Genomic DNA, 139,885 nt, shown 5'->3' with positions numbered 1-139,885 from the left:
TTTGGAAGTAGACAAGCTCACAGGCAGAAAAGCATATAAACCAAGAGGTTTTCCTTGGTGATCGATTGGAGGGTTAAACTGAACTGGAAAGCCACTGCCTGTTCTGGCTCAGCGTTTAAAGCAGTTCTGCCACACACCTTTGGACAGGTGCTGGGGGGAACTGGGGTCCTCCATGAAGAGAGTGAGTTTTAGATCCTTCCCAGAGACTGGCTTCTTGTGTTTCTTTTCTCCTTATGGAGAATTACTGGCTCAAAAGTACCAGCTATCTGCAGGTGCTGCCTGTGGCATGGACATCAGAGTATCACCCATTTCCACTTTGGCGAAGGAAACCCAGCATATCTTCAATTATTCAGTGCAACAAAAGCTGGGACGGGATGAGACAGAACATGCTTTCTGATAGTGACTTGGTTTCCCCAGCAAGGGGCACAAAGGCAGATGTTCCTCGTGCACTTGGCCTGTCCACCCATCACAATAACCAAAGGCCATCCCACTGGACGCATGGAGTGACAGGCCTGTTTGTGCTATTCCAAACATGCAAATCAGAGCCCAACATCTCCATAAGGAAGTGTTGCTAGAACTGCTGTATGCTGAATGGTGCAGAACAACAGCCTAAAGTAAAAAAGTGTTTTCCTCCTCCAGTGCTAGAGCCAAGCTGCAGACAACCAGAAGATGCCCAAACTGGGTTTAGTCATTCCCAGCACTTGGCTTAATCCCACTGGAGTTTAAGGCTGTAATAGAGCTAGAGACCTCTCACTTTTTGGTGCTAGAATTAGGTTATGGTTGGACTTGATGATCCTGAGGGTCTCTTCCAGCCAAAATGATTCTGAGAGTCTATGATTCTGTACTTACAAACACTGTTTTTGCTTTTATTTCCATACATAGTAAGCAGCATAAGAATTATAGCCCATGATGTTAACTGTATTCTCTTCTCAAACGGTTAATAAATCAGTCCACTAAGAGTTTTCTATCTACTGAAAATCCTACCCATTCCCCAGGAGCAGCCCCATCCAGGGCAGGAACAACCCCACACCACGGGAGGTAGAGCAGGGTGGTGATGGCAGTGGGTCATATCAACACACCACCTCCAATGTCAACCAAGGAAGAGCAAACACCAGCTCAGGAACAGGTCTTAGACAGGCTGAGCTGCAACTTGGCACAGACAGAACTGGAAGCCCCCAGGGCTGGATGTTAAATGGAGCTTCTGGCAGAGCAGGTGAATGTGAGACCAAGATGAGGCTCGTCAGGGCAATTAAGGCCTATTAGTGGACTCCTGGCCCTGGCAGCCAGTCTTCATTACTGGTGGTACATTCAGAATAGCAAAGGTCATTTAAGTATCAGATGCTAAGCTGAGTTTGCAGGGCTTCCCAATAGAAAATAGTTTGGGGTTTTTTTAATCTAAAAACTAATACAAATTTGCTCTGGAGTTAGTTGAATGAATTCCTTCATCAAAGCTAGGCTGGGCAGGCAGTAAAGCAGAAGGAACAGAATGAACTTATTACAGACAATGATAACTCCAGGTCTGAGTTTTGAAAGGCAGGGACATCAGTGAGGAATACATTACCATATGTTTAAGAAGAGATTTCAATAGCACCAATCAAGGCATTAGCAGCAGCTATAGGGACAAATCCAAGTGCATGAAAGCTCTTAAAACAGCTCCTGTCTACCAGCCCTGGCAGCACATTTAATTGGAGGAGCAAGAGGCATCTGTGAAGCAAAATCCAAAATCGGCTCCCAGGTTCCCAGGCACAGGAGCTACACAGAATTGCTGAGAGCTGCTTTCTATTCATTTAAAGCATGTGAGGAAAAATTGAAATGGGGAATAAAAATTTAATCTCGACTTTGTGCTGTGGTCACAACTTCTCAATGCTCCTTTTGTGCCTTTTTTCCCAAGCTGTCTCACACCTCCCTCTTTACCATACCTGTGGGACCAGCCACGCTCCAGTCCTTTCCTGCACCCTTCTGCTACAGAGGGGCTTGAGCTGAGTGCTCTCAGCATCATCCCTCAGCTTTGCTGTCATCTGCCTCTCCTTTGCCTGCTACATTTTGCTCCTCAGGGCAGATATCTGCCTAATTCATGTACCGCGGGGCTCTTTGATTACTGGTTGGGCTAAAACACCCTGAACCAAAACCATCTGCCTTAAGTGAGACAAAATGCATTGACAGCTGGAAATCAGATGGACAGTTAAAGGTGTAATGCCCTCCAGATGCCTGGAGGAAACAGTTTGTTTTGGCCGCCTGTTTAAGGGAAATAAGGATTCGCAGTGAGGCTGGAAACTGTTAGTCCATAAGTGTTTCTCTTCGCTGATCATCATGGACAGAGAGATCCTTGGGAGAAACTTAGAGAACTGAGGATAAGCAAGGAGGAATATTCCTGTGATGTTGTAAATAAGCTGAAAGTGCAACCAAGAACAAATAAACTCAAAGATTTACTGCCTCTGGAATAGCACGTCTGTGGCCGCTCTAGTGGAAGTGGTTAATTGATTGTTTCCCCAGCAAAGCAGGCTCTGACTGATTGAACCATGGAAAGCTCTGATAGATTTTTCCTTCTGGCTCTTTCTCTTCCCTCTAGTCACATAGCTTATATTTTTGTCTTGAGTCTTAGGTGTCTGGGTCAGGCTAGGAAGTTAGTTTTTATAAACTGGGATGAGAGGTTATGCTGCCCTCTCCCTCCTGTACTCGCTTACGGTTCTGTGTACGCCTGTCCCTGGCTTCTGTATGTTGCTCTCTCTACCCTGTCTTGCTCAAAAAAGAGTCCAGGTGCTGGGAGCTCAGCTGCAATGGACAGACAAACCCTGCTAGTAAGAACACATCTCGTGCATAAATCTACTTAGGGTAAATATTACTCCTTTTTTTTTCCCCAGGTTGAAGATGCTGCTGGAACCGGGCAGTTCATAGTCAGCACTATGTGATGTTCTCCAGCTCCCAAAACCAAATGCAAGCCTGATCATCCCTGCTCTGCAGGGCTCTCATTGATTCCCTGACTTTATTTGTGTTCTCCTTGGCCTTTCTGGGCAGGCTGGAGTGCAGGAGGTGGGAGGTGCTGAGCAGGGATACACACAAGCAGAAAATGAACGGTGCAGAATTGCCTGGCCTTGCCTTCCCCTCCATCTTGTGGCTTTGCATCCGTATGGGATGATGCTGAGAGATACTGACTTGTGTGCCCAACTACACCAAGTACCAGTTTCACTGGGCTAGGTTGTCATATGCTTGTGTGACAATACACATTTTAACTTATTTATTATTTCTTGTTATTTGTGTTGAGGAATACTGATGACCTGAAGATCCAGGCGCAGTATAAACACAGAGTGAAAGCCTCTCTCTTCCCCCAGTGCTCACTGTCTGAGTAGTCAAGACAAAGACCAGAAAGCAGTAAATTGTTCTTGCACAAGCTCAGGGTATGAAGGGAGTTTTACTTGACTTGCCCAAGACCACATCAGGAAAGCCTCTGTTGGATCTGGGAATTGAATGCAGATTTCCTGCCTTAATCTCAAGACTACCTTCTGCTTTTCACTAATACAAGCATTGATATATTCTAACCTTAGCAAAATGACGTTTTAAGCCAGAGAGGCTTTTCCAGCATCCTTGCTGGTTGGGATGCAGGCAAGCCAGGAGCGCTCTGGTTTACTGATAGCCCAACCACATGTCTGCCCTGCTGTGCCTGAGGAGCTGGCCAGAACACTAGGCTGTCTGCACAGTGTAGTCCAGAGTACACTGCACTTATTTAAGCCTGAAACCCCATCTAGAAGCAGATTTGTTTTCAGTCTTGCTCTTCCTCCACCCTTCTCTCCTAATACCCTGTTGTCTTAGAGTCACATCTCTCTCTGCCTCTTTAGCTATCCAAAATAAGACCAAGAAGGTGCTAAACCACTACTGAGACAGAGCCAAGAGGATGAGTAATCAGATGCTGGGCCATCAGCTCTGGGTCCCTTGCTAGCCCTGCTTCTTTCACATGTGTCCAGCCAGCCTTTTCCCTCGGGTTAAGAGAACTCAAGGCTTCACAGCACATGCTGCTCTCTGATTTTACTGTTGGTGTCTACTAAATCTGGACGGGTTCAGCCCATTCGGTGGCTTCCAACCCCTGGGCACAGCAGTGTGGGATTGGGCTGGGCACCATCTTCTGCTTTCCTGTGCCTTCACAAATGTTGGGTTTTGAGGGGTTTGGTTTTATTTTGTTTTGTTTTTTTTGTTGTGGTTGGTTTGGTTTGGTTTGGTTTTTCTTTTGGTTCAGACAGCCAGGATAAGTTAATGGATGTTAAATGAGGCTGGTTCTTTTCCAATGACTAGAAGGTGGACCCAGACTGATGAAATGCAGGGTAGCAGTAACTTGCAGACACGTGTTGTCTGTTGCAATATTCAGCCCCAAGCAAAAGGGAAGAGGAAACACCTGCATAGAAAAAAAATGCCATTAAGAGCAGGTGCTTGCTTGTCCACTTCCCTGATTGATCATTGACACAGCACCTCCCCAGGGGCTGTGCTGCTCCCCACCTCCCCAGTCTGGGAAATGCTGGGCACAGGGAGGGAAGGCTCGAGACACCTGGGAAAAAGAGGGTGGAAGAGCAAAAGTAAGAACACCAAAAATGCTGAACTGGAGGAGACAATAGAGGAGAAGGAAAGGACTGGAGTGTTTAACTAGTAGAAAGGTTTGTAGCCACAGGCAAGTTCAGGAGAGCTGAAGGAATGGACTTGGGACACATTCTGTGGCCAGGAGTAAAAGTGAGACACTAAGTGGGAGCTCATGTACAGGAACAGCCCATCTAGCCCCTCTGAAAAGCTTCGTAAGAGAAAAACCCACCTGAAAACCCAGTCAACAGTCATAAGCGTTTATGTATTAAAGTAGCAGGTTGACCGGCCACAAATGATGGAACAGCTCAGGGGGTGAGTGTCCGTCCTGCATGTGTGTGAAAATGAAGAGGCTGTTCTTGAAAACCTGAGCCACGGTGTCTTCATTCTACAAAGCATCCCGTAGAGCAGACACTTTGTGGAAAATATCCCGAGGGTTTAGGAGAGGGGAGTTAGCAGATTGTGGCAGAATGAAAGCATGGAATCATGCAGACAGACCGCTTCCTTCAGTCCTTTCATTCATACCCGCTCGTGGTGTTGGCATTGTCACAAGCGGAGGCGATGCTGGGAATGACAGGTGGAATTTAGTGCGTTTGAATTTTAAGCAGCAATTATTGTAAAACACAATAAGGCTTGAACTGGTGGGCAATTTAGCTCCAATTCCAAAAATACAGAGCCATCCACTCTAGCTGTAAATTTCCAGCCTCTTTCCTCCAAGCAAACTAGCATATAGAAATGTATGAATGATAACCAAGCAAAGGAATGATGGCTGGAGAATTGAGATGGCTCAGAGCTTTCCAGCCAAATTACATAGCAGTAGTATGGCAGCCATCCCAGGTCATGCTTAGAAAGATTCCAACTTACTTCTCTCACATTAAAAGGACTGAGATTTCGCCTGGTTCCCCTGTGCACAGACGCAAGCTTATGTTTGCATGAGTGAAAGGAGAGTAAATGTTTAACTACTGTTGTAACGTCAATATTCAGTGCCAAGACGGGGAAGTTCTGCTACCTGTGTGACTAGACCATTTCTTGGAAGGAGTACAGAAAATAGACATCTCAGCTTTCCGATATTAGCTTCCCAGTTTGAAAATGTGAGTCTGGCTTTTTGGCTGAGGGTGTTTGTGAGCAAACCCCACGTGCTGGAGCTCCACAGCCCCCGGTGCAGAACACATCCCAGCTGCCCATATGGAGCACCCCATAGCAGGGACTCCCCGTGCCCCAGGCAGCCCCAAGGCACCAAACCACATTTACAGGGTTTGGGGAGCTCAGCCCCTCATCAGGAGGCCAAGAAACCAAACAGATAAAGGTCTGTGAGCTCTGTGCAGCAGCAACTGGGAGCTGATTTTGCCACTCTGTGCTGCAGTCTGTGATATAAACCCTCCCTTAGAGCAAATACCTCTCAGCAGCCCAGCGAATGACAATTTAATTTAGATTTAATGTTGGGATTCAGGTCCTTTAGTTGCCAGAACATATAATCATGTGGACAAAATGTTCCTCGCCGCAGCGTGGCTCATCTCAGCGTTCTGCTCCCTCCGCAGGAGGCACGTTGGGGTCAGCGATGCTGCCGAAGTTGGTGGCTCCAGGACTGCCCTTCGCCTTGCAGCACGTTTGTGAAATATCTTTGTAAAATTGGTCTCCTGCATCTGTAATAAGAAGAGGACAGAAATAATCCCGTGTGTGGCTTCCTACGGATGGGCTTTAGTACTTGTAAAAGTTGTAGAAAATCAATTTGCTCCGGGCTCCAAAAGACATCGGCAGATTGATAGGATGAGAGGGGCTGCGGCGTAGCGGCTATCACAAAACTGCATCTCGGAGGGAGAAATCGCTGCAAACACTTGAGGAGACTTCAAATGTGTTTTCATCTTGTGCCTGCGCTTGTGCTGGGGCTGCTCTCAGCCAGAAAGGGCTCTTGTGTCCTGCAGTGCGGGGTGAGACCCTAAAGGCAACTGGGAAGGGGAAAAATGCTTTTTCTTCACCTCAAATGCCAGCAACAGTTTGGTAAATGCATTTCTATTTTTACTGTACTGCTGGAAAGTCTGCTTTTACCCTTTTTCTCGTTTTGCCTTGGATTTTCCCTCCCTCCTTCCTCCAGGCTGTGATAACCGTGTTCCAAAATGAAAGGAAGATTCTCTTGTCTACAGTTACCAAAGGGGCTAAATTTGTCATACATTATGCACATTTTTTTGCGATGCAGCATTTTTCGCTGAACTTGAGAGGAATAACGTTACATAAGAAGCCCCTAACAGATTGTTTATAGAAGACTGTACAAGACAAATAATTTGAAGCTGTGACTCAAACTGTGTAACTACAAACTGAAGGCAAGACCAGTTATGATCAGCCAAGTGACAACACAGGTTTTATCATAATACCCTAAAACATTGCATCAGCTTGAAAATAAACAGAGATCTCAATAACCTTCACCAGCAAGCTCATGTTTAGCTGCACAACTCGCTTTGTCTTCTGCCATAACCCATCCTAAAACCAAAAATAATGCGCTCTACCTTTCACAATGCCATATCGATATATGCCCTCAACAGACTGCTCCTTCGAGTGCTGCAACTTCTCCCTGAATTCTCAGGTATAGAAAACCATAGGAGGAGATGTAAGGGATTTTGTACTGGGAGGCATGCATATCATCTGCAAGTTTAAAATTAAAGAAGCATTTGATAAAATTAATTACAACTATGTCTTAGAAATATATTTTTACACTGATTGCTTTAGCAGTCACAGAGCTATTATATTTCTTATCATCTGTCTATAAAGATCTACTGGTTCTGGTAGTACCAGTAAAACCCCAGATAATGTTTTCATGGTTTTTGCCAAGACTATATTTCACACCAAGTACTTGAATATATCCCTCCATTTCTTATCTCACCAGGTTTAATTTTATTCCCCTCTTCACATTTAATCTCAAGATTTTTTAACATATGCAAATTCATCAAATCATTCACCTTTGTCAACCTTTTTGAGGACATCGTTGTCAACATCACTAACTCAACTCAGACTGAGTTTCACACTTTTTGCCAAGGAGAATTCTTCGAGTTCATCCAAATTGCTTCCAATCCTCAAAATATTAGGCCCACTCATTCAAATACTCTGTGAAAATACTGTAAAAAACAGTTTACCATACTTTTTTTTTTACTTTTGCTGCCAAAAAGACTCCCTCACTTTCAAATTCAGCTATTAAAGCGCTTATCGTTATTGCCTGAAAAGCTGCCCTTTTTTACTTTAATTCTGCCATTAAAGGCTTGATGATCCCCAAAGGTACTGTGTTTAACTTTCCTGACTCTGGTGGAAAACATCCTCAGTTTGCTTTTGACAAAGTGGAGTTGCGGCAGTGATTCAGGGCTGCCGAAAAACCGCTTTCATAAAATAAGACACTTGTCATACGAAGGAAAATATGGTTTGAATGCATCTTAGAGGTCAATAAATCTGCTGCTGGCTGGCGATAGAGATAACTACCTTGTCTTACAAGGTCCAAGAATTGCTTTTAGTTTATTCCAATAAAATCGTGGGGGATGCTGACACAGGGGTGAGCAGCCTGTGCCGGCGCTACCGGAGCGGCACAGCCCCCTTGGCTGACAACCAGAGCAAAATCTGGAAACCGGATCCGTCTCCAAAAAGGCTTTGATTTTTTAATTTGCTTTCTGCTTGATTTAGCTATTTCCCGAAACAATCTCAGCAGTGAAAAGCCTTTTCAGAATAGAACAGGAAGGTTTTCTTTCTCCGGAAAACGCTGAAACAAGACGTTTTGATGCTGCCAGATCTGTTTGTTTGTTTGTTTCGCTTCAGAACAAAATTCCAGTGAAATGCAGTTGATTTCGTGAAGTACTTTGATTTTGGTGGGTCCATGTATGCTGGCTTGAATATTTTTCCATCTCTCTCCATTTGGGAGAAGCTGGGGGGCAGGCAGACCAGATGTCACCCGGAGCGTTGCAGAACTGGAGATCTGGCACCCGTCTGACAAACAGCGCTGGGAAGGGAGGGGACACAATGTGGGGGCAGCCAGGGGACACACTGAGGAACAGGGGGAGTCGTGGGGTTTCCACCTGGTTTCTGCCTGGTGACAGGTCCAGGGAAACCACTGATGCCCTGGCTCTGGTACCAGCCTCTGCTGCTCACTTTCCACGGTCACCTCGAGCCAATGTCTATGGCCCAGTGACCTGTAACAGAGGGAATAACAGTGACCCCTCAGGCAGCTGTGTCTGCTGAGAATTTAGCCTTCTTCAGGCTGTGACCCCCTTTTGTGCTGTTATTTCGAAGAGCAGCTCGAACAACACGGCCCTCAGCTGGCTTGTGGACTCTTGGCTCTGTGCAAAGCAAGCAACAGCAGTAATTGCCTGGACCTGCGAGTTTTTGTCAAGACAGGCAGTGACAGAAGAATTTAAATGCAGATCCCAGCATCCTGCAGACACGAAAAGAAATCCAGGCTTTGCAAAGTCAAAGAGAAGCGGTTTGGTCCTCCTGGGAGCTACAAAATAGGTTGGGATGCCAAAAATAGCCTGCTACTAGTTATAAATGCTCCAGCTCTTTTACCAAGACATGAAAACTTGAGCTGGGTTTAATACCAGACACTTGTTTAGTGTCACTGTGACCTTCTGCAGATTTCCCACCCCAGCTCTGACTAAATTACAGATGAATCCATCTTGTCACTTCATTTCTTTATTGTGGCTCTTGTGGCTGAGCCGGGCTCATGCTGCAAAGCTTCCTCACTGAGATTCAGCTCGGTTTTTGTAACGGCTCCATTTCCTCTGCAAATTCATTTCCATGAAAACCTGGTTCCCAAGTGGTTGGTTGGTCCATGTTGTCAGGGAACAGAGGGGAACTGAGGCTCCAGTTCTCAGAAACACCCAAAGGAAACAGAAGCTTCTCACAGGGGGTTTTGGGGCTTGGGATCTCCACTCCTTTTGATTTAGGGTAGGGGACCTAGATGGCTTAGGACATTTAATGGTTTCACACGCTGCATGGGCAGAGCAGCAAGCCATGCCAAATTTCCAAGAGAAGATACTTGGCCCTCTTAAGAGAGTTACAGCCCAAGGATTTTCCTGAGGGAAATTATCTAAACTGCAAATCGAGCTGGCAAATTCCTCCTCTAGAGACCATTCTGCTGGAGACAGGGAAATCATCTGAGCAGAGCCACAGCGGTGGCCTCACCCTGGGGACATTTGGGTGCCCGCAGTGCTGGGGCCGGGGGCGCTGAAGCGAAGTGGGGAGCACCCACGCAGGGTCTGGCAGCCGGTTCCAAGCCCAGCTCTACTCGCCCAGCATCCAGCCCCGCCAACAGCAGCCGAGCTGCCAAAAGCCTGGCTTAGTCCCACTGGAGCTTGCCTGAGCCAAACTGGGGTGGAACATCCGTGTGTGTCCGTCCATCCCAGCACATCCCTCTGGCCCTCAGCAGGAGGGAGATGCCTCCACAGCCCCGTCCCCCAGCACGCACAGACCTGGCCGTGCCAGCCTGGTTTGCAGCCCCTGTTTTCTCCTGGACCTGGAAGAGATTAGAGGCGGGAGGTGATGGGAGGCATGTAGGTTGGTCCTTCTCCTCTCCACCTTTCTCATTCCAGCCATGACATGTTTCTCACGCTCCTTTCCAGTTTCAGGAGTGCCAGACCCCACTCTGTGTTTTGGGGAAGCCGTGAGCTGGGTGGCAGGGTTTCAGCTGGGGAGGGGATGGCTTGGAGGAAAGATGAACAGTGGGATATTCAGGGCTGGGAATGATCACATCTCCTGCGGAGGTGAGGGGAGAGGCAGCAAAGGTGGTCACTGGAACAAAGAGAGATAAACAAAGGATAATCTTTCAGGCAACAATTCATCATTTAAAGCCAAAGCAGAGAAACAATTTCCCAGCTAGTGCAGCATTAAATAGGTGGACTAAACCACTTCAGCAGCAAGCAGGTGTCTTGGGGCTCAGAGAACCCTTTGGTCCACAGTCACAGGGCATTTTTCGTAGATGGCTCAGGTGTTTCCAAGCACAGATGGCCAAATCCCTTGCTGCAGCCACTACTTTTATTGATTTATTTGTCTGCAGAAAGGGTCAGCGATGTCTCTGGAGGACGCCTGCAGTGGTACAGACCCTGCCTGAGGAGCAGATGCTCTCCTGGGGAATCATTTCTATTTGCAACATCTCACATCAAGAGAGCAAACACAAGCCGTTTGTGCCGCTTTCTCCCCATCCGCCTCCTCTGTCCTCAGCTCTGCCCTGGCCTTGCCACTGCCAGAGCTATTTTACTATATTGCTCCATAGCCACGTGGTACCCAGTACACATGGCAGCATCTTTCCCTTCCTCCTCCACCCAGGAGCTCCACGTGCAATGGGCAGGTTGGTGCTGGGGCAGCCTGCTCAGTGCTCCGAAACCCTGGTGAGAAGGAGGAGGAAGAGGAGAAGGAGGAGGAGAGCTCAAAGCTACCCAGAGGCGGCTGATGCTGCTGTTGCCATTGGCAAACTGTCACTCCGACACTTCTCTGCGCAGAGCTCTGACGTCAGATGCCTCTGACAAACTTTGCTGTCAGTCAAAAGCCTTTTCACAGAGACAGTGACAGTTTGCAATGCAAACACCGGTCCTGCCTGACTGCTTTCCCTTCTGTCTTTTTTCTTTTTTATTAAGCACACAGATTTAAATTTTAAATTGCTGGCTCACTGATGGCCTCCTGAGGCAGTGAAGCTTCCCATGGTGTCTAGTGTTGCATCCTGGATTCTGCCTGTCCCTGCCCACTGCCACAGCCCTTGGGACCAGCCCTGGCCCCCAGGAGCCTCTGTGCAGCAAGAGCCTCCACCACCACCACCACAAAGCCCTCAGCAACCAGAAGAGTGGGAACTGGTCACCAGAACAAAACCCTCTGGTCATGCTTAGCAGGTGGCAGAGATCCTGCAAATGCACATTTTCCCCTTCCCCTCCCGTTCAACTTTCTTTTCTTTCCTTTTCCCCCTTTCCTCCTTGCTGGAGGAAGCAAGGCTGGACCCTGCTCTGGAGATGCTGGGTCCTCCAGTCTGAGGCTCTGGGGAAGACAGAGATCACCAGGCAGCGGGGCTGGTACCTTTTCTCCTCCATCCTGACCTGTGCTGGATGTCAGGAAGTGTAATATTTGTTCAAACATGTCAGTAAATCCCCCCTGTGCTACAGGAGGTCACCTTCCCTAATCTACGATGTCCAATTGCATAACTGAGATACTGAACAAATAGCTTAAATTTAATCTTTGTTTTCTCCCATCTCAAGCGTGGCAAATCAATTCCTGGGCAAGCACAGCTTCAGCGCAGGGCTGGGAACACACGCTGGTCACGTTAACCTCCAAAAGAGCAGAAATAAATGAGATAAATACACCAAGTGAGGTTTTACTGCCTGTTGCAGCCCCTCTGCCTGCCCAACACCACTTGGGGCTGGGGTGTCGATGCCTTCAGCAGGGGTTTGCAGCAGAGGCCAAGCCTGGCTGCTCATCGTGGGTGCAAAGCTGTGTCAGGCGAGGTCCTGGGGCAAAGGCAGGAGATGTTGCTCTGGATGTCGGCAGGTGGGAGCAGATTTGAGCAGCCCGATGCCAGTGTGGTGAAGCACCAGCTCTCATCTTCCCTGAAGCCCTCCCAGCCCATCCAGCACCAACAGCAGCCCAGCTCCCCCCAGCAGCTCAAAAACAGCAGAGAAAGGCAGGGGACAAGGGACAGCAGGGCTTCAGCAGAGCTTGGAAGGTGTCCTGATGGGCGGTGGAAGGCAGAGAAAGGGTTTCAGTTCTTGTTTCCCTCCCCATTCATTTTTCATTCATTCATTAACGACCTTTCATACAACAGCGAGGATATTAATAGGATGTTTCAATTCCAAATGTCCCCATCTTCCCTCCCTGCTCCCCCCTCTCGCTACTTTCTGGTGCTCTGACGACTTCCTTCGCATTAATTAAAACAAATAAGAAGCTTAAACATCTCATCAGGGTAATTCAAAAACTTAACACACCAGCCATCGTTGCCCCAGTCACATCGGCCAGAGCAAAACCAGCTCTTTTCTTCCTGCCATAGTTTCTCCCTTTCTCTGTTGGAATAAAGATGTGCTTTAAATGCCCATCCACAGCCAAACACCGTGGTGGGGAGGAAATTCCACTCAGAGCACCCTTGGGGATGGGAAATAATTCTGCAAACATATCTCAAGCAGCTGGGGTTTGCATGGGCACATGTGTGGCAGGAAAGTACCTCCAGGCCCCAAACCTGGTGCTGCCAGGAGGCAACAGGAGCAGCCAGCACGGGGTTCTGGAATTGGGGGAGAAGAAGCATATCCTCATTTCTCCATGGCCGTGAACTAAAAACAGATCTCTGCCTCTGGAGGCAGGGAGGGAGCAGGGGGATGGTCCCCACCCCACAGAGCTGCTTCTGCACATGAATTAAAAGCCTTAGCCTCAAATCTCCTAATTTACCCTGAGTTTTTCTCTTTAATAGTATTCATAGTAGGAGCCATCTGGATGGGGTAGTTTATTAGCTTAGAATAATTCAGCTGCTTTGTTAATCTCGTCCCATTTCACGGGGTTCACTCCGGTTTCCTCGTGGTGCAGCCCAGGGCAGGGCAGCGATGCCACCCTTGCTCTCCTGGCCGACGGCCGTCCCATCACCCAGGGACCCACAACGGGACAGCCATCTCCACACAGGTCCCAGCCCTCCAAACACAGGGCCACAGATCTCTTTACTGTCTCTGACTCTCTAAGCCAGAGGGTGCTAAATCCACTGGGGATCCCCTTGGCAAGTGAGGGGACTGCAGTGGGTCCCTGCAGCCCCTCATAAAGCCTCCCCGACCCCTGGCAGGGGCAGAGCTTGGCAGTCCCCAATGTCCTGGCCATCCAGTGCCATGTCCCATGTCAGGGCCCTTCTCCAGCCCCCCAGGAGCCCAGCAACACCGGCTGCTCCTTGGTCACGGCAGCTGCTTGCTGCCCCAAACACTGGCCTTGTTGCAAAGCCATAATTGAGCCCTTATCAGCCTAAATGATTCAATTGCTCTCTATTGAGAGAAATCAATTTGCCAGCAAATTTCCTTCTGCTCTGCCTGTGGCACTAAGTGGTCTGCGGGCCGGGCTCCCCGAGCATGTATGGAGGGTCAGCTCCCATGGACATCATGTTCTGCTCCTTTCCCCACTTCCCTCCACTCTGCTGGAGAAGTAGCAGGGACCACGTGAATGAGATCATCTGCTCCAAAATTACTCACACTGAATTAATCACCCAGAACAGCAGCAACTGCAGTGGGAGCGAGCCAGGGTCACTGGGAAGGAGCTGGTGGCTCTGGGAGGGGGCTCAGCCCCACGGCAGGGACGGTGCTGCCTGGGCAAAGGTGCTGGAGGGAAGGGACATCGCTTCTCCTTGTCTGCTGCTCACAACAGGGATGAAGTTATGGCTGATAGAAGAGTGTGGCCACCAGAAAACATCCAATTACTTCCCTCTGTCACCGTAAATTAGAAGTGCTTGTCCTGCTGACAGTCGAATCAGGCTTCTCTGTAATAAGAAGCCAGCCCTGAACTAGCTGAATATTTCCCTGCCCGTTGCCCTCCTGCTGCCGGGGCAGAGCAGTGGGCAGGGGCAGGGAGGATGGTGCTGGCCCTGGGAGGATGATGCTGGTCCTGGCAGGGCAGTGCTGGCCCTGCAACAATGCTGCAGGATCCATTTTTAGCAGGGCCTGTTATGATACGACAAGGGGTGATGGTTTTAAACTAAAAGAAGGGAGATTCAGGTTAGACATGAGGAAGAAATTTTTTATACTGAGGCTGGTGAAACACTGGCCCAGGTTGCCCAGATGGTGGATGCCCCATCCCTGGAGACATTAAAGGCCAGGAGAGTCCGGCTTGCCCAGGAGTAGCAGCCAGCGTTTGTGAAGCTGTTCGACAGAAAGGGGAATTTGCCTGGATCAGGCTGTAGTGGCAGGAGACCACAGGCAGGGTGACAAACAGGACAAGGAGGGCACTTTCATAGCAATATGGTATCACACTAATCCTCAAATAATATGTCCACAGTGCCCGTGATGTTCTCAGCAGGTGCAGCTCCCTGGTACCCACATCAGGTCAGTGTGTGCTGTGGCTTTCCCTGGGTGTCTCCAGATGGCGAATGCAAAGGGGAAAAGGTCTTTGGGGCCTGACACAAGCTGGAATTGCCCAGACTGACCCAGCTCAGGAAACCACGCAAATCCCAGCAGGAATAACTCAATTGCATTGGAATGGGAAGAACAAAGCTGCAAATGGACCTGGAAAGAGTGACCCGTTAAAGAGCAGTGGGTGAGCCAGCAGGTCTGGCAATAGGTGTGAGTTATTCTCCATAGAGGATCTCAAAGCACTTTGCATTTGTCACCCAACTTACAGAGATGTGGAGACATGAACAGGTTTGTTAAACATCACCCAGCAAGATGAGCACTGGAACCGGGGTGACTGGCACTAAGGACAAGCTGCACGGGGACACAGGGGCCAGCACTGCCCGCATGGAGACAGAGATACTCATTTTTACTTTCTCAAGTATTTTTGCAGGCAATGTTGTTCTACTAACACAACATTACCCATCACACAGCAGGAGAGGGATGCTGCACTGTTGCTGGGGACAACCAGCTCTATTCAGCTCTGAGCTCAGCTCCCGGTCCCAGAGTCAGCTGCCAGCTGCACAAACCACTTTTTAATACATTCAAGACATTAAGGCGGAAAAGCATTTGTCCCAGCTCCTGCTCTCTCTGCTATAGTGGTGATGCCAACTCTAAATCAGATGTTCATCTCGCACAGGTACGTCCATTGCACACCAAGGCATGATGTCGGCGTGTTTGGATTAATTTGTGAGGTGGCAGACAGGTACTTGCAGACTCAGCCACAGACACAAGCCCCCGGCGGCTCCTCACCTCCCCCGGCTGCTGCAAACCCACCGCGTGTGTTCAGCTGGGGCATTAATGCAAAGCGCATTAATGCCCACCCAGCATCCCACAGGAGGAGCTGGGCTTTGGTCCCTTGAGCTGTAAGATAACAAGGAGATTGCTTCCCCAAGTGAGTATTTCTGTGGTGCCTTGACACTGAGATCAGTTCAAAGCAGGGATGCTCCGGGATGCGCTGCCCAGCATAAGTGCAGACAGAAAGGGACGGTTCCCAGCGAGGGGTGTGCATATGTGCTCATGGCTTCTTTTGGTTTTTTGTTTGTTGTTTTCTTTTTCAGAAATACTAGGGAAATGTTAGATTTTTTGTCTCCTTTTGGTGCTTTCTGGAAAATCACAGGCCTTAATGAAATGCTTATGTGTGAGCTTTAAGTAGTCAGCAGCCCAGATAGGGTCCAAATCCATTTTGTACATGTTTGGCCTGTTTCAGTGAATCTGAACTATTTTTCAGGATTTGTGCCCATGATGAAACCAAGCTCCTGTCCCAAAACAACCATAATGAGGAATGGCTGAAAATACAAAGATTTAATAAAAACTTGTGCAGTAATTTGGCTCTTAATCCCAAACACAATCTCTCCCCTCAAATAACTGCAGTCCCTGCAAAATTAAATTCTCCCTACATATTGTTTGTAAGTCTGATACCTTCTATTGAGCTTAGCCTGGTTTTAAGTTCTTAAATCATGGCTCTGTAATTGCACATCTTATTCAGTTTGTGATGCAAAGAGTTCCCAAGGAAGCTTTTGTAAAGATTTCTTCGTATCTGACAGTACTATGTGACACTTGTATGTATTTTGAAAGCTATGCAGTGCTGAGAATGCAAGGCATCGATACTTTCTAGAAGCAAGAAGAGGCTGTGGCTCATGTTCTCATTTTACCACTGAGCTGCAAGTCCCAGAAAAATCAGGACGTCTGCAAACTTTTCTCGAACTGGCTGTTTCATAAACGGTGGAGAATCTGTTCCTCAGGCAGAAGGGGCTTGGGGAAAGGCAGGAATAGTCACCCCCCTCACCCTGGGCTTCATTTTCTTCCAGTAATTAGGAAAATCCCAATTCACAATGGATAACTGAAGAGCTGTTTTAAGTGTGGGCTACGAGGAGAAACAGGCAGTGATGAAAAGAGGCCTGAAACTCAGGAGACCTGGTGCAGCACCAGACTCTCCCAGATGACCTCCAGCAAGTCCTTTGATCCTTATATCCCCCCCGGAAGCGCCGATGAGGAGCCGTCCCTCTCCCCCGCTCTTGTCAGCCTGGACCGCAGCCCCGTGGGGTGACACGTGTGCCCTGGACCGGTGTGATGATGCTCTGCGTCCAGCTGCAGGATGCGGGGGCAGTGGGGTGGGGTGCTGGAAAATGCTCACACGGCATTTTTTATTAATGGGCTTCCTCAGGCCAGGAACACGCGGTGCTCCCTGCCCAGGGCTGCGTTTGCCTGGTGCGGCGAGGGCAGCCACAGCCAGGGCTCTGCCTCCATCATCATTTGATCCCCATCCTCCCTTTCCTGGGGTCTCACACAGGAGCCTTTTCCTTCCTCTGAGGGCTGTTTCAGGATCCAGAAGCACATTACTGGGGCTCCACAGGGATGGGAAATTGCTCTAAGGGAAGCCTTGTGGGTGAAGCTCAGTCCTAATTCTGTGTTTGGAGCGGGTTTTGTCTTCTTCAGTGAGCGGGTGCCTGTAACACAGGCTCTTTTCAAAGCAGCTGCTGGGGAACAGTGAGGAAACAAAGCCTCAGCACGGAGAAAATGTCCCTTGTCTTTACCGCACTTTGCCTGGACAAAAGCAGGATCCTGCAAAGGAACAGTCACTGCGAAGGACCAGCTGCACTGGTTTTGTCCACCCAAAGCTCCAAAACACCTGCTGCCCTGGGGCTCACTGGAGAAACACCCTGAAAACTGTGCCGCTGCAACAAGCAGGTCCTCTCTGCATCTCGCTCACTCAGCAGAATGCCACAGCCAGGTTATATTTAAGTCCTCAGCTTGAATATCATTGTCATAACCTCCCATGCGATCTGCCTGGGCAGTGTTATAATTAATAGTGCCCTTGCTCAGAGTACAAGCGGAACATGTGATGGCTCAGCTAGCTATAAATCACGACAGAGTTTCCATCTGGTCCAGCATCTATTTATACCTCACCAGCCCCAATTAACTTTGAAACTTGGGGCTGGTGGTTAAGGAGAAAAATTGTTCTTGAAAAGTGTGATGGGATATGCAGGGATGTGGATGGGAAGGAGGAGATGGCGGCGGCTGTTTGCTTCTCCATGGAGGGAGCTGCATGGCCTGGTGCTCCAGAAGACACCGAAATGCAGCTCCGAACACCAGGTTGGCCTTTGAATCAGTTCAGTACCAGCTACAAGACCCCAAGGAAGACATGGAAGGTCAGGGCTGAGGGTTGGTGCTGAGGACATGCTGGGGACCACGTCTCTCTCCATCCAAGCTGGAGAAAAGCCCCAGCGACGGGCACAGTGCAGAGATGCTGTGCTACTGTCTTCCTAAAAAAAGAGTCAAATTCTGTCCCTGGTTCTCTGGTACCCACCTCCCCCATCCCTCCCTCTTTTCAGCTCTTTTGCTCTTGCAGCCGTGTAACTCCTGGAGTCCTGGCTGGCTCCCAGCTCAGGTAATTACATGCTGCCTTCTGGTATTTGAACAGGATATTTGTTCTGGTTTTCCTGTCCCACGTGCCTGTGCAGTGCTGCGGGCAGCCTGTCACCCCGAGCGAGCCTATTTCCCTGGCACCGGCAGCCATCCCAGTGTGTCCTGCTTCAGCACTACGTGGGCATTTTGTAGACATGGGATTATGTAGATGCTTTCCTGAAGTGGGCCATAGGACCACTATCCCCGTCCCCAGCCCAGATTATTAGCTGAGAAAGCCCTCAGCCTCCTGGGTCCCTCTTTAAAAGGCTCTCTGTGGCCCACCCCATATCACCTCTTCTTCTTTGCCATAAACTTTCCCTTCTGTTTAGGCTAACTGTTTGCAGAAGCGATCTCCAGCACTTACAGCACATACCTGGTGGGAGAGTAAGTGAAAAATGGAGTTAATGTACCTCACAGAATCATAGAGTCACTTTAGTTGGAGGAGACCCTCAGAATCAGTAAGTCCAACCATAACCTAACTCCAGCACTAAACCATGTCCCTAAGAACCTCATCTACTCATCTTCTAAACCCCTCCAGGGATGCTGACCCCACCGCTGCCCTGGGCAGCCTGTTCCAGTGCTTCACAACCCTTTCTAGGAATAATTTTTTCCTAATACCCAATCTGAACCTCCCCTGGTGCAACTTGAGGACATTTCCTCCTATCTAGTGCCTTGCCTAGCTGGCAACAATTTGCTTTCTTCTTCAGAGTTTCTAGAGCCAGGATGTCTCACTAGCTCAAGGTTTGCAGCACTGTGGGGAGAAAGGAGAAAAAGTGGAGCACAGACCTGTTTCCTGAGGGTGGAGGGGAAAAGCCCGGGATGCTGGAACCCTACCCTGCAAGAACCCCCTTTGCCCATTCTACCTGAGCTCTGCAGAGCCTGTTAAGCTCATTCTGCCCTTGGATAGAAAGGAATCGATTTTGCCAGCCAGGTTGGACTTGACATTCCACCTTCTTGCTAAGTAGAGTCCTGGGGCTCCATGCCTTCTGCTTGGTGGTGTGCACACAAAGCAATGCAATGTGTTATCAGCCTCACGCAGCTGCACTTGAGCCCAGTTTGCAGAGGGTTGGGCAAGAGACAATCCTACAGCTGGCAGCTCCTTCTGTCCATTTTCTGCAGGCTGCAGCATGGCTCCAGGCTTTGCCGAAGTTGTCCTGGTGCTGTCGGGCTGCAGCTGATTGCTGTAGAACACTAAAGAGTAAGAGCTGCATGATAAAGCCACGTTTTCCTTCCCAGGAAGGAACTCACCAGTAAGCATTTCAGAAGATTTGCATTCTTTTTTTGCAAAGTCTCTGCATTTGAGCTGGGTGGCAGACAGGTGCCAAGCGGCCTGGCAATCCGGAAAGATGCCTGGCGCAGGTTTGCTCCATGAGCAGCCGCGATAACCCAGAGCAGCTTCTCTCCCTCCCCGGTCTTGGCTCCCCGAGCGATGGGACTGCTCCAAGAGGATGATGAAGCTGGGTCTGCTATTTTCTCACTCAGTTCCCAAGAGGCTTCCTCATTGTGGTACTTTCAGATTCTGCTGCCTCACGGCCTCCCGGGGCTCAGGGCTGCTTGGAGATATTATTATCCCAAGGGCTGAGCCTCGGGGCAGGCAGAGCAGATGGCTTTCTCTGACAGCAAGAAAATTGGGAGAGGGAAGGGAGAGGGCGGGGGAGAGCAAAATCTGTGACACCCTTAGCGTTCATCAATAACTATTTCCTCTTAAAAAGGAAAATTCCCCTAGCTCCAGAGGGGTTGTACTGGGCAGTAGAGAAGCCAACAGACCACAGGTGGGAGACTTGCCATGTAGAAAATGAACACCAGTTCCAAGTTTTCTTGTGCAACCGTGGAAGCTCCCAGTGTGTACTTCTTGGCGATGCTGTGGATGGAAGGCAAAGGCGGTCCTGCCACATCTTGTGGGGCACCCAAGGCTGTTTGGGCCACAGGAGATGAGCACAGTGGGTAGAGGAGTCAGCAGTTTGATGGACAGGAGGGTCTTGCTGCAAACCCACTCGAGGTGTAAGGGGTCCCACATGCACGTGCTCCATCACAGGATGGAGTTAATCATGCAACTGTGAGCCAGAGCACAGCCCCAGCTGCCTCCTCCCGTTTTTAGTGTTTCTTCAAACCTTTGGCAGTGAGCAAGCCACAGAAGATGAAGCCGTTTCGCCCCATGGAGGAGATGCTCAGGGCCCGGTGCTTGCAGGATGCTGTGCTGATCGCCTGCCACATTTCACAGACCGCACTCGGTACCCCTGTGTGGGGCGGCATTCGTTCCCGGCCTCCTTTTCATTGAGCTAATTTGCAGCCTTGCTTTGCAGAGCAGCTCCACGTTCAGGCTGTGCCTGGGGACGGCTGGTGGCAGATGGTGTGCGTGCGATGGCGAGGCAGCGCCACGTCACAAGCTCTGGGAGACATTTGGCCGGGCTTCCTGACAGCAGCGTCCCACCACCCAGGAGCTCCGCTTCCTGGCAAAGCCAGCTCCCCACTTCTGAGGAGCACTCCTCTCCCTGTCACCGGGCAGAGCCGCCATCAAACGCTTTACCTTTGCCTCCTCGCAGGAGAGAGGCTTGGTGGTCCACAGGGTGCCTTCTGCCCAGGACCGGAGGAACCTGCCACCACGCCAAAAACCGCATAACCAAACTGGGAGTGATGGTCCCTGCCAGTCTGGACCACCCCCATCTGCTGCATCACACCCTAAACTGCACTGAGTGTTCCCTTCAGTGAGGAATATCTTATTCCTGTGTTTTTGGATAAAACCCAGCAGAAGCAAGCCACAGTTGGTGGTAGATATGACAAATAGTTGTGATCATGGGAATGGTGGCATCACAGCTTCTTCGGTGTTTCTTCTGATTTCTTGCATTGTTTAGATGTACGTGCAGAGAACAACACAGAGGTACGGCCAGGTAAAGAAGAGGTGGGCATATAAAGAAGTATCAAAGAAACGCATTACAAAGGAGAGTAACACCAGTCCTCTGAAGAGCATAACAGCCTGGGCAGTCTGAGCTCAACTGCTCAAGAACCCGCGCTGCTTTGTCTTTGCCTTCTGCTCCTAACATCCATGCAGCTGAGGTGAAAACTTGCAGCTGTGGGGCTTTTCAGTGCGGTTTCCAGGACACTGTCCTCATCTATTACAATTATTGCCTGTGTTAATGCCATTAACCGCAGGGCTATGCATGCCCACGGGAGGTTCCTAGGCACTGAGGGGGAGGCTGTCACATCATGCATAGGTGGGGGCTTGGCTGCCTTCCTGCCTCAGTCTTCCCCAAGACCGAGGTGCAAAATCCCAGTTTAGTCAGACGAACGTGTTTTGCTAATGTTACACCAGGCCCTGTGTTGTGGCTCCCGTGGTCACAGGGAAGCTGCAGGAGCACAGGACTCCAGCCTGTCGTGCCCCTCGCCCTGCCTGCTCTCAGATGGGATCACAGCATCCAGCCAAACGCCTGGCAGCGGTGCCGGCCCCTTCGCCAGCACTGCCTGCACCGGGGAAAAGGCTTTATCCCTCCGTCTGGAGCTTTGGCTGCAGAAATGAGCTCTCTGTGCACTTTTGTGGGACTAAAGGAGAGGAACATTTGAGGCCTGGGCCCGTTTGCAGGACAGGCTCAGGACAGTCAGAGATGCCAATGACAGGATTTGACTGCCTCCATTTCCCAGGCAGGACAGGATATAGTCCCCTCCTGGTGGTGCAGATTTGTCTCTGTTCTTACTTAAAGGTCATTAAATTAAGATTTCATGAGCCCCAACACTGTTATAAATGTTGCTGAGCTCATTTCCCTCACTGGGCAGTGATTGATCTCACGGGCTTGGGAAAATGACTAAGCTAAAAAATGTCACTCAGTGCCACTGAGTTGTAAGTAAGGTAGAAGGAACAGGAGGAGGACATGATGGATTTTCCTACCATGGGAAGCATTAATAGATGGTTTCTTCCTGATGTTCTCATTAGTCCTGTCTCATTCATCCTCAGGACCTGCCGAGGACAAATGACACCACTCAATCTGCACCAGAATGGAGAGCAGATGCCCCTGTGCAACCCTCCTGCCTCTGAAACCCCTTCAGACACCCACTGCTATCTCACCCTGCTTAGTAGCTGGTGTATTAAAAAGGAAGGAAGCAGGAGATGAAAGTACTTTGAGAACCTTATACTATCACATCCCGCCTTGTCTCCTGAAATCTTTTTTACCTTCTGCCAGGAGTGGTTTGGAGGGGGCAAGTGGAAGCACAGGGTGCCAAGACACGACCCTTTCTCCCTCCTCATCCAGCAGTGCAGTGGGTGGCTTACAAAAAATGATGTCCTGGATTCATTTGCCTTCCTTTCTGTCTGTGAGTAGGTTGCAGAGTTCTTCGAATCTAATCAAGAATATGTTTTTTTCTTTCTTGAATCCTTATTCCCAGGAATGAATGCCAAAAAATTAGCTTTGTTGCTTAGTTGTGACTGATCATGAATCACATTAAATTGCTTCTGTTCCCTTATTGGACATTTTGGCTCGCTCCCGGTATGTGTTATTGAATTACTGCTCTGACAGAGAAGAAATAGCAACCGTGTGGCAAGAGAGCCCAGAAGATCCAGGAAAGAGGCAGATTTGGGTATGTCACAGGACCACAGCCTTCTTGGTTCCCCTAATAATCAGAAAAATATCAGTGTTCATTTGTAGGAGTGTACCTAGAGAAGGATGCAAAGCAGCAGGGTTTTGAGGCTTTTTTCACAGGGTTTCTGAGCATCCCAAGTTCCCAACCGTGTGCTAGGGGTGCATTCAGAGCAATCTCAAGGTGCTTTGTGCAGCCTCGTCTGGCAGACTCCAAAAAGGACAGACCTGCCGTGCTCCCGCAGCGCTGACGCCCCGTGCGTGTCCAGCAAAGCCGTTTTGTCTGGGTTGTGCAGCAGACAAACCTCAGGCCACCTCAACCATCCACTTGCATCAAGAGGTTGCTATGAAGATTTTTGGTCACAGCATTCTTTGCTTGTACCTGGGATAAAAATATGGCCTGTGCTTGGAAATCATACCCTGCTTTCCAAATGCTTGCCACTAGATAAACCTCAAAGATAAACTGAATCTTGGTTTTGGATTCTCTTTCATGTTTTAGCAGATCAGACTGTCTTCCAGTTCAGCAGGGAGATGACATTTTGTTTTGTAAATACCCACCGACAGAACCTGAGATTTCCCTGAAAGGCTTTGCAGCTTTGTGAAAAAAAGTAGATCAAATCTAGTAACATATTGAAGTCGGTTACTGAAATTTCAGGAAGATCAGTGTGATGAAATGTCCTTAGTTTGCCCTTGGGATAAATGGTACCTTCATTATAAAACAGCTTTTTCATATGGAAATAGCAGGTGGCAGGAGTGAAAACAGACTTTTGTTTTCAGAGAAACAGACGGAACAATTCCAAGAAAAGTGGAATAGCAGAGATAGGTTGGAATTGTTCACACTTTTATTCTGAAAATATATTCTACTTTTGCCCTTACGGAAGTAAGAGAAGGTGTCGATCCATATCCTCTGTGTTTACCAGTGCAGTCGGTATACCTCAAATACAAGAGTCTGCTGAAGGAACCAGAGGTTAAATATAAATTACGAAGAAATCTAGTTTGGTTGGTTTGGGAAAGCTCTAGAAAGCCTATCCCAGAGCTGCACGTGGAACTTCTGTGGAGAAAAACGCAAAAAGAGCACTGAATATACAAAATAATCCTTAGTGCCAGTGTCAGACAAAACTGAACTCACGGCTCTTGGTGCTGTGATTTATTAATCCTTTTATCAGGCCTATGCCATCCTTTGAGTTATTTTCCAGCTCTGGTAAGCATTTCCTTGGAAGCTGTGGACTGCTAAGCTATTAATCATCTAGTGGCAGGTGCTTATTAAGAAAAAGACACCTCGAACCACGAAGCAGAAGAAAGAACAGATATTCCAGTTGGAGATGTGCTACTTCAGAGCTCTCACCCTGACTTCTCTGAGAAAAATGAAGTTTTTGAGAGTCATTTGCACAGGCAGGCTGAAGAAAGGGCAACTCCTCTTCTGCAGCTGATTCACTGCACACCAGAATTTGAGATCTGAGGCAGAAATGGAAGGAAGGAAATTGTTGTCCTATTTAGGAGCAGATAAAACTTCACCCTACGCTGTAAATTCTATTTTGAAAGTCAGGGTTTGCACAGGATGAAGACTATATATTTCATGCAGTTATTCTAATAATAAAGAAACTCTTCACAGCTCTAGGCAGCTTGTGTAGTTCTTCAAGCTTCAGGCTTTTAGGCCTTCATATGGTTCCTATTTAAAAACAGCAAAGCAAACACCAAAACCTCAGTCTGGACTTTGAAGTATGGCCTGAAACAGATACATATTGCCCTGAAAGAAGCTGCCTTTCCCCAGAGACGCTCAGAGAAAACATCACGCCAGGCTCCCCTATGCTTTATACCAAAGAAGGGATTAGGAGAGGTTTCTCCCGTATTTGCCAAAAGGGGCCCAGACTTGTCGAAGTTGATCTCATCAAATCCCAAAGGGATCCATCCTTCTGCCCAACAGAGCTTTCTCCTGTGGCTGCATCTCCCCATGAAGATATCCAGCTGACCTGCACACCCTGGGGAGTGAAACATGATCAACGTTTTAACAGACCTAACGCTGATTACAGCATGAAGGTATATTTCTTCCATAGCTACTTTTCAAGCAGCAATCACACTTCCAAGGCACCTGGAAGAGAGCTGGTTGTGAGGAAGCTGGAGCTCTGCGAGCCCCAGGCAGCCAAGCCTTGGAACCGACTCCGGCTTGGAAGCTCTGCCCAGCAGACTGGTATTAAATACTGAGAGAGAAAAAGAATGAGAAGTCGGGAAATGGAATGGTATTGGTATTTCCTAAAGATCAGAGTTTCCTATAAAATGAACGTTTGCCATGCAATTTCAAAAGATCAAGACATTTGCCTGTCTTTAGGGCTTGTCAGAACAGCTAATAAATAAAGATCGGTGTTTGGGAAGTTCCCTCCTCAAACCTCTCCTAGCGTGCTGCTTTGAATCTGGATTTCCTTCAGGTCATGGAGTTGGCAGCTGTGCAGGGCTTGCTATGTGCTCCTTGGCTTGAATTGTATTTTAGGCACTACCTGGCATCAGATGTCCATGACAGCTCCACAAGTTTCAATGGCTACAAAATTTACAGCACTATATTCTTTTCCATTTGTGCTTGGTTTTTTTGCACTGCCACTATTTATGAGCCAAACATAAATTACCTGAGTTGAATTCATGACCCAGAGTTCAGTGCATTTCCCCAGAAACAGCATTCCCTGTTTGGGACGCTACTGCCAAAATCGCATTCCTGGAGCTGAATTCCTGTCCCATCTAAGATATTTGTTCTACCCATATTTCCCATCATACTAGTTTATACTATTTAGGTCATTTATATTTTCCTGCTCCCACAGTTACTTCTTATGTGTTGCTTTGTTGCTTTGCAATTATGCTCTTAATCATGTTCTCTAAAGCCACCTTCAGACCTCTAAACACCTTCGAATTAAAATAGCCATTTGACTTTGGTCCAAATTGCATCTAATAGAAAAGCTGTACTAAACCACTTGCATTCCTCAGGCAGAAGGAAGAACTGAAAGATGCCCAAACAAAGTATTATTTAGTCTAGCATTCAGCTGGCAGGGACCATGAGGAAAACCTGCTGCTCTTTGCTTTACATGTTGCTTTAATTAAAGCTAACAATGCTAATATTAATTCTGCCCTATGCAAGATGTTTATGCCTGATCCCAGTTTGGTTGTAAATTTAATTCTAACCTATATCTAGTTTCAACTTCATCACAGCTGTCTGTAATGTCGTATGCAGTTTATGTACAGAGAAAATACAGAACAGACATGAAATGTAGAAATGCTTCCCTTGGGGCTTTTTAATGTCCTATTGCAGAAATATTAATTAAAAAAATACTGATTGTTTTCTCTTTTTGTGTTCCATGTTGCTTCCTTACAAGCCTCTTTCTTATCTCCACCATGTGTGGGTCACAGCAGCACCAAAAAATGACAGAATTCTTTATATACCAATTCTTAATATAGGGACCCCCAGCCACCAGTTCCATTGCGCAGCAGTGACAGCTGTCAGGAGCCACCACGCAAATCCCATTTGAGATCCATCACCTCATACTTTATTTAGTGATCTCTGAGACGCAGCTCTAGAACAACTGAACCGTCCAGGTTGTACTCTCTCATACATGGAGGATGGAGAAAATGCGTAACAGAAGTATCAAGAAATAAAATACACTTAGCAGGTAATGATTACATTTTGTGAGTGTTTTTTCTATAGCATGGAAGGGTTAACACCTTCTCTTTTCATTCAGAGAAAGGCTGCTGGGCAGGCAGGGAGACACCAGATGCAGGGACGGTGATCGTGCAGTGCCATCAGCTGTTCACTCCTGGTACCCACATCCCCCGAGTCGTCCTGCTTTCAAGAAAAATGACAGAAAAAAATAACAAAAATTGAGCAATACATCAGGATTTTATTTCTGAGTGAAAGTTTAGCAATCTAAATACAATATTTTGCTACAAATCTCAGGTTCGCTATTTTTTGTGCGAGAAGCCGGACACCTGAGGGCAGGTCCTCGCTGTCGAGAGCAGCGGTGGAAGCGGCTCAAGCACTTGTGCCATCTGCTGGGGACAACTTCAGAGCTGCTGCTGGCACAGGGAGCACACCGGCATCCTCCGGCAATAGACCCGCTTCTTCGAACTATGATTGATGTGAAGTAAACTTAATGTTAGAGAGGCATTTCGAAGACTGAAATCCTCTCTCTGTAGCAAAACAAATTGCAAGTGACAGGAAGAAATTGTCCTTGCACACCTCAGCTGTCTGCAGAGGGGCTTCTTCTTGTGGTGGAGCCTATTATGTAGCCAAGGAAGAGTCTTAACAGCTCTAATGAGCCACATTTCTAACGAGGTGACTCCATCTCAGCCATGGGTTGTCTCCTCTTTTCGGAGCAGAATCCTGTGGTTTCCTTCCTTGCAGCTGTTCGGCCCTGCACAGGGTTAACACTGACCAGCTACTTCTTCACGCTTCTTTACCCAAAATGTGTCTCTTTGGGAAAAGCCAAGAGAACAGCGTGTTTTCTAGTCCTGCCTGGCTGGTGCTGTGCTTGTTTAGTCGTCGATTGAGTCTGTCCCTGGATAAAGGCTGGAAACTTCTACAAACTGAGTATTAATATGGAGATATACATGAAAGGAGCATTGAATACAAGTTAACTCTGCTGGGTATCAGCACTCCCAGGGCCTCTGTAAGAACACTGAGAATGGCCCAGACAGAAACCTCAAAAATAGGGGCTATGGAGAAGATCAGGGGGAAAAACCAAGTTTTGCCTAGAAAAGAAAATTAGATGACAATAACTGATCTAGCTGAGTCAGCGTTTGTAGCTGATGCCAAGTAATTCTCCTCCTGACTTTCCGAAGTAATTAACCTTTGGATTGAGACTAAGCAGGAAACTAATGAAGTCCTTCCATCACTGAAAAGGGATCTGACAGTGACTTTGATGGAACCGGGATTGTATCTGAAAGCATCAGAGAAAATTTGGCTCCAGGATTCAGCAAATGACCAGACTGCCTTTCAGCCCCGATAATAGTGCTGTATTGCTGCTCTAAACTAGAGACTTGGGAGCAGGGGGTTGTGTGTTCAGTCACTGCTTATCCAAAAAGATTACACGTGTTATAAAATTGAACTCTTTTCCTCCAGTTACTTCTTGGAGACCAACCGAGACTTTTCCTCATGCTCCAAAAATGCTCCCTCCATATATCTAGTAAATGTAGTTTATTGCAGTTGCATAAATCTTACCTAGTCAATAATGATCTTTTCAGCGAAAACATGCAATTTAAATTGCAGTGAGGAGCCACTATTAAAACCACGTTTAAAGGATGACTTGCAATTCAAAACATCTGTGAACTTGTATATGATGGTGCACAGAATGGCACCCACTGTGAAGATGTCCCTTATCGTGGGGCTCAGAGAAATGGCAAGAAAACCAGAATCACAGGATGGCTGGGGTTGGGAAGGACGTCTAGAGACCTTCTAGTCCAACCCACCTGCTAGAGCAGGGTCACCAGAGCAGATCACACAGGAAGGTGTCCACATGGGTTTGAATGTCTCCAGAGAAGGACACTCCACAGCCTCTCCGGGCAGCCTGGTCCGGGCTCTGGCACCTCACAGTAAAGAAGTTTCTCCTCATGTTTAGATGGAACCTCCTGTGTGTCAGTCTGTGCCCGTTGCCCCTCATCCTGTCGTCGGGCACCACTGAACAGAGTCTGGCCCATCCTCCGACACCTGCCCTGGAAATATTTATCAGCATAAGATCCCCTGACAGCTTCTCTTCTCCACGCTGAACAGATCCGGCTGTCTCAGCTTTTCCTCGTGAGAGAGATGCTCGATCAATAAGATGCTGTCTTCTTGTTGCTGGAGAACTTGCTGCACCCCCCAGCCAGAGCAGCCCCCCCCTCCTTTACGGCGATTACACACCACGGAGTGCCCTACGTGTGCGAAAGGAGCTCAAACAAGACAAAGAGCCTGAAGGGTGCCAGGGTGTGACAGAGCAGCCAGGCCCTGCGGAGCCCGGGGTGGGTTCACGCAGCGGGCGGGGGCCGCCAGCTCCTCGGCCCCCTCACGTTCGCTCACCCCGCCCGGCCATGGGCGACGGAGCCGGGCCCGCCCCAGGCGGGATGGGTACAGGGGCACAGGCCGGGTCCCCAGCTCCGCCATGGCGGGCGGGCCGGAGCGCGGAAGCGGCTCAGCCCTCCCTGTCGCCATAGAAACCGCGAGCCGGCTGCGCCCGCCGGCCCAATGGGGAGGCGGGAGGGGCGGTGGCGTCCCACCCCCCCCCGGCGCCGGAAGGGGCGTGTCGGCGGCGCCGGAAGCGGGGCCGCAGCGCCGCAGGGTGTGTGTGCGTGCGCCGAGCGGCCGCCGCGCTCCGAGTCGCCTCGCCCGCCGGGATCCAGGCCGCGGTGCCGCCGCCCCGCCAGGTGAGGGTCCCGGGCCGCTCCCCGCCGGCCCCGCCCTGGCTCCCTCCCCTTCCCCCGCCGTTGAGCTTGGACCGCTGCGGCCCCACGGGAGCATGCGGGGGAGGCCTCCCGGGCCTGCCCCCCGCCTCCCCGCCGGCTGGGCCCGCTCTTTCCCTGCGGCCGGGCCGGCGCGGCCCCGCGGCGGGGAGGGGCTGGAAGGCCGCAGCAGGCGGCGGGGTCGGCGAGTCGTGGCTCCCCTCTCGGTGTAACGGGGTTACCTTCCCGCGGCCGCCGCTGCAGAGCCCGGGCGGGCGGTGCCGCCTCCTCCCCCCCGAGCCCGGCCCTGCCCCGCCCCGGTGAGTCACTTGCTGCCGGGAGGGCGAGGCCGCGCACACCTGTACGGAGCGGCCAGCGGCGGCCAGGGGCTCCCCGGCCCGGCGGCCGGGGCTGGAAGGCGGCGATTCCCCCCACACCCCGGGGTCAGTATCGCTCACACCCTCCCGTTCCCCAAGGCTGCTGCGTTCCCCACCCGGGGGGATGGGGTGTCCTCGCTGCTTCTCCAAATCAGGGACCCTGTGCCCGGCCGAGATCCTGGGCCCTGTCAGCGCGAGTGGGGAGGTACCGTTTCTGCGCTGGTTGGTATGAGCCTGCTCATGTAGGACCGAAAGTGATCACGGAAATTTTGTAAACACTTTAGAAAGAAACAATATTATTTTAGTGTTTTCCACTTTTTGTGTCCATTTGGGAATAGAGATGCATTTACAGAGGATTGCAGAGGGAAATAAGGTGGCTTTAAACCAGCCCCAGTCTACAAAAAGGCTGGGCAGTAACCCCACACTAACAGCTATAGGTTTCATTTGAGGTATGTATAATCAGATACTAATTGTTGTGGTCAGATGTTAGTGGCATACAGTCACTGTGCCAGTGTATGGGAGCAAAAATGCATCTAATGTACAGATTGTAATGTAAATTGGTTCAGCTAAATTCCTTATTAATAGTTAAAAGAACTTCTCTAGTGGCAGGAAAGCAAAAAGCACATTGTGTAACACTGTAAAAGCTAAATTCCTACATAAAAATATCAGAGAGTTTGGGAACATTTGTAAGGTTTTGTAACTTCAGTGGCAGGAGGAATATTTGGCTTCAAGCGTTCACTGCTACAGGACACCTCAGTCAGAAATGCTAATACTTCTGTATTAAAAGAAAAGCTTAGTTTTATTTTTGGATAATAATGAGATATAAACGAGACTAGAAAAGAGGACAAGTAAGAACACTAGTGGCTTTTTCACTCTTCATATTAAAGGACTACAAGAAATATACCTTGTATAGTATTTTGTATATTAAATTGGTACTGGTAAAGCGATAGACTCGTTGCACAGATGGGCCTAGTGCAGTTTTCTCAATCTCATTATTCAGTACCGCATGTTCTGATCTCTGCTATTTTGATGTTGAGCCTTTTTTGTTCTAAGCAGGCCTTTGCCAGTATGCCGCTTTTTGTGCTGCATGTGAATAAACTCAGATGAGGAGGAGTTAAGTAAATAATGATTTGACTAATGAGATAAAAAACTAGTACTCGAATCCCTCTGGTATCCTAGTAAGACGAGGCATTATAGTGTTTCTTTTATATGGCTCCACTTTTTGCCCCACCCGGTAATAATAAATCCTCTCAGTTTATTATTAACAAAAGTGATTTACCTGCGATATGAATACATTTGTTTGGCATGAACTTTTTGCCTGGGGGAAGATTTTTTGGGATAGCTCACTATTTCCACCTGGACTCTAGCCAAAACCAATTCTGCTCGCTGGAACAGAAAGGTGTTGCCATGTAAGTATATTGTACATTGGAACCGCACGTTTGTCTCAACCTGCAGCTGGCCGGTGCGAAGTGCTGTAGGAATGTGGCGGTGCTGTCCTTTTCAGCCTGCACTCCCTTGTTTGAATGATGTTAAGAACAAGGCCACTGTTACGAAATTTAAGCTGTCTGTACAATATCAATATCCCTACATGCTGTTGGTACTTGTCATAGAAATTTCCTAATTGTCTATGGAGACTGCAAGCCAGTGAAGGTCATTTTATTCAAGAAATTGTATTCATCAGCTTTAGGAACAACAACAAGTAAGCAGGGCAGGAGGTGGCCAGAGCAGTTCTAGGCATGGCTTTATAAAATGTTAATTTTATCTGGACATTTGCATAAAAATTTGAGCTGAAGGCCAGGGTGTACAGTTAATCAGTAGATGCAGAGGAGGCTGAAGTTATGTGCTGCACAAGGTCAGCAAAAATATCACAACTATGAAGTAATTTTCCTTTTCCCCATCATTATGTTGGCAGTATATTTTACTGAACTTGTTGTTATATCCAGGCTCTTGTCAGTTGTGGAAGATTTAGCTGTTCAGGTTTTACCAGACATGTTCATTTTCTATTCAGTTATTTAGCAATATGTGGTAGCCTTTGAGGGAACCGAAATAGAGAAAGACAACTGATGTAATACTGCAACAAAGCAAGGAATGTTCTCAATTTCAAGAGAGTTGACTCGTTTCCTATAAAGAATATCTGTCCCTAACGCTCCTTGACAGTGAATGCCATCAGCATCGTGTGTGCCTGAACTATGGAGAAGGGTTTTCCATTTTTTTTAGAAATAGCATCTCCAAAGCTGCTACTCTCTGTAGTTACAGAACTGTAATTTGAAATACCACTTACCTCATGTGAATGGTTAATTTCGGAATGAATTGCCCATCCGGAAATCGAATAAGGTATGTTCACATATTGTTGGGAGATTGAGCTACAAATTTTGTACCAGTCTGCTGCTTTTCCTGCTAGAATTTGAATGGACTTACAGATTTGTGACTGAGAAGTATGATTGCATCCCATTTCCCCAAATCTGGTTTTACATTCATTTCTCATGGGGAAATGTGTAGGTCTGTTAACCTACATCTCAACTCTTTAGGGACCAGTGTGTCAAACCAGTAACCACACTGCTTTCTCACCAATTTTGTTACAGAGTGGAAGCATTTGTCTGATAAATTCTAGTGCTTGCTGTAAAGAGAAAAACAGTACACAGAAATCAATGACTTAATTAGCATCAGAAGAACAGATCATTGAGACCAGCGAACTCCAGGCCAACGTAGGCTTATTAGTATTGTCTTGTCAGTTCAATATGTTATATAAGCCTTTTTCAGCGTCAGTGTTTATTTGATTTCTGCAGTCTTCAAACAGAGTTACTTCTGATCTGTTTGGGCTTTGTCCTAAGCAGCTCATCGAGATTGGAAGCAATAAAAGCTATGAGGCAGATGTACTAATTGCTGAGCAGTGAGATGTAATTCTCCTCAAGCTCCTGCAGTTTTCTGAAGAACAGTATCAGTGTGTTTTACTCCTCAGCTGTTACTGAGATACAAACCTCCAGTTCCATGTGTCCATCCATTCCTTTCTTTCTGCATCTTCCACTAAAAACAGCAAGGCAGTTACAAACAAACGTGTTTTACAGGCTCTGACCTTTGATTCTCAACCTTCAGTGCTTTGTAATATGTTTCAGAGTCTTGTCTACACAGGTGTAAAGATTTTTCTGGTGGTGGGAAGTGAACATTTGTAACTTCTAGGACCTGTATACATGCTGTTCTGTGTTTGTAAGAGAGATTGAAAGAGCTTAATCTGTATAGGAGAGAGATAAAATATAATAATAATAAAAACGTATTTGGAATGTGAGATTCAGGATGATTCAAATTTCTGGCAGCTGGTCTAATTGGCTGCAACTGCTGGCTAGTGGTTGGTGTTCCTTATTGTAAAGAGCATCCAGCTACTGATTTTGGAGGGCTACTAAGTTGTGGTTTGACAGATTCTTAAGAAGACAGAGTCTTAAGAATTTGAAATGTATTAACGCATCTGAGAATCTTCTGCATAGAACGGCCAGCTTTCAGGACTCTTCCATGGCTGTGATCCGCATGTCTCCACTCCTTTTTCCACCTTCCTTCTGTCCCCCTTGCCAATGTGGCTGTGCTGTCACTAGTGCTAGAATAGATCGTTCCTGCTGGCCTCCTGCTCACCACCTGTGTGTGTTTTGCTCCTAGCTGCAGGTAACCTTTGTTAGATGGCTTCTGTGTGTGGCTTAGGAGTATTTCTAGCTGTAGGCTTGGCTGGGTTCAGACCATGGCACACTGATCCTTGTCAGAGCGTGGTTTTCGTCTCCCCTATGGGAGGGACCAGTTATAACTGAGAGTTGCTTCTTTGCCTTTTCAAACATCACTCCTTTCCTTGTATCTTTTTTCCTTCTGGCAAACACTTCCCTCTTTTGGAGCTCAAGCCAGCATAGCTCTGCAAAGCTCTCTCCAAGCTTCTAACAAGGTAAGCAATGGAGGATTGAATAAGGATTTTAAATGTTCCTGTGTGCAGCACCCTGTGAATGAAATAATGGCAGGCTAACTGTCGATGGCAGATATTTTTTGATGTGGGCAATGATTTCTTTACTGCATTTAAGTTCTTTTAAATCCATATTATTGAATAATACTTTGTGTTTCATAGGAAACCTAACAACAGTACAGGTGTTAAGATGAATTAGCTAAACAACTCAAGCCCCTGTGTACTGAATTTTTATGTCAAAACTAAGCCAGTGAAATTCTGAGAAACCCCATCTTCAGTAATCCATTTGAACTTAAGATGTGCATATATTAGTTACATTACTGAGGAAGGTTGTTTGATGAGAAACATCTTTCTAATGGTTTGTGCTCATATTTTGCTTGTATAATTGATATGTTAAACTGGTTTTTGGATCTCTTTTAGCCACTAGGTCTTTATGCCCTTGCAGTTCCATCTGTGATTTCCTTCATGTGTCCTTATATGAACCCATTGACTGCCATGAACTGACTTGCATCTAAAGATAAATATGTCAGTGAGCTTCCTAAGACAAACCACACTATTTCTAAACTAAACCCTATACTGTTTATAAACAGAATTCTGCATGGATGATTTGTCTACAAATTAGACCACTATTGGCAAATTGCAGATCAAAGATAAAACTGACCTTTCAATGGCAAAATGTAAACTCTGTTGAAGCTGCTTGCCTCTGGTCTTCAACAAGCGGGCTTTTTCTACATCATAACCACATTCCATAAGAAGAAGAGGAGAAGATAAGACGGTTGCAACAGAAATGCTTCTAGAAGCTGTGCAGACTGTGAGGAAACCAGAACGGCTCTGAAACTGCTTTGCTTGAATGTCCTGTTATTTAAAGTTGAATCTTGTAATGTAAAAAACATTCTTTGGTGTACTTTGCTGATGTTCAGATTTTAGTGAGTGAGCAAAGAAATGCCACTCACAAATTACTTCCTGCGTTAAGTACATAGTCTAAATTTAGTGCTGAGTTAAGGGAATGATTTACGAGATTTGGTAGACTCAACAGTGAAAAGTGAGATGGGTTCTCAGTGCTAAACAGTCTGATTTCCTTGGGCTAGTTATACATTGATACTATGATACACTTCAGAGTAGGGAGAAAAAAGACACATCACAAGCTCCATTTTTCCCTTCCATCCTCAGGAACTATCCTTTTGATAACGCTGCAGAAGTCAGTTATGATATAGCATATCCCCATGGTAAAAGCCTCTTGGGGAAGACTGAGCCAAATTAATCAGACCTAGCAAGAACATGTCCTGCTGCTACCTGCAGTCAGTCTGTCTGATGGAGCGCTGCAATCTGAAGCCTGTGTGTCACCTTTTAATAGGTGCCAGAATCCACCGGTTTAAACGCAGTATTTGAAATGAGACTGAACTGCAGCTCACCTTTACTCACAAGTCTGCAAGAAGTCTCTTTCCAGGAGGCTGGCTTTAGCATTACAGATCCTCAATGGGTGCCTTATGTGGCTGGATGCGTTAGGCTAGATCTACAAGGGATCAAACACAAGCAGGAGTGAGTGTGACTGGCAGATCCATAGCAGGTAGGACATGTGGTTGCTGGGTTTACTTCAAGACCGTTCCTGTGAAATAACAATATTTGATGTGGTATCTCGGGTGTGGGTTTCTTCTTGTTTTTTTGCTAAAGTGGAGTATCTTCAGCTGGAGGGATGGAATATGGTAATCTAATAATTCCGTAGTTAGGATTCTGTCCTTTCAGTAAGAAACTCTGAAAGTGCTCATACACACGTTGGGAATTTGGGTCTGCATCTCGGTATCCTGGTTGAGGGTTCAGTACAAGGGCCTGGTTTCCCCAGGTAATAGTGTGGTGACTGATAGTTGAACTGAAATACAAACTGAGCCGTGTGTGCAAAACATTCTTCATCAGGAGCCTGTCAGGCTGGGGTCTTTAGAAGAGAACCCAGGGAAAAGGCTGCAGCAATTCCTTTCAGCCTATTGGTGCTTTGTAATAGGCCTGTGGATGGTTGTCTAATGAACAGAAGTAAACTTATTGTTCTTATTTGCTTTATATTGTTCTTTTAGAAGGTGTTTTTAGGCTGTGAGGTGTCAGCCTAAAAACTTCTCTTCTGGACAGTGAGAGTCCTGACTGGGATTTATGGAGTAGGAGAGGAACATTATTGCTCAGTGCTGACAAGAAGGCCACTTACTTTGATAAAGGCAAAGAAACTTGTTTAAATTCTCTTGTGAACCTGGCCCTAGGTGGTTGAGTATAAGGTTGGTAGCTCAATGGCCAAGTTACCTGTATGTTAGCATTGTCTTGTACAAGTAAGCAACACTTGAGCTGCCTCACTGGCACATTCCTCACTAACTTCATTTTTCATTGCTTAAGCTCTTCAGGGACCTTGTGGTCATGTGATGTGTTTTTCTTGGCTTCAGTTACTAAACTGTGTTATCAGAAATTATAAACATGCTGTTTCTATGTAGGCAATTAGTTTTGCAGTCGTGACCGTCACGTGGGCCATGTCCCATTTGGTTTTCATGCATATCAATGTTATTAAAAGGTTTTGAAAACTGGAGGCTGCAGCCACACTAGCTGTGTAGAATTGTCTATTATACATATGTTGACGCATGTATAAAAAAACCCAGACAGACCAAAAAAAGCCCACCAGTTTTAAATGTACCTTCCCTAGTTGCCAATAACTGCAGCTTTACTGGGTATGGTTTATTTAAACCCACAAACATCTCCTGTAGTGTGCAGAGTCTTCAGTGTCAGGAGCTGTCCAGTGCTTCAGTGCTCAGTGGTTACTGTTGTATAATAGTGGGGGGAAACAAACACAAACCCCCAAACCAACCAAAACTGGTGGTGTCTGGGTTAGAATGTGCAGTGTCTCCCAGGCTGAGCTGTGGCCAGTATAGGAAAGGGGAGAGATTTACGTAGGGAACATATAGATGTGCTGTGCTTAATGCCAGTGTGAATTTTGCTGCATTTTGAAGAGTAATGCTTACATACCTTCAGGGTTTTGATTAATCATTTGCACATAGAAATTATACATATCTGGCAAAAGGCCATATAAAATTTAAAAAATAAATCCTTCATATTACTTTATTAGAGTTGATAGATTTCCCACTTACTAGTGACTGAGTTCTGCTTCACCCTTCAGCATTAACTTCCACTGTGCAGACAATCAAGAGACGTTTTTTTGTTTTTACTCCCCGCTAATTACAGGAGAGCCATGGACAAAAGCGAGTTGGTACAGAAAGCCAAACTGGCTGAACAGGCCGAGCGTTACGATGACATGGCTGCTGCCATGAAGGCTGTCACTGAGCAGGGACACGAACTGTCCAACGAAGAAAGGAACCTACTCTCCGTTGCCTACAAGAACGTGGTTGGTGCCCGTCGCTCGTCCTGGCGTGTCATTTCCAGCATCGAACAGAAAACAGAGAGGAATGAGAAGAAACAGCAGATGGGAAGAGAATATCGTGAGAAAATTGAGGCTGAATTGCAGGATATCTGCAATGATGTTCTGGTAATAATCCAACAGCAAAAATAACAGTAGTTAGTGCTGCAGTGTTTTTCAGTGAGGCTTAAGGAATCTTACTAGTGCTGTAGACACTGCAGCACCTTCGCGGGGGAATAATTTTGCATGGCCACATACTTGGGTACAATTCTAGCTCCTAAGTCATCTAGTTTTTTCCTTGGGGAATTTGTTATAAAAAGAGCATTATTTTTTTAAATAAGAAAAAAGCAAACAGAGCAGTGTTGAAGACCTGTAGCTGCTGGCCAGGGGTCACCATGAAAACAAGCTTCAATCTGGGGCACTGATGTGAGTCCTGCTAAAAATCCTACCATTTGAATTCTTTCGTTCATGAATACAGATGTCCTGAGGCTTGTTTAGTGGGTATTTTTAGATGAAGAAGGTGTGCACTTCTTCCTCCAAACCAGTTTCGCTATTTTGTTCACTTAGATGAGAGGGATTCTTTTTATTGCTGTTCATTTTGCTAAAGATCTGTCAAGAGCAGTTGCTATCGGTACTCTCAGCCTTTGCGTTGCTCTTTGAATGTACATGTGCTGCAGCTTTTCAGCTGGAGTTGCAGATAGTATCAGTTTGTTGTGGATCATTTCACTGCTCTGTGTGTAATTCAAGTTCATGGCCCCAAAAGTGACCAAACTTGTGCTCATGTCAGGCTGCTGGTTTGCGTTAGCTTGGTTGTGGACATAGGTTTGCATCAGTGTATTGTAAGGAAGATTTTTGCAGGCTTAGGCCCTGACAGCCATTAGGTTCTGTGGATAGCCTCAACGCAGCAAGTTTTCTGCTTTCCAGGGATTAGGATCCAAGTAGTTTCTCTTGTGTTCTGAGTTTAGACAACAGTAGGCAAAGTGATTAACGCATGAGTATCCATCAGTCATTTTTAATGTTTTAACAGTTCGTGTTTGCCATTGTGATGAAGGTTCTGTTTCAGACATTATTTTTATGACTTGGAAAAAAAAAAAAGTGATGTTTCCTTTCTCAGGAACTCCTGGATAAATACCTTATTGTCAATGCCACGCAGCCAGAAAGCAAGGTCTTCTATTTGAAAATGAAAGGCGATTACTACAGATACCTCTCAGAGGTGGCATCTGGGGACAATAAGCAAAGTAAGTAGAGATGAAATCTCTCATTCTGCTGGATTTATTACTCAGAACTACTACTTTTCAGCTGGGATGGAAGTGAGTGTTTAATCACAGTACACTGTGACTTAGAGCTTGTGTGCATTCAGATTGCTTGGAATTTATTTTGAGTGAATTTCATTTTAAGTCTTTTAAACTGTTGAACTTAATTTCTGTATATCAAACCTTTATCTGAACAGATATTTCTACCTTAATACATCAGTCAGTGGTAGGACTTTACATCTAAAAACATTGAAAGAAGCATCTATGCATTTATAATTGTATTGATTTCTAGTGGCACAATAGTCTAGACCAAGAATATGTGTACTTCCCCTGTGAAGTACAGTGACGTCCTGTGCATTAATATGATTGTAATTACTTCTTGCAGCAACAGTAGCGAACTCTCAGCAAGCTTACCAGGAGGCGTTTGAAATTAGCAAGAAAGAGATGCAGCCAACACACCCTATTCGACTTGGTTTGGCTCTAAATTTCTCTGTCTTCTACTATGAGATACTGAATTCTCCTGAAAAAGCCTGTAACCTGGCGAAGACGGTAAGCAGACTCTGGGCATTACCAATTTTTGTGAAGGCTAAGGAGATAGTTACATGGTTGCAGTAGGACTTTGTAGATAATGATGCTTTGTCATATCAAATTCTTAAAAAATGCTCTCATCTTGAAACTATTATCATCTTAGTGTATTTTCAGGTAAATTAGTTAGCTTGGCTTTATGTAAAGTCAATTTGTTAGTGCAGTTGATTGAGTGAAAGGCAAGACAAAGCACCTCTTCTTATGGCCATGTAATTCTCTTAGAATGAGCTTGTGTGAAATTTGAAAACACTTGGATTAATTTAGAACCTCTAAAGTGAAATATATACTTGAATTTGAGCGCTTAGCAAATACATGAAGTGTCATCTTTGCGCATATGTTCGTAGCCCTAAATGCCCTTGTGTACCTGCGTGTGTGTGTGCTTCTCTCTCCAGCCACCAAGAAGAGCTTGTGTGATGGGTTCTGCCAAACAGTCATTTTTGTCTTAACCTCCTCCTTAAAATATGATTAGAGCCTGCTAAATGGAGCTTTTGGCATCTGTGAATGTTGTTTAATAGTAACTTGAATTATATGACATTAGCTGAACCTTTGTGTTCTTAATATGCACTTCAGCAATGCTGTGTAACAAGTAATGTTTTGTTGTGCAAAGCTGCTGTTCCTGCATTTTTAGTTAATACCCTTCCATCTGTTTGAAATCCAGATGAAGAAATAGCACTTGCGGCTCTTGGACTTGCAGCCTGGGCTTTTATGTGTAAGAGAGTGGTAGGAAGAGCGGCTTTATTAATCTCTAGTGGAACATACCTGGTTTCCTGTGCTGTTTTGAAAAGAAATCCAAGACCTTCCACCCCACCATCAAGAAACCCTTGTCTTCTGTTTTCTTTCCTACTTACTCATGTGTAATACATATATCTATTTAATGGTACTTTTGTCTTTTATTGCCAATTTAGACCAGTGAGGCCTTCATTTTTAATGAAAGTGTTACTTACGTTGTTGTTAAGCCTGACTTCAAGCTGTGTGAATCATTCTTCAGCATGACAGTGTGCTTGCCTCTTCAGTGCTTGGTATTGCCACGGTAGGAAAGTTGTTCTGGGCTTTCATCTGGAACCCCCTGAGGACTTCTGTTTCTCACTGGTTGTCTAGTGCTCACTTTACACTTCTTCTCTTGGTGGAAAAGAGAAATACTGGAAGCTGTTGTCACAGCATTTGAGTAGTAACATGGGAAATTTGTAAGCTCTGTGTAAGCAGAAGTGAATTCAGAGAGCAGTGTGACAGTGCTGCCTTGCATATTTTTAGGCATTTGATGAAGCGATAGCAGAGCTGGACACGCTGAATGAAGAGTCGTACAAAGACAGCACCCTCATCATGCAGCTGCTTAGGGACAACCTCACTGTAAGTACCGCGGGCGAGCTGCTGCGCTGTCGCTGCCTCGGCCCCTGGACTCCACTAACACTCCACATCTGAAGACTCGGGTAGTTCTGTGCCATTAAAAGCCTCTTCTGACGCATTAACTGCCTGTCTTAACTGCAGTGCTTTTTGTAACCAGACCTGTTAGACTTGCTTGTTTAAACCAGAATTCACTTGTTACCACTGTAACGAGCTTTTTTGTAACAGAAAGTCCAGTTTGTCAGTTCTCAACAGCCAGCTTGTCCTTGTGTTGAGCTTGCAAACTTTTGCTGGCTTTGTACTAGTAATCCTTTGCCTGTTTTCTAGTTCATTATTCTATAGCTTTACTGTTAAATTCAGCTCTTAGCTGAGAAAAATGCACAGCTACTGCTAACTATGCTGTCTTCCCTTTCCTGGCAATTGTCACTGTGTACTTCAGTATGAACATGTGTTTGTGTTTTCTTACAGCTATGGACGTCGGAAAACCAGGGAGATGAAGGGGACGCTGGGGAGGGAGAGAACTAATGGCTGTCACGCTTCACTATATGTTCAATGTCACCCTGTATCCTACACATATATCCCTTTGTGCGACAAGCAAAAAGAATAGTACATCGACTTTCACAACCTCAACGTAGCAAAAACTGTCTGTGGGGTAAAAACGGTTGGTTGGTGTTTTGTGTACTTACAGCGGAGGTCGGTTATTATAATGGCATTCCGAACTTTCCTATTATGAACATTTACAGTTACGATTACCGTGTTTATATTTTTAACTGAACACTGTGATTATGGGTTTTGTGATTGCAATTGACTTTACAAAACTCCTATTGGTAGAAAAGTAGACATCAATTATGTAACTCTGGCGAGCTTAATTTGGCACCAAAATAGTCGAAGTACAATTCTCTTGTAAAGTTGTACAGAAAGTTATAGAGATTCTATTGTCACACTGGGGCATGGAAGGAAAACAATCTGATGTATGGCATTCCAGTTAGTAACACTGCTATGAATTAGTTTTCCAGGCACACTGTAGACGTTTGTAACCAAGTCTGAGGCACCGCTTTCAGTCAAAAGCTCACTTTGTCAATCCTGTCTTTCTGGGGATGGGGTTTGTTTGGGGGAGGAGGGTAACGACGGAGTTAGCAGCTTGATTTCCAAATTCTTTACGCTGGCAGCTAACTGGGATTTGACTTCTAAAAGTGCTTTCGTGCTCATACACCATGCATGACTTAGGCCCCTTCCCACAGCAATAACGTACCTAATTATACCTTAGATATTCTTCAGTAGTGAGAATTCTTGGTTCACTACCATGGACTTGCAATAGGAGAAGATTCAATTTTTTGAATGGCCTTATTAGTTTGGATGATACCATGAAGTGATCTGCCACTTTTGCATTACTTTCATCTTAGCTGAGTGAAAATCTCTGGTATTACCATTTTGAATTTATCCTGAAAACTTAAGTAAATCCACTGAACCATCTTTAAGTTTGCTTTATAGAAATTTTTATCCCATTGGACTCAATTCACCCTTGACCCTCTCGCCTGTTTGAACTCCATTAAAGCAATTTTGGACTCCCGTGTATGCGGCACCCTTTCCTTGATGATGGGTGATGTCAGGGTGGTGGGCAGACCGGAGTCTGCTCGAGGACAGGTTTCCTTGGATGCTTGAGAGCTGCTGGTACTGTTGCATTCTTCAGCTCTTCTTGGTAGTACCAGGATCTGGCTCAAATATTCAGGATTTCCCCTTTATTGTACTGGAATGCAGACCTACACATTTGTAACGCTCGTAATATTTGAGCTCCAAATGCCCTCACCTAGTTATGTTTCAAACATGTCCCATTAAATAAAACCTTATAAGAGTTGCGTGAATAATGCAGTGGAGAAGATTAGGAATAGTCACCTATCAGTCTCGCGGTATCATCCCCCCGCCTTCACATTCCACTTAGGTATAGGAGCCATCTGTTTGTCTGTCCATCCGTCTGCTGAAGAGAATTTCATGCACTGATTTTAAAACTCCCCTCTACTAGCTGAACAAATTGTGCAGTTAATACTTGGCGCTTGATAAATGCAGTAGTGAATGTGGAACCGAGCCTGTCTGTATATCTGGTAGCTCTTCGCTTTGTTTTTACTGACCAGTATTCTGCCTAAAGTTTGCTTCTGTGACGGTTATATTGCCTAGCACACACGTGGTTGTGAGAATAGTATAGCAAAAAGAAATACCTGGTTATTGATGTACTAGATTTGTGTATGTCTTTTAAACAGTTCTAGTTTCACCTTACACAAGATAATCAGGAAAGTGTAAAAGAATTCAAAAGTGAATAATAAAACAAAATTTTATCAGTTGTTTGTGTCTGTTATCTTTGCTGTACTAGCGACAAAAAACCTGTGGTAGTAAAATCACCACTTTTATTAAATGCACAAATCTTGGATTGTATGAGTTGATTCATTATTTCCAAATGTTACTAATGCTAAATTACTCATTCCTTTGCAGAGATATTTCCCCCCACGCCCTCCCAAATTTGTAGTAGAGAACAGTTTCTCTTCATTTTTGTTGAGGTCACACTTATGTTGCCATTGCAGGACTTGAAAGCGATGCAGCTCTAACTATTTAACTTGCCGTGAGTCATTGCAGATTGTGTGGTTGAACACACTGTACATAGGAAAAGTCTGGTTACATTTAAAGGCTTTTCCTCACACTTGTGGCTGCAGGGTCAGTTCTTCAGCTGCTCCTCTGTCCATCGTGTTTGCACCCCTGGTCACCTGTGTAACCCACATGTACTGCAGGTAGCTGCTCAGCTGCTGGTGTGCACAGGAGCTACTGAGAGTGAGAATGCACGTTTATTTTCTGGAAATGAAGTGCTTGAAGAGATGGGCAGCAATGGCTGGGCTAGCTGATACCAGTCAGCATCAAAGCACTGGGGAGGTTTGTGGGGAGCAAAGCGACTGTTCCTCCTGCTCCCGGAGCCCCTCTATCGCAGTGAGATGATACAGGAGGGCACTCAGTGGGTAATGTCACTCAGCTTTTGATCAACTGCTGCAAAGGCTTTACACCAAAATCTGGCTGCTGGTCAACCCCTGATCCATCCTGTGCTGGAGGTTTAAATAGTGGTCCCTCTGTATGTATCTAATTATTGCCACTCTGCCGTTTTCTCCAGCCTTTCTAGGCGTGCTTGCTCTTTGTACAATAACTCCCAATCTGCCTCACGTTGGTGATGTTATCGGGGTCAAGAAGAAAAAATCTTGGGTCCTGCTAGCTGCTCCTGTTCATAGAGCACATGTCCTGCCTCAGTTCTTTCACATGACATCTGCCATCCTTACCATCTCTTTTGTGGGAAATTATGAGCCTGAGAGACTGGTCTGCAGCAATGATGAGGAAATATCTTAATTTTTCAAGTAATTAAATCATTTTGGGAATGGGCACTCTAGCTTGCCCTGCCACTGTAGGAGTCTGGGTGTACTCTACATGTTTAAACTGACCTAACTGATGCTGCAGCTTCTCGTTCCTTGCACCGATGCTCATCTGAGCCCAGGGTGAGGTGGTTCAGTGTGGGAGAGCACCTGAAGGCTTTTGGGATGGGGAATTTTCTCCTGGTCTGTGCTGCAGCTGAGCCGTCTGAGAGAAGGGGATGGGGTGGAGTTGAGCAACCACGCTTGGATTAGTTCTGTTTTAACGTGCGGGTGCTGTGTGGTGGGTGCTGCCTGGAGCCGACTGGTGTATCTCCTGAGCAGTGTTCAAAGACTTCATGGCAGCAGGAATCACCTTTATTCATGGAATCCAGCAGCCCTGTTCAGTTGAAGTCAACACAAGACACTTGTCCTGATGCTGTAGCTTCCCCACGTTAGAGCACGGCAGTGTGGCTGTGAGGAGCGAGTTTGGCCGGAGCATGGAGGTGCTGGTGATGGACCCAGCGCAGCCCCACGACCCCAGTGGTGCTGGGGGAGCTGCTGGTGGATCTGCCCTTCCCGCTGCCCCGGGCTCCTCTGCTGCTCCATCCCACGTTCCAGCTGCGTGGCAACTCGTTAATGACAAATCATCTCTCATACACGTACCATGATGTCTAAGCTGGGGGGTGATCTTTGGGGGTGAAGGTGACCTTACAACATTCAGGTGTCATTCAGACAAAAGGTGACGGCAGAGACCAGGTTTCCGTATCCTGTGGGTCTCTGTGGGGTGTCAGGGGATCCTGCTGTGGAGTTCGGGAGCGTGTGTCAGAGGACAAGGGCTTGGTACCGAGCTGTGTGCGCCTTACCGGCTTCTGCCTGCATTTCTTACCTTCACGGAGTTATCTACCAGAATTTGCAGGTGATTTCCTAAAAATGTGTGGGTGGAACATGCAGCCTTGCCAAGTGCTATCAGAGTTCAAGGACAACGGCAGCCCCGGTTATTCGGAAAGCCAGGAGAAGGGCGGGCAGCCGCTCCCCACCCCGCCGTTTGCAACAGTCAGGAGATGCAACTACCGGCTTTCTGCCGAAATCCGTAAACTCCGCGGGGCTGGGGGCGGCTGGGGGCTGCTGGGGGCTGCTGGGGGCTGCTGGGGGATACCGGGGAGCTGCCGCTCCGCTGCCCGCGGGCGATGCCGCTCGGGGTGGGGCGGGGCCGGGCCGCAGCTGGCGGGGGCGGAGGGACCGGTCCCGCCCCCGTGCCGCGGCGGGAAGAGGCGGGCGGGGGCGGCAGCCGGTGCTGCGCTGCGAGCCGAGTCCGCCCGAGCGCTCGGTGTGAGTGCGGGGCTGGGATCCGGCTGGGGGTCCTCCCGGGCAGGGCCGGCAGGTCGCTGCTCTGGCGTGTCGGTGGCTTGGCGGGGTCACAGCCCTTTCGCCGGGCGCTGGAGCTCCTGGGATGCTCGGCGGGGACGGGGCTGTGCAGCATCTGTGCTGGCTCCCCGCCTCGCCCCGAGCCGGAGCTCTGCCTACTCCCCTCCGTCTCCTTTCCTCCCTCTCCGCCCCACCAGCCGCAGAGCAATGCCGGGTTTGCTCTCTCTGCTGTCTTTATTTAATGTCAGTATTGCCGTGAGGTCGCTGGGAAGCCCATCTCGGGCGTATGAGGGGTAGGGCTGTTTTGCAGAGCTGGTGCACAGCTCTTCTGTGCTCTGCTCTCCGCGGTGACTTACCTTTGGCTGAGGGATTGCTTGGTGCACCTCTCCTTTATGTGTGTATTTGCTATGGGCATCCTTAGGGTATCTTAACAAATGCCTCTGGTCTTTTGAGCTTTAATGTGAGAGCCCCACAGATGGGCTTTATAAGCTTTCAGGGCAGGAGCTGCATCTCTCTTGTCTCAGTCAGTGCCTTGGAGATCTCAAGCTGATATTTTTGCACACAACTTTATATCCAACTGAAAACAGTGGGAGATTGAGCATTGCTTTTCCTGCTTTGGAGGCTTTGTCAGCAAGCTGAGGCTTGTTTCTCTGGGCAGGGCTGGCTAAAAACCTGTGTTTGCCTTGTTTAGAAATGGAGGCGGTTGCTGGGAGTCCTGGCTGCAAGAAGCAGTTTCCCTGGCAGGGCAGCGCTGTGCATCACAGCAAACCTGGACTCCTTGGGCTTGCTCTGGCTGAACAGGCGGCTGGAGGGAGCTGCTATGGAGGGATTAAAATGGAAGTCTCTGGTGGAGAAGGGCCATTTACCTTCTGGAGGAACGAAACTGCATTTTGTTTCTCTTGGTTCTTGAGTGTTGAAAGGAACAAATCAGTGTGTGCGGTATGTTGTGTCCCTCTGGTCGCTCCCCAGGTTTGTGGGGGCTCTAACATGGGCAGATCAGCCCAGCTCAGCTTTTGTACCAATATTAAAGTGTCCTTGAAAAAAATCTGGGAACTGCAGCATCCTTGGGGCATTTCCAGTCCCAGCACTGCTGGTGGGAGCGGCACAGCTTGCACTTGCGGTGCAGCCAGCCCCAGCGTGGGTCCATGGCTGCTGTGTGATCTGAAACCCTCTCTCTGCAGCCTTGGGTCTGTCTTCCTCTGCAGCTGAGCTTTCTGGTCAACCATGAACGCCAGCGGCCCTGGCTATCCGTTAGCTTCTCTCTACGTGGGGGACCTCCACCCGGACGTGACCGAAGCCATGCTCTACGAGAAGTTCTCACCTGCTGGGCCCATCATGTCCATCCGAGTCTGCCGGGATGTTGCCACACGCCGATCTCTGGGCTACGCCTACATTAACTTCCAGCAGCCTGTGGATGGTAAGGTCCCTGTAATGCAGTCTTGAGGAACTGCATCGCAATGGGGGCTTGGGGTGTGCAGGAGAAGGAAGGGCAGGTGGTGGACCCGGGCAGAGCTGTTGTCTGATGGATGCCTCAGCTGTTGCGACTTGGCCATGTTCTGCTGCGACTTGGCCACATTCTGCTGCTGTTGGGTTTTGGTTGTAACTAATCCCAACCAGATGGTGAACCATCTCTTCTTAGAGACTGGGAGAGGATGCAGCAGCTGGGTTTGGGCTTAGGAAGGTGAATTACAAGATCCATGAGCTGATGGAGAAGGGTACCAAAACCCCTTCTTCCCTTCCCTGGGGCAGCCAGCTGCCCAATGCCTCACAGTGTGAAGCAAGACCCCTCTCCTGGCAGCATTGCCATGATACAGTGTGCATGGTGTGGTACCCAACAGATGTTTCATGCTGGAGTGAGGCAATGGTGATGGGGAGGTGTTGGGTTAGTTGTCCTGGATACCAAAATCCTTACTGAGTAAACAAGTTTGATATCTGCCAAACTGGAGCTCGCAGTGAAATGAATGATCCCGTGGGAGTCAGACATGCTTTGGAGAGGAAAAAAAATTAAGCCAAAAGGAGTGATGTGAATGGAAGGGAGGAGAGCAGCCCCTGCCTGGCCCTGCTGCCCTGGGAGGCAGGGCTCCCAGTCTCAATTAGATTAATGACCCCCTGTCCAATCATACCCCTGATTCCTGTACCCGTCTTAGCTGCCATAGGATGTGAAGGGGCTCTGTGTTACCCTCCTCTCTCCGCCTGTTCTTACTTCTTTGCCAGCTGAGCGAGCCCTGGACACCATGAACTTCGAGGTGATCAAAGGCCGTCCCATCCGCATCATGTGGTCCCAGCGGGACCCTGGCCTCCGGAAGTCCGGGGTGGGAAACGTCTTCATCAAGAACCTGGATGACTCCATTGATAACAAAGCCCTGTACGACACATTCTCTGCCTTCGGAAACATCCTGTCGTGCAAGGTACAAGTGCCCATGGGCCCTGGAGGAAAGGGCTTGCTGCAGAGCTGCCCAGTGTTCTCGGCAGTGTGCTCCAGGCTGCTGAAATTCACTTTCTCATTCTGCTTCCTACAAAGTTTCCCCTGAATCCCCACCTCCTTTGAAGACAAAAGGCCCTGCTGTGTTTCCCATTCCCCCTTTCTTCCCAGTCCCTGCACAGACACGTTGTGTGTTGTTCCGCCTGAGCTCAGGGTATTCGTGGCACTTGGCTCTCAGTAGGCCATGAGCTCTAGGGCATCGCATAAAGCACCAGGTGCTGGAGGTCAACCACCTCAGCCCCAGCAGGACATCTGACCCCGGGCAGCATCCCAGTGCAGCTCAGCTGTCGTGGCAGTGGGATGTCAGGGAGGGTAAATAACCCTGGGAAACAAGGGTGAGTTTTCCTGCAACTTACTTTTGTGCAAGCAGTCTCTCTTTTTCTGCTCCCCCCCATCCTCTTTGCTCTGCGTTTGTAGGTGGTTTGTGACGAGAATGGATCTCGTGGCTACGGCTTTGTCCACTTTGAGACTCACGAGGCAGCGACTCGAGCCATCGAGACCATGAATGGGATGTTGCTCAATGATCGGAAGGTGTAAGTGGAGGAGAGGAGAGGAGGAGAACGTCTCCTCATCTCTGTGCTTGGTCCTCCCTTGCCTTGGTGCGTGCTCCGGAGGAACTGCCTGCCCTGCTCGGGCTCCCACCTCCTGCAGCTCTTCCCTCCCTTCCCGTCCGTCCCCTCTGTGCTCTCCGGGCCAGTGAGTCACTTGTGGTCAGTGCTGGTGGAAGTGTGATAGTGGTTTGGAACTGTTCCTTATGGTGGGGAAGGAGTCCAGCCCTGGGCTGTGTTTTATTGCTGAGGCAGCGTAAAGAGTGCCCACAGAGCAGGGCTGGTCATCAGTCTCTGCTGCCAACATCAGATAATCTGGGCAGGAAGAGGTTTTTGCTGTTCTTCAGCTCCTTGCTCACATTGCATCACCTTGTTCTCCGCATCCGTCTCCACAGAGGAAAGCAGCTGCCCAGGGAGGTTGGGGATGCCTTGAAGGAGGAGAATTGGCACTTGGTGGCATCCTTTGGGGTCTTTTGGGATCTCCTGGGGTGATAACCCCATCGTGAGGCTGTGCCCTGTGTTACCACTGTTCCCATTTCAGTAGTGCCAAGTGGAGTCTGAGCAGGGGAACACCAGGGTGAAGCTGCTTGATATAAAACATTGGGTGGATTCATGGGTGAGCAAAGCACAGCCTAAGATGTTGGGGTCTCTCTTGACCTGTACCAAGACAGATGTGCCCGTGTCCATCTTCCCTCTGTAGAGGATGCAGAGGGTTCCATGTCCCTCTCCTTGCTTCCTGTAGGTTTGTTGGTCACTTCAAATCCCGCAAAGAGCGCGAGGCAGAGTTTGGGGCGAAGGCGATGGAGTTCACCAACGTCTACATCAAAAACTTTGGGGATGACATGGATGACGACAGACTGCGGGAAATCTTCTCCAAGTTTGGTGAGTACAGTTGTTGAAGTAAAGTATCCTCATGTCTGATAAAGTGATGTTGGGGCAACTGCAAAGAAAGCTGGGGAGAGTGCTTGACTGAAATACTGACCCGTTCTCTCAATGGAATCGGACTTGCTTGAGTGCCTTGTCAGCAAATGAGTACAGTGGCTTAAATTGTCAGGACGTTACATATGCTTTCTTGCAGTGATGGAGGATAAGTTTGCCAGGCATTCTCATGGAAAAAAAGATTATTTTTATCACTTTCTTGGGTAACAAAAGTGGGGGTTTTGTTTTGTTAGTTTTTGAAATTGTCTTGAAACCAGCATGTTGTCTGGTTATAGGAGCCCTGGGAATAAGAGATGCCGAGTCTGAATTTAAAGCAAAAAGACCTTTTCAGTTTTAATGGAACATGCCTCTTGTGACAGGGTTTAGTATTGTGCCGACCTATGGGCTGTACTGTCCATGCCTGGCCAGTGTTAGCTCAGGTAATCTGTGAATACACTTCCTATGAACCCAATGCATGTGTTCATATATAAAGCAGATGAGAACTTCTGGCCAAAGAAACTCATTGCACTGGTCGGAGAAACCAAAAAACCAAGAGCAATAAGAGCAGTATCCAGGGTGGTAGGCGTTGTCCTCACCAACGCACGCAGCCTCCAGTTCCTGCCCTGCGGTGGGGATCGCGCTGTCTGTCCCCCCTTGGCTCTCTGGTGCTGCCATTGCCACTCGCTCTCCTCACTGGGCTGTGGGCACCCTTCTTCACGCGTTGTTCCTCTTTCAGGAAAAACACTAAGTGTCAAAGTCATGATGGACAGCACTGGCCGCTCGAAGGGCTTTGGGTTCGTCAACTTTGAGAAGCACGAAGAAGCCCAGAAGGCAAGAGGCTCCTTGCTGCTCTGCTTCTAGCTCAGCCCCAGGCTTGTCCCCTGCTCATGTTCCCACCTCTCCTTGGTGGGGGAACCTCACCAGCTTTGTGCTGGCACTGGTGGGGCTGGTCTGGGGTGGTGGGTGAAGAATGGGGCTGTGGCCATCAGCGTCCTGCTGTGCTCAGCACCCTCCCCTCCGCTGGCAGGCGGTGACCGACATGAACGGGAAGGAGATCAACGGGCGGATGGTGTACGTGGGCCGGGCACAGAAGCGTCTGGAGCGCCAGAGCGAGCTGAAGAGGAAATTTGAGCAGATCAAGCAGGAGCGAGTGAGCAGGTACCAGGTAAGTGGAGAGCAGGATGCTCTGTCCCTGCATCCCTGCAGGTCTGCACTAGGGACACGTCCTGGGCACCCAGGGACATCCTGGGCTTGGGAACAGCACAAGCACAACCGGAGCAGATCAGTGTGCTGGGTCCCTGCTACAGCTAAAAAAGACACACACAGGGGCCCAGTTGCTGCCTGGTAATGTCCTGGAAAACACCATCAGGACACAGAAGGGAGATCTAAGCCCAGGGTGATCTTGGCAGTTGAACAAATGGGTCTGTTCTTTTCCAGAAATTAAAATATTAGTCTGGAAATGAGGCAGCTTCCTGAGATCTTGGAGTGACTTCATAGCAAAGATCTGGGCACCTTCTTTACTCAGGGTGTCTTGCCTATGGGTGGAGCACACACGTGGTCCTGGCTCCTGTCACCGGTCCTGCGGCAGCTCTGTGGAGGACTGTGGGACATCCCACCCTCTGCAGAGCTGCTGGGGGAACACAACTGGCTGAAAAAGCTGCTGTAAAATTCAGGAGCCCAAGCTGCTCTTTTTTTCACGTGTTTGCAGGGGGTCAACCTGTACGTGAAGAACCTGGATGATGGGATAGATGACGATAGGCTGAGGAAGGAGTTCTCTCCCTACGGCACCATCACCAGCGCCAAGGTGAGGGGCTGGGGCTGTCACTGGGACTGCTGGGGTCAGTGAGCTGGTGTGCTCAGCCGTTGGAAACGGACCAGGATTATCATCCTGTGGAGTTATTGTTCCCTGCTGATGGCTTGTGTCTCCAGCCAAGTGTAAGGGACACACCACTTGAACTCCACACTGTCCTGAGGAGCTTATTATTCAGCAAATATTTGGTAGCTTTACCGAGTTACCGCAGCCCCACTGAGATTCAGGGTATGGGACATTAAAGCCTCATAATTCTGAATATTGCACAGCTGCTCTGTGCTTTGGGATCTATGTGACACTGATACAAATGGAAATGACCCAGAAACCGCCTGGCTGACAGGCTGGCGTTTTACCTCTTGGAAAACCATAAAAGTCTCAGTCTTGCCACCAAGACTGGTGTCAGTCTTCTCTTGAGGGCCATGTGTACATGTGCAGAGGGACAGTCTGGCTTTAGGGTCAGATACCTGTAACCTGACAGCTGCCAGGCACAGATGCTGCCTGACCCTTGGACAGGACATGGTGTCCCCCTGGTCCCCAGCTCTTACTGGCTTCTGTGATGTAAAGCACCAGAGTCCTGCTGGTCTGTAGGCCCTGGCTGGGTGGCAGACACAGACCCCTGGGAGATCACGGGCTGCAGATTTTGGGCTTCATTTCCCAAACCTACTGGTTTTGCCCAAGCAAATTCTCCCCTTCCCCAGACAAACCTCACCACGGAGTCCCATGGGTGCAGCCCCATCCATCCCCCCCGGGTGTGAGGGCTGCAATGGGGTGCCCATGGCTGGCAGGTCCTGTGCACCCCCTGCCGCGCGGTGCTTTGAGTGCTGTAAAGATCTGTGGACTTAGTTGTCTTGTTCTAATCCAATTTTAGGTGATGACAGAGGGTGGCCACAGCAAAGGGTTTGGGTTTGTATGTTTTTCCTCCCCAGAAGAGGCTACCAAGGCCGTGACCGAAATGAACGGGCGGATCGTCAGCACCAAGCCTCTCTATGTTGCACTTGCTCAAAGGAAAGAGGAGCGGAAAGCAATCCTCACCAACCAGTACATGCAGAGATTAGCCACCATGAGGGCTCTGCCCGGCCCTCTCCTGGGCTCCTTCCAGCCCCCCCCGGGGTACTTTCTACCCCCCATCCCCCAGGTGAGAACCCATTTCCTAATGGCAGCCTTGCATGGGGACACAAATCTGCCCTGAGCTGGAGGAGGGGGGCGGCAGTCGGGCTGAGGAGCAGAGCTGGGGTTGTGCAGACCTGGCCCAGGCTGATGTGGGATTGGTGGGAGCAGCGCCCGGCTTCTGTGGAAGTGGAAGGGCTGGGGATTTAGTTGGTACCCTGTTTCTCCCAAAATAAGACCTACCCTGAAAATAAGACCTATCATGATTTTTTTTTTTTCTTCCCAGGATTTTTGAGGATGCTTGAAATACAAGTACTACTCCAAAAACAAGCCCTAGTTACAGTTCATTAAAAGAGTCAATTTAAATAGTGTCCATGCAGCTATGCATGTAAAAAAAGCAAGCATCTTTTGGAGCAAAAGTTAATATAAGACACTGTCTTATTTTCAGGGAAGCAGGGTACCTACTGCTCCTCAGAGGAGGGAACCAGGGAGGAGTTTGGTGGGAGGGTGTGAGCATGGAGAATGAGTCTGCTGATGAAATGAGGGGAGGGAGAAGGGTTACAGAGGTGTAAAAGCTCATGGGGAAGAGATAAGTGCAGCTGCTGGAGGATACATGGGCAGCAGGACTGGAGGTCAATTGTTGAAGTGCTCTGGCACACCACAGAGCGTGGTTTTGGCTTGTCTGTCTGCGTGTGGCAGCCACCGAGATGCTCCAGGGTAGATCTGGCTCAGCTCCTGAGTCACCTTGGATAACATGTTCTCCTTTCCCAGCCACAAACCAGAGCTACCTTCTACAGCCCCAGCCCAGTTGTCCCAGTCCGTCCTGCCACTCGCTGGAGTGCGCAGCCCTCCCGGCCCCCCCGTGAGTCAGCCTGTCTCTCCCCGGGGCTCTCGGTGTGAGCTGGGCTCGGTTGGGGACTGTGGGTCTATAAAAGCAGCACAAAGTGTGTAACCACAGGTGGATGTGGTCTGGAGAAGCGTGTGGGAGTTTGGTGCAGGGGTCACGGTGATGGGCACCAGAGGATGAGATGTTGGGGTTGACCCTGAGGTGAGATGCTCCCAAGCTTTCCCCAGTCACAGTCACTTCCCCCATTTCTCCTTCCATGCCTTTGCTACCAAGAAGCTCTATTAATCCTGCTCTGTCTCTACAGCAGCGTATCCTGCAGCTACCCCCATCCTGAGGGCTGCGGTGCCGCCCCGGCGCCTGCTCACCAACATCAGCACCATGAGACAGGCCTCCACGCAAGTGCCCCGTGTGCCCCCCCAGGCCCAGAGAGTGGGTGAGTTGGGGGAGGACCTGCCTTGGACATCCCTGTGCGTGGGTGAGGGTGCTTGCTGTATGCTTGGGTCTGCCTCCGAGGATGGATTGGTTTGTGAGATCGTTCATGGAGGAGTCTGGATGGTGCCCTTGTATGTGATGGGACTGGAACAGTGTCTGTAGCAGATAAGTGTGTAGCTTTTGGGGAAGGTTGTGGTCTTTCAGGTAATGGGACAGGTCTCTGATATGCACGTTGGTCTTGTTGGATGCTGCTTCTCAAATGTGTTCATTAAAGGTGGTGATGATGACGCAGCCATGGCACCCTAGGCTTAGCACTCAGACTGAGGTGGAGGTTGGGACAGGACTTCTTGGGCAGAAGCAGAGGTTCACAGGAGCTCCTACAGCCTCTGGCTGAACTGCTGCCATGGCCAAGCCTCCAGTAAAACACACTCATGTTGGAGTTGTTTGGAGCTGAGGCCCAAGAACCAGACCTTGCTGGCACCCCCAGGGCCTGGCTGTGATGGGGCCGTCCCTGTGTCCCAGGATGGCCCCTCCACTTGCCAGCATGACATGGCTGTGCTCTGCAGGGCTGGTGACCAAGTTGCTGCCCTGTGCACCGTGCCCAGAGCACTCCTCACCCTGAGTGCTTTAACCCTGTCTGTCCCACCACCCCTCTGCCTTCTGTGTGGGTGATGAGGGGTAGGATGCTTTGAGGGGAGGCAGAAGTAACTCAGGGTGGAAGATGGAGCGAGTGAAGGTCTGAGGTCCACTCAAACATGGGACTGTCTGGTGAGGTAGCATTGACCTCCAACCATCATGGCTTCATGCGATTTAGCCCAGGGTGGTCTGTGGTGTTGGGTGTCTTATCACTGAAAAGAGCAGTGGGACCAGGAAGGCTGTCTTTGGGTTTTTCTCCTCTACATGTGCCCTGGTCCTCTTGTTCCTCTGCCGTCACCTTCTTGCAGGAAGAGAGACAGGGTGAGCCAAGGGCTCTTGCAGCCCTCTCCTTGGTGCTGTGCCCATCCTCTGGCTGCTGATGCAGATGGGCATTTCTGGAGGAGAGACAACGAGGTGTAGATGCCTTTGCTGGCCCTCCTGCCCTCTGCAGAAAAATCAGACCACCACAGTCCTGCAGGCAGGGTAGAAGTGCCCTGCCCGTCCTGGAGAAGCTGCCTTTGACTTGAGGGCTGCTTTAAGCCCGTGGGGTGACTTTTTGGGCTCTCTGGCTGAGCAGACTGCCCTTGTGGCTTCAGCGTCCCCTGTGCACACGTGCATTTAACACGCTTCTTCATAGAAATGTTCCCATTCCCATTGCAGCCAACATTGGGACGCAGACGGTCAGCACCCGGGTGCCCTCCTCACCCACCCTGTCGCGGGGCACCCCGCAGTACAAGTACTCCTCGTCCGTCAGGAACGTCCAGCCGATGGGGCACATGCCACCTGTGGTGGCCCCGCAGGTACCTGCTCTGTGACCTCTGGGCTTGGGCACGGCCACTGCAGCGTGCATCAGCCCAGTCCTGCTCTGGGATAAGGTGGCTGCTGAGCCCAGCCAGCCCCATGGCTCTGTTTATAGTATGGGCAACTTTCCCAGGGGCTGCTGGGGTAACTGGGGCTACAATAGCCTGGCTCTGGCTTTCCTGGCAACCAGCATTTGGATACAAGCAGGCAATGCCAGAGTCTGCAGCAGCAGCTGGAAGGGATGAAATGTCCCACTGGGTCTGGGGACCAGCGCAGTTCGGGCAAGCCAGGTAGCTTGCGTATTGCTTCCAGCGCTTCTGATTGCGGCTCTTCTCTGTGTGTTTGTTTGTTTTCTCTCTCCAGGTGGGAGAACCCGCTGTGCATGTGCAGGGGCAGGAGCCGCTGACAGCATCCATGCTTGCAGCAGCCCCTCCTCAGGAGCAGAAGCAAATGATAGGTGGGTGTCACGGTGGCTTTGCTGTAGTAGGTCCAGCTGTGGGGCTGCGCTTGCATGTGAAAGTGGACTTGCATGCACCAGGGAAAACTGAGCTGCTAGGAGAAGCTGTGAGCATTTGAAGGATTGCTCTGATATTATGCTGCTTTAAAAACAAACAAACAAAACAACAAAATGGGCTGTGTTGGAAGGCATCAAAACCCCTCCCTGTCTGATGAGCTGCCTGGCAGACAGTGTCTGGCCAGGCTCTGCAGGCTGGGCACAGCTCCATCACACCTGGGCTGCACCACAACCTCTGAGAATGCCCCGGAGCTCTGAGCTGTCCTGCATCACCAGCCATCAGCGGCTGGGTGGCTGCAGCAGCTGCGGTCAGCCCTGCCCAAGAGAGACTGGAGAAGAGTCATCTGGGGAGGGAACAGGGAGGGATGTGCACAGGGCAGAGGCAGCCTGGCAAAGCTGTGGTGGGGAATCTGGCAGCGAAACAATCTGTGTGCTGGAGGACGGGATGGCAGGAAGAGGGCAATTAGCATTGTCCCTAGCCAAATGTGGCTTTCCTCCTCCACACCTGTTTGCTTGTATAGCTTTCCTTCCTGGTAAAGCGTGCCCCATAGGTAAGGCTAGCTCTCCCCGTTGTGAGGGGTTGCTGCACTGGGACTGGTAACATTTTGCCTGCGAACACTTGCTGTGACACGCTGGACTAAGTTTGCTTGTGAGCAGGTTTTTTTGTGCATCTGGGTGGGTTTGTTTGTTTTTCCCCCACCATCTCCCCTCTTTCTCTCTTCAGTTGAAAGGACAGAGCTGGGAGGGCAGGAGGGTGTGCATTGGGTTTGAAAATGCTGGAGGTCTTGCACAGTGGTGATGTCCCCGGTGTTTGGAGCAGGTGAGCGCCTCTACCCTCTGATCCACGCGATGCATCCCTCGCTGGCTGGCAAGATCACTGGGATGCTGCTGGAGATTGACAACTCGGAGCTGCTGTTGCTCCTGGAGTCCCCTGACTCCCTGCACTCCAAGGTAGGAGGCACTCGGTGTCCAAACACATCATATCCCAAAGGGCTGGCTGCCTGCTGCTGCCAGGAGAGGTGATCATGGCCCAGAGGATGGGTTAAGGATGTTGATAGCCATGGGAAGAACAAGTAACTGCTGCTTTTTCTTTTTAAGTGAAAAATGAGCAGAAAGGGTGTTGGGCTGATGTCGTGGCACCCAGTGCCTGAACACCTGCCCACCTTCAGCAAAAGGAGAAGCTCAGAGCAGCTCCACAAAAGCACCGGCCAAGCTCTGAGGGTGGTTTGGAGGTGGCTGGAAAGTGAGAGGGGAGAAACAGGGTGGGTGTTGCTCCCCAGAAGGACATAGGGAGATGGTTTTTCCTGAGAATAGAAGCCAGTAAATGCTGCCTCTCTGCAGTGATTTCTTCAGTTTCCTCAATCCTGGTGAATATTTAGTTTTGGTTCCCATCAAAACAGTTGCAGTGAATTCACTGCATCTCCTTGTTGGTCCTTGGAGATGGGATTCACTTTCACCATTTCAGTGATGTTTTTGAGGAGCCTGGGCTTTGCTGGGTGGTGTCAAGCAGCTCCACCTCCAGAGGAGTCTGATTCCTCTCTGGCAAATTCTGACTCCTATAGAAAAGGAGAGATGTCCCAGCATTTCCCTAGGGACAAGCCAGGGGAGATCTTTGGGCTGATCTGTCTCTGGCAGAAGCAGCAGACTTGGATTTTATGTTATTATTCAAGTCCTTTAGTTCTTAGAAGTGAGTATGTACAGAAGCCAGAGTGGGACCTGGGATATCGCGTTTCCTATGCAGTGCACTCCTCCGTGGGAGCAGCTCACCTTCTCCCCTCCTTGTGCTCTCTGTTGTAAGATGGAGGAGGCGGTGGCTGTTCTCCAAGCACACCAGGTCACCAAGACGTCGCACAAGAACAGCGCCGTGGCGTTCCTGCAGTGACCCGGGTAGGTGCAAGGAGCTGGTGCAGGCGTTGGTGTGTGTCTGGTGTGCTCAGGGTCTCTGGTTTCTGACTCTCAAACTGGGGATTGGGTTTCGTTGTCCAGACCAAGTATGGCTTGATGAGCAATCAAAGTATCTTTGACTGTAATATTCCACTTCTTATGTCACATCCTCCATTTTCCAGACTCACGTACTGCAGAGACGTGGTTCTGTGTGGTTTTTCTGTGTTCACAAGGGCACTGACTGTGCAAGCAGCAAGGAAGATGGGAAAGCACCTTCTTTTTCTGTAGGTCTAGGGGAGACTGGTACAATCTTTCCTGGGGTTTTTCCAGTGTTTTTTGCAGAACCTTGTCAGTAAATACCCTATAGGGTGTTGGATGTCGTGTGTGGGGTGACCAGGAGAGCTGGCTCTGCTGCTGGGCTGGGACAGACCCATTAACAAGCAATTCAGACTCACGTGTACTCCTCTGAGGATATTTTCTTGGCTTGTGACTGCAGGGAAATGGTGTGTTGGGATGAAACTGTTCCTTTAGCAGTTGAAACTTGCATATGTGGGTTCTTGGTTTTTTTTTTTTTTGTAGACTTCAGGACTGAGTGCGAGTCCCGAGGATGTTGCCTTTGAAGAACAGCAGCAGAAACCTCACCGTGCTTTTGGAACCGTGCCCGTACAGCGACCCTGGCTTGTCTTCAGTGCCCCATCCTGGTTTTTGTGTGTATTGTGAACCTTGCAGAATTGCTTCCTCCTGCACCTGTAAAAAAAAAAATCCCCATGTTAATTCTCTTCTTGCTACTGAAAGCCTCTTGTGAAATGTAGTGTGGAACCCAGCCTGGTTCAGTTGCCCAGGAAATGCCAAGTGCTGATGAATCACCATTTTTACTGAATTTATTGGGTTCTGTAGTTTTATTTTTTTCCTGTAGCTGACACTAATAAAGTACTGAAGCTTCCACCCCCAGAGCATGGGTTAATTCCCATTGTAGAAAGACAGCAAATGTGTTTTCTCTGTTTCAGGCAGGTGGAGGGATGGATTTAGGTCAGGCTGCTGCCATCAGTGTTTGAAGCTTGTGCTGCTGGTGGAGCGGCCATCCTGAGAGTTGATAGTAAGGGACGTATAGGATTAAATGAACAAACTGCCAACCAACAGGCTCTCCTGATCCTTTCTGACTTTCTAGGAGGATGGCTTTAAGCGAATTTCATATCATCTACCTGTATTTTATCCTTTCTAGCTAGATGTTTTGAACTTTCTTTTAAAAAGCATCATCTTCCTGTGATTCTCCTTTTGCAAGAGACCTGGTACACTGAGCGTCTTCTGCTGGTCACCACACTGTGTGTGTGTCTGTGGTGCACAAGACCCGGCTTTTGAGGTACTGTGGACTAGCTGTAAATCAAAAGCTGCTTCTCCAATGTATGTTCCTGACCAGTGATTTCAAGGAGCTGCTGATGGGCCTGAAAACATTCAGAATCACATTGTGAATGGGATAGCTTGGACGCATTATTATTCTGTTCTGCCCTCCGGGCCTCTCCCAGGCCATGTTTTTGTTGTCATCCTAGACTTACCACTCTGTTCTTCCTACTTAGGAATTTCTGTCCCTAGGGGCTTCTTTAGTACTTGACACCTCCACCAGCACCACCCGCCTTCTTTCTGTCCAGCCTGGGTGCTGGTGCTGCTCTCTCCATCTTCCTGCTGTGCTGGGTCATACTCACTGCAGTCATCCCTCCTACTTCTTGTTTTCCTTCCAGCGTTTTAACAGCTCACACGCTTGCTCCTGTGTGGTGTCTGCTCAGCTGAGCTTCTTCCCTGGGGCTTTTCATCATTCCTTTTTCTTGCTTTTTTTTTTTTTTTTTTGACAATTCTTCCTCAAACCTCCTTAAATACTCATTTTCATCACAGTGGATGCCTGAACTGTGCACTACTGAAGTATCTCCTTCTCAGTGAGATGCTTATAAGGGACTTCAGTCTAACTAATATACAGGAGCTTCATTTAAGTTATTTCTCCCAAAGTGTAACTGGCTGGAAGCTTTTATGCTTTGTCTCTAGACGAAAGATGTATATTTGCAGGAGTGGAATGCATACAGGAAGCTGGAATGGAACTGTACAGGTAAAGCTGGCCAACAGCAGAATGAGGTTGTCTGCAACTCTTTTTTCAGGTGTGACAGGCCAGTTCAGATGTGCCTGTGATGCCACCTCTGATGCTGGAGGCCTTGGCTTGAGAGGACAGCTGCAAAGCTGGAGGGAATGCAGGAACACAGGGACACCAAATAGCTTAAAAAAAGGACAGGAACAAGGACCAGAGTCTTTCAAATCTTTATCAGAAAAGGTGAAGTTGTGGCTCGGATCCCCATGTTTACTAGAGGATACTGGAAAGTTTTCAGCTCCCTTGCTTAACCCCTTTGGGGAAGTCTGAGCCTTTAGGGAATGGAAGGAGGAGCAGCAATGCAAATGTGAATCTGGAGTCTCCTGTTTGGAGTAGCTGCTGTGCCTTTTGGAAGGGGTGCTGCTGACAAGCTCTCCAGCAGCACAGTTGCTGGAGCAGAGGAGGAGACAGGAGTGGAAGTGACCCTGGGTTTGAAGCAGTATGTTTTGTTGCTGTGCTTCATCTTTGTCTACCTCGTGGTATTGCTGGGGAAAGTCTCAGAGATAAGGTACAAAAAGGTGTTGCTGTTGCTGAGAGGTGTCATGAATAGTTGAACAGGGCAGGTATCTGCTGCTCCAGATAACAGCAGGGCTATTAAAAGGATAGCTCTTCAGTAAGTGAAATGAGCCTTCCTCCTGTATTTTGTGACCTTCCTCTGCTTATCTGTGTACTGCTGGTCGGCGCTTCCCCACCCTGACATCCATCACCCTTGCCTGCTGGGAGCTCGGGCAAGGATCAGTGGAGATACAGGGAGTTGTAAGTTGGTGCAGGTCTAGTGTTGTCCAGCATCTTGACTCACCAGTTAGAGCACTCTACCCGTGCACAGTGTGAACAGTGGTGAGAAACCCTGATGTGTTGTCACCATCTGACAGAGCAAGGCCTTGGACAGCAGTGGCTGAACTCCTTGGACAAAAAGGGAGGGACAGTATGAAGTGGTTAAAGTGTTCCAGTTCCCCTATACCATCCATCACATAAAAAACACATCTCTGAAGTGAAAATAAACATGGCTTTAATGGTTCATAGAATAAATCCAAATCTCTCTTTATCCACCATTTTAAGTCAGTGCCATCATATCAGGTAAATATAACCATGCATTGAAGTAGTAAGCCAGACCTCAGCTGGGATTTTACTGCATATCCTGCTCCCTGTAACATAGTATAGCAACTGCTCCAAAAGGCACAGAGGAGCTGAAGTGTTTGGTTTTTTCAAACAAAAAAAACAACAGAACCACAAAAAACAATTGTAAAGTTCCCAAGCACCCAGAATCTAAAAGAAGTAGTGCACAGTGTAACAAGGCAGGCTTAAACTGCTCCTGTTTTCCTAAATGTGCAGACTAATTAAAAACACAAAAAAGCTGCTACTGCAATGGTCTGCAGAAACTCAGCTGAGGGCCAACAGGCATCAAGTGGGAGATGAAACAAGCTCAGCTCTGTGCAAGTAACTGTGCCTGTGTTACCACAATGGTATGTGGTGCCAGGAAAACTGCAGCAGTTCCTGCAGCAACCTTATTTCAGAAATAGCAGCACAAATGCAGCAAAACTGTCACCTGATAAGGACAAAAAAAAAAAAAATAATCTGTATGTAGCTCTTCAGAAAGAGAAGAGCCACCCCACATGCATCTTAGACAACATGGAAAGAGTCCCTGAGGCCAATAGTTACAGCCAAGTTGACTTCAGTCAGGGAAGGTAACCGATATGCCTCACAGGGAGAGGCATTAAAACTCTGCATGATCTTAGAGCCAGGTAATAGAGTTTGATACAGATTGTGTGTCTTAACATTCATTGTGCTGGCATAGAACCTGTTACATCTCAGCAGCAGCAGATGATAGATTTCAATACCAATCCTGCATTAAGGTTGGTCCCTGTAACAACATCAGAAGGGAAAACGCTTTCTTCTGCAGTGGAAAACAAAGCTTTCCTTGTTGCTTGGTTACCCTAGGCTCTGTTCAGTTCTTGCAGTAATCTCAGTGCAGCTGTGTTCTTTGGTTCGGTTTTCAACAAGCTCTTGATATCAGCAATACTTGATTTGTAATCCTAGAAAGATAATATTTTTTTAAGTGTTAGTACATTGAAAATTCAGTCTAATGCTCTTGCTGCAGAATTACTACTCATAACACAACTGAGTCTGTGCCTCCCCCTGTATAATTGCTTAAGCACTGGCATTAATATAGCTGTTCTAAAATACACTTAAACTAGGGCTAAGAAGACAATTTCATCACTCAAGAGGGTTCTGAGTCCAGCAGCAATGCAATAAGTCTTCCAGTACTGCCTAGAGAATCTCTCACCAGACACAAAAAGCTCAGTGCAACACGTAGCTGCTTCCAGCATCTCCAAAACCAGGACCTGGTGCTGAGAAACTCACAAGATCCAACCAGCAAATAGTGATATGAAAGAAAATCCCCTCTCAGTCCACACAGGTCTCAGCTACCTGATGGCAGATGTTGTCTAGCACAGAAATGAGCTCTAAATGGCATTTCTTGCCCTGATCAAACATGAACAGGCACCTAATCCTAGCTTAAAACCATTCAAAAACTCCTGACTTACCTTCAGTTCTTTAAGTGCTTGAGCACGCCTGTAGAGTGCCTTAACGTTTTTAGGATCTAACCTCAGAGCTTCTGTGCAGTCCTGTACGGCTTCCTTGTATTGCTTCAGACTCAGGTAACAGAGAGCTCTGCAATGCAATTACCAGGTTAGAGATCTTCAGCTAAAAGCAGCTTCTGCTGCAACACACACAACAGATCTCAGCCAAGCTCTGCGCAGCACAAAGCTGGACTCCAGAACAGTCTTGAGCCTCATATGTGATGTAATCTTACTTCTTGAGCTCAAGTTTGTTTCAGTTAAAAAGGAAGGAAAAAAGGAAACAGTTTTTTAGTCTGAAAGAAAAAAAAGGAGAAAAGAAGATTTTTAGAGTAAGCTGTTCTGAAGCTAAGAACCTGCACTTCAAGGATGCAGGTTCCTATCTATACCAGTCCAGACTATACTCTGCTTCCTGCAGTGGCCTTAGGAGTCTCTACACTAAACAGGGTCCTGGCAGGTCCTGGCAGGCAAATATTAAAGGGAGAAATCCCTTAGCAGCCCTAGGCTGAGCGTCTCTAAGGGTTTTTTGCAGTACCCGATCAGAGAACTTTATACAAGCTACAGGGAAGACCACTTGGAGCAAACATTAGACAGCTCTGTTGGAAGCACCACAGTGGCTTTTATAAAGGGCCAAGAAGTACTTGGGCAAAGAGCTGAGCAGCACCTGTTGGTGTAAGTTGCACATTCCTGGCTGAGCTTTAAACTCTCAGTGTACTTCTCAACTGCTTTTTTATGGTTTCCTTTCTTTACAAGTTCATTTCCTTCTGCCTTCAGAGTCTGAGCCCTCTCGGTGCCAGCAGCAGCCTGGTCTGGAAACAGGGAGAAAGCGTACAGAACACTATAAAACTGATAAGATCAGCACAGCCTCTCAAAAAGCAAATATCCCCATACCAGAGACGAGACACAGAGACATCAAAGGATCCAGAACCAACCAAAGAGGCTCTGGCAGAACCAGGCTCACGGTTCTCCAGGCCCCAGCTGCAGACAGGCTGAGCAGGCCTGGCAGCTGCCTTGTTCATCCCCCCTGTGTGATGCAGGGCTCTGTGCCTGGTTCTCACCTGGTCCTGCCCGCTGTGCAGCTGCAGGAGGAGTGTTTGCCCCGAGGGCCCCGGCAGAAGGAACACTCCACCTTGTCTGGGCAGAAACAGGGACCGTGGGGATTGGCGGGAGCTTCTGGCGCCAGTTCACACCATCCTTCTCCAGCAGAGCTTTAGTCATCCTGGAAGAGAGGGCTGGTGGTCACACTGTCTGTTGGCCACGTAGGAGCCAGCACGGTCGCTTTGTAACCCTGCTCATGTATTGAGAACAGCACCTCTCCACTAACCCCTTCATGTCCATTTAGACTAAGCTCCTTCTACAGGCAGGACATTTATGAAAGGAGCTTCTTCATGTCAGCAGGGCTAAAAATACCAGAGGATGAGGGCTTGAGCTGTCAGTGCTCAGTCAAGCAAGAGGTGTGCGTGTCAGTCCTCAGCCTTGGGAAGCGGTGAAGTGAAGCAGACAGCACCAGGAGGACGAAAGGGCTATGGCAGCCTGTAAACCCAGCCAGCACAGGGAGCTGGAGCTTGTAGTTAAGTATTTGTTTTAAAACAGGCACTGAGCAAAGCAGAAAATGTACCAGGAAATTAATTCCCAGCCCTCAGCCAGCATCCTGAAGAGCAGACAGTGTGGCCAAGCCTGCGCCTTGCGCAAAGCATCAAGAATCCTCAATCGCTTCACCCGTGCGCTCAGGACCCAGCTTGCTCCAACACGGCTGCAGAAACACAGCAAGGCTCGCAGGAGCACCAAACCGAGCTGCTGTATCCCCAACCCTGCCGGTGTCACCCCGGAGCATGGCATGGCATTCCTTACCTGTTGACGCCATCGTGCGCGGCCGGGATGGAGCAGTCCACCTGCAGTGCGGTCTTGTAGTCCACGTAGGCCAGCTGGTACCTCTCCAGGGCCTCGTAGGCCGCGGCCCGCCTGAGAAGGGGCTTGATCCCGAACGGGACCAGCTGCAGGGCGCTGGGTGGAGGGAACAGAGCGGCCGGGAACGAGGTCAGCCCGGGGGGCCGCGGGGAATCGGGCACGGCGCGGCCAGGCTGGTGTCGCTCCGGCGCTGCCACCGGCCCCGCCTCGCCTCCCTCGCGGTGCGGGAGAGAGCAAACGAGCATCCCGGCCCCGCCACCCCCGTGGCCCGGTGCCCTCGGGCCCCATCACCCGCGCTGCCCCCGGCCCCGCCGCCGCTCACCTGCTGCAGTCGGTCACGCAGAGGCCGCAGGCACCGTCCTTGAGGTGGCAGGCGGCGCGGTTGGCGAGCAGCACGCTCCGCTCCTCGGCGGCGGCTTCCCCTGCGCCGGGACACAAACGGGACCGCGGTTCAGCTCCGTTCCGCCTGCCCCACCCCCCACCTTACCCGCCCGGCTCGGGACGCGCGGTACCTGCGGCCTCCAGTAGCTCCAGGGCGCGGGTGTAGAGCGCGGCGGCCGGCCCGTACTGCCCGCGGCGGAACTCCTCGTTACCGGCCCGCCGCAGCGCACCGGGAGACGCCGCCATCGCGCCGGGCCGGGGAGGCCACGCCCCTGCCACTGGGGGCGGGGTCTGCTCAGACCACACCCCTCGCCCGGCGGGGCGGGGCGGGCGCTCCCCGCGGGCTTCCGGTGGCGGAGCGGAAACGGCGGCGAGGCGCGGCGCGGCGGGCGGTGATGGAGGGGTGAGTGAGGGACTGCCCGGCTTAGCGACCGCCGCCCCGCAGCGCCATGGAGACGGTGCAGCTGCGGAACCCGCGCCGGTAAGTAGAACGGGGGTATCCGCGCGGGAACCGGGACTGCTGCGACCCGGCCGGCCCCTGTGCGGGCTGCGTCTTCCCTGTCACCGGCGCGTCCCGGGCCCGAGGGGTGTCGGCGGGAGCGGGGCAGCCGGCGGGACTGAGCTCCCGGCCCGGCGCACGGCGCAGGCAGAGGCTGGAGGAGCAGCGGGGCCTTCGGCGAGACCAACCGGGCAGCGCCGGTGAGTCCATACGGTGACAGCATCGAGATCCGGTGCTGGGAAAGTGGCTTGAACTGAGGTACCAGAGCTCACGCCGGTGGACTTGGCTGTACCGGAGGCTGTGCTGCCCCTCTCCGGTGCAATGGCAGAGCCCCAGGAACCTGACATTTGCTCCGATCTCTCTTGGGATGAGTTCGGTACCGGTTCGTCAGGCCCGGTGCCGTGCCCAGCCCCGCCTGCCCCGCTCTGGGCCTGGACACGCCGGTGACCCCGGGTGGGGGGAGCGGTTGTGGACCGGCAGAGGTTTGAATGAAGGGTCGGGCTGTCAAAATGCTATCGGTGCTTGGCAGCTGTGTCCCAGGGAGGCTGCGGGCTCTGCTCCTCTGTGACATACTCTTATTTTGTTAAACAGCAATGTATTTTCCATTAAAAAAATAAAAATGTCTGGTTTTATTCTGTAATTGTTTTTGCTGGTATTTAACCGGAAGGTGATTCGGGTTAGATCTGAGTAACAACTTGTTTTGTGTTGCTGTTCTGTCTGTGTTGTATAAACACACCACAAAAAAACAGAGTTTGCCTTTGACAGCAGCAAGTGCGCTGGGCGAGCTGGATGGTGCACAGTACCTGCAGCCCTGGGCTGCAGCAGAAATTAGGTAGTTTGATGGAAGCACAGTTGTTGTCTGGTTACTGTGTTTGATTATGTGAAAACCCCTTTTTTAATAGATTTTGGGCCTCATTTTAACTTCAGCAAGAAGAATCTGCCTCTTGCATTGCCCATTTTGGGTTCCTTGGAAATGGCAGCTTGTGTAGTCACCAATACATATGTATTTTTTTCCCCTTCTCTTCCAACACCTCCTCCCTCCCCATTTTCACAAGGACAAGAAACATTCTGTGGGTTAGTGCTTATCTTTGCAGGGAAGCCAGTGACGACTTTCAGTATTTCACCACTTCCTGACTCTGCTTCTTTATAATGTTTCCTTTGCTTCAGGAAGCCATTGTATGTACTCCATGCGTGAGCCGCTCCTCCTATATGGCTTTTGTACCTAAACATAATAGCCAGGGATCAATGAGTGGTTTCTCACCCTGTTTCTGAAGAAATTGAGGAAAAAAACCCATGTATTTAGTACCAAAATTAGCATTCCTGTGGCTGGAGTTGTGATCTTTAATAGCAGCAGTAAGAGCTTTCAGTGCTAATTTGCAGTTGCAGGTGACCACGCTCATTTTGTTTCAAGCCCTACTCGCTGTGAGACCAGTAAATTCTGAAAACTCCAAGACTAAGAATTTTCTGTGTTTCAAAAACTAGCACGAGCTGGTTTGGGGAGCTTGGAGGTTTGTGTTTTGTTTTTTTAAATTTATTTTGTTTGTGCGTTTTTTGTGGTTTTGTTTTTGTTTCAGACTGGTTTTTTTAGTTCATGCAAAAATAAAAGAGCACTTGTTTGGAGCTGTTGCATACTGTTCATCTGACAATAAAACACTTTGTTTTCAGGACTTTTTTTTTGATGCAGTCCTTGGCTGTTTCAAGAGGTTTCTTGGCGAAATGCTCTCCAGTGTGACAGAGGAGGATGGAAACAAATGTGGTTGATCTTGTTGTTGCCTTGTGTACAGAATCTCCCTGAAATTGTATGGGGGGTGAGGGGAGCTGGAAAAGGGGTCCTAGTACATTGCATTCCCTAGGAGGTATTTCAGCTGACACTTACCAGCAATGCATTGAAGAGGGATGGACCAAGCAGGGTTAAGATCCCTAAAGAGATATCAGTTTTCTTTCTTCTTTTCTTTTTTTTTTTTCCTGTTAGAAGTTTCATAGTGTATTTACAGACCCACAGTCAAGATCTGAACTTCTGAAGTTAAAAGCATGCAAGTGAGATCGGCATTGCCTCCTTTCTCCCCACAAATGTATTCCACACATATTCTAAGGCACCAGGGGAGATGATGTTCCCTTTTGCATGGCCTTAGTCCATATCCTTCCATTCAAGATATTGAACTTGGGCAGGTATGTGCAGTGGCTGCGAGACTCCGCAGTGCTGTGTTGGGATTTGACCACCAGTGTGTAGGTCCTGAGGTTGCGCTTCCACCAAGAGGAGCTGTGGATTTGTGCGCCTGATCAAATTCTGTTCTCTGTAATTCCCAGTCCTCTTTTGCTATTGGGTGCTAGTAATATATAATAATAATAATACTAAATAATAATACTCAATCTGGTGGTCAGGTGAGATAAACTTACCTTGCAACCGGTTTACTTCATGCTGACCCTTGTGTGCATTTATGTGGTGCTGTTGATTCTTCTGTTTCAGCATAGCCCAAAGAGCCATAAAATTAAGTATAATAATTTCTCTGTTCTTGCCAATACAGGCAGCTGAAGAAGTTAGATGAAGACAGTTTAACCAAACAACCTGAAGAAGTATTTGATGTATTGGAGAAGCTTGGAGAAGGGTATGTGTTCTATTGCGATGTGCCAAATGTCCATTTCTCTAAGAACAAATCCATGGAACGGGTACATGTGCATTGGTCTCTGATTTTTCACTTTTGTCATGATCCTGTTACTGCAGCGGTGTGCACTAACATAGCAACTGTGTGTGGTTAGTAACAGAATAAAGATTTTTTTTTTTTTTGCCTAGAATAAGTTATCTTATCCAAACAGCTTACTGTTCAGCAGTAGGGAGCTAAAACGTTGAAAAATGCCAGTCTGGAGTTGATGGGGCTCTGTGGGAACTCGGGAGGTTTTGTTGTTCATCCCTGGTACCTCCTGTGGAAGATCCACGTGGTGGAAATGAACTTGTGTTGCATTGTGCCACTTGGTAAGGCAGAGCAGCGTGGGAGCACTCGGTGAGTGACATTTGCTGCCTTAAATAGTTCATTTTAAAAAAATGAGTTGTAAATCTCTGTGGCTGATGTGAGTAAAGCAGCTGGAAATAAGACAGACAATACCGGACAAGAACAATTGAACCTCTCTGACCAGAGCTGTAGTTCTTACTGATGCTCAGCTGGAAAAGGAGAGAGTTGTACTTGCTGGGTTTGTGTAAAAGGCCCTTGCAGAGCTGTGAGCAGTGTAACAATGTTTGGCTCCTTTCTGAATGTCTCAGTGTGCTGTGACTTATTTATATTGTTAGAATGTCTACAAGCTAGTGGACTCATTATTTACATTACAATACAAAATATTTTTGGCGAGAAGATAGTTAATTTTTTACCTGCAAGAAGCAGAACCATAACATTGGGATTTTTACAAATGTTATTGTATTTAGTGTATAATATTTTGTTTCACAGTTCCTATGGCAGTGTGTTCAAAGCTATTCATAAAGAAACGGGTCAAGTTGTTGCAATTAAACAAGTTCCTGTGGAATCTGACCTGCAAGAGATTATAAAGGAAATATCTATAATGCAGCAATGTGACAGGTAAGTGTGTACTGCAAAACCCATGATCGGTATGCAAAGAAAAGTGTTGTTTATGGTCTAGCATTTAATCAAATAAAAGCCATGATGTTGCCTTAAATATTTTTTAAAAGGCTGGACTGATATGATCAAGTTACCTCGTATCAACCGAGCCATGTTAACTGACCATTTGGGTAGTGTTAATCCAAGCAAAGGTAAGACAACAAAAAAGTGGCTTGCAACAAGGGAGCATTAAGCCAAGTCAAATGACCTCACACTTGCTGCCAGCAAAGAGCCAAATGCCTGAGCAGTAACTGCAGTTTTCCTGACGTGCCATCGCTTGTTGAGCAGTCGTAACTCGATTGTGTTCTCCAACAGCAGTTCCTGTGTCCAAAGGGTTAATGATTTCTAAAGAAGTTTTGGTATGGCCATAGAAAACTGTTAGGAGGGGGTTTTTTGTTTGTTTTTGAGAGGCACGTGGATGGGAGCCACTAATGCATGGCTGCTCTTGCATGTGTATAATCTACGTGCTGTCACCTGCTTGGGTGGCGGAATTGTCCTTCCCCAGTTCCTGCCTGTGCAGATTCTAGTGCGGTACAAGTCATCTGCTGATCGGAGCATCCCCGGAATAACCTGCTGGCAGCTCTGCGGGCTGATGGCTGGCTCTCTGGGCTGCCTTTGCATGTTTATATGGGAAAAGATGTTGTAACGACTTGGCTAATGAAGAGCTCATGGGTGCAGAAGACCTCCTCTCTAACTGTGTCCTAGGCTGAAAGTTTAAAATATACTAATTTCTCCTAGCGTTATGAATCTAGCCTTAAGAAGCACTATTTTGATGCACTTTAGGCATGGAAAACCATTTAAAATAATATACATTAGCAATATAAAACTATAGTCCCAGTCACTATTGCGTTTCACTAACTGTAGATGAAGGTGACTGGTGGCACACAACAAAATGTAGCTTTAAAATAATTTGTGAAAAATCTTACTGTATAACTTGGAAACCATTACTAGTGTCTCTTAAAATAAATTTAATATTATCATTGTAAGGCCTAAAACGAGACCTTGCAGTTATGAACAGCAGAGGGAGTGAATCACTGGAGCATCACATTTTCTGTGCAAGCAGAAAGACACTGACTTTGGTTTTCTAGTTTTCTAGTTTTTTGTTAGAAAATACTCAGCAGAGAACAGATCAACTGCACTTTTGTCTCTTACCTCCATTCCCACAAAATCAGGAACAGTCCTTCTGGTCATTTTCTGCTTTACCTTTTCCAGAGGAGAGATGGTTATTTGGATTGATATGCTTTTCTGTGTTGTTTGCTTTTTGGGCAGCCGGATAACTGACTGTGAGAGACAGTCCTAGGTTGTACTGGATTCCTAAAATACATCCTGGACTAAATTATAGAAACCAGTGCGTGCCTGTGGTAGGGGGGAACAGTCCTCTTACTGAACACGGTAGCACTTTTCTAGCAAACTTTGGACCTTGTTTAATGTTTCCATTGGTTGCAAATGCTCTGCAGCAGCTTTAGTGCCAGGGTGCGTTTCTCATTCCCTTGTCCTGCCTTCTTGCTGGCCGCAGCACTGACCTTGTTGCGTTCCAGTTCAGAGAGCTAAACCAAATCAAAGGCTGATCGCTCCTTGTTTCTATAGGATTTATTTTCGGGGGGTTTAGCTCTCTGAACTGACCGGCTGACAGGTCAGGTAAGCGCTGCTGAGGGTGCATAGCCCTCTGCCAGTTCAGTCGGTTTGAAATGCTTTTGATCAGGGTTTCACTGGCACTTCAGCTCTGAATTTCTAAAACTCACTTAGGGGCTCTGCAGTGCACTTTGCTTGTTCAGGTATGCTAGTTACTGGTATTTGACCCATTGTTTTCTTCTCCTTTTCTCACATTTCGTAGTCCTCATGTGGTGAAATATTACGGCAGCTATTTTAAGAACACAGACCTGTGGATAGTCATGGAATACTGCGGCGCTGGATCTGTGTCTGATATTATTCGATTACGAAATAAAACTGTACGTCCTTTCTCCTTTGAATGTATGAGTGAGAAATATGGGTGTCCCATGGTTCAAGGAAACTGAACAGTTTGGGCACGATTCTTGTGATGTTCAATGTCTGACACAACCATTGGCCATAACTTGGGATGCGAGTCCTTTGTTTCTGTGAAAAATGAGAAAACTGAATACATTGATCAAGTTTTGGTTATCTGGATAATGCAGTGAAGCAGATTTTTGGTTTGGCTTTCTGAAAAGCCAGACTGATTCCCAATAACAGACTGTACTCTGGCTTACTTGGCAAATACCTTCGAAATAAAAAAGAAACACTATGTAAAATAATAATACGTCTTGCAAGACAAGAATTACTAGTTGAGAAAGGGTTATGGTATGTGAAATATGGTATGTGTGTGCTGTTTATAATCTAATTCTACTGCATAACGCTGTAAGTCGCTAAGTGATTTCCCATTAATATGGCAACTTTAGTGAAGGCAATTAAATGGTTAATTATTGAATCTCAGGGAAACAGACTGAAACACCATAATGTTACATCCCAACTGATAGATTGACAGTAACTCTTTTTTTTTCTTAAGCTCACCGAGGAGGAAATCGCTACAATAGTGCAATCAACCCTGAAAGGACTGGAGTACCTGCATTTTATGAGGAAAATACACAGGGACATCAAAGCTGGAAATATATTGCTAAACACAGAGGGACATGCTAAACTTGCAGATTTTGGAGTGGCAGGACAACTTACAGTAAGTACAACCAAGATGGTTGTGTACACCTCAGGTTACCTTTTCAACGGGTATGTGAGTGTGACGTGCTTGTGGAAACTTAGAGAAATTGTTCTGAACTGGTTTTTAACACTTTACGTCAATGTAATGAGATACTACAACAGCAGCACATTAGAGCAGAGCTTCCTCTGTCGAAGCTGTTATACCAAAGTAATGGTTTGCAATTGCACTTGCTGTTTTATTCAGGGTATTTGTAACTTCTGTAAGCACATTTCAATTCTTTTTGCAGCCCTCTGTATCCCAGTCCTGCTGAGTCTAATTATGTGCAGACGTGCAAGTGGAAGATAATTAGGGTGATGATTCATTAATGAATGTTTGTGGCTAATAGAATTACCATTGTCTGGCTCTTTGTCCTGCTTTTCTTCTCAGGACACCATGGCAAAGCGGAACACAGTTATAGGGACCCCATTTTGGATGGCTCCAGAAGTGATTCAAGAAATTGGGTATAATTGTGTGGCAGACATCTGGTCGCTGGGAATCACTGCAATAGAAATGGCTGAAGGCAAACCACCGTATGCAGATATTCATCCTATGAGGGTAAAGAATGTGGCCTTTTAGAATGTATTGCTGTTTGGAAAGATTTTGCTATTGTAGCTGGCTGAATAACACAGCAACATACCATCTGGCTTTTAATTTGGAGTAAATGATTTGTTTTCTGTCAGTTCTTTGTAGTGTTGATTAAATTTAAAACAAGTCTTTGAGAAGGAGAATCTGCATGAGAAGGGAAATTGCAATCATCTTCTGTTAAGACGTAGCTGCAGCTCCCTGTGTTGGGTGTGAATAAACTTATTTTCAGCTGTATTATCCAAAGCAATTTTTTTTTTAATGCAAAGACAAATTATTAAGGCTTAAAAATGGCCAGTTCACACCATTTGAGGCATATAATGGCTCAGACTAGGTGTGAGGAAAGTCTTGTTTCTTGCTACTTGATTTCTCTGAACAAATTTGTGTATAATATTGGCATAAATTCTTCAGAAGCGGTGAACTTGAAATGTCTATTATTGTTTAGTACCAGTGTATATATGTTGTACTGTTAGAAAGCTTTAAACGTTGTTTAGAAATCTGGAATATTCTTCTGTTTTCAGGCCATTTTCATGATTCCTACCAACCCACCTCCAACATTCCGGAAACCAGAGCTCTGGTCAGACAGCTTCACGGATTTTGTAAAGCAATGTCTGGTGAAGAGCCCGGAGCAGCGTGCCACTGCCACACAGCTTCTGCAGGTCTGCCTTTCCTTACCATAACATAAGCTCTAGAGACGCAGTATGGTAGGCAGTGCTGCTTGTCTGAGGTGATACGTTCATTTCTTGGTGCTCCTTCTCACTACACGTTTTACTTTTTAATATCTGATTTAAAAAATCTTGCACTCGACTTCCAGCTTTTCAGTTCTTCTCTAAGAACCAGTCTAACATCAGCTTCCTACCTTTGGATTCTCTGGGTATTTGTTTGTTTGTTTGTTTGGCTTTTAGAGGTTTTTTGTGCTTTCTTGGGGGGTGTAATGTCTCCCTCTAATGCCAAACAGAAGTATTGGATTTTTGTTTTAGTGAGATATTAATTTAGGTATTAACTTAAACCTTAATTTTGATTGGAAGTAAGCCATAGTAACAGTGTTTTACTGTTATGTGTTGGTTTGGACACAGTGCTTATTTGTTTTTAAAATACTTCTCAGCATCCATTTGTTAAAAGTGCCAAGGGAGTGTCAATTCTGCGAGACTTGATTAATGAAGCAATGGACATCAAGCTGAAACGTCAAGAGGCACAACAGCGTGAACTAGATCAAGACGACGAAGAGAATTCAGTGAGTGTTTCGTAGTAAAAGTGTACAAAGTCCGGACCGTTGTTCCTTTTGTAAGGCTTAGCTGCTTTAGGTTTTGTTTTTTAAATATTTTGTCCAATCATCCATGGATTAGACTTAATTCTTGAGTTTTCTATTTTGACTGCTTAACCCAATGCTTAGTCTCTGCTCAATCTTTATATTGGAGTGGGATACCCAGCATGTATGACTTACTGTTGAGCTCAGAGTGCAGCTAGAGACCTGTGACTGAATAGGTCTATGAAGTAGAGTATGCAAAAGACTTGGTACATTTTCCCAGTTGAATTATATTATTTATGCAGTAATGGGTATTTTTCATTGTACATTCAGGTCTTAGACTGCTCTCCTAGTATAAAATAATAATATCATCTCTGATGCACTATGATATAGGTATGTTATGTTGTTTTACTATTGTTGTGCTTTAGAACCCCCCTTATAGAAACTTTCTACTGCACAAGAGCAACCGACAGAAACCTGAGGTGAGGGCATGGCAAGTGTTCAGGGGGTTGCTGTGAATTTAAGCTTGGGCTCCTTGTTTCAGTGGTTACAGCATGTGAATATGGAAAGCATGTTGAAAACTGTTTTATGAGCCTCTGCCTGCTTCAACCTGAATAAATGAAATGGGCAACAAAAGGCTTTGTGTGCCAGTCCCGTTCAGAGGTTAGACTTGAGTAGCATGGTCCACAGTGTCTGTGCTGAAGACTTTGGTGGTCTGGTTTTCCAGTTTAGGACCACCTGGTTATTCAGTGTGGAAGTAACTTTACTGGTCGTGTTGCCATGACGTTGACTCTAAGAGTGTTGTCCTTACCGTCTCTCCTTCATTTCTGAGTGATCTGGAGTCACGTTGCTGAGAGATGGTGTCTGTGTAGTGGAGCTGAGCAGTCTCTGTCAGTTTGTGTTTTCCTGAAGCTTCACTAGTCCGTGTCTCCTAGAGAAAAGTGTCCCCAAGCGCCGTGGAAATTTCTGCTACAGTCCTTTGTTAAATGATGTGTAGATAACAAATTTATTGCTTCCTCTCACCCACTCATCTCCACATAAAATTACTTTTCCTCCATGAACATGTTGTGTGGTTTTCTCCTCCTCTTGCTGTTGGTTTTGAGGTTGGGAAGTAAATTATATAGACAACCTTGACAGAGCAGATATTAATATAACCTAGGAAGTTACTTCTGTTGTAGCTGGTTAGCTGGTCCATGTTTCCAAGAATCTAAACAGGTTGTGGATATTTTGACCTTGTTCTTCATTCAATCCTAGTGACAATATATACTAAGTGAACCACACACCGCCTAATGAAACTACTTCCTCTGGCTAATGTAACCACCTGCCAGGGAGTTGTCCTGCCAGAATTTGTTGCAGGAGCTTGTGTTTTCCTCAAGCCAGTCTCTTGAGTCTTGACAGCACTAATTCTAACTTCTGTAACATTAATACCCATTAACAAATGGAAAGATAAAAAGAAAGAATTTTCATCTGAAAAAATGACTGGGCTTCAATAATTTAATTACTTTTTAAAGATTTGTGAATTCAGTTTATTTTTCTTCAGTGCTTCTGAAGTTTATAGCAAGTAAAACTACCTACGCATTAAGGACAGACTCTTAAAAACCAGGGTGATCATTCCTCTGCAGTGCCACACGCACTCCAGATTTAGAGCTGGTGCCTTCTAATAATGAATGACTCCTCAGTGAACTGCACCACTTGAGATATGGGGCTTGGCTCAGCTTTTAAAACTGGCAACATTAGTATAAACACTAATGACTGAGTGCTGTAACGTACTCTTGCAGGTCACTAGGTCAGAAATGCAATACGACTTGCATTGAGAAGCTTCTGCTTATGATTTATCTATTCTCTTCTTTATCACGTTGGCAGAAAAGTTATGGAGACTTTTCATTACCTGTTTGGAGATGACAGGGAGAGAACTAAGTGCGTAAAACCAAAATGTCGCTTCTATGTGTATTTGTAAAAAAAATCACAGAATTAGTAAGGCTTGCCAGTGTCCTTGAATACAGACATTCCTCACGTGACTTCACCAGCGTCACTAAAAATGTATTTATGGCACCCTTGTACAGGAAGAAGATGAAAGCGATTCGGGCACCATGGTGAGGGCAAGCGGAGATGAAACTGGTACCATAAGAGCTGTCAACACGATGAGTGACGGAGCCAACACGATGATAGAACACGATGGCACCTTGGAATCCCAGCTGGGTACAATGGTCATCAACACAGAAGAGGAAGAGGAGGAGGGCACCATGAAAAGTAAGTAAACACCTTTAACATCAGAATATTACTTTGCACCTAATGTGGTCTATGATATGTATTCCCAGCCTGCTTTGATATTTTTGGTATCCTATTGTGATGTCTTTTTGTTGTAGGGAGCTAAAACTCTTAGGTCAATGCTTTCTGGCAGTAGACAGACCCTTTCTAGGTGCAAGTTTCAAGCCGTTTTTTTCAGTGTTTCACTTGGGACAGGTGGTGAGTTGTGCACAATTTCCATGAGCTTCCGTGCTGATCAAATAAGATCTGATTCTACCTAGTACTGGTTTTTTTAATTGTTTCTTTTTTGTCTATTTTGTCTTTTTCATGGGATGTTAGATGGAGGCTCTAGCATAGGGTAAATAAAAATACTTGTGTTGCTTTAGAAAGTGATCTAACTATAACCTGACATTCTTTTTCAGAACTGAGGCATCAAATTAAGGGCTTAATTTACGAAATTACAAATATTTTGCACATTTCAAAACCACAAAGGCATGCAGTGAGATGAGCTCGCATCTCTCTAGACTTGTGTGTTTCTTTAGTGTTACTTTAATTGGTAACGACAACTGAATAAAGTGTGTGTAGCTTTTCTGAGACTTTCAAGTTGAGATCTGTTCTGCCCTAAAATAGAAAAGCTTGCTAAAACTGCAAGCCTTGCCATAGGATGTAAGGTTTAAGGTGATGTGACTTTGATCCGTGATAGGCTGTGCAAGACCTCACAGCTTGACCTGGAAAAGGGTTAAAAAAGTTCTTTTGATTAAAGAGACGGAGGGAGAGCCTCCTTGGAAAAGTCTGGCTAGAAGAGAATGATCTTTTCTCAATTATGTGTTCTCACAGAACTCTGTTCCATGGGTGGGGCGGTCACAGGTGACTCAGTTGGACAGTGCGGGTGTTTGCTCAGGGACTGAGGAAAGTGCTGAGTTTGGGGGCTCAGCACTAGTGAAGTATGGCCATCCTAGGCAAGCCTTGTTCTTCTGGCTCTTGCGCTGTTTCCAGAGCCTTCCTTGGCCATCTGAATTTTTACCTTCAGCTATTGTGGGAGAAGTAAAAAAAATCCTGAGGAATTTCTGTGTTGCAAGTTTTTTTCCATGTGGCGCTCTGCAGAGCTTGAGGGAAGATGCTGTTTTCTTCTACCAGACCAGAGTGACATTTCAGCAAAACCTTTTAAAGGAGTTTTCTGAATGGATTCAGGACATTAAAAACCAGAGGTGTCAGCCCAGGTAGTGGCTTGTGGCATCAGAGATGATGACGTAACGCTGTGGGGTTTTGTGGAGCAAGGTAACTCCAGCAAGGAGACAGTCGATGCTTTGAGAAGCTTAAAAGGTTGCCCGAAGAGTGGGAAATGTTAACAGCTTAAATAAACCAGGTGAAGTTGCTGTTGCTTTACAAATAGGCAACACCGTTAGTTTCTCAACATCCGTGTGTACTGTTCCATTTCATGATTCACAGTAACAGAGGCTGTGCTGGCTGTGATGCTCTGGCTACCAAAGGTGTGCAATAACGCATCTCTTCAGTTTAACTTCCTGTGTTTAACGTGCTTATCTGCTCACCATCTTTTGAACATTGCAGCACTTCTAACTCAAAAGCATCTAATGCTCTCTATGAAGTAATGTACAGAGGCTTGAGGAGATGCCTGTGATAGTATCTATTTTGCAAGGACATACTCTCTTTGGAATAGAGTAAGTTATGAGCATATTGCGATGTCTTCAACATAGTGTAGTGTATAACCTCAAGAGGGAGCTCCAGAACAAGCTCCAAGACCTCTAGATCTCTGTGGCTATAAAGTCGAGTTTTTATTTATCGCCCCTTAGACTTCAGACTTCTTAAAACCACTCTGTTCTTCAACCGCTGCCGTGTGACAGTGTTCAAAGCTGAGTGTGCATCAGGAGTGCTCGAGCGGCTCTGCAGCCCCGAGGAATCGTTTGGAGATCCTGGGTGCGAGTGCTGCTTGAGGCTGGAATTGCTTTCACATGGAGGGGTTCCGTTCAGCAGCATCCAGTTCCACCCAGCTGCCCCCAGCGCTCGCTCTGCTGCATGGTACGCTGCGTTTTAATAGCTTTAATGCCAAGAAATCTGATGAAAATAACTGTACCAGGCTAAAGCTTACCTTTTTTTTGACACCTTATTCTCTTTCCCCTGTAGCACAAGGCTGACATTCTTGCAGCTGCACAGAGCAGTTCTGTGCTTGTTTCTCAGACGCAATACAAGGCAGCATCTTTGAGCAACTTGCCTTTCCTGCGAGTTGCCTATAGCTCCATTTTTCAGCTTACCATTTCCATAGTCTTGTTCTCTTAACATTCAGTTAAATTGATATTAGCTATAAAGCTCATCAGCCTTCTGCAGAACTCTCTGGAGCGAGTTCTTCTTGTAATTTCAAATATAAATGTAATAATCTTGATTGAAACCGCTGAGTTTGAGGAAGCTTCATTGATTCCTATTTTTAAAGAAGTCTATATTTCATTTGGCAGCTTGTGTTATGAGTCACAATAAAAGCTGGTTTAAGTCAATAAAAAAGTTCCATTTTTTTTCTTGCATGGCATTAGTAGGAGAATTTAGCCTTCCTGGGTGTCTTGGGCTTTTTAGCTACAGGCTTCTGAGCTTGTGTTCCTCCTAATTTAGGAAAATAAATCCATCTCTTCACCAGTTTTTGGTTTGGTTATTTATTTTTAATGTAAAAATTGTTTATAGGGCCTTGAAATATGACACTTTAGACAGGATTGTCTTTGACATCTCTAGTAAACAACTTCCAATAGCCTTGAAAACGCTTCTTGCATAGATCAGTTTTCAGGCTCAGAAGAAAAGCATTCTTAAGTTCCAGTATTTTACATTGGAGGGGAGGTTTTACTTTGTAGTCATTTGAGCTCTGTTTCCTTAAATTCTTTCATTTGCATGGCATTTTTCTAGGCACTCAGTATATATTCAGTAATAATACACTGAGCATAATATATATATTCAGGCAGCATTAAAAATGTCACTATGACATTCTGTTACGCATTTTGAAAGCACTCAAGTGATTGCCTGAAACCACAGGTACTAAATTGTGCCGCGACACATTTTACTTATAAATCCATTGCTAACAGATTACTTATGGATTGCAGTGAAACTATTCCAGGAAAACTGTGGAAGCAGCTGAAGAACTATAGATGAACAATCATTTGTTATAACAGACATTTCCATTGTGCTTGAGAGCTGGGGTAGCTCTTGAACTGTGAATATGTCTGAAATAATGTGTTTTTTTAAATTTTTCTATGAGGTCCTAGTAAATAGCGCAGCATTTTTTACCCTTTTTTTTTTGTGTTATTTGCTGTAGGTCTTTAGATAGTGGAAGTTTGGCATGAATTTGTATCTTGGATTTAAGGAGTAGAACGTAATTTTACGGTAAAGCAGATGAACATGTTGCCTTCCTTGGACTCTGCAATATGATCAGATCCAAGTGCAATAGGATCGAGTTTGTCTAGTACTCTAATGTGTCCTATTTTCTATGTTAAAGTGCCTCTTGCTTGTTTAAGCACCAAATAAAACGACGGTGGAGAGCACAGGCCGGCCAGGAGTGGTGTGAGTTGGGCTGTCTGGGTTGAGATGAACGCTGCTGCCTCTGCCTTGATAGTGTCATGTGTAGGCAAAAATTCTTAATAGTTCGTGAATGTTTACAACAAAAAAATTCTAGACTCAGTTCTTATAAAGTTGGGGTGGTTTGGGTTTTGTTGTGCTAAGCGCGGTTGTGTCCTTTTAAGAAGATATTTCTCCTTTTGAGGGGAGATTGGGTTTCATTAGCAAATTAGAAGAGCTGAGATGCAAACTTGGCAATTTCCTATTAGAAAAATGATTCAGAATAAGCTTATTAGTCTTGGTGGCTTTGTGAGACACCCAGTGGGTGACACTTAAACCTAAACTGGCGAAGTGTTACTGCCAAGACTTGGGAAACTTTTTTGTCTTTACTAATTAACCTGTAATTTTTCATGTAAAGCAATAATTGTAAAAGCTGCGACACAAACAGCAGAATGAATACGGGTGGCAGATGGTTTGTTTGATTGTATTAATATTACAATTGAATAAAGTAGTGCTGGTCTGTAGCTGAGGTAGCTATAGGTGGTATAATATCAGTAACTGTCCAGAAACGTGCAGATGCGTGTTACCCAAACAGGTGCTATAGAGAGAGCTCCACATTTTGTCTGGATCTACATCACGTGTATGTCAGAGATATTGGCTATTTTTCTCCATAGATAATAGCTCTTCATAGTGGCTTCCCACTACTCAGTATTATTAATGTCCAGTGGTACAGTTTTGTGTTTAAAATGAATCAGTCCATTTAGGCATAATTGGACCATAAAACACTCCTTGTGTTATGCATTTAAATGACACGCTGTTTAGATAAACACCTGCATTGATTGAATTCTTCTCAAACTGTCAGAAGCGTTTTACTGCCGCTCTTGAGGTGTGGAGAACACAAATCTTCACAGATAGGTCTTCCAGCTGTGTTACTCTTCAACTTTTATCTTAATAGCAGCCTTGCTGGCAAACTTGACATCAACAGTGGCCAGCACGTTTTGTTTAAGAACATCAAGTTGTGTGTGTGTGCGGACGGTGTTTTCGAGCGATGGGAGGGGTTGTATACGCTGTCGCTTTGTTGTGGGGTTTTTGCTGTGGGTTTTGTTTCTGCTGTTTGAGTGGTGGTACTGGACTCCTGTCAGCAACTGAAATGGTGCTTCTGTGCAGCCCGAAGCGTGAAGAACAGTCAAGTCTGGGGTCTTAAGCTGGATGCCTTTGATTGTCCTGAATAATTGACAAAGCTATAACGCTAAGACAAAGTGAATAAAATCTGTATTTTCAGAGACACGCTGGAAAAAGAGATGTATGTGTTTTAACACAGCTATTTTTGCTCTTTCTGACTCTTCGCTATTAAGCACCCCTGCATTTGTGATGGCGGGGGATAGAAAGTAGACACATTTTGGTTTTTGTTCTGGGCAGAAGCGTTGTCTTGGGGAAGAGGGGAAGCAGGACTGATGGACTCATACAGGGGCAATATGTTTCAGGAGACTTAGACAAGAAACAGAGCAGTAGTAAATCACTTTGTAATTATATCTCTGTCCCATACACATGCGTATATTTGCACGTACAGGCAAACTGTAACTTGCCTGTTACTTCTAAGAATAAACTCACTTCCTGCCGGATCAAAATAATCCCTGGAGAAAGGTTTCCTCCTGAGCATGAACGAGGAGAACTCTGTAAACTCTTAACTGCAGAGGTTTCAATCTCTATTTACTTTTACCAGCAGATTTTTGAGCTTCAGGAAAAAAAAAATGTTTCTTAGTGTTCATTGCCATGTTGTTTTCTGTAAGTTATTCGTGGAAAACCTGTGATGGAGGAAGAAAGCTGCTATATATTTATAATCTGAGTTTTATCTAAAAGAGGTCCAGAAGGAGGTAACAGGGTCCTAAGCAGTTTTCATTACTATGAGGATTCCTCCTCTCTCAGAAAGAGTCCTCGATAACATATTGGATGAACGTTGGTACTTTTTCCTTCAATCACTTTGTCTTTTATTAATTAAAAGAGATTAATTAGGATACCTAGTGTTGCTTTTTATGGTCATTTAGAAGCTCCTTAACAGCAGAACCTCTCAGGTATGTTCTGCTTTGATTTAGTTTAAGATAGGCCGTGATTATGGAAAGGCTTGTCCTCATCATCTTCAATAGATATAAAGTGTTATGTGGTCTGCTTTTAATGTGAGGAAATCGCAGCTTGTGTTGCCATGGGATGAAATCATTCATGATGGAGCACTTTTTGCTTTGGTTGAATAAATTGTCATCTCTCTGCTCTGCTGCATAAAATGACTCGGTCCTGTTCGTACTGTACAAATTATGTTGACCAGCTGCTAAAGTTAATCTGAGATCTCTAAGAAATAGCCTGAAGCAAATAAAACTGCAGTTCCATTTGAAATTGAATATTAATGAAGTGTTGCTTGCACATCATCATCAGGCGCTGTTTTGTGTGACCTCAATGCATGTGGATTTTAAGCCTTAAAGTTACATAATTCAATCCAAAGCAGACAGAAACTTGCGAAGGCTGCTGGGGACTGAGCCTGTTCCTGAGAAGTCAGAGAAAGATCTCTGCTTATTTAGACCACCCAAATGAAAGATGACGTTGGATATTAGAAGCCTTTAAAAAGAAATTTAAAAAGGGGAAGGAGGGAAGGTGAAGACTGTAGAGGATAATGGTTTGGGTGCTGAAGAGCAAGTGCATGTACACATGAACTTCAGACTGGAAATGGAAGGGCTTGTAACTCCAGGAGAACAGCAAGGGTGAAGCAAAGCAATTGCTTTACGATAGGTCTTGATCCCTGTGTGAAAGGGCTGTCTAATCCTGTATATGAGAGCAGAGGCCGTGCTGCTTGTCCCGGTGGATCCTTTCTGGTGTTACATCTGACTAAGGCAGCGAGAGCTCCGCTTTCTTCAGAGTTCACCTTAATGCTCTTTACTTATATCTGCAGAGCTGTTCTGAGCTCCTGCTCACGCAACAATACTGATGTTCATACACTTTTCTAAACGTGACTTCATACCAGGCAGCACTGGTGAGTTTTCTGGAGGGGTTTCTGCTCCCGGCCCCGCACAGCCAGCCCAAACCTGCAGTCAGCTGGACCGGCTCCAGCACAGCTCTCATGTTCCATTTGTGTAATTAATACAGGTCCTAAAAAGATGACTGCACATCTAAATGGTAGACTGTTAATGTCTCCAGGGAGTGCTCATGGCCCGTCCTCATAAGCAACTCCTTAGGTTCCAAAATAAATGCATGGTGAAGCCTTTCTTGTCACCGCAGGGTGACCTTCTCGTAGATCGCTCTTCTCTGCCATGCTTGTGATCTCACTTTCTGTCAACTGTTCATATTTTAGTCTAACCCTATAAAACTGGGAAGTTAAATGCTTTTTGGCACAGACACGTTTAGTGCAGTGTCATCTTTCAGCAGCATCTGCTTCTGCAAATAGCAGTGATCGATTTTTGTCTTCAGCTGCCTGTTATCAAAATCTTAAAGATATGGGAGTGTGATTCTTATGTTGCATTAGTAACAGGTCATCTTTGGGAAGATGACACTGTTGTTAAATGCCAAGATTGACGAAATGAAATCCAGTTGTACTGGGATGCTAATTGATTATAATTGATTTGGTGTAATGTCTTTCTGTCTCCAGGAGCGTTTCTGTCCGTCTTGCTGCATACTCGCCCCTCCAGAGATCACAGCAGCAACCAAAATTTCAGACATCTTAGATCTGTATTCCAGATACTTTTCCTTTTATGTTGTCTGAGGAGTTTGTAGCATGGAGGGTGTTGGTCTCTTCTCCCGAGTAGCAAGTGATAGGATGAGAGGAAATGGCCTCAAGTTGCGCCAGGGAAGGTTTAGTTTGGATATTGGGAACAATTTCTTCCCAGAAAGGGCTGTCGGGCATTGGAACAGGCTGCCCAGGGCAATGCTGGAGTCACCAGCCCTGGAGGGGTTTAAAAGATGCGTAGATGAGGTTCTGAGGGACATGGGGTAGTGCTGGAGTTAAGTTATGGTCAGACTCGATGATCTTAAGGGTCTCTTCCAACCGAAATGATTCTGTGATTCTATAATCTTTTTTCCATTCTTTGTTTGCTGGTTAGCCATCCCTATTTTAATCAGTTAAAAACCAAAGCAAGCAAAACCTCAGACGCATTAACTAAAGATGCAGCATTGCGTGTTGATGTGGAGAAATGCACTGCAGTTGGTGGCTAAGGGTTGCGTGCGTTGGCAAGGCCGAGGTGCGGGCAGGGTGGGCGGCGTGTGGCAGCGGCTGCGAGGGGCCGGGGCTGCACAGGGCCGGGTTTGGGGGGCAGGAGGGCTGGGCTGGTCCTGTGGGGTGGCTGGGACCAAGTCCAAGGTCAGAGCCCGTTGCTCAGGGCCTTGCACAGTCGCTCCAGCCCTGATCCCTTGCACAACCATCCCTGTTGTGAAAACTTTCTTCCTTCACTTCAGCCAAGTTGCCCTTGCTGCAGTTCAGACCGTTCCTCTCATCCTTTTGCAGGAGAGAGCAAATCCTCCTCAGGATTATCAGCTGCCACCACTGCTTAATGTGCTTCCTTTTCCATTTCATTTCTGCATGAAAACAGAAGTTTTATTTAAAAAAACCCTTCAGTTTGGATATGCCACTTGATAATTCAGTGTTGCTACAACAGGTTGCGGTCCCCTAGGTGTAACTAGTTGCTTACAAACATTGCAGGTCTTAGGAAAATACAATTGGAGGGGAAATGAGCATGATTGCTTGAAGTGACACTGAATTAAGCTCTGATATAAGGAAACAGTCTTTTTTCTGTTTATTTTTTTAAGAGAAGTGAATAATCCAACATCACTAGAGTGAAACACTTGCTTTCAAAGTCTCCTGTGCTGCAAATGATTGTTTTCAAACCATACAGTACAAGCTTGATTTAGATTTTCTTATATTTTTCCCGTAGGAAGTCTGAATTACTGAGAGCTGGGCTGTTTGTCAGCAAGCCGGGTATAGATTAGCCCAGGTAGTTATGAATTCCTCTATTTCTACAAAATTTGTTGGTGCTAAACATTGCCAGGATTGACCATCACAACTTACCTCCTGCTTCAGACAGATGGGACTGCAGCAGAATACAAGGGCTGTTTTTACTTCATTCTAAATAAATGTTTTATCACTTAGGAGTAATTGGATTGCTATTGTATTTCAGTAATTATTCCCAACAGCAAGTCTGTTCTCCATTCGCAGACGTGTTTCCTGACTGACCTTCACGGAGCCTGTCTGAAGGTGTCTTTCTTGATCTAATTCTGTACGATGAGAGGTTTTTGGGTTTGTTTTTTAATAAAAGGGAGCTGCTGCCAGGGGTGGAATAATTTGTCTTTGCTCCAGTTGTCATAGTGCAAAAGTATAAACACTTGAGTTCGTGCTTGAGCTTTTAGCTGCCCCTGGAGAGGCAGAACAACGCGTCGTGACATTTCAGGCTGCGTAGAACCACACTTCTCTCAATATCGCAACCCAAATATCCTGCCAAGATTTCTCATGCTTTGCAGAAATTCGTTCTGCATTTAACGTGTCTGTAGACAAAGAGCTGACCAAGGAATTCATACACTTGTCTGAGGATCAGGCAGAGTCTGCCAGGGAAGTTCTGGATCGCTGGATGGCAGTTTTATGTGCACGATTAATATCTGGTGATTAAATCTTAAGGGGTGACCAGAGCAGCTAATATTTTTTCAAGAGGAAGGCGCTGCGGAGTGTCCTCAGTGAGGACTGTCCTGTGACAGCCTGGCTCCTGTGCAGACCCTTGTAGGTGCGTCTCTGCGTGACACAGACCCCACGGACACCTCCAAGGGTGGCTCCATCCCCTGTGTGCTTGTCTGAAGCTCTAAACCTTTGGCTGATTGCCTGCCTGAGAGATTCTATTTATTTCACATGTATGGCATTCAATAGTGAACTGATTTCCACGATCCAGAATTAGGCTGTTCTGATGCCATTTTCTGTTACGTTTCGTGCTAATCCTGCTTGCTGAGAATGATGCTTTCTGCATTGCCTCAAAATATGTGTTTAAGCTACTTCAGTGTCTGGAGAACCGTGTTTTATCAGGACAAAGCCACTTCACTAGGTATCGTTAGAACGCTTACTTCCATTACGCCTGCAGGTTTTTGTGAAGCATTTTATCATAAAGAGCAGCACAACGGCATTGAGCCGCGAGTGTTCTTTAGGTGCCTTCCATGGTGGAAACCTGTTTGCTGAATGAGCTGCCAGATTTATTTGTGTGTAGTGGTACTTAAATTACATGAGCAGGGATGTATTTGGGTGGCACGATGGCTGAAGGAGGAAGGGATGAGTATTTATATCCCTGATCCCACCAACATACCTGGGTGCCCTGTGAGAATGTCGTTTTTCTAGCTTGTTGCTCTTAACTGATCAGCAGTGTTCTTGCTTTTCATTTAACTGGTGCTTGTTCTAAAGAATAATTTAGAAAATGAGATTAATGCAAATCTAGTTGTGCTAAAGCTCTGTGCCTTTGGCCGTATCTGTCCTTCTCCCATCAGTATGGGTGAGCTCTTTGTTATTGAGAATGGTGCTCGGGAGGCTTATGAGACCTGCTCTCAAAAAATCAATGTACACATATTTAGGGGATTATTCTGACTCCTCTGTCTCTCTCTGTACCCTTGCCCATTTCTTATTACCAGAAGTTTCTTAACTGCAGTGTAGAATTGGATGGTTAATCTATATATTTGACTTATTTGAGTAACCCACTAGAGAAAGTGTGTTCAGGGGGATTAATTTACAAACTACTAGAGTAGTAAACTTGAAAACTTACTCACTGACTGTTTATGAAAAGAAAACTAATCCTTTCTACACAAAAAAAATGTAGAACTTGGCTACTTCTACCCAAGGTAAGTTATGTGATATTTGTATGGTCTTTGAAAGCCTTGCTTTTGTCCTGTTCCATTCATAAATATAAAGATGGGTTCTGCTTGTAGAACAACACTGTTTAGTTTTGGAACTTGGTGTGTTTTGCAGTGCGTGTAACCTGGCTGGGACGGAAAACCCCGACCTCTGTGGTTGGCAGCAGCTTAGTTCTGCTGTTCAGCGCACCAGCTCGGTTCCCCGGCCGGGAGCTCCGGTGGATCCGCACGGATTGCAGGTCTGGAGGCCGAGGCCTCCAGCATTGGAGTCACATCTGTGCTGGGCTCTAAGCTTCCCTTCTCCAGCTTTCTCACTGCACAGTCGGTTTTAAATTTGAAAAGCTGCTGAGAAAAACTGTACTTTAACAGTACTATGTGATATAGCGTGTGCCAAAACAATAAAATCACTTTTGGGCATGATGTAAGGCCGTACAACAAGAAAATGTATTTTCCAAATCAATCTTTTTTTTAAATTTTATTTTGAATATTTCCAGGGAGGGATGAAACGATGCAGCCAGCCAAACCGTCATTCCTTGAATATTTTGAGCAGAAGGAAAAGGAGAATCAAATCAATAGCTTTGGGAAGAATGTGTCTGGCCAGACAAAAAATTCATCTGATTGGAAAGTACCACAGGATGGAGACTACGAATTTGTAAGTCTATACTTTGAAATTCAATCAACGTGACAATCTTTAAGAGTTTTAGTCAGAGCTGCTATAAGATTATTTCTTGTTTTGACAGACTAATGGAAACTTGAGGAGATTCTAATTGCTAATGCATTTGGATGAGGCATTTTGAAAAACTCATTTTCTTTAGGTATTTCAGAGTAATCATAACCTGTCATTATCTGTATACTTTCCGTGTTTAAAAACAAGCAGATGAACAAAAAAGCCTGAGGACGTGAAGGTACAGGCGATCTTGCTTTACTGCCCCATGATACATTTAAAATAAAAAAGCAGAATTCCAGATGGCAGTTGGAAAATGCAAATCCTGAATGTATAGCGTTAGAACCATCGAGTTTCCTTCTTTTACCCACAGTTTGGCACTGGATTTTGTTTTGTTATATAAACACACAGCTTGGCTTCATTTCTCTTTCAAATCCTCAATTTCAGTCTTCCTCACTAAACTTCACATGCTCAGAATTTTCAGGAACTTTTCAGAACTCCACAGCAAGATCTGTTATTCATAAATGTTACGTTTAAATTGTTTTTCCGAAGGTGGAAAATTTCTGGTTTGCGTTCAGAACGCCAGAAGACGGGTGTTGTGCTGAACATTGTTTTCTCCGCTGCGTTTTCTTTCAGTGCTACTTCAGTGCCAGCGCTTTTCGCTGTGGGTGCCTTGCGTGCCCTTACTGGTGTCTGTTCGTGTTGCCCGTGGTTGTCACCGTTGTTCAGCGGCTGGGGAGCGTCATTCCACCTTCACAAAGCAGCGTGGAAAGCAAAATCCCTCTGCTAGTCACGACTCAAGGAGATGTTTTAAAGGCTGGAATAATAACTGGAGCCTTTCGTTGTTTGTACAGCTTGTATAAACTGCTGCTCTTACACGCGTTTTGTTGTCTTTGCTGCTGCATCTCGGATTTATTTAGACTGAAAGGATGGCTAGCGGAGGGCACCTGCTTTATTCACTCTCTTGTAGCCCTTTGTACTACATTATGTTTAGCCTCAAGACGTAAAGCCGCTGCATAAGCACGTTTTGCAAAAATAACCTACAAGCTGAGTTGTCAGCCTGTGTATCGCAGAGTCGGGGCCAAACACACAATTCCAGGCAAATCAGATACTCCATTTATCTCATTCACCTTACACTCTGTAACTTCATTTAACGATAAACAATGATTTTTCGATGTGTGGTCTTTCCTAGGGAAGACAGGGTGGCTTGGAGCATCTCAGGAGTCCTTTGTACTCCGCAGAAGATGGCCCAAGGGGAAATTTGCTGTAATTATTTTACTTTCTAATTCGGTTGATAATCACTGTAGCAATTACTCTTCTTTCCAGCGAGCAGGATGTATTCCACCCTGCAGACCGTGGGGCTGCGGCACAGGCGGCGGGTGGCACAAGGGAAGGTCGGTGCCGTCCTAGCGAACAGGACCCGCAAGTATTTTTAGAACGTGCGAAGCGGCCGTTTGACTCGCACGTGACCTTGTTTACTGATTTCCATTAGTACTGAAGTATTGCCACGTGCACAGATTACCAGTGCGCTGGAAGCAATAAAAGGCAGCAATAAAAGCTGGCAATGAAGCGGGCTTTAGGTCACCTTCACGTAGTAATGTGTAGCAATTTTGCTTCCCAGCTCTACGTGTTTCTCTGGTTCAGCTGTATATGAACATACCAGCCGATCTTGCATGCAGATTTTGTAACAGAGCTATTTTATTTTCTGTAGCATAAGAAAAATGCTTGAAAGCAACCTCAGTAAATACATATGGATATTTCTTTAGTGCTTATATAAGGGTCAGTAGCAGTAACCTCAGGTTGTGTAATGTATTCAGTCTTAAAACGGGATTTTTTTTCCCCGTTTGACTAAAAATGGATCAATTTAGCTAGCTGTGGGTAAAACTCTTGTTTATTAATGCTCTATTAATTGAAAGCATCATGAAATAAGCATTGTGGAATAAGAAAATCTACATTTACTAGTAGGTGTGTCGAGTACATCTGTCCTGTACTTGCCTGCCCCTATAACTCCTTTCTGCCCAGTCAAAGTAGGCAGGTTTGGGCAGACTTTGTCTGTAGAGTTTGCAGGATTCTGAGTAAAGATGAGATCAGGGAGATGCTGCTGAATATGGTTTCCTCCTGGGCCTGAAGAAATGATTGAAATATTATTGCTTTGTGCTACTGCAGACTAGATAAATATGCCTTGTCTTCTCTTCTGCATTCCTCTCTCTAGGTGACCAGCACCTGGAGTCTCTTGTCTTCCAAAAAAAAAAGGCAATATTAAATTACAAAAGATTTTTGCTCTTTTCCCTTGTGCCAAAACCATTTGACCTTTTCTTGACTAACATTGTTCCTCCAAAGCAGGCAGATAAGACACTATTTATATCACAGTGGCAATGTCACGTTAGATAAGGGTTAGAGGAGTCAGCCCCATCCACCACAGAGCCAAAAACCCCGAGATCCTCTACTAAAAGGTGATGAACTCAGTTCCTCCCAGATGTGATGCTCTATGTCCTGGTTGTGGTTGGAGATGCCATAAACCCAGCGGTGTCCTTCCAGCCTTAGATTTCTGAGTTAGAGCTGGTTATTAACTGACTAGTCAATGCCCAAAGGTGTTAATGTTTATCCCAACTCGAGTTTGAACCAGGATCTCCGAAGATTTAGACCCTGCTTGATTATGAAAAATGTTTCCAAGAACATTATGATTTATTAAACATTGGGAAAAATACTAATTATGGGCAAAAATTCTTGCTGTTAGGAAGAAAGTAACAAACTGTAATACGAAAATGCTGCAGGGGTAGGCTGCTAATGGGCAGGCTGCATTGTATGTAGAATTCCTAATCACCCTAATCAGATCTCAGAATTTTTGTACTTGAATTTAATGTTGCCAGTGAACATGAGTCACATACTGTTGCACAGACTAAAATTAATAATGCTAAAAGATTTGCTTAGACAATGTCATACATTTTTTCACTTTAATCTTTCAGTGGTACTGTAACGTACGGCAGAATTAATTGTGCGGTGTTTCCTGCCCTTAGACACAACAAACCCTTTGCTTATTCCTATTTTAAAAGCCTTTTAACTGTTCTGAGCAGGTCAGTATTCTAATATCACTAGTGGCTAGATTGTTTTGTTAATTCTGTCCCTGCTTGAAAGGCTTTCTGTCTTGCCAAACCTATCACGTCAGGTATTTGTGGATCATCCAGTCACGAATGTTGTATATTATATCCCGAATTGTTTTATTGAAAGCCTGTTTTGTCAGCAAATCAGCAGGTTCTAGCCACTCATGACTTATGGTACCTATGACAATACTGGAACCTTTTCAATTTTATTTGGTGAGTGTGGTTTCACTGGGGAAAATGAGCGGTGGCAGAGCCCCTGTCAATCTTGAATTTTGCCGTCGTGATGCAAGTGCTGTTGTTTCAATACCTGTAGCGTTAGACTTCGGGTTTGCTGTAAATCTGATCCATAGTTTTTGATGTCTCAGTGAATCTATGCTGATTAAGTATCCTAGGAGCTTCTTTTGGATGTGGAGTCAATGAGGGCCTGAACTTTTAACAAGCACTAGAGCACGAGCCCTGCAGGACATGGAGTCTTTCCACAGGCTTTACACAAGGAGTTGTAGCTGTTTGCTCCAGGGCTTTTTTGATTCCAGCATCTGTGTATCTGCCGACCATTCACAGCCTGTCAAGAGAAGGGGAGTGTGTTAGTCTAACCGTGTCTTCAGCTTGTCCAGGTGGACAAATGGCTCTTGGTTTGCCGTGAAATCGTGAATGTGAGTCCTTTTCCTTCTAGTGAGACAAATTGGGTATTGGTGTGATAGCAGGAGTTTGAGGTTCTTACTGAAAAGCTTATAGCAAGCTTGACTCTTCCAAAGCAAGTCAAATCTCATTAGGGTCACATTGCATTTTTGAGTCTGGTGACTGGGACCAGCTTCACCGTGTCTCCGATCGGACTCTGCTCATGCAGCCAAGGTGTGTGTGATCCAGGTGATGAGGATCCAGCCGCGGTGCGTTTTTGCAGCGCTCAGCCTGCCGGAGCTGCAGCCGGTATCTCACGGTGCGGTGTCTCGTGTCCCCGTTCCGCTTCCCCTGCGCCACTGTACAACGACCACGGTTAACAACGGGCGTCACTCAGCACAGGCTGTTTCTTCCCCCGCTCGGGGTGAGGAATGGCTCCGAACTGCAACCAGCTGTTTCTTTCATTGGAAGTGATTTATAGGGAGGAACTGTTAGCGGGCAGGTGATTTATTGCTTATCAATAACAGTAAACACGTTCTGCTTTTCAATGACCAGAGTCTCTAATTTATTGTGTTCTGCCTCTAAAAGTGTCATTTGTCTTGTGAACAGCTTGTTGTCTACCAATACCTGGAACATTCAATGTCTTTGGTTTCTCTGTACATTCATTTGGATAGCGTTTATTAGCAGTGCAATATCGATGCTTTATAGCTTTACTACCATTTGTCCTTCAAAGAGTTCAATCGATTAAAAACTTGGGAGTGTTTTCTGTACTGTTGCAGGCTTTGAAAATGATGACAGGCTGAATAATTGAGTCTCGTTTTGTTGGAACCAATCTTTGGGTCTTTTCTAGCAGTAGGAAGAAGTCATGGTGAGGGTGCGTGTATAAGGCAGATGCTGGAAGAAAGGTACTTGCATTATGTGGGCAAGCTGCTGTTGTGTGACCTTTCGTAGTTTATCGTTTTATGGTGTTTCCTGGCTCTGCTGTGATCCTCTGAGCTTTAGCTTCTTTTTACTTCTGTCTTTAAAGCAGCTTACTAAAGGTGTCAGGTACCGGCCTCTACACTAATCTTTCTGTTCCTCCTTTGCCCATCCAAATTACTCAAGCAAATAATCCAAGCTGGTTACTAACACTCCAAAAAGTCTATGTGCTTGGACAGGAGCAAAAAAAGTTTTAGTAGAGTATGCAAGTTTGCAGGTAATTTAAATGGGACTGTTTGAAAATCAAATAATCTTCAGAGTCCTATTGAAGCATTATGAAACTTGCAATACATTCTCTTCTAAGATAGCAAGTTTCTATGACCCTTGTGTGACAAAGAAGTTTAATTGTTCCAAAAATTCGTTTGAATATGTAGAGTTCTGCATAGAAGAAGAAAAAAAATAAGCTTGGTTAGAGCTTTTTTCAATAACGATTTTTCTAAGGCTAAACCAAACACTCTGAGTGAATCTTCAGGGATTTCTCTGTCCACAAGTTTATTCCCTTCATCTATCATGAACTCCCCCTTTTTCCCAAGGGTGGCTGGAGTAAAAATTACCTCTCTGGCACTGGTTTCTTCCAATAGTCTTACTTTGATCATAAAGTGAACTGATTTGCTCGGGCACTCAGCAGTTTGAGAGAGAAGCCCGGGTCTGGGATGGCTGACGGGTATCCCTGCCTGGGGCCTATGGAACTAGGGCTGATTCCTCGTTGGGAATCGAGTGAACTTGTTTGTGCTGTGCTGAATCAAAAATCAAGCTTTCTTTCCATGAGAGAGCATTAACACCATATTTTTGCGGGGAAAAAAACCCCATACTTTCATAACAAGAGTATTTTTCTGACAATAGAAGATAGTCCAGAATAGGCAACTGTGGTTTTCCAAGCCTGAAATCATACCGCCATTGTATCTCCTGCTAATTGAGGAACATCTTGAAGTGTAGTACCTAGCTGTAATTTGCACTGTGAAGTATGATTTATAAAGAGACAGGTTTTTGTGATGTTTTATTCATTGGTTTTAAATGTCACCTGCCTTGATTCATAACATTGATGTCTCTTAAACGGTTTTCCTTTCTTTTTTGTTCCTTCAGCCATCTGCCAAGAATGTTTAAAGCGCTGCTAATTGTTTGTGTTTCTTTTAAGAGTTACCTTTTCAGCATATTGAGTATGTTCTTCCCAGCAAATGCTTTTAACTTGTGACATCTTTATTAAGGAAAATGGTTCATTTTGTCACCTTGTAATCAAACATAGAGGCATTTTAAAAATAAGCCCAGGAAAAGCTTATTTGTCTCTTTTATTGTTTTTAAATGGTCTCGAGTCTTCTGCATGCGAATGTTACGGAAGATGATCTGAACCAAACCTCATCGAACTCGTGGCTGCTTCAAACCACCCAGGTGATTGACAGAAAGCTCCATGTATGTAGGGTTTATAAACCTTTCTAAATTCCCTTTACAACAAAAACAACAAAGATAGATACCACATTAGAAAAAAAAATTGTTAGCAATCTTTGAAATTGAAAAAGTCAGTTGAGTGGCTTGACTCTTATATCACTTGTGGAAAGAATAGATTTCTTCTCCCATTTGGTAACAGGGTCGTTGCTCACCACCTGCTTTCACTTTGGTGCACACTGACATTGATTGCAAAGCACTTAGTGCCACAACTTGCTGTCAAAATTTCATTTTTTGCTTTATTTTTGTATATCGCAGGCCTTCTGTGACATAAGGCTTTTAAATGCAACTTGCGGTGAGTGGGAAGCAAAATGAGTTGCTGTTGTTTGTGTTGAATGGCTTAGGTCATAGCCCTTAATGGAGACTGGAATAATGTAACCTGGCATCAACTTTATATGAGAGTTTTCAGACTTGTAAATTCAACATCCCGGACTATCTTGGAGGCTCCTTTCCTACCGTAGCGTTTAATCTGCTGAGACATTGACTGAAAGTTTTGTGGATGAACTAAATAACCAACAGAACTTCATGCAGGGATTTTGATCATGGGATTTGTTTCACTGCGGCTCTGTGTTTAAGGTCAGGCTGCAACGTGCATTTCTGCTTTGGTAGAAAGGGAAGGGGAATTAATAATTGAATGGATGACGTTGGAAAAAATCTCAGAGCATCCTGAATTCTTTAGAAAAACCTGTTTGAGCCTTGTTATGCCTTGAGATCCGTTTTCAAGGCCGGGTGTGTTCTTGGCACAGCATCTCCCTGAAAGAAACAAACTGCTGCTCAAACGAGATCTATTTGAAATGCTTCTAAAATCTTATCGCAACTCAGCTGTCAGAACAAATGTTTATGAAGGGTAATGTAGCTTAAAAAGACAAGCTTGTCCAGGTTTTTCTCATCTGTAGCACAAAGGGCTCGTTTTGGGGACTCTGCATCAGGAGCCTCATATACCTGCTCCGGGTTGTCCCTCGGGGGATGGAGTCTGGACCATAAGGGAAAAGCGTGGGGATAAAGTCTCCATCAGACCACTGTGAATACTTTGCAATGGGTAGAGCTTCATCCAGAAAGGTGCCAGAAATGATGGACTCTGGTGGAGGAAAGTTCTCTCATCTCTGACATCTGGACCTGTCACGTTTGCCCTTGTGCACCCTCTTCTTGTATTCCTATAAACCCTGCAGTTTTACTGCAAAACCTCCAGTTGCTTATTGCCAGTGTTGTTTGGTGTGTGTAATTACGGGGGGGTCTCCCTGCATGACTCACCGGGAGATTTTGCAGGGGGCAGTTTCATGACGTGTGAGGCACCTCGGGGGTCGTGCTCGTGCAGAGAAGGTGCTGGAGGTTGCACTTGGCCATGGCCGGGGTGTCCTGGGAGGTTTACTTCGGCTTTTATTTCCATAACCTCAGCGACCGAACGGCTTCAAACCCCAAGCTTTGACTGTCAAGAAGGAGTAGCCTCATACACAAAGAGCGAGGAATATTATTCAAAAATGAGGTACTTAACTCCTTGTTTAGTGACATAGGAAAAAGAGTTTGGTTTAAAGCAAACAGCATTTTCTGACAGATTGCTTTGCTTAAAAAAAGAGACAAAAAAGCCCACGTTGGTCAGCTGTACTTTACAGTCGATTTCTGCAGCTAGCCAGATCTCCAAAGCCCCGTGGCATGATTTATTTTAGCATGTCCGGAGGTATTTTGGTACTCTTACTTAAGAAAATTAAAGCATAATCACTTAGAGAAGGAAAAAAGAAAAAGCCATTGGCTGTGTTTTTTCCTTAATCAAATCTCTGGCAAGCAAGTGTTTTTTCCTAAGCGAGTGATGCTCCTTTTTGGGAGGCTGACCTTTTAGCTTGGTTTCTAATTCAGTTACTGAAAAAACCCCAGTGAGATAACTTGTCTTTGTGGTACGGGATTAGTCAGCCACTTTCGAAGTCCCTACAGGATTTTAAGGTTTGGACTTCTTGAAATTCAGTGCTGCACAATAACACGGACACAGTTTGTAATTTCCTTCGTTTAGATTAAGTGTGTACGGTACTTGGGATGATTTTGGAAGTGAATGACGTTGTTCATACTTATAATTGATACTAAGGCTAAAAAAGGAAATTTAATCTTGGAGCTCAGAAGATTAAAATGCATTGCTCTTTTTAAAAAAAACCTTTATTTTTTTATGACCACTCACATCAATGAGTAGAGCTTTGGATGGGTTTTCTTCCTTAATATAACTTCCGTACAATGCTGAGGGTAATAACAGTGTGCAGCGGTTATATGCTTGTGCTGGCTGTAACACCTAACCTTTCGTGAGCCTTTTAAGGATTACAGTAAGTATTAATAAAGCACAGTTCTTGGCTAAGAGCAGCTCCGAGATGCCAGCGTTATTGATGCGGGTATGGTGTTGGCGCAGCTGTGCAGTTTTCTGTGCTCTGTGGGTAACGGCTCAGGGAAATCGCTGCGGAGTTACGTCTGGGTACCCAGAGGAGCCAGAGAGATCCGGATGTTTGCTGCACCGCTGAAACCGGCGTCCACACTGGGAATCTTCTGACAAACAGCAGAGCCTCCCCCCTGGTTCTTATGGGCTTTGGAGAAATGGGAGAGAAACTTCCAAACTGCGGGGAGGGTGAAAATGTGAAGATGCCTCTTAGCTGGTGAAGGAGCGGCTGTGTATCTACAGTGTGTACGTATGTCTGTGGCGGTCACAGGAATTAGCTAGTGACAATGTGCTCGAGGAAGGTCGTCGCTGAGCCAGCAGGATCAAATGTTATGAGTGTAAATATATCCTGAAATAAGAGATATTGGAGTAATAATACTACGGCAGTTCTTGCTGCGGAACAGATCCTGAGCGTGGAGTGGGAATTAGTGCGCACACACAAATTTTCACTCTCACGTAGACCCTTTAGATCCCCTGGAATCAGAAAATCAAACACCAGCTGAGGAACGAGGTGCGACTGGGGAAGTGTGTCAGTCACTTCCCAGCGAGGAGCTCCCAGCTGTTCAGCAGCTGTTGGGAGTGCGGGCTGAGGCGCAGCAGCGGCGCTGGGAGCGGTCAGCCCGGAGCTGGGGTGTGCTGCTCGGGCTGCCCCGCCATGGGCAGTTTTCATTCGGTCTGACCGGAGTCTGGGCTCGATTTGAATCCTTGGTACAGCATTTCACAGAATCATAGAATCATTTTGGTTGGAAGAGACCCTTAGGATCATCAAGTCCAACCATAACCTAACTCTAGCACTAAACCGTGTCCCTCAGAGCCTCATCTACATGTCTGTTAAACCCCTTCAGGTATGGCAACTCCAGAGCTTCCCTGAGCAGCCTGTTCTGCTGCTTCACAACCCTTTCTGGGAAGAAATTTTTCCTGCTATCTGATCTGAACCTTTGCCGGTGCAACTTGAGGCCGTTTCCTCTTGTCCTACCACTTGTTCCTTGGGAGAAGAGACCAACCCCCTCCATGCTACAGGCCCCTTTCAGGCAGTTCAGAGATCAGAAGGTCTCCCCTCAGCCTCCTGTTCTCCAGGCTGAACCCCCCAGGTCCCTCACCCTCATCACACTTGTGCTCCAGACCCCTCGCCAGAAGCTTGTGTGGATGACACTTGGTTTTTTTTTTACTTGTATTATGCTAAAGGCAGCTTTTTGCCTCAGTGGCCGCTGGTGGGTGAGACTCCATCAGTGACGTGTTGCTGGGAGCCGCAGCACCTCCGATGGAGCGCCAGCTTCTTGAGAAGCCCGTCAGGCCGTGATCGTGTGGCAGCTTGAGAGAAGCCTTGCTAAGCTGCTAGCAAGGCACTAAGCTGAGAATAAAGGTGTTGGCAGTGGTCCTTCCTGCAGATAGAGGACAGGGGGAAGTTTCCAGTTTAGACATGATCTTCACAAGGTGGCCTGGCAGAACGGGGAATGGCACACATCACCTTTCAGGAGTTCTGTAGCAATAGGATGGACACAGTGGTCTGGTATCATGCACCTTTATTTTAGTCAAATAAGCAGAGCTACCTAGAAAATAACTAACTAGTGTTGTAGCAGTAAGATGTTTTACTTTCAGTAGCTACAAAACTCCGCATTTGTGAAGGTGAGGTAGTGCTAGCCCAGACGGCTCATCTGAGAAGGCCGGGTCTCCTCTGATATAACTCTTCCTTAAATACTTTTTTCCAGTTCAGCTCGGGATCAAATGCCACGTGTGCGTTAGTGTCTGTCTTTCCTCCACAAAAGTGATGTTGTGACTGAACTCTATTTCAGCTGCTCGGCTTGCACTAACTTAAACTGCCTCTCAAGCATATGATGATCTAGTTGAAACTTGAGTGTTATTTCTTTGTGGAAAGTCATCTGCTGTCCCGATGAGGTGGCCTGGAACAGCTGTCTCCAGATGTGCACCGCTCGTGGGTGCCTTCACCTTCTTTGGGCAGTTCCAGCCACCGTGCTCCTTTGACTTGTGCTGGATGCTGCAGCCCGCAGTATGTTTTGCTAGCACATTGCCTAAATAATTAACATGGATTAAAAGCAAAAGCTTGTGCTGCTGAGACTTATTTTTCAAATCCTTTGAAAGATTAATATCTGTATTTTTAATCTTGCATGAAATCCCCCAGTTAGTGCATTTCATCCACTGCTTTCATAACAGTGAGAAACTTCCCTGATGTGCTAATGCTAAAAGGGGAGAAAATAAGGATAATTAATGTTTGTTTAGGCACCAAGGTCTGTTGTGATTTACTGTAACCCCCCTGTAGAATGGTGGCTTGACAGATTTGTGAAGTTGCAGGGACCTGAGAATTGGGATGAGAAGCAGGCGGTAAGTGCCTGTAGGTTCTTAGATTCTTGTGTCCCTTGCACTGGACAACTTACAGTGAATAAATAGTTAATGCCTGCTCATACATTACATCGAGGCCTCCTTATGCTAGAAACAGAAATGAGAACAAGGCACTTAATTTTTTAGATCAGTGATTGAAAGTATGCCAAATGGTATTGAGCCAGCATTTCAGGAAAAATGCTGAGGAAAAAAATGGCATCTATTCCAACACCAATTTATATCACCGTTTTCAGACCTAAAGTCTGGAGCACTGCTTAGCATGAGAAATCACCTTCTACATTTAATTTTGGCCAGAGAAATTCACTGCTTTTTTTTTTTTTTGCTGGTTTAAAAAATAAAGTGCATAGTACTATTCAGTGATCTGTTCCCTCAGAGTGTATTTGATACGAGCGTTCAGTTGATACTGTGTTTAACCAGCCTTTCGAGTTACAGAAGGCTAATTCCAGAATAACCTTGGTTCTTAGGCTTGTCAAAGCTCACATGCATGAATCCTGGAGATGTGACACCTCTCCCCAGGTCGAGGTCTCCTGCAGCACCCCTGCGCGCGCTCGCACGCGGAGTTACGCTCCGAGCTGGTTGCTACAAATAGTTGCAGCAAGTGACATCCAATGGGTGATTGTCTCCCCAAAATAAAACTCTGCTTGAGGAGGTGATGGAAGAAAAGTTGAGGAGGTGAGGTGGATATGCATCAAACCGATCTACAGGATCCTGGAGAGGAAGGACAAGTGTGCCCTGGGTTTTGTGGGAAGGGAGGCACCTCGATAGCGTTGCTGATAGCCAGGGTCAAGTGAAGCAATAGTTTAATTAGTCTCTTCCGTGATGAACCTTCCTTCCCGAAGGACATCTAAACACTTCATAGATGATTTGTAGGAATTCTGTGCTTCCATACAGTTGTAGGCCCAGGTGGTTGTTTGCTTTTTTGCTTTGTTTTTCCAAAACCTATAGTAGCCTGTTGCTATGTATTACAGTGGGAATATTTTTCATAATCTCTAGCAGCAAATTTCTAATTGGCATTTAATGTTTAGCGTAGCTTGTGTGACTTGGTTTGGATAAAAACCTTTCTCGAGCCATGTTTAGGTCTTGAGTGTCTAAATTCACACAAGTAAATGAGTTGGTTCCCTGTCACTATGATTCAAGATGGTTTGAGTTTCTTTGCCGGGCTTGGATCACTGGGCATGCAGTCAAGAACTGCTAGATTGCAGTGTAATGCAAAGAAAAGGAAGATATAACAATAAAAACTGTGCTAAATAGACGATTAATTTGGATTTTTCTTTAGTTCCCATCTAGCTCATCTCTTTTCCGCTAAGAATTTATTTCTCTGTGTAGCGTGGGAAGCTGCAATTTTATTATTTCTGTATTTTAGTCTTCAAACTCCCACTGCCCCTTATGAAGTGCTAATTGCTAAAGCCAGTTTTTCTGAAGGCTATTTAAAACTTAAGAGTTTGCCATCAAGTTGTGTTGAGCAGTAAATGCCACCTGGAATATCCGGGTGAAAGGCAGAGTGATCGCTGCAGCCGGGTGTCCTTTCTGTAAAGCCAGAGGTAAAGTGGGAGGATATTCAGAAAATACTCCGTGTCAGCATGTGGAAGACAAGTGTTCAAACTCACAGAAATAATGCAGAGGGGTATGGCTAGAGGGCTAAGGACGCCAAAAACAACTTCCTAATTTTATTTATAGGATTCGCTGTAGTATCAAGGCTTGAAAATATCCCTTCTGCAAAACTATTCGAATACCGTGGGGAAAATAAGCCCATCTCACCAATATCATATATATTATTTTTTTGTTCCAGAAGTCAGGATCTGTCTGCAGGTTTGAAAGACGATGGTAGAATAACCACATCTTCTCCCTGGAGATGGAAAGCTTCAGGTTTAGCACAAGCTTCAGGGCTTCTAACAGAGTATTTAAAAACAAAGCCCAGATAGCATGAAATGTTGCAGAGATGCAAAGAAAAGGCTTTGTGCTGAATCTAGGGATCACATCCAGTGTCAGCAAGTAAAAACAAAGTCACAGGAGGAACATGTTTTTCACTTGCTCTGAGATAGTATTTTTTGATTCCTGTGCAGCCGGTGAGTTAATGCTCTGCCCAAAGTCTTTGGTGGGGGAGAAACGTGTGAAAGCTGCTGGGCAACAGCTCGTTGCTATTTGATGCTCATAATTCATGCAACAAGAGGGTTTTGATGGCAGTGGTTTTGGTAGCGGAGCACGTAGGAGTGACAGCTGAGGTGGCTTGGGGATTACTGGACGACACGTATTTGTGTCACTAGTGCAGAGTGGTCTGAGTCAGTGGTGACCCGGGTGTGGTGGGTCCCAAACGGCTCGAGCTACAGACCCTGCTATGGGAAAACCAGGCCGGGCTACCAGGAGAACCGTGGTAAATCATTGGCATCAGCTTCTAATTCCGAGAGTTTTCACCGTGTGGGTTTTTGTTTGTTTTTCTTGGGAATGGAAAGGGCTGAGCTAATTCTCTAAGCTTTGTTTTACAGTAGATCTTGCGTGAAATATAAATCCAGAACGGTCTGTTTGAAAATCCTGTGGCAGATTTTTAGATTGCTGCTTGCTCAGGACAGCACTGCATAGGTTTGAATGTCAGACCATGATGTCTTTGAATATCAAATCTGTGGGAGTGTGTAATACATTTGCAGAGATGCTTTATTTATTCTCCTTTTACTGCTTAGATTCATTTGCATTCAGTAGAATATCATGTTGCAGTGACACTTTACCCGACTGTAACAAATGTAAGTGGTATTTTTTTTTCCTCCCTGTTTTTAAAATGCTGATTTGAAAGGATGGGAACTCAGCAGCAGTTTGAGGTGAGTGTTGTTTGGGGAGCAGTTACCTGCAAGTCTGCCAGAACTGCTGGTGAAGGGATGTCCTGAATCGCTTACAAACCTTCTCCTTGAGGAAGAAATTGTGCATCAAACGATCCGTTCATGATTTGTCTGTCATTACTCCATATGCGTGGAAGGCTGTAGGTTATGTCCTTCCGAAGAACATAATTAGATGTGTCCTACTGAATTATATAGTAGAACCAGCAGCATCATGCAAGACGGTGTTGCTGTCGGTCTCTGCGGCCTGAGGAAGAGCGAACAGCGCATGTGGCTGTGGGCGAGAGGCTTTCGGGTGAACATTGCACCTCTGGTGTTTGTCTTCAGCTGGGCGTTTTTACAGTGAAGGTCAGCCTCTGAACCTTAAGTAAAAATACAACTGTTAATGGTTAAAAATCAGCTTTCTGCACATGTAGCCTTGATTGAACAGTTTTATTGTGCTGACACCTCTTCTTGTTGATAGTGACCCACCTTAGAACAAGTATTTTATATCAGTCTTTACTTTTGAAATGAGAATCCTTCCTTTAAAAGTTTGTCTTGGCTGTTCGACCACCGTGGACATAAATAGACAGTTTTTACAAAGACACCCAGACCTCTTACAACAGTTGAACTGCTGAGAAGTGAAGAGAGGAATGGGACTGAGCCTGTGGCTAAAACCAGCTCTAATTGCAGCTTTTCAGTGCTGAGACTTTACTGTGAGTAAGAGTCTGTCATGAGATGCTCTGTCCTTGTCCTCCTTATTTTGCTTCTGGCATTTTTCTAAGAGAATAATGTCAGTATCCCAGGAGTCTAACAGTGCGGAGACAGAAATGCTTGAGTTTAAAAACTTCATTTCTGAGAGAGAGTCTGTCTGTGGCATCGGCTCACAGTGAAATGCCACACAGCAAAGTGAAATGGAGGCCATCACATTTGAAACAGTTCTATTTAAATTTTTTTTTCTTTAAAGATGTATGTGCAAGTGGAAGGATGAGCTGTGTGATAACCCAGCCCAGGTCCCCGGGCCGGTGTTGTCACCGGCCTGAAGCCCCACGGGAGCAGAGGGCTCTGCGTGGGCGCTCGCCTCCCTTCGTTAGTAATCACGTACCTGTCAGTCTCTCTTCTGCTCATCTGTGCTGAGCAGTCACGTTCTGGACCTTTTACCAGACTTGCCCTTTGGTTTCTCAGCCTCTTTTAGGAGCAGCCTGTCATTCAGAGCCATGCTGATGTTATTCCAGATGAGCACGCTGTAATTAGTTCATCCTCACCACACACAGCATTGCGTGCAGGATATGTTTCTGTCCTCTTAGACTTTTGCACTGTGTCAACTTGTCGTTCGCCCACCAACCTCGTTCTGTTTAACCCATGATCAGTCTTAAATAGCTACTTTGATCTATGTTCTACATCATGCATCCGTACAGGTGACCACTTCCCAGCTTGTTCATATTAATATGTATCTGTTGGCTTTTGCCCACTTCAGACTTATCTGTACTCCAAGCATCCTCCATACCATTTGTCCTGACAAACACACGATCCCGGGACCTGCCGAAGCCATTACGTCCCCCTTAGCAGACAGGCTGTGTGTGTCGGTATCCACGGAGGATGTCCCACAATGCTAGAGCACGTTCAAGAAGACCCAAAGCGCAGCATTTTCATTTACTGCCACTTTCTTGATTTTGGAGACAACATTGCTGTAAATCAGCTCTGCCCTTTGGTTCCAACTCTGGCAATTTGTGTCCGGCTGTAGGCAGCACCCAGCACTTCGGGAGGATGATGGAGAAGGCTCCAAGGGCACCCATGGAAGATTGCAGCCCCAGACCCATTTCTGACACCTAAATAGTAGGCTTAAGTGTGAGTGAGGTGGTTTATATCTCTTCAAAACTCTCACCTTGCACTGGGAACTCTGTGAGAGCTGACAGCCATTTGAGATGATATAGCTGCTTAGTATATGTGTTCAGTACTTGAATTAATGTTTTCTTCCTTTTTGCATTTTTATTGGACTGTTCAGTTTGCTGGGCTGTGAGGAAGAGGAGTGTTGAATAATTACCTGCTCCATAATAAGCTTGTGTGAAAAGGCAACTGGTGCCATGCATCAACTTAAACTCCTGTCTGGTAAAGTTGCATTAATGTGTGTAAATAATGTATATCATTGTGGAGGAAGTGCTTTGTCTTTTTAATGAACAGCTGGCTGATGGGAAAGGCAGAAGGACTGTATACCCTTGCCGAAAAGGTTTTGTTTCACTTGTGCTTAGATTATTAAAGTGGATAGGTGATCTGGTAACTGAAACTAGGAAATACCTTATTTTGCAGAAAATGCTAAAGAATTTCAAAAGACCTTGTGAGAAATCGGCTAACAGATGACTTTGTGGTTTGAGAACTGGTATGTGTCCACCTCAGGAAGAAGGATCACGGTTTTCTTATTTTAGTGTTCACATACACTTTAAGGACTGATGCAAACTATACAACTGCCGTTAAACAGCCAGTAATTCACTTGTTGCCTTATAACAGGCAGCAAGCGTTTCGCTGTGTGTTTTGGTTCAGAAATGGCTTGAAGAATAACCACGATATCTGACTAATTAACAGCTAAACCAGGACAGCAGCATCCCTTGCGTCTAACTGACGTAATAAAGATAAGTCATTCAGTTATGACATTGCTTGAAAGTCTAAAAACTGACTCGCATGTTTTCAGTATCCATAGCAAGTGGTGCCAATAACCATTCCTGTCCTGCTGCGGTGGCTGCAAAAGTGTCTCCTGGGGGTCGCTTGGTCTCGGATGGAAAAAGGACCAATGCTTAGGTGAACCTTTGAAGCACTTTAGGTGTCCATATTTTTTAACATTATCCTAAAATCCTATATGTTCCTTAGGTTATAATATTAATATTTTATGTTAAGAGTGTAGCAATGGACACCTTAGGCTGTCCCAGGCCACACTCGGCATCTCCAATCACAGAATAAAACTTCTCTGTGCCAGTTTTGAGCAAACTGGCACGCACCAGAGAACCAATTAAACAAAGGGCACGCAGACAGGGAATTCAGTGAAGGGAAGCTTGTCCAGACTAGCCTGACATCTTCGCGTGTACAATAAAATACAAATTGTACTTGCATATTATATCAGTGTGAGGCTGACCTGAAGCGACCTGTTGTGTGTGTGCTGGGATTTCCAACTAGGAGGAGTCTGAATTCCTCACCACCACTGAGGTTCAACCTGATTGTACATAAGGATTTGTTTTCTCCCTGTTCCTATCTGTTTCCCTTTGTCACTGAGCAGATGAAGTTTAGTTGCAAGGAAAGGGGTGGGGGACAGCACTTCACTTCTGCTCCATCTCAATACAGTATTTCTGCCCTGAGCCTGCAAAATGAAGTGTTAGAAAAACAACTCAGTAAAGGAAGCATTTTGCTGGTTGATTGATACACTCACGCTGTCACTAAATAGAGCATGTGCTATATCGGTAAAATGAGCGCAAGCAGCCCGGTGTCCTGCGCGTCACGCCGGTCTCGTTGAGAGCAGCAACCTGAGCAGAACGTTTCCACCTTCTCCTGCCAGCAGACACCTTGTGACCGTCAGACAGGCAGCGAAATCCCTGTAGTCGTGTGGCTGGTGGCTGTACTGATGCCGATGTCTGTTCTTTGTCTCCCTGCTAGCTAAAGACTTGGAGTGTGGACGAGCTGCAGAGGAGGCTCTCGGCCCTGGACCCCATGATGGAGCAGGAGATTGAAGAAATCCGCCAGAAGTACCAGTCCAAGCGGCAGCCGATCCTCGATGCCATCGAAGCCAAGAAGCGGCGGCAGCAGAACTTCTGAGCCACCAGCAGAATATTCTTCCATCCTCAAAGAATCAGCTCCTTGCTTTTATGACTACTAAACAGATTGATTTCTATTGAAATATGCTAGCAAAATAGAGGGCAATACTTCTGCTCATTTATTTTTCCACAGCACCTTTGTGAACTCAGGAATGCCATTAAGTGGAAAATCCTGATGGTATGTTTTAATGTTAGACATATATTTAAAACATTATTCCGAAGGAGTTTTGTTACTGTTTTTAGGAGGATTGTTTTTAAATCAGAGGAACAGGTAGAAATAGACTGGTGAAAGCTGGCTTACTCTCTTTTCAACTGAACCTTCAGTAGTCCCATTTTGTTGTAAGTTAATATGGATTGTGGTATTTAACGGCTGCATCTTTTATGTGTTTTGTTTTTCTTTGCGAATGCACAGACTCAATTTGAAGCTGGTAACTGTTTCTTTCTACTGTTAAGGTACTGATGAGTTTTAGGTCACTGAAGATAGCAGGTAAGAACATGTACAGACTGTTTCAGCCTTTTGAAAGAAACTTAAATCTCATCTTTTAAAAAGCCTGTAATAAGCCCCATGCCTTACACTGTGTGCTTTAAGCAGATGTGGTTTCTTCAAAACCTCAGTTTTGTCCTCTTTTTGTGTTCTTTGTGAATGAATCCGAGTAGATAAAGCATGTTGTGCCTCCATCAGAAATTACATTCTGCAACTTGAAATCCACACTGACTTAAAACCAAAAGCCAACCAATGGTCTGATTCCCCTTTGTCCATCTGTTTGGGAATCTCCTTCAGGGAGACCCTGCTGACGATGGAGTGCTGGGAGAAGGCAGCAGGATTTGAATGGGTGGAAGTTGTGTGAACCTCTCTCAGGAATTAGGTACTTCTGCTGCATGTAAAAGGACTTAAAATAACCTCCGCAGTTCGTGAAATATTTTATAGGCTTCATTTCAGATCTTTGGATGCTTGAATAAAACTTAATTTCGCAATCCTTCACATTTCTGCAAGGATTGGCACATCATCAGAAAAGTTGAACTGCAAGTAAAGTCTTTGATGAATTAGCACAGATGTGCATTTATGGTGGTGAAGCAAAGGCGGAATTGATGTGGATGAGAAGACAATTACTGATGTCCTACTGGAAGAGATTCAGTCTCTCCCGGTTCCTCTGGATGCTCTTGTGTTCTTTCTTTACATTCCCCTGCCATTCCTGCCCTGCAGAGCTCAATCGAGGCAAATGCCCCAGCGTGTACAATCGCTGTGAGGACGGTGCAATGAACCCACACCGGTGGAGTGGAGAGTCCAACAGAAGCAGCAAAGAGCCCAGTTGTGGGGCAGAGACCAAGTGTTGCCTCTGCCCCATGGGCTGTGACGGCAGAGTTACGTAGTTTTAGTTGTATCTAGCGTATGATGAAAGGTTTGGATAGAGCACGTGTTCCTGCCGATTTGTTTTTATTTTACTCTGATAGAGGGAACAGTTTCCATGTCGTTCTTCTGAAATAGGCCTTGGTACATCACCTCCATGATTAAACTAAATAGCAGTGTCTCCTGAATTGAGTGCTGGTAGAGAGGTGAAGTGTTCATTTCACACCTCCGTAGGCTGTGATTTCCCCTTGGAGCTGACCCTTGGCCACTGTTAACAGGTAAACTCCATTGCTGGGAAAGGAACCAAGCCATCCCTACCCCCTCTGCGGATCTGGTTGCATCGGTTTGTCTGTGTTCGATACCAGTGCATGTGGGACATCAGCAAACCAGCTGTCCCACCGGGAAAAGGGGGGCAGCGGCAGTGTATTCGTGTGCGGAAGCCAGAGCGCATCCCAGGATAACCAGCCATTTGGTAGCCTCACGTGTTGGGAAAGTCTTGAATTAGAAAAAAACAAGTAATTAAAAGTTTTGTTGTTAATGGATTAAAATCCCTTAGTCTGAACTCTAATGAGGTCTAGAGAAGTGTTGTGTGAACATCGGGGCTTGTCAGAAATCTGTGCAATACGTTTTGCCCTAAACATGTGTTCATTGTGAGCAAAGTTGGTGAGCGTCCTTTGCCTCAAAGAAACTCCCACAGCTCAGGAGGCGGTTCTGTGGTCGAGTGCTGGATCCCGTAGTGGTCCCTGGGCTGGATCTGGCCCGACACCTGGTGTGACAGGCATGGCTGTGACGTGGTGAACACTGCGCTGCTCATGGGTTGTGGAGCGAGCAGATCCTGCCGGGAGTAGTTTTACCTCTGCACTGTGTAGGTGACTTTCTAGTGATCGGAGGGCATTAGAAAACCCACGTTTTAGGTGAAACTCCCCAGGGTGGTGTCTGTTTACAGAATATGCAACCTGTGACTGCTGTAACTGAATGTAAGCACTCTTGAAATACTCTGCTTTGCTGATGTGATTGTCTTAAAATACAGCAAGTGAACCAAAATAAGTAAAACTGGTCCAATGGCTTAACTGTCTCTGAACATTTCTTAAATGCTTGCAGTGGCTGAGACATAATTATGGTTCTTGCACTTGGAGTGCTAATGCAGAGGAATTATTTTCTCCTTCACTGGTTTTCAATCTGTTAGGGAAAACAATTCCTTGTTCGGTTCCTGTGTAGAGCTGGGAGCACAGTACCTGCTCATGTGCCATAGAGGAAAGCTGTTTGACCAAGTTTTTAAGCAAAAAAGCTTGCTTAATCGTGAAGCTGCATTTGTGTGCTCCTCAGGTCCACCTGCATTGCTGAGTGTTCTGGACAAGCCCTCGTCTGTTCTGCTGAAACTCAGAGATCCTGATGACGTCAGTCATGTGAGACTTAAAAATGTGAAGTTTGTAGCTTTAACTTTTTTGTAACAAAGAAATTAGCAACACTGGCATAAAGTGCTGACTTGAAATGCTATTTTGTAAGATCTGGCTGTTTGTATATAATAGCATTGGGTCATTAGTTTGTATATGTATGAAATAGTAACTTTTATTGCATTCCTCTGAGTTTGATACAGGAGATTTTGTTTGATCTTTCTCAATTATCTTGCCTTACTTGTTCAAAGGGACAAATAAACTGTCCTTACGTGAAAGCATCAGTGTCACGACTCATTTATGCATTAAAATACTCTGGTGTATTATTGCTTATCAGGACAAGTTTTAACGTGACATGACCTTAGTCAAACGTTATGCAAAATTCTGGAGGAACATGCAAGCTTTAATAAACACAGGCAGTAAACATGTCAAATACGTTTTTGAACAGGTGGTTCTCTAGCATTAAAACGATACTCATTCTGCAGCTTGAGGAGAATTGCTGCAGCTCAGGGGCAGCTCCTTGTGCTCTGAGGTGGTTCAGGAGGACATGAAGCCCAGGCCACTCAGGAGGACGTGGTGGAACTCAGGCCGTTCAGGAGGACGTGGTGAAGCCCAGGCCGCTCAGGAGGACGTGGTGAAGCCCAGGCCGTTCAGGAGGACGTGGTGAAGCCCAGGCCGTTCAGGAGGACGTGGTGAAGCCCAGGCCGTTCAGGAGGACGTGGTGAAGCCCAGGCCGTTCAGGAGGACGTGGTGAAGCCCAGGCTGCTCAGGAGGACATGGTGAAGCCCAGGCCGTTCAGGAGGACGTGGTGAAGCCCAGGCCGTTCAGGAGGACGTGGTGAAGCCCAGGCCGTTCAGGAGGACGTGGTGAAGCCCAGGCCGTTCAGGAGGACGTGGTGAAGCCCAGGCCGTTCAGGAGGACGTGGTGAAGCCCAGGCTGCTCAGGAGGACATGGTGAAGCCCAGGCCGTTCAGGAGGACGTGGTGAAGCCCAGGCCGTTCAGGAGGACGTGGTGAAGCCCAGGCTGCTCAGGAGGACATGGTGAAGCCCAGGCGGTTTCCAGGCGGTTTCCCCACACCAGGGAGCGTTGGCAGCTCTTCCTGGAGCTGCAATCACCCAGGAGGTTCGTTTGCCCTGTGGGCTGCTCCGGCAGATGGGGAGGGTGACTGTGCTGTACATCTCGCTCTGCTCTGCTATTTCACACTGCAGCAGTTGCAATCAGGTTTGAGGCTGGGTACATAGTGATTTATCCACCTTCCTACACAACAGGTGAGGCTAGAGGCTCGCTTGCCTAATTCTGGCTGACTTGCTGCACTTTCAGCTTTCTAGCTCGGAAAAAGCTGAAGCTGACAGTGAGTGGGTGCTGCCTTCCAAGGGTGAACTGTTGGCTTCTACGTGGTTTCCCTGAGCAGTTACTAAATCTGTCCTGAAGGGATGACTAACCGAGGCAGAGACAGAATTCATTCAGGAGTCAGCTTTGGTTAGCAATCGCGGAAGAGACAAAATAGATCTGAGCTTCTGAATGTTCGGGAGGAGCATGGAAATCAAAGGGAAGGACACTGCAGGCATTTCTAGTAACTGGGAAAGCCTGGAGCTCTTGCATGTTCTGAGCAACGTTACTGGGGTATTGTGGAACCCAGCACGGAGGGAGAGTCGTGTTCCCAGCACTGCAGCCACATAAATATGAATTGCATCTGACTTCACCAAACCAACAACTGAGCAGTAGCTGGGGCTGATGTTCAGCCTGGTTCTTCCCCACCACGGGGGAAAAGTCAAGTTCCCATGAAGCTGCAGCACCAGCAGCTTTTCTTCTCCCATAGTGACTGTCAGCACTAAGGTACAGATGTTGCTGTGCCAGTGTCCTTTATGCACAGCTCCTCTTCCCTGCACCCTCATTCTGTCCCGTTTCCTCCTGTCCACAGGCCAGAAGAGCCTGGGCATGTGCTGAGATAAATGCTTTGAGTGTTGGCTGACAGCCCTGACTTGAGAATTGACAATTTTTCATCGCATTAATCACTCTGGCAAAATTTTAAAGAGTCAAACCAGGAAAACACCCATCAGCTCTTTCCAGACTGGAAGTGACTTAATTGTCCTTTAATTTAAGAGTCCAGGAAGACAGCCAAGTTGTTCAAAAAACTTTTAAACAATTCAATTCCATCTACGAAGCACAGTCTGTTCTGCTCCCCTCTGTGTTGTTACTGTTAAAATCGATACAGTGCTGGACATGGAGAGAGCCCAGAGTCCCTGAATCAGGGTGGTCGCAGCAGCAGAAAATACATATATATATATATATATATATATATACACTTGTACCTCTGCACCATCAGCAGATGGCTGAGCTGTGGGGCAGCCTTTCCTCACTCTGAGAAGCTCACAAGCTCTGGACCATCACTCATTGACCATAGAGGGGATGATGGTGAAACAACGGCGTGGGGCAGTTTTCCCCAGCTGGTGGTGACCATGTCCTGCTGGTGCTTTGCTTCCCCACACACCTGACCTGTGTTTTTCTTCTCCTGAAGTTGTGTGACCTCTCTGGGCATACTTATTTAACTTAATTCCACCCTTTCAAAGCTATTTAGTTATCTCAAATGCTTTGAATGAAAGTCTTGTGTTCACATGGTTTTTACAACTAAGTTAATAGCTATGGTTCAGATAAAGGCTAAAGCAAACCCATGAGTATATGCAGACCTGGGGGCTTTCATACTACCAGGATAAGGTATTTTAATTTTGTAAAAACAAAAATAAATTACTGCACTCTTTGCCTTTATTGGTTTCACACAGTCCAGCAAATACAGGAATTACACGGAATGCTGATTGAACAGGTACCTCCTCAAGCAGTCAGCTCTGGTTTGTGACTCCCTGAACCGAGATCAGCTGGGCTGTAGGAGCCAACGAGCAGGAGAGATCCCAGACACGCTGCTCCCGGTGAGCCCGTCCTTCCCACCGATCAAACCCTGCAACATCTCCTGGTTTTCCAGTAACCAGCCCAGGGCACAGACCCTGCTCAGGGTCATTGTGGGTCTTGAAACTTGGAAGTTTTAAATAGAAGTAATGAAGTTTACTTTGTGGAGCAGAGTTGTCTAATTTCCCGCTGGATGAAATAGCTTAATAAGGTCACTCCTTAATCACCATTCCCGGGAGGCAAGAGTCACTCTTTCATCAATCATTTTGTGTGTGGAGAGCAGCTTTTGTAGAAAGAGCCTGATAAAGTGCTTAATTGATTTACCCACTGTACCCAATGAAAATGCAGTCACTCTTGGGAAAACTGATTAGGGATTAGCAAAAGTACAAGAATTTCCTACTTGCCTTAGAAACAGTAAGTTAAACCAGTCCTGGCAACCCATGGCTGCACAGAAGTGTCTTGCTGAGGCGAACGTGGGCTGTGATCACCCACTCCTGGTGCTGGGCACCTTCCTGCACCCAGTTCCCGGCTCTGCAGAGCTCGAGCTCTGCTGGAGCCGCCTGCACGGCAGTGGGAGGATTTTCCCAGCGCAGTCACTCATGGCCACGCAAATCCCGGTGTCTTCACAGAGAGCAGGAGGCTAAAAAAAGAAAACGTCTTTTGTGGCTTTCCCAAAGCCCAGCCTGGAGCTTGGGCACGCCAGCCCGCTCCGAGGGCAGCTGCTGTTTGCAGAGGGGCTCACGGGGGTCCTGCCTTCCTTTTAACCCCACGTTAGGGGAGCTTTTGCCTCAGAAAGATTAGCAGCATGTGGGGCTTTTTTAATGGAAAACTCTCGAAGGAATAAAGAGTAAACTCTATTTTTGTTCCTCCCCTCCTATCACATCTAACAGAGGAATGCACTCAGTGCAGGGAGAGCAGCAGCTCGTCCTGCCCTCCCCAGCCAGCCCCCTGCAGTGAGCAGCCCAGAGACACCCTGGTCATCTCAGAGCATCAGAGAGGCCACTTACAGCGTCAGAATGAGCTCAGCCTCTTGTGCTGCCTTCAGGTTATAGGAGGATAAATCCAGGGCAGCATCAGAGCACAAACTACACCCTCTGAAACACAGGAGAGCCAGCTCACCAAGATCAACCAGCTGCTTCAAGCTGGATGTGCTGGGGGGGGACACCTCCTCTCTGGACAGAAAACTGGTGCCATGCTCACTGAGGCTGGTTCAGGATGTGGCTCCTTGTGTGCTCAGCCCCTGCTCAGGGGCTTAAAACCCCCCACAGGTGCAGAGGTGTTTCCTTAGGCAGCCGGTGCTGCACGCTGCTGCCCTCAGGGCTCTTCTAGACCTCCCAACAGATTACCCAATTTTCCAAAGGCCACAAGAAGTGCTGGCCAGAGGCAGCTGGTGATGATGTAGCTTAATTAGTGCTAACTCTCATCTACTAATGAGCACAGTCCCTATCACGGGCAGTTCACAGCCTGGGTGCTGGAAGCTGGTCTTGAGTTTTGCCTTTACAGCGAGGAAGGCAGCTGAATGTGATCAGGACCGCTAAAGCTCAGGGGATGTTCTCCATGCCTGGAGATGGGATTTAAGCACAGCTTAAGCAGCTACTGGCCTGCACAAGCTAGCCTGAATTTGTCTGGGTGGGCTTCAGGGCCCATGGCTTTAATACTTGGAGCTGATGGAAGTATCAGGGCTGAATGGGATGAACACAGCTGTTGGTGTTAGGGACCGGCTCCTCTGGGGTCTCCAGAGCTGCAATGGGCAGTGTCCCCTCTCCACCCTGGGCACTGCTCCCCTGCCCTTGCTAACAGCCATCAGCAAAACGGCTGGGAAACCAACAGGGAGCGTGCACACGCATCCTCCAGCCTTCTGCTGGCAAAGGTGAGCTTAAAATATTGTTTAACCAAGTTAAACAACAAACACCTGCTATATTTTCTTTTAAAATGGAGCCTTTTCTACTTTTAGTCCAAAACATGACCCGTGAGCCTGGAGTTAAAGTTTGTTTCTTAAAACAAGAGTGGTGTCAGGGGAAATAGCCACTAATTGGGGGCTGCTCACACCGAGCCCCTGACCTACAGGAGCACAACCCCTTTGAGCTGCCACGGAACAGAAAACCAGCGTCCAAAGCGGGTCACTTAGGTCTTTAATAAAATATACAGTATGCATCCCATGCATAGATAGAAAATTAATTTACATGCTCTTTTAATAATTATTTGCATAATGCTTTTTAATTAATATATGTAATTTAGTCTTCACATTTTAATACATTTTGCTACTGGAATATTTATGGAGAGAAGGGGAAGCTCCTTCCGTTATTCAAGTAACAGCGCAGCGGGAGCTGGTGGGGCAGCCGCTGCAGCCCAGCAGTCCCAGCTCGCAGCAAGGATGAGCGCAGAGACCGCAAACCGTCGATACTGGAAGACTTGGTGACGCCAGGAGCGTGAGCACTCTCCCATCCCACACCGCTGTTCCCTGGGTTCTGAAAGACTGGACCTGTGCTGGCGTTGGTTTGTCTTTTCTTCCTGGGGATCAGCAGATGGGTACGGGCAGAGCCAGCACCAGCAGCCGTTGCTGTGCCCAAAGGCAGCCAGGACAACTGGTGGCAAATGCCACGACCCAGGTGTCTGGGCCATCCTGCAGCTATCAACACATTTTTGAGCTGATTAGGTAACTGCAGGGTGCACAGGCATTGCTGGGTGTTTTCCTCTGTGCACAAAGGAGCTGCACCGTTTCCAAACAGAGAACTGGGGGTCAAGGAAAAACTCTGTAGGGAATTAATGCTGTGCTGGGAGCAGCCCCGAATGTGCTCAGCCAGGTGGGGGGTCCGGATGGGAAAGGATCTCAGCTTCTGGTCAGACCCCCCTGCCCAGCTGTGAGGTGCTCAGACGTGGTGGTGACGAGGAGCTGTGCAAGGTCCCCCATGTCCCAGCTGTCCTGGGCCATAGGGGTGCTCCCCACTGCAGAGGGCAGGTGAGTGCAACGGCACCTGGGGAGCTGGGCTCCCTGTGGGGACACAGGTGACGCCAGGGCGCTGTGTCCCCTCCTGCCCCTGCCAGGCCCCATGGCAGGGCAGGACGAGCCAGCAGAGTGAAGCCAGGCTGGGGACTGTGGCGAGGGGACCGGGCACGTACCGAACCCAGCTGTCTTTTGTCACCTCCACCCCATCACAGGCTGCTGCAGCCCCTGAGCTCCCTGTCAGCTCTTCCACAGTGGAAATCACGAGCATATGGCAATGGCAGAGGCAGCTTCTCCATGCCCAGGACTGCCCCACCACATCTGCTCCCTGACAGCTCTTGGCAGGGTCTCTGCCTCCCCTCTGGCCCGGGGTTTGGGTGCCAGCACCCACAGAGAGCAGCCACTCCTCTGAAACAAATGTCCCACAGCATGGGAGCCCCATGGAGTGATGGGCTTGCGGGGGAGACCCCACTGGGGGTGGCCCTCGGTTCCCCAAGCTTGATCTCCTCAGGCTACTCCTGGCTCAGAGCACAGTGTCCCTTTGCCTGCTCATCCCTGGCGGGTGTCCCTAAACAGTGCTCCCGGCCGTGCCACATTCCCAGCACAGCCCCAGCCCTGGGGGCTCCCAGCAATGGCAGCACAGGGGAGCAGGTGAACCCCGGTTGTGATGGAAGGAAGGTGAGGTCCAGTCAATGCCTCTCAGGGGCCGGGGGCAGTGGGGCTCACCTTGAGCTGGACACCACCTCTCCTCCCATACAGACTCATTTCCAACCCCCTTCCCCCCATGGCCAGTAGGGCTGCTGAGCCTTTTGAGGCTGTTTCCAGCTGGGGGTAGGACAAGGCTGGGGTGGGAGTTGGTGCTGAGCTGGCACAGGACCCGCAGGGACAGCCAGCCTGCCCACGGGCTGCCTCACCCTCAACAGCACTAAACCTCTGGCAGAGAAAAATCTCCTTTCACACGGCAGTGCCTGACCAGGGGTCACCTGTATTTCTTTTTTGTTTCTCACTCCCTTTCTGACAGGGGTATGACCAGCGCCGCAGCCTCGGGGGATCGGGGCTGTCACTGGGTGAGGGTTGAGACACATCCAGGTGGACCCAGCTGCTGCATCCCATAGCTGGAAACAGCCAATATCCACTGGGCATCTCCTCGAAGCCCTCCTGTCCTCCGCAGGGCAGGGGGATGCCAGGCACAGTGCGAGATGGGGAGAGCCTGGCTGCTCCGCCGTGTCCCGGTGCAACAGCCGTGCCGTGCTTGCAGTGAGCAAGTGGGTCCCGTGCATGCCCCGGTGCTGCGGCGCGGGGGTTCAGGGTGTGGGGTGGGAGCTGGGGGTCAGACCGCGGCGGTCGGGGCTGCCCCTGCCCAGAGAGGTCTCACTGAGAGCCTCCGAGTCTCGGTCGCGGCTGGAGATGCTTTCCACGTCCTCAGGGTCCTTCTTCCCGCTGTTCCTCACCGCCGCCTCCAGCGCCTTCTGCTTGCGGTAGAAATGGGAGAATTTGTTGAAGATGATGGTGATGGGCAGCGCCACGACCAGGATGCCTCCCAGGATGCAGCCCGAGGCGGCCAGCTTGCCCGCCACGGTGACGGGCACCACGTCGCCGTAGCCCACGGTGGTCATGCTGACAGTGCCCCACCACCAGCACGCCGGGATGGTGTCGAAGCCGACATCTTCCTCCTTCTCAGCGGTGTAGGCCACGCCGGAGAAGACAGAGACCCCCACGGCCAGGTAGAGCAGCAGGATCCCCACCTCACGGTAGCTGTGCTGGAAAGCAAAGCAGAGTGGTGGTCAGGGGACCTGGGGGGCCACAGAGCCCCCATGTTCTGGCAGGGCCAGGGTAAGCACCCGCCAAAGCCACTGCCATCCCGCCAGCACAGCTGGTCTACTCGCTTTTTGATTGTCACAAGCAAATTTCCTGACTGTTTCTGCCCACTGCTCTGCCACCTTGTTCTCCGTCTTTCGGGGAAAGGAAGGCAGAGCTCTGATCCTGGGGTTTTTTTCCATCTCCTAACAGCCAGAGAATGCTTAACTGGAAACCACATCATGACTAAATGAAACAACATTTGAGCAAAGCAAACAGCAGAAGACGTGGGAAAAGAGCTTCCACGGTCAAGATGAGACATAAAGGAGGTGGATTCACAGCAGGGAGCGAGAAGACTTTGCTTAGACTGCTGGCAAAAGCTGCTCAGCTAGTGCCAGTAATACTGGGGGCAAATAATGTCCTCCACTGTCGCCTCAGACTGCAAACGCCCTATAGCAGCTTGAACGAGCTCCTTGGGAAGGACAAACAGCTCAGAGCCACCACGTTTCAAGGATGTTTCATCACTTGGGCATGAAAGGCTCACTCCTGGCTGGAGCTCAGCAGCACATCTGTACGTCCCAGCTGGGGAGCAGCAGAGATGAATAACCTTATGCATTTTTAAAGAGTATCAGTTATGGCCCTGGGATGTGTTGGAGGGTGAGGGGGAAGTCAGGCAGCTCGGTAGCTCCTACTGCTTAAATTTACAAGCAGGGTCAGGGCTTGTGGCACAAGGGAGGCTCCAGGAGTCTCCCAGTTGATTCTCAGGCACCAGCTGCCACCTATTTGCAGCCTTCTATCCTTAAAAGGTGTGATTTGCTCACCTCTCTTTGGGTTGCTGCCTTGGCAGGAGGTCCGTCTGCCCCTGGGACAGCCATGGGCTGCGCATGGGCTCCTTCCCCTGCTGAATGCACGTATTTCCTGCAGTACAGCAGACAACAAATGAAACGGAAGAGCCCAGTTTGAGCCTGGCTGGAGATACCAGCGTGAGGATGGAGCATGGAGATGGCCTGCAGTAACCACAGCAGGGTGATGTATCTGCAGTCTGGGGATGTGCAGCCCCAGCTCTTCCAACCTATTTGTGTATTTAGGCCCCTCAAGAGACAGACAGCCACTCCTGGAGATCCCTGCAGACACCTAAATTACTCAGTGCTCACTAAGTGTCCCCCACTTACACCATTGGCTGTCAGTGGGGGACAGGCACCAAACCTGCTCCCGGGGAGCTGCAATAACGGTAACGAATGTCGTGTGTGGCAGAGAGGAAGGGCAGGGGTGTGTGGGAAGCCTCTCCTCAAGTTAAAAAGACCCTGGATCAGGCCCCAAGTAATCTGGAGACCGTTAAGGGTTTATGATGCGCAGAAGGCAGAAATCCCTCTGCTAGCACTTTTGTGGCAGGGGAACAATTACTTGGCTTGCCAGAGCCATCGCTCCCACTTCCTGGCTGTTAACAGCCTTTACTCCTCTGCTGCTGCTTTATGCTCTTGCAATAGGAAGTAAATTATGATTAACAAGACGTTGTAATTTATGTGCCCAGTAAATCACAATGCCAAGTGGTTGCGTCAGATTTGTGTCTTCGCTCATCCCCATTTACAGCTGGCTCCGGAGTCCCCGGGAAGCGGCACTTTCCAGCGCGTCACTCAGTGAATCAGCGGCTCGGCAGAGGCTGGAGCCGGGATGCTGCTGGCTCCCCGGATCTTGTCTGCTGCTTAATAACATGCAGATGAGCCCATCAGTCCCTGCTTTGCCGCAACGTGTTGTTCACGATGAAATGGAGCACAGAAAGGGATCAGAGAGCCCTTCCCATGTGTACAACTTTATTTAAATTTTGCAAGCAGTGCTACGTGGGTCTGTCACTTGCTAATTGCTCCTCCAAGGTGAGCGTGCAGCAGTAAGTATGGCACAGGTAGCACTTCAGGTGTCTTCATTTCAAACAAGCCTCCCTGGACTCTGCTTTCAGCAGGCTTTGAGGATGCCGGGAATTTTCCCCCTCTGCTTATTCTGATGCTCTGTGGGCTTTGCAGGACCAGTGCTAGGCTGGTCCTGCTTCACAGCAGAAGTTGGTAGAAGACCTTTCCTGCTGCTCATCCCCAGCCACACTCATGGTTGCTTTTTTCCAGGGCTTACCCATGGGGATGGCTCTAACCTGGCAGTTGAGTCCTACCGATACCAGGACACCTCCTGCTGGCCTCGCCACAGCTGCAGCAGTGACAAACAGGGTGTCCCCAGCCGCGGCTGTGCCCACTCCATCCTTGCGATGGCCCTTCAGAGGGAGCAGCACCAGGAGCTGCGGCTCTGGCCCCTGCCAGGCACTGCGTGGGAGGAAAGCATCCCTTTGGTTGAATTTCAAACTCTATTATTAAGATTGCTTTCTTTGGCCATTTGGCATAGCCTTTGTCTGAAGGAGGAAAAAAATACAAGGATATTTCATGAGCAGTGCTTGAAAAACAATCTTCTGGTTTAAATGTGGGGACCAGAGGTTGTCCCACAGGGAGAGGAGTTGTTTGTCCTGGTGATCCCCTCCCTGTACTCAGCACAAGCCCTGTGCCTCATGGGACATGGGGAGTATGTGTCACTCTGCATCTTGGCAGACTCGAGGACCCGCTTTAGGATTTCTCTTGATGTGGTCGCCAAGAATCAGAGACCATTAAAGGCTGAGTTTAATTTGCTTATGCATCAGGCTGGATTTTCTGTGTAAGCGCGGGAGGTGAGGGGCAGTTTCACCCTCCCCAGATTTGGGCACGTGTCCCTCAGCACCAGGAGGACGAAGGAGGGAGGGACGGTGGGGGAGAGCTGAGCTGTGTGGGGCACCATGGCTGCTCCATGCTGTGCAGCCACACTGCAGTGATGGAGCTCTGGACCACAGCACCGGGCTGGTGAGGATTTCCTGATGGCTTCATGCTTTGGCTTTTGTCACAGCTGATCTCAGTCTGTCTAAGGAGGCTGGGGATGGGGAGGAGAGACACAGCCTTGGGGCACGCCACGGAGGATGATAACATCCTCCCACTGAATCTGCGGGGATGCTGCCTCTTGGCATGCCTGAACCCTGGTCCTTGGCTGTCTCTGCATCATCCTCATCCCCTGGAGGACCATGAGGTCCTGGGGCCAGCTTCCCTCAGCCCTGTGCACCTTGCTTGCCCTGAGCTTTTCCAGCACCCTGAGGGGTGGCTGCTGGTAGCCCAGGCTCTGCAGAGGACAGGAACACTGTCTTGGGCTGGTTGTCCCAGTTCCTGCAGTTAGCCCTTTCTTTTTCTACTACTGCTTTGTGCCATCTGTGGTTAACCATGTGCCAGTCCCAAACTCATCATGTCATGGAGGATGCAAGTGTCAGCTCAGCTGGAGCAGGATCTCTATGTCTGCCTAGATGGGCAGACACCAAGGGTTGGAGTCACCTCTGGCCAGATGCCAGCATGTCCTTAGGAGGAGCCTCCTGCTTCTCCCCAACTGGGGACAGGAGCAGCTCCAAGCTGCCATACCCAGCAGCTGCTGGCTGGCCTGGTCCCTGCTCAGCAGCTCACTCACAGCCTTGCTGGGCACTGACCACTTCTGGTGGGACATCACCATCCACCTGTGCATGGCTGAGTCTGTTCCAACACCGTGCAATGGGGCTTGCACACCATGGTGGGGAAGGGGTGGCTGAGTCCCTGGAAGCATCAGTTCTGCATGAAGCAAAGTCTGCAAGCAATGGGGTGAACTGCTGTTTGCCTTACAAAGAGGGCTTGTACAGTGCTCCTCACACTTGGTTGCTTTAGCAGGCACGCAAACCGACAGCCCAGCTCACCACTCCAAGGACACTCTCCACGCACTACCCACCGGGAATGGGAATTTCTGCATCCTCCAGCTGTACCAGAGGTCTCCTTCTCACCCAGAGACTACAGGAGTAGATATGGAGATAGAGAACCAGGTTACCTTCAAGGTGGCCCCCAGTGACCTCAGTCCAGTGGAGTGCCGAGCCAGCTTCAGCACCCGGAATATCCTCATGAGCCGAAACACCTGCACGACCTTGCCCAGGTTGCCCAGCTCCGAGTCACTGCCCATAGTCACGTCCACCAAGAGGGTGAAGTAGAAGGGCAACACTGAGACAATGTCAATCAGGTTCAGCGGGTGCTTGAAGAACTTCCTGGGGTTGGGAGAGAGCAGCAGGCGGGAAGACACTTCGAAGGTGAACCAGGAGATGCAGAAATACTCCAGCTTGTGCAGGACAGGTTCGTCGAGCACGTTGCCATTCTCATCTACCTCTTGGTACTCAGGCATGCTGTGGATGCACATGGTGGCTATGGAAACCAGCACCACGCTGATGGACACGAAGCTGAAGAGTTTGCTGGGGATGGAGTAGCCGGGGTTCTCCATGGTGAGCCAGAGGCGTTTGCGCACATTGCCGCAGCGCAGCGTGCTGTAGTGCAGCAGGTCGTGGTTGATGTCGGAGATCTCATCAGGGGACGTGTCCACGCTGCTGACCTCACTCTCCTCATCCCAGTTGTGGTGCCGGCTCTCCAGTTTGCGCTCGTGGTAGCGGTAGCTGCAGCAGGAGTCCAGGAAGAACTCATTGATGCCCCAATACTCGATCTCCTGGCAGAAGGAGAAGACGCACAGCTCCTCCATGACGTGCAGCTTCCCCGTCTGGTAGAAGTGGAGGATGTAAAGGAAGAAGCCGGGGTTTCGGTCAAAGTAGAACTCCCTGGCGCTCACGTCGTAGTCATCGCAGAGCTGGAGGATGGACTCCTCCGAGTCGCAGAAGAGCAGGCGTCCCAGGCGGGTGTCGGGGAACTTGGAGAGGGCGCTGGAGCTGAGCCGTCTTCTCAGACCCCCCACGTTGATGTTGATAACGTCCTCCTCAAAACTGGGGCCCCAGTAATCAAAGGTCTTGTTGACCATGATCAGCAGAGCAGGAGCTGGTTCCACCTGCGGGCGAGACACAGGGGGGCTGGAGGGGACATGGGGCTCCCCCTGGTCCGGGTGCTCCTGGGTGAGGTGGGGGGGGAAGAAGCACCCTGGGGAGGGAGGGGGGATGTTTGCATTTTGAAAAGTGAGAACCAAGGAGAGAGGAGGGGAAAGAAGCAGCTTTTGGCTCTGCCAGTATGGAAGGAAAACGGAAAAAGCTCATGATTTTGCCAGGTGAAACTTTTCCTTCTCTTTTTTTTTAACCTCTTAGAGTTTCTCCCTTTGCAGATCATGAATGACCTGAGGAAGGCAGCTTACTGCCCCTCCAGCAGCTCATCCTTGGGGCTTTCCTTGTTCTAACAGGTAATTAGTCACTGAAGAGAGGATTTACCCCGCAAAGAGCCTCCCCCGTGGATAAAACAGATGCAGCGATTCGGCCCAAGAGCTTTGTAGCCCAGCTACCTACATTGCTAATTAGACCTGGTTGAAAAGTGCTTAGATGGTGCAATCTTCCCAACAGCAAAGGCAGTTTTGACAAAATCCAAGTGTTTTCACAAAGGTTTTAGGGAGAATTTCAGTCGAAGAAGTGTCAAAACAATCTGCCTGCTTCGTTTCCTCTTGTGTGCTCTGTCATGTTAAATATAAATATTATTTTTATATATCGAAACATAACAAAACCATTATTCAGAATGATTGATGACTCTGAGTTAAAAACCTCTGTGTTGGTAGGGAAATAAAAACCAAAGTTTTGATTTCTGTTGTGTTTCAGGATTTTAGAAGTTTCAAGGAGCTGAGCTTTTCCACCCAGCAGAAATTCCATTTTCTAATGAGCAGCAGTTAAAACATCTAACAAATAGAAGCATTCCCACACCTTCAACCCATCTTCATCAGAAGCTTAGCATAAAAAGGCAAATAGGAAGGTTTGTGATCTTTCTGTGTCACCTGGAAATCAAGCTTGTCCATGTACCTTATTCATCAAAACACCTGGGGGTGCCTTGAGTAGCCACACAGTCCCCCCACTCTTGGCACGGGGTGTTGGGTGTCCTCAGAAAGGACACTGGATTTGTTCTTTTGGTTGAGGAATTATATTTTTCCCCATACATGAGCTACTTTGGAAAAATCCCACTATCAGGTGTGAGTTGCTCCTGAGCTCTGCCCACACTTCCAGGGTCATTGCTGGTACTGACACAACTTCCACAGCCGCTGATGCTTTTGCTGCAGCGCTCGCTGGGGAACCTGTGACCTCCAGGCTGGGTTGTCTCCCACCTCAGAGCCTTCCCTCCCTGGTTTTCACCAGCCAGCTGCTGTTAGAAAAACCTCTCACCTTCTCTGTCTTGTGCCACCCGCTGAAGTTTTCAAACTTTCAGGTAACCCAGGGACACAGGCCACAGACAGGCAGCAGGAGCTGAGCGGAAAGGCTGCAGGTGCCACCAGACGCCACACAGGACACTCTGGTCCCACAGCAGCCACCGAGGGCCAAGGGCAGGTCAGTGACACGAGGCGGGTCCCCCCTGTCCTGGGGAATCCCGGTTCCCCTGCAGACACTTTTGCAGCCCAGCTCTGTGTTGCTCACTGACATCTCCTGGGGTTTATGGGGCAAACACTAAAGCTCCGCGTGTTTTCCCTTGTCTGAGAAGCGCAGTGTTAAAAGGTTTATCGGACCAGAAGGGACCTTGGGAATGTTTTCTCATCTAAATCTGGAGGTCAGAGCAGAGCTAGAGGGGGAGTGGTACCAGAGTGGTGGTTAGAAATAAACCCCAGAGGGATGTTTTTAAGCTGAGCAAGGCCGTGGGTGCAGCAAATGCCAGATTTGTGTGAAGTAGCCTGGCAAAGGCATCTGCTAACTCCACTGCATCTCCCAGCCAGGACTCCTTAAAGACATAGGCTTTGCACCACAGAGCCAGCGCTTCCCATTACACCACGTCTGGAGGAGAAAACTGGCTTGTGATGAGCCTCAGAGCTTAATGGACTCACTGTCTTGCCTTCCAAAGGGGAGGGAAAAAAAAAAAGGATCATTTTTTTAATGCTTAAGATAAAAACAGGAGAGAAAAGGGAGTGTAAACACTCCTTTTCTGAGATAAATTGGAATTTCTGTGATAGATTAGCTTTTCTAGGGAAGACATCACACAGCCCATCTGTGGGGTGGGGATGACTAATCCAGGTTCCTTCCAGAAGGATGCTCGTGCATTCAGGCTGCAAACACACACACAGGGGCCATGGGGGTGGGTCTGTGGGATCCAGCTCATCCCACCCCCATCTCAGCCTCGCTCTGCACCCTCCCTGTGCAGCATCTGCTCTGGGAGGCCAGGCCAAGTGTCACCAAAATCAAAGGTGAGGTGGGTTGGGGGGGCACAGGGCAGCGCAGGTGGCTACTGGGACAGTGGGACAAGCCCAAAGGGATACTGCAGCTCAGCAGGACCATCCCCAGCACCTGGCTGTGGCTCTGGGTAAGATGTGCCAAACCCTGAGAGTGGGGAGGGAGCTCCCACCACCCTCTCAGCACCCCCTCCAAAAAAAAAGAGAAAAGTGGGTGTGGGGACCCCTCAAGCCTTTGTACCCCAGGGAATCCCTCCTGTGCAGGAAGCAGAGCGAGGAGAAGGGTTGTGAACTGTCTGAGATGCTCCCTTCTGATGTTTGCTTCTGAATAGAGCCAATTATTTCTGCCTGCATACAGCTTTCATCTAGGAATTTGAAGCAGCAATTAATAGTTTTATAACTCTTTTCCCTACTCGTTTCATGACTAGCTAAGCTCAGCTTTAGAACAAAGGTGAGGTTTGAACTAAGACCTGGCCTGATCTCCCCTGTTGGCTCATCAAAGCGTGAGCCTGTCTCACATTTGCTGGGGTATCTGCTGGGAAATAGAAGCTTACCTGGGGATGGTGGGGTGTCTTTTTGTTTTGAAGTGCAATTGGCAGAGAATACAAATGTCTCTGTCTGGAATAATACGAATTCGCAAAATTTTTTCTTTAGTTAACCCAAAATTTCCATAAATGGTTGGAAAAATAGAACAGATAAAGCCAGTCTCCTTTCGATAGATTTTTGAAATATGTTGTAAGCTATTTTAATGAGACAATCATCAGAATTACACAAGCCCAGTGTGAGCTGGGTGTTGGGCATTCAAATGAATATGTATCTCGTGGTGAAAAAAAATCTCTGACATATGAATTTATGACAGTGAAAAATATAAAACCAGATCAAGCATATCTGTAAGAAATGTTAGAAGAGTTTCCCTTGACAACGTATTTTTTGCTTAAAGGCTTTCAAATGGAAGTTATGTATGTTTATTCAAACTGGCAGAGGGGACCCAGGGGAGTGGGAAGGAAGCTGCTAATAGACATTCAAGTGAGGATGCAGCAAGTGCAGGGAGTATTGCACACAGGGGCTTTTCCAACCGGGTACAATGGATTTAGATTAACAGTCCAAATAAAAAGCCCTGTACTTACAGCTCAGCGAGGCTTCCCAGCGGGGAGTCGTGTGGCTTGTCTCAAAGGAGCCGTTAGAAACACACAGAGAAGGAGGAAACCCTTCATCCTTTGCCTGTAGCCCAGTCCTAAATGCTCTGTCACCCTGGGCTTGTGACCCTGCCCGTCCCAGGTGCACAGGGGTGGTGGCTGCAAACAGCTGAGGAAATGCTGTGTGGTTTGCCCGTGGGGCTGGGGTAGGGCTGGGGGGTCCCAGCGAGTACCTGGCAGGGGGAATGTGGCTGGGTGACCTTCCAGCTCCTGCAGAATGGTGTCCCCATCAGTGATGTGCTGGAGCAGGACTGGGGAGACACCTGCTTTCTGGTCACCCAGAAGCGTCCTTGCAGAGCCTTGTCCCCATCGCTGCAAGTGTCCCTGCACCCATCGGCCTGACGATGCTCAGGACCAAAGCATCGGGGGTGTTTGCCAGGCGGGCCGGGGGGAGCATAGAGGAGGGATTCCACTGCTAACTGCTCCCTGCAGGCAGAGCATCAGCTGCTGCTGTGTGCTGGCAGCCCACCGAAATGCCCGGGGCTGGGGATGCAGATGACAGGGGGACTCCCTGCTCTCTTCGGGTGCAGGAGGGGGTGATTACCGATAGCTCGGGTCTCTACTACGAGCGGGCAGCCCAGCGCCTGCTGCAGATGATGACCTGCCCTGTGCCAGCCTCTGCTCCCGGGTCCCACGCTGTGGCCGCGGAGCTCTCCGGAGGGAACCCCCGCGCCCTGCCCTGCACCCTGGGGAAGACGAGGAGATGCAGCCCCCGCCGGAGGAAGGCTTCGGGGAGAGGGATTTTCCTACACACCCCTCCTGAGGGACCGGGAGGAGTATCCCTGTGCCCTGGGTCCTAACAGCATCCCGGGATGTGGGTGCTGGCACGGTGGCTCCCTGCTCATCCCGGGATGTCGGTACCTCGCTTCCCCGCTCATCCCGATGTGCCGCTACCCTCATCCCTGCTCACCCCCGCATGCCGCTGCTCCGGTTGACCTCTCACCCGGGGATGCCGGTGCCCCGGTGCCTGCCGCGCCCCAGGGTGCTGATCCCTGCAACGCCCGGGGATGCCGGTACTCTGGCTTCCCGGGATGCCGGCTCCCCGTTCCCTGCTGTTCTCTGCTTTGCCGATCCCACGGTCCTCGCCGCGCCCCGTGATGCCAATGCCCCGGGTTCCCGGAATGCCGGTGCCTGCAGCACCCCGAGATGCTGCTGCCTGAGTCCCCGCCCCGCGATGCCGGTGCCCGCAGCGCTCCGGGTGCCTGTGCCCCGGGTCCCCGCCGCACCCTGGGTGCCAGAGCCCGGCCCCGCCGCTCACCTGCCTCGGCGCCGCCCCCGCCGCAGCGTGCGCGCCCGGCGCGGAGCCGCGGAGCCCTGCGGGGCCGGCGGCGGCGGCAGAAGCTCCTCGGGGCCGGAGCGGGGTCCCGCCCGCCGCCCCTCCCGGGTGCCGCCCTCCGGTCTGCCCGCAGCCGCGGGATGCGAGCGGGGAGGCGAGGCCGGTCCCCGGCGGCTGCGATGGGGCCGGAGCGGAGCGCAGCGATGTGTCCGTCCCCCCGCCCGGTACCTTGGGGCGTTCCCCGAGCTTTGTGCAGGGGAGAGGGCTGGGGATGCCGGGGGGAGCCCACCGCGTCCCCCGGGGCAGCCCACCGGGATCACAACACGGGGGACCAGATTTTAATAAAACCAGCTGACGGGTCGGTGCAGCTCCGGTGCAAGGCAGGTGGTTTCCTTGGGGGATGAGCCGGGATGGCAGCGGGACAGGAACCCTAGGACAGGTATAGGTGCCCCTACCCTGCCCGCCTTACCTGTTGGAAGTGCCCTTAGCAGCTGGACGAGCCTGCGGGGCGGCTGGTGGGTGCTGCAGCGGGGTACGGGCTTCGTCCAGCCCTTGCCTAACCGAGGTCTTTGCAAAGCTGCCCAAGCAGCGAGTGCTGCCCTTGGGGGGCTGAGCCCCTGGACCTGTGTGGGCTGCAGCGTGCTGTCCTGTGCTGTGGGTGTTCAAGGCCCCAGCAGCCGTGCTGCCCTGCACCGGGCAGATGATGCAGCTCTGCCCTTGCAGTCTCCCTCTATGTGATACAGCTCCATCTTCCTCCTTGGGACCAGGGCTGCACAGGGCACCGGGACAGTCCCCCAGGGAAGAGCCGCCCTGGCTTGTTGAGCTTCCCACTGTCTCTTTAAAAGCTTATCGGTTGGTGGGCAAAGGCGGAGAGTCCCAGGCACGACACACGCCGTGTTTCAGGTCAGCAAGCAGTCACTGCCACCCAGGGCCATCCCCATGTGGCCTTGGGACCACTGCAAGCGCACTAGTTTCCCCAGAAGTCAACTGCCAGAGCAGAGAGACAGGAAAAAAAAGGATGGGAGACCTTCCTGAGGTGATGGCAAGGGCTGCATGTCTGCACAGCAATGCCTCATTGCTCAAGCAGCCGGCACAGAGCAGCTGTGCCAGACCGGCAGCTCACACGGGGCGAGACTTCACACCACCCTCTGCACCGGATCCCTCGGCTTGCTGATTCCAGCCCAAGGGGCTGGAGCCTGCGGGTGCTCGCCATCCTCCAGGTTTGCATGTGGCTGGCTGAGAGCTCTTTTTGGTGGCGAGCATCCTTCCCCCTGCCCGCACGCCTGCCTCCCGCGGCCGCCTGTGCTGCCAGCCCCATCCCTGTGCCAGGCAGTGCTTGCCGCTGCGGGGCCGTCAGTGTGTTTCCATGTGTGTGGTGTGTCAGACTGTGTGTGCCGTGTGCTTGTTTAGATGGGAAGGAGGCAGCGCAGGGAGGGGGAAGGGATGACTTTGAAGGAGGCCTCAGAAAAGAAAAAAAAAAGAGGAGAAAAAAAAAAAAACTGAGGGAAATTCCTCTGTTCTGTGATATGAAGTGAAAAGCATTTATTTTTATGGCAATTAGGGATGGCTGAGCATCCCAGGAAGCTGCAAGATAAACATACCCAGCTTTGTCTGCTCCAGGCGCTTGCAAGCCCAGCTCACAGCAGGTGCTGAGCCCCAACGGGGTGCAGCCCACGGGGTGGGAGGAGGGCTGGCTCCTGCGTGTGGTTTTCTCTGCCTGTCACTGACATATGGTGATCAGGGTGAATTTTCTTTTCACGTCTGAAAATATTTCTCAGCCAGCCATTTTTCCAGGAAGGTGCTGCACATCACACTGTAAGGGCACCCGCTCTGTCCAGCACTTCATCTCTGCACCAGAGCCTCATTTATGCACCGCAGGGGAGACCAGAGCCTTGTCCCCCCCACAAACCACCTCTCCCAGCACTGGGAGGTTTGCTGAGCATTCCCTGGGCTGTGTGGAGGAGCTGAAGCGTGAGTGGGAAGTGATTCAGGGAGCTGCTGGGGCTCTGTCCCTAATGTCCGCAGGCTGGAGGGGTCACTCTGGGAAGGGGCTGGGGACACAGGGAGGGGAGACACCTCCACAGCTCCTGCTGCAGCTCAAAGCCCTGGCTGGAAGCAGCTGCAGGAGAGCAAAGTTCACCTCCCAGGCTGTAGATGCCTCATTTATGTTTGTGCTGGCATCACAACATCCTTCAGAGGGGACTTGGCTGCAGCATCAATGGTACCCAAGGTGAATTTTCCCTTTGCTGCACAAACTCAGATGCAAAAGGCCTGACTCTTCCTTTAGCACACCAGAGACTGTTGGCCTGACTTCACACTGACACTGGCAAGCGGTGGCAGAAAAGGGACATTCCTGTTTTAAGGTTCTTTACCAGCAAATCGAGGTACAAGGACACCTACTCGGTGCAGCTGTGTTTGCAGCCGTGGTGGGAGGGTGCAGCTCCCCAGAGCATGGGCCAGCCCTGCGCCTCCACCTCCACTCCTGAACTAACCGGCAGTGAAGTGGAGACATGAACAGGCAGAAAATCAGGTCAGCTGGAAATGCCTCGCCATCTCTTCCTTTCATGTCTCCCCCCATCTTCCTCTCATGGGGAAGGACGGTCTCCTCCCACAGAACCCCCGGGGGGAGACTATGTCAATAACCACATGGCAAATCCTCCATGCGGGGATGGGGGTTGACACCTCTTGCCTTGGTCTCTTCTGCAGTCTGGAAGCAAATCGCAGAGGCAGGGTGAATCTGAAGCCAGCAGCCATTTCAGTACTGCAGTGACTCATCCCGAAAGGCGCTCAGCTTGTGGCAGCTCCCTTACTTTCTTCTTTCTGCCTTTTTTTTTTTTAATAGCTGATGTAGCAATAAATTAAAAAAAAAAATAGGGGGAAATATATATGAATATAGCATGTCTGCAGAGCTCCTTTAATTAAAAGAAAAATCTTCAAGCACTTTTCAGCCCCTTGGACATCTGTTGTGAAAGGTCGGAGCCGCTGGGTGTATCTGCCATGCGGGAGGATGGGATAGAGCACCTGCGAGCACAGAGGGGTCCGTGAAGCCAATGGGGGCTGATTAATGCTGGGGACATGAACACAAAGCATGTAACAAATGGTTCTTTCCAGAGGGAAAGAGCTAAATTAGGGCAGGTGCAAAACCTGCTCTTGTGTTTCCCATTGGCAAAGATATTTGGCCTTTCCTTAATGCTCTTTTTTACTGGTGGCTTCTGCGCTTGCTGATGTTTGTGTCACCCCTGGCCTCCCACAAGGGGATTGCCCTGACTGGGGGGGTTTGGGCTTCTCCTTCCCATGCCATCAACTGTCCCTGTTCCCGTGCCATCAGCTGTCCCCATGCAGCCTTGTGTCTCCCCAGAGCCATCCCAGGGGGTGTCAGGGAGGGAAAGCTGAACCGCCAGGGGAGCATCCTCTGAGCAGGAGGAGGGGAGTGGGGACCACCAGCTCCAGGGGTCCCATCCCCACAACCCCATCTTCCTCCCAGAGCCACAGGGTGTCTGTAGGCATTGCTAACAGGGGGATGTCAGCCTGCTCCATGCTGGAAATTATTTAACCAACCTCCTTCAGACTCTCAAGCCCTTGGATGCACCCACAGCATCCAGCCCCCCGCAGTAAGGTGGCTGTATTGCCATCTGCCTGTGGTGGGCAAGGGACAGGCTTTTGGTGTATTGCCTGGCTACAGCCCATGGCTCTGACAGCCTGAAACTTGTTTTACTTGGAGTTTTACTGAGCCCACAGGGTGCTCAGGCAAGGAAAGATTAATGAACATTCACTGAACTTGCTGGAGACCTTGGCTTGCGGTTGGGCTCAGAAGCTGTAACCAGAAACATGAGAAAATCTGGGGAGTCTTAACGCAGCAGGTACTATTTTTTGTATAGATGGTGAGCCTCTGGAGAGGGGGGGTTGCAGTGTAAGGTCAGGCACTTCAGAGCAATGATTTACTGTTTGGAGGGCTTCCACATGCCCTGAGGACACACATTGCGTCCATCTTATAGCAACTTGCAACCTCCCCTCTGCTGCATCCCCTCCGTCTGCTCTGTTTCTGCCCCAGGTTGTTTCCATGCTCTACAGCACCCAGAACACATTCCCCAAATCAAATTTAATAAAGCCAAGGGCTGTTCCCAAGTTCATTGTTAATCCGTTGGAACATCTCAGGTCAGAGCTTCCCGTGGGTCAGGCAGCCCCCTCCAGACCAGACCAGCAGGGCTGGGAGCCACTGGTGGGCAGGGATTCGACCAGCAGGGCAGGGATGCTGCCAGAAGGGGCAGGTAGCGTGGTGTTAGAGGAGGGGTTCATAGCAAGGGCTCGGTCTGTTCTCTGCCACCTGGATTTAATGCCAGAGTCAGCCCAGGCACATTTCATTTACTAGTACAGACAAAGCCACAGTGACTGCTTATCATACCCGAGCTCACGCAGGCAGTGCAGGCTCACCGCTTGCTTTCTCCACGGGCAGAGAAATGGGTGAAGATGGAAGCACAAATTTCATTGTAATTAAATCTGTAATACTGCAGGCCAAACCATCCAAGTAACCAGGGGCACAGCTGAGTCTTCAGCTCTCCACAGGCTCAGGCAGTGCAGATGCTTGCCCTGCACTTTGCTTTTGATCTCTGTGCGCAGCCATGGTCATGACCATGGCCACATAGGGAGCACATGGTGGCTCCCAATGGCCACGACCAGGTAGAATAGAGCAGGGACATCTGTCCCCTGCCCCTGTGCCGCCCTGGACATGGAACTGCCTTATAAATTAGTATTTAGTGGTGACACAAGGAGACAAGTTGAAAATCAGTCTCTCCATTAAATAAGAGGGTCAGGATAAAGGGAGATGGGTTTGTGCCTCTTCAGTCCCTGCCCAGCTGTGATGATAGTCAGAAATTTCAAGGCAAAAGTATAAATTGGTGATGAATTGTCACTATTCTTGCTATTTCACAGGAGGAAGTGCCCAGGTTGTTTGAGGCTTTCAGCAAATGCCCGGGTCCCATTGCTGGCTTGCCTCCAGCTACCCCTGTGCTGGCAAGGGGGTGAGAGCAGAAGCAATTACAGCTGGAGATTAATGGGGCATGGGCTGTGGCGGAGAGGTTCACCCACCTCTGGAAGGATGCATTCTTTTGGGGTCCCTGCGGGAGGTATTGGCAATGCGGGGGGTGGTGATAGGGGCTCTGGTGGCAGAGGGTCTTTGGGTCTCAGGGCTCTGGAGGATGCTGGAGGACTTTCTGGCTTCCTTCATCCCATCTTTGCCTTTTCCTCCCGCAGACATCATCCCTGCATGGGCAGGACACCTCGGACCAAGGGGGAGGACTTGGGGCTGATGGAGCTGCAGCATTGGCAACCTGCCCCGTGAGATGCTGGAGCCTTGGGGAGGGGGTGGATCTGGAGGACCACGCTGGCGCGGGACCTGCTTGCTTCCCCCAAGTGGATGCTCTCGGTGGTGGATCAGCCCTGCTGTGGTTCGGGGTTGGTGACTCTCTGATGGCCCCAGGAAGGCTGCAGAGCCGCAGTGTGGGGAGCAGGGGTGTCTGATGGCCCCTTGGCCTCCTGATAGTTATTCCTGTGCTGTTGCATGGTGAATCACTGCTGTCTTCATGTCAGAGCCCAGATTTTACAACACCAGCTATGGAATTTTCCTGCTGTACAGCTGGCTTAGCTGCTCATTGCTGTATTTTTGTAGTTTTAGGGTTTTCTACCAGCAATCTTAGAACAAGCAGCAGAGGAGCAGCCAGGGATGCAGAGGCAGACCCGAGGATGAGAGCTCACCGGCTGGCTGGTCGGGAGAGGCACAGGCGCTTGCTCCTGCAAAATGCACACAGGATCCCACGCTTCACTGCCTCCTTCCACCAGCATTGCCATGTTGACGGCATCCCTCACTCTTTGATTTACAGGGTCCAGGTCTTGCCTTTTTAAGTAGCTTCAGGTACTAAGAAGGAACACGTCTACCTTCTTTCCAAAATCTTGGAGCAGTGGAAGAAGCATTTGCACCCCAAGAAAATACCCATTGGTGGACAGTCTATGTTGGGACATAGAAGCCCCGTTTGCCTGGGCTCTGGATGGAGCCTCCCAATGGCATTTCAGAAAAACATTGTTCTATTTTTAGTGGTCATAGTGCATGGAGCCAGGGAGTCAGTACGTGAGTCCTGTGCTGGCCCAGCCCCGTGCTGGAGACCAGGGTTAATGCGAAAAGCAGTCGTGCATCTCAAAGGATGCTTGGAGCTGCAGCCGCCTGCCCTGGGCTCATTAACATGATTGAGGCACAGAAGCTCCTGAAGCAGAAAGGTATTTGGACAACAGCCCATTGCCTGCTTTTGGTGTCTGCTTGGTCAGGCTCTGATCGTGTTGGGACCAGGGTGTTTCTCTGATTTGCACCATACCTCTGATTTCTGCCTTGGAGGTCCAAACCTCTCCATTTGCCTGTCTGTGCAAGAACACGACACAGCGGTCTGCGATGCTGGGCTGCTTTTGCCTATCTCTCCCTGATTAATGTGAAACTCGGCTTCATGAATCATTCATGGAGCTTTATTTAGTATAATGATTTCTGACATCCAGTGCCTGGGAATAGCATTTTGGGACAGACCGTTTGCGACCAGCAGATTCCAGAAATAATGAGCTGACGTTTATCCCATCTGAACCGGGAAGATACAGAAGGGGAGGGAGAGGGGTGAAGCAGCCCTGCCTCCTTCGGAAGGAATCACAGGTTGCTCTCTAATTAGCCAAATGTGTAAAAGCTAAATATTGACATAGCTTTGTGGTTCCCTGTGTCTTGCGATCACATTGCATGTTATTAACCTACATAGTTGTCGCGGAAAGGAGCATCTGCGTGTGCCTTGGCACAGACAGGGCTGAAGAGGCAGGAATTCCCCTGTTGGGACCCGAAGGAGCTGGGAAACTGGCTTCCCCTCTGCAGCTGGAGCTGGGGCAGGAAATTGGTTTTTTGGCTGTCCTACAGCATAAATTGCCCACTCTGTTCTTCCCCAGTGCTGTGCTATGGGGAGGCACTGGGGTTAGTTGGGAGGGTTTCTCTGCAAGTGAGCAGACCCATTTGGGAGGTGGTGTGCAGGTACCCTGGTGCCTGTGCTGGTGGATTTGGGGATGACGATGAGTTCATGACCCTGAGCTTGCCTGGAGCAGGTGCGTGGGCTGTGAGGTGGGGTCTGTGCTGCATTTCAGTGTGCGAGCGGGGGCTGTTGCAGGGCAGGTGTCTATGGGAGGTGTTTTGCTCCCTGCTAGGGCTTTCCCCTCTGCAAACTGCTTTGTGTGAGGCTTCAAGTGTTTTGCCAGAGCTGTTATTTGGGTAACGTCCCAGCTGCCTGGCTGAATGCAGACACCAGCCTGGCTGAGGGGCTGTGGGTCTGAGGCTGAGACGTTGGGGTGTTGGAGAGGGGCCACAGCACTGCTGCCTGCACCACTGCCCAGCTCTCGCATGCCTTCATGCAGTGTGTTTTACTGCAGAGGAATGAGGTTCCTGTGTCCTCTGCTCTCTTTCTGCAGGGGCATGAGGGACTGCTGGCACGCAGGGATCTTCCCCAGCTACAAGGTGCTGCCAGTACCTTTTTTTGCCTTCCTTTCCTTTAGGTTCCCCAGCCCAGGGAAGCCCTGCCAGCGTCTGACAGGCTTCCTGGGTGCGCAACTTTGTGCGGCTGCAGCAGAGAGCAGCCTGGTGAGGATTCCCGGTGGGATGAGGGGGAGGATGGAGCCGAGCGGCTCAGCACAGCTCTGCTGCCTCTTGGCTGTCACGGGGCACGCAGAGCTGTTTCTGCGCCAGATCGAAGGGCTTCACCACAAGCAGCTTGCGAGGCTTGGCAGCACTTCAGGAAGGAGAGAAATTGCAGAGAGCTGCTCTGGCATCCCTCTTCCACAGTCCCATCCCCTGCTACCCCCACTACAGAGGGAGCTGGTGCGGTGACGTGCTGCAGCCAGGCAGAAGGGACAGTTTCCACCCCAGCTGTTCCAAAGGCTTCCTGGTGGCAGCTGCAGCTCCCTCCACCATGCCAGCCCAGGACCGGCTCCCCATATGCCCTCTCAGCACAGCGGGACCTGATACCACGCGATCCCTATTTGGGAAGGGTGGGAGAGCACCGGGAATTGCTCCTGTAGCATCCTGGCTATGCAAGCCAAGGTGTGTTCATGCTGAGACTCCAGAGCAGGAAAAAGGCATCCCTGTGTCTTCAGGAAGAAAATACTGGAAGGCATCAGCTGCTGTAAGACAGCTCTGGCCCCGAGCAATCCCTCCCTGTGGCTGATGGGTGCCTGGGTCCAGGTGAGCTGAGTTCATATAAATCATGCCACAGAAGAAAGTGCAGAGTATATTCATGCGTCTGTTGACCTTCAGCAGTGTGAGGATGGTTTATTTTTCTGTAGACATGTGTATATATTTATTTTATGGTTGGGACAAGAATGGTATTGACTCTTTCTCCTGCCTGAAACACTGCTGCTTCTCTGCAGAGGAGATGAGGGCTGTGAGCAGCACCTGTCCATGGGCAGAGCTCCTGCAGGTGGATCTGCTCAGCCCGGGGTATTTTCTCCTCTGGATTTGATGCAATTGCTGCATCCTGCTGGGATTACAGCTTCCCACTCCTGGGCCAGGCAAGTGAAATAACCCTCCCTATTCTAGGGTTTTCAAAGCTGTGATGATTCTTATTAGGCTGGTTTGAATCATCCCTTGAAAAAGTCTTGCATGACTCCTGAGCACCGAACTGTTCTGTATTCAGACCCTGATCACCCAGTCTCCTTGAGAAGGTGCCAAGAAAATATTAAAACAACATTTAGGTGTGCCAGAGGTGTGCTGTAGGTGAGACCTTACTTCTGCCCTGTCTCTGTCTCATAGCAGACCAAAGTGAATTTCTGCATGGAGCAAGGCTGTCCCTGTAATGCTGGTGGCTCCCAAGGAGCCACTCTGGATCCTATCCCTGGGAAGATGTCAGGTAGCGGTGCATATTTCCTTTGGGATCAATCCAAGAGTGACCAGCCCCAAAACCCATTTTGAGGGAAGATGGAATAAGCCAGACCTGCCAGATGCAAGAGGAGCTGAATGGCTGCCTGCCCTGCTGTGGTGCTGCTGCTGTGACACGCCACAATGGACATTTCTAATGCAAACCCGTGTCCTTGAGTGCAGCCTTTGCCCATGTTCTCAGCACCAGACCCAGTGGGCTCGCCCCAGGAGAAGGTCCCACATAAGTGAGTCCTGAGCTGTGCTAAGCCCCCAGCCAGAGAAAACGAACCCCTCCATCTCCAGGCTGCTTTAGCCCTGGGAAAGCAGGTGACGTGGGAAGAACCAGCGTGGAAATATTGCCTCTTTGGCACAGGTCTCATTGCTTTTTCTGCTGTCTTGCTGGCACGTACAGAGGATGCAGAGGGGAATTCCTTCCTCCCCAGGGACCTGGATCCAAAGGATTTTCAGTCAAAGCGCGCTGCCAGAAGCTTGACACGGTCAGTGATCCCTCCCTGTGCATGTTCTGGTGCATTGCCCAGCTCCTCCCAAGGAGCTGCTGGCTGCAAGGGGGCTATGGGTGGGTCTAATCCATGGTGATGGGAGCTCCCCAGTACAGCCGCAGTGGTGAGCTGGGTGCTGCTGGAAATGCTGTGCACATTGATGGGGACCTGCACCCAGGGAGAGAAGGGCAGAGGATTTTTTGATTCAGCTGCAGGTGGATGCAGACAGTTGGCGCAGTTCCTCTGGGTTTTCTCACTTGCAGTGCTCCCAAACAGAAAGCAGCAGGATTGAGGTAGACCAGATGTCCCCATAGCATCCTCTGCCCCATCTCCTCCTGCCTGCCCTGCCCAGCAGCTGGGTGACACTGGTGACAAGAGCAAAGCTGGCTGTGTCTCAGGGCAGGAGGAGAGACCTCTTCAGGCCTTCACATGGAGATCTGGAGACCCAGGCAGCAGTTTTCAGGAGGATGAAGCTCTCCTGGGCGGCTGCTGCCTTGCCCTTGTCTCTGCAGAGGAGCTGCTGCACTGGGCATAGCAGCCATCAGGCTGTGTGGGGCCATGGGCACCCTGTGCCTGGAGCTCTGTGCTTAATCAAACCAATTAGCAATTTAATCTTGTTAACAAACCAAGATAATTGCGGCATTATCAAATTAGGCAGCTGCATGGAAATGCCTGCTTAATAGCTGCTAATAGCTGGTCCAGATGGAGGAGGGAGGGCTGTGAGCTGTGACTAATGACTGGCAGGAGGTGTCATCAGGCGTCTCTGCCCTGGGCCACAGTGCCAGCCCGGGCTGCCTCGGTGCAGGGGTGGCCAGGGGAGTGCTGGGGCTCTGTCCCTGTCACCCCACCACCGCTGTGGCACCAGGCGTCCTGCTCCGAGGGGTTGCTTTGCTGTAAGGATGACAGAGATATTTTCCCCCCAGCAGGATACTGCACTGGTAAGAAGCAATGTCTGATTTTACACTGAATTCTGCTGATGAGCTCCCAGCCCTTGTTCTGGCTGCCCCTGATGGATCACCTGGTGTTTCCAGCATCCCCTGGCACTGCACGAGCTCTCCAGTTATCTCTGCCCTGCGTTGGCTGAGCTGAGCGCAGAGGTGGTCCTTCACCACAGGATGTCTTCCTTCTCAGTTACTGAATAATTTCTGAATCTTTGCCTCCCTCCGGTTCCTCCATGGGGGTGCCCCTGGAAGGACTCACTCAAGCAGATGCTCTCCCCCGCCTTAGCCAGGGACCTTCCAGTGTCTGCCTTGGGCCATGGGAGATGTGGATCCCACAGACAGAGGTTTTGTCCTGCTCTATTTGTGGGTGGTTTCAATACCCTGTTTCCTCAAAAGTAAGACAGGGTTTTATATTAATTTTTTGCTCCAAAAGATGCCCTTTTCCCCCCCCCTTTTTTTAACATGTACAGCTGCCTGGACACTATTTAAACTGACTTTTAAAATGAACTGTAACTTGAAGTTATTTTTGGAGTACGGCTTATATTTAAAGCATCCTCAAAAATCCTGAAGAACCACGCTAGAGCTTATTTTTGGGGTAGGTCTTATTTTTGGGAAAACAGGGTATCTTGGCCAGGTCATGCTGCTCTCCAGATGCCCTCACTTGTGCCCGGTGGTGGGGATCATCAGCCCAGCCCTTGTGCAGCAGCAGCTCCGGCACCAGGCCCCTTTCAGGCAGTACCAGCAGGATGCTGCTCCTGGGCAGGGGATGAGGGGGGTCGGGAGCTGGGGGGTTGCAGGGGCTGCCGGGCTGGGAGCTGCACGGTGGAGGCAATGGAGGCAAAGCGCCTTCTCCCAGCCAGACGCCAAAATACTCCTTTCCCTGTCATCCAGCACTCTCTGATTTTCGTCTTTGCTCTCCCTAGTGTGTGCAGATAGAACAGGGTCCTCCCCCCATCTGGGCTGGGTCTGCTTGTTGAGAATATGATGATGGGACATACAAGCCTGACATCACCCATGGCTCCAGGTAACAAGGCTGTGGAGGTCTGGCGGGCACTGTTTGCTTGATGCTCTGCCCTGCCGTGCCTGGTGGCAATGCCTGGCTCTGCTATTGCCCTGGGCAGGTCCCTCAGCCTGCACACCCTTTCTCCTGCTGATGTTTCTTAGCGTTTCCTGGATTTTTAGCCCTGGCATTCAGCTGTACAAAAGTTACAAGAATCAGTAAGGGTTGTGGTTTTTGTGCCCTGACTTAAGGTTTTCCTGGGCAATTCTCTTCAGCAGATTTTTCCTCAACAGCTTAGGTTCGGCAAGGGGCTCAGCACCGCTATGTAACGCTCTTCTCTGCATCCCCCCAGGCAGGCAGGGTCTGTCACCTTCCCCAAGCCCTGCCTGTCTCGGGGTGTGCCTGGGGGGACATGCCTTCTCCAAAGCCCCTTGCAGCCCACCAGGAGCATCCCCTAAAGCATCCCATCACATTTTGCTCTAGCCCCTTTCCATTTTCATCTCCTCCTGGGGTTTGTATACCTCTGGTGTGTAGCTGGACTGTTTTCACCCTCTTACCCAGGCAGAAATTTACGGGTGTGTGTGCCAGGGTGAGCTTGAAGAGAGGCGGGAGGAGGTGGGGAAAGGAGTTGCACATCACAAACACCCCTGGACAAGGTCTTTTATTTGTGAAAACAGCGGTGGGTGAGCAGGCAGCTTGTGGCACCGTGCGGCAGCTGTCAGCACGGTGCTCCTGGAGCCAAGGGGGTCTCTGAGCGTGGGCTGGTGGCTGTCCCCACCCTCCTGACAGCCGGCATTGGGCAGGACAAGCCTTAGCAGAGCTGTGGGCAGCTGGTGGATGCTGTGGGGGCATGGGGATGCTGAGATGGCTCTTGGTCTGTCCTAGGAGCAGGAGCTCACACTGGGGAAAGGGAAAGAAAACACAGGTTGCGTCTGGTACCTGGAGGAACCCCAGCCCACCTGTTTGGCCATCAAACACCCCACCAGCCTGACCAGAGCCACTGTCACCATATCCCCCCTCTGCTACCCAGGGAGGTGGGTGAAGGAGGGTGGGATCCCAAGACTCTACCATGGGAGAGGCTGGGGAAAAATGGGCGTGAGATGCATCTTGTGCCACAGGTGGACCGGCAGCACTTGTGGTTCGGCGGGCACTGCCGGCTGCTGTAGCACTGGTTGGGTGGGTTGGGCCGGGCACAGGTGACACGGACAGGTGGGCAGGACCAGGCGCTGCCTGCGAGAGGAGGGAGAGGTTTGCTCCAGGCTGCTGGCAGCTGAGGGACACAGGGGAGATGCTCCCCAGTGATTGCCCCCTCCTCTCCCATCCCAGAGCATTCCTGCAAACACAGCTGGCCTGCGCCTTATCCGAGGACATCTCGTACCTGTCGGCAGCTCTGTCCAGACGATGAGCATCCCCACCAGGAGGAGGGTGGCCAGAGTCTTCATGGTGCCCTGACCCAAGAGGTGAGAGCGTGGAGAGCTGAGGAACACTGGCATTTAAACCCTTCTCAGGGGAAGGGGTGGGAAGTTGGGCTGGGTGCTTGCCGACGTTTTTACATTTTTCCTCTGCCGTTACGTGGTGTTTTCAGGAAGCTTTTTGCACAAGATATAAATGGGATTGTTCAGTTGCTCAAAAAGCAGTTATTCCATTGCACAACAGTCCCTTGCAACCACATCTGGGGCTGAGAAACAAGCTAAAGGGAGATGGTCGAGGGCATCATTGCCCAAGCAGGCTGGAGGTGGTAGAGTTGCTCTCTCCTCTCCTGGGCAGGACCGCTTCTCCAGGCAATACTGTTGTGGTGACCACATCGTGCTGCCTTCTGGGGGTCTGTTATGTGTGTTTCCCTCAGTACCCTGCTTCCATGTGGACCCACAAACCAAACCCTACAGCATGATCCCCATCAGCAATGGTCCAGAGCATGGGCTGCCTGTGCCTTTCCAGGGATGGTGCTCGGAGGTTTTCTCAGATGAAACTTGCCCCAAACCCTCCTGGCTCCTGCCAAACCAATGGTATAAGCTGGTGTGGGGAAAGCAGCTTTGGCTTAGCCAAGGGTGAGTGTTTCCCAAGCTCTGTGGGGGTGACCCAAACCCCAGCATCTTCTCTGGGTGGCAGCTGGAAGCAGGTCAGCACTGGAAGAAAGTGTTTGGCCTCACCAGGGTAGGATCATTTGCTCCATACAGCCCTGTCACGAGCCAAAATTCCCTGTACAGCACAAGGACAGCGTGACTGAGCCCCAGCTCTTGGTGGCTGCAGGGATCAGGGGCTGTGGTCATTGTTCAGATGGCAAAAATCTCAGCAACCTTCAGACTGACTCCATCTGCTCCTCTCCTCCCAAGGAGATTGTACCCCCGTCTGGGCAAAGCTGTTTTAAGTGCTCGTGGGCAATGGGAAATTACTCCATTTCCCACCAATGGGTCAATGTGCTCCTCACCTCGTGTAACACATTACCGGAGCTTTTCCTTGGGATTTCTGAGGCTGGCAGAAACCAGAGCTGTGCTGGAAACAAGTGCTGGGAATTACCCGGGAGGGGAAGGGACTCTTTGGGAAACACCTCCTGCTCCTGCCCCAGCCTCCGGAGCCCCCACTTTCCTTCCAGGGCATGGTGGGCATCCACTGTGCCCTTTCCTGCTCAGAGTTCCCTGCTCATGTTTTGATGAGCCATATTAACTGGACCTTAACTGACTGGATATTTGTTAATTGTTGCCCAGTTTCCCTAATTATTCTGAGGCTGCATTTAGCTCTTTGTGTAGTAGTTTATTTAATAACCAGGAGAGCTTTTAGCCAATCCAAATAGGCCTTCTGGGCCATGCACCAACAATTTAGCACTTTTAATGAGAAATACAAGCATTGCATTAATTTTTAAGCAATCTGTTGGCATCCAGCTACTCCCGGGGCCAGAGGGGACAGTGCTGGGCTCCCAGCAGATGCCAGGATCCAGCTGAGCTGGTGCTTGGGCAGCATCTCTAAGAGAGGAGAAAACACCAAGGAGCAATGCTTGATTCAGCTGCAGAGAAGCTGGGGGGAAGGAAATCCATCTGAATAACTTTTGATAGTGATTTGTCCATACAGATGAAGTCTAAAATCTGCTTTTATTGCAAATTCCCATGGAATAACCGAAATCATGGCATTTCTGTGCACAGGACTGCCTGCAGTCCCTGTGTGCGCGGTACCCAGCACCCCAGGGTCCTGTAGAGCCGTCCCCATCCCACACTGCTCGCACTCTTCTCCCTGAAAAGCACTTTGTGAACCTCCTCCCCAGGCAGCCAGGCCTGAGCTGTGCAGCACCAAGCATATTGCCGGCTGATGCTGCATTTTCCCAGCCAGGCCAGGGCTCTCTGGTTTGTTTCACCCCATGATGGCAAGAAGTGAGACCAGCAGCCCCCAGTCCCCCAGCTCAGGACTTGACCATGGCCAAGTCCCAGCCTCAACAGGGTGCACAAAGCACTCAAGGGCCAAGCAGCCCTTGTCCCCTAGCAGGTGATGCAATGCTTTCAGCCTGATGCTGAGCTCCATCCCTCCATCCACCCATTCCCAGCTCATGGATGAGGATTCTTCACTCACCCTTCCAGACGCCCAGGAGAACAGGGTGTCCCCAGCACACCCTCATTAGCGCTGGTATCTGGTGCCATCTAGTGAAACGCCATTAATGAGGCTCTGCACTACCATGCAGACCTGGCCCTGCTCCCAGATGCAATCCCACAGCCTGTCCTGGGGATGCTTCCCCAAAAGTCTGGATGCCCAGCTCCTGCTGCCCTTTCCTGTGCCCCCCCTTCCCCTCTCACACCTCCCCACCGATGCTTTGCCATCCCTCAGGCCACCGTGCTGCCCTCATCGAGCCTCTCCATCTCACCACTAGCCCAGCTCCACTTTGTCTACAACTTCCCTTAATATTTGCAACAATTACACTGGGCCAACTGAGGCTTAATTGTGCCCTCAGGGTGTGCTGTTATCTGCTCTAATCAAGCCTATAATTAAATCCCAAACTCAGCTAACCACTTCCTTTTTTCCTTTTTTAAATTATTATCATTTTAATTATAATTTTTTTCCCTGCAGTTACTGTGCATTTTTAGGGTGCTGCATACAAAGCAGGGAAGTCCCAGCCGCCAGTTTTGGGGTTGCAGAACACCGCTGTGAGTTGTTGGTCCCTGTGCTCTGTAGTAATAGGATCTGGCTTGGATGTGGCTTGTGACCAGCAGCACCTTCCTAAATCCCCTTAGGGCTGTCTGCTGGGCTGTGGAGTAGATGAGAGAGACGAGGGGGGTTTGGAGCGGAGGGTGTGCACGGATGGGATATGGGGATGATGGGTGGGATATGGGGGTGATGGGTGGGATATGGGGGTGATGGGTGGGATATGGGGCTGCCAGGAGGGCCATGCACAGAGCTAACAAGCAGTGCTTCATTTGCCAGCCCAGTAAACAGATATAATGAGGCTACAAATGCCCCAGTCCACGACAGCCAGGACAAGAGCCCTGTTCACGAGCCATCAAACCCGTATGCTGAGCTGGGGAACCACTGCTTTTGATTGCATGTGGAAAAAGCTACTCCTTGCCTCATAAAGTGAATACCTGAGCGGTTTCCTGTTCCTCCTCCCGCCCCAGCAAGTCCCACAACCCCAACCAGGACCTGCTTTCAGCCTCCTGCTCCTCAACTCCAAATCCTAGCCTCAAGTACACAAAACCTCACCACATCCCACGCTCACACACCCTAGGATGCCCCTGGAAGGAAGACCAGCAGGAGAGGCCCCTTCAGCCGCCCCTGAAAGTGCCCTACAAACCCCTCAGGAATATTCACGGCAGTGGAAACAGCCAGGATCTGCAAAGCAAACTGGCCAAGGTGGGAGCTGGAGGCACTAACAGCACCCTGGGGGAAAAGGAGCTGTGGTGTGAGCCCAGGGCTGTCACCCTCTTCCTCCTTCTCCTCCTCCTCCTCCCTGCAGCCCAGGGAGCTCAGCACCCTGCACGGCCCCATGACCCCCCCCCAGGGCACACAAATCCCTCCTGCACCAATTGCCAGTTCAGAAGCAACAGCTCCTCTCAGTCCCACCTCGCTGTCACCTCCTGGGTAAGGGACCAGCAAGCCAAGTAGGTACATAAAAGACCCCTCCAAAAACCTGTCATTGTCCCTGTCCAGCAGCCTCTGGCTGTGCACAGGAGACAGGGCTACGTGATGTCCTTCCCCCGAAGTGTGGGGCTGCATCAAGGTGGGCTCCTATGATTCAAAAGCTACCTCTGCACCATGCACCTGGAGGAGATGGGTCCCTGACTGCCTCAGCATCCCTCCCCATGCAGCCAGCCACGCAGCCCGGTGGCTCTCCCGCCCCTGGCAGACGTGTCACCACACCAGGGCCACATCCCCCATGGGTGTAAGTGGCCCTGCACCCCTGGCTTGGCACGTTTGCACCCCCATAAAGCAGGCACAGAGCTCCTGGT

At 48.3% G+C, this 139,885-nt stretch overlaps 6 protein-coding genes across 11 annotated transcripts; 3 read left to right on the top strand and 3 right to left on the bottom strand.

Moving 5' to 3' along the window:
• The first annotated feature begins 28,722 nt into the window (after window positions 1–28,722).
• YWHAB (tyrosine 3-monooxygenase/tryptophan 5-monooxygenase activation protein beta) lies at window positions 28,723–42,204 on the top strand. The gene is given in 7 exon segments (XM_065849715.2): window positions 28,723–28,836; window positions 28,839–28,984; window positions 36,521–36,821; window positions 37,807–37,930; window positions 38,331–38,494; window positions 39,782–39,877; window positions 40,340–42,204. Coding segments are annotated over 7 exon segments (1,002 nt in total). The 3' UTR covers window positions 40,397–42,204.
• Window positions 42,205–45,369: 3,165 nt separating this feature from the next.
• PABPC1L (poly(A) binding protein cytoplasmic 1 like) lies at window positions 45,370–57,470 on the top strand. Its single transcript, XM_065849921.2, has 15 exons — window positions 45,370–46,033; window positions 46,831–47,024; window positions 47,516–47,631; window positions 48,389–48,528; window positions 49,301–49,395; window positions 49,592–49,729; window positions 50,273–50,368; window positions 51,243–51,509; window positions 52,253–52,343; window positions 52,636–52,761; window positions 54,057–54,196; window positions 54,561–54,654; window positions 55,532–55,662; window positions 56,510–56,598; window positions 57,175–57,470. Exons 1-14 carry the CDS (start codon window positions 45,841–45,843, stop codon window positions 56,591–56,593), a joined length of 1,905 nt encoding a protein of 634 aa, XP_065705993.1. The 5' UTR covers window positions 45,370–45,840; the 3' UTR covers window positions 56,594–56,598; window positions 57,175–57,470.
• A 2,243-nt stretch (window positions 57,471–59,713) lies between these two features.
• Window positions 59,714–63,858, bottom strand: TOMM34 (translocase of outer mitochondrial membrane 34). Its single transcript, XM_065849857.2, has 7 exons — window positions 63,723–63,858; window positions 63,533–63,632; window positions 63,154–63,306; window positions 62,361–62,521; window positions 61,967–62,111; window positions 61,270–61,396; window positions 59,714–60,759 (listed from the first exon to the last, which is right to left on the bottom strand). The coding sequence occupies exons 1-7, from the start codon at window positions 63,835–63,837 to the stop codon at window positions 60,661–60,663; spliced, it is 900 nt and encodes a 299-aa protein (XP_065705929.1). The 5' UTR covers window positions 63,838–63,858; the 3' UTR covers window positions 59,714–60,660.
• A 66-nt stretch (window positions 63,859–63,924) lies between these two features.
• STK4 (serine/threonine kinase 4) lies at window positions 63,925–106,071 on the top strand. Its single transcript, XM_065849851.2, has 11 exons — window positions 63,925–64,072; window positions 66,616–66,696; window positions 67,528–67,656; window positions 69,530–69,644; window positions 70,217–70,381; window positions 70,790–70,957; window positions 71,506–71,643; window positions 72,090–72,218; window positions 74,294–74,480; window positions 85,376–85,533; window positions 102,894–106,071. Exons 1-11 carry the CDS (start codon window positions 64,041–64,043, stop codon window positions 103,050–103,052), a joined length of 1,461 nt encoding a protein of 486 aa, XP_065705923.1. The 5' UTR covers window positions 63,925–64,040; the 3' UTR covers window positions 103,053–106,071.
• A 4,746-nt stretch (window positions 106,072–110,817) lies between these two features.
• Window positions 110,818–124,469, bottom strand: KCNS1 (potassium voltage-gated channel modifier subfamily S member 1). 6 transcript variants are annotated; one of them, XM_071815616.1, is made up of 3 exons: window positions 123,568–124,469; window positions 117,339–118,331; window positions 110,818–113,398 (listed from the first exon to the last, which is right to left on the bottom strand). In XM_071815616.1, exons 2-3 carry the CDS (start codon window positions 118,302–118,304, stop codon window positions 112,943–112,945), a joined length of 1,422 nt encoding a protein of 473 aa, XP_071671717.1. In that variant the 5' UTR covers window positions 118,305–118,331; window positions 123,568–124,469; the 3' UTR covers window positions 110,818–112,942. The 6 variants fall into 6 exon arrangements, with proteins under 6 accessions (XP_071671717.1, XP_065705910.1, XP_071671719.1 ...); XM_065849838.2 differs by lacking the exon at window positions 123,568–124,469 and adding an exon at window positions 123,081–123,200; XM_071815618.1 differs by lacking the exon at window positions 123,568–124,469 and adding an exon at window positions 122,733–123,037.
• Window positions 124,470–135,169: 10,700 nt separating this feature from the next.
• On the bottom strand, window positions 135,170–135,902 carry PI3 (peptidase inhibitor 3). The gene is made up of 3 exons (XM_065849508.1): window positions 135,838–135,902; window positions 135,528–135,689; window positions 135,170–135,359 (listed from the first exon to the last, which is right to left on the bottom strand). Exons 1-3 carry the CDS (start codon window positions 135,899–135,901, stop codon window positions 135,355–135,357), a joined length of 231 nt encoding a protein of 76 aa, XP_065705580.1. The 5' UTR covers window position 135,902; the 3' UTR covers window positions 135,170–135,354.
• Between the last annotated feature and the right edge of the window lie 3,983 nt (window positions 135,903–139,885).

This window comes from Patagioenas fasciata, chromosome 16, assembly GCF_037038585.1.
Source record: "Patagioenas fasciata isolate bPatFas1 chromosome 16, bPatFas1.hap1, whole genome shotgun sequence".
Taxonomy (NCBI): domain Eukaryota; kingdom Metazoa; phylum Chordata; class Aves; order Columbiformes; family Columbidae; genus Patagioenas; species Patagioenas fasciata.
Note: the sequence above shows the minus strand (reverse complement) of the source record. Positions and strands in the feature narration are given on the sequence as shown.

Bases quoted from the DNA above. Each gene is read 5' to 3' on its own strand.
- PI3 (XM_065849508.1), bottom strand. From the start codon at position 135,901: ATGAAGACTCTGGCCACCCTCCTCCTGGTGGGGATGCTCATCGTCTGG. The intron at 135,690-135,837 runs GTACGAGATGTC...CTCCTCTCGCAG, and splicing joins CTGGACAGAGCTGCCGACAG to GCAGCGCCTGGTCCTGCCCA.
- PABPC1L (XM_065849921.2), top strand. From the start codon at position 45,841: ATGAACGCCAGCGGCCCTGGCTATCCGTTAGCTTCTCTCTACGTGGGG. The intron at 48,529-49,300 runs GTGAGTACAGTT...TTCCTCTTTCAG, and splicing joins GGAAATCTTCTCCAAGTTTG to GAAAAACACTAAGTGTCAAA. The intron at 55,663-56,509 runs GTAGGAGGCACT...CTCTGTTGTAAG, and splicing joins CTGACTCCCTGCACTCCAAG to ATGGAGGAGGCGGTGGCTGT.
- STK4 (XM_065849851.2), top strand. From the start codon at position 64,041: ATGGAGACGGTGCAGCTGCGGAACCCGCGCCG. The intron at 70,958-71,505 runs GTAAAGAATGTG...TTCTGTTTTCAG, and splicing joins CAGATATTCATCCTATGAGG to GCCATTTTCATGATTCCTAC. The intron at 72,219-74,293 runs GTGAGTGTTTCG...ACCCTTGTACAG, and splicing joins AAGACGACGAAGAGAATTCA to GAAGAAGATGAAAGCGATTC.
- KCNS1 (XM_065849837.2), bottom strand. From the start codon at position 122,219: ATGCTCCCCCCGGCCCGCCTGGCAAACACCCCCGATGCTTTGGTCCTG. The intron at 118,332-122,150 runs GCAGGGACACTT...TCTCGCCCGCAG, and splicing joins GCATCGTCAGGCCGATGGGT to GTGGAACCAGCTCCTGCTCT. The intron at 113,399-117,338 runs GTAACCTGGTTC...TTTGCTTTCCAG, and splicing joins CACTGGGGGCCACCTTGAAG to CACAGCTACCGTGAGGTGGG.
- TOMM34 (XM_065849857.2), bottom strand. From the start codon at position 63,837: ATGGCGGCGTCTCCCGGTGCGCTGCGGCGGGCCGGTAACGAGGAGTTC. The intron at 63,633-63,722 runs GTACCGCGCGTC...GTCCCGGCGCAG, and splicing joins GGAGCTACTGGAGGCCGCAG to GGGAAGCCGCCGCCGAGGAG. The intron at 62,522-63,153 runs GTAAGGAATGCC...CCTCTCTTCCAG, and splicing joins GCGCACGATGGCGTCAACAG to GATGACTAAAGCTCTGCTGG.